At 36.2% G+C, this 144,179-nt stretch overlaps 1 protein-coding gene across 2 annotated transcripts; it reads right to left on the bottom strand.

Annotated features, from left to right (window-relative positions):
- Window positions 1–31,396: 31,396 nt before the first annotated feature.
- On the bottom strand, window positions 31,397–141,095 carry Med (Smad/Smad4 homolog Medea). Of its 2 annotated transcripts, none has more exons than XM_081736145.1 (12): window positions 140,431–141,095; window positions 127,089–127,240; window positions 112,551–112,655; window positions 88,351–88,525; window positions 78,338–78,529; window positions 71,110–71,283; window positions 63,657–63,851; window positions 58,002–58,206; window positions 42,670–42,838; window positions 39,206–39,344; window positions 33,895–34,025; window positions 31,397–31,737 (listed from the first exon to the last, which is right to left on the bottom strand). In XM_081736145.1, exons 2-12 carry the CDS (start codon window positions 127,218–127,220, stop codon window positions 31,657–31,659), a joined length of 1,698 nt encoding a protein of 565 aa, XP_081592271.1. In that variant the 5' UTR covers window positions 127,221–127,240; window positions 140,431–141,095; the 3' UTR covers window positions 31,397–31,656. The 2 variants fall into 2 exon arrangements, with proteins under 2 accessions (XP_081592271.1, XP_081592270.1); XM_081736144.1 differs by having other exon boundaries at window positions 58,002–58,248; window positions 140,431–141,094.
- Window positions 141,096–144,179: the final 3,084 nt, after the last annotated feature.

The following is a 144,179-nucleotide window of genomic DNA, read 5'->3' as shown; positions in this document are numbered from 1 at the left end:
CGCCTTACATTAAAATGAAAAGTGATAACAGGTTTTACATGCAAATTTCAGTACTAGAGGCCATAAGGCGAAACGGGAAAAGGCGAACAGTGCAGGAATCGTCGGTCACTGACATCGTTCATGCTCCATTACTCCATTCTGAGAAATTCACTTACAGGAAAGAAACATTTGTTTCCGAAAAATATATACATTTATTGTAGTTACTCATCCGAAATGTAACGCGAAAAAAGTAACGCAAACTAGGTACGTTACTTAAAAGTTTGTAACGCGTTACCGTTACAGTTACTTTGGAAAAAATGTAACGCGTTACTAGGAAACGTTACTTGCGTTACGTTACTTCCCAAGACTGGTCACAGGCTTGTTGGATGCGTTCCTCCAGGTGTCTCAAATCATGGATTGTCTCAGCATACACTATCTGCTTAAGATGTCCCCATAGATAAAAGTCAAGTAGATTTTGTACCATTCATTGTTATTTCGGGTATTTTTTTACACAATAGGCCCTACATGCATTTGTTGTAGTCCTATTACAATTAAAGAAACTGACTGAGGCTGGGAAAATATTGGAATACGTGCCCCGTATGTTGTTGGTAAACCTGCCCCATCGCCATTTTTGAACTTCAACATAACCTTGACGAGTAATGGTGCATATTATTTGCAAAAGAAACACATCATTACGTAAAGGAAGAATACTATCTTCAGTACATGCAATATCAAAACAATACGTTCAATGCTAGTACATTTATTTTAAGTTTTACTGCAGACCTGATACTTTACTCACCTTCTAAAAATGATTTCACTAGATCTCATGCCTACGTCAACAGAACTACTCAACTGAAACTTGCGTAGATGTCGTGCCAAGTATTGCTGCTTCAGCCAGTCCACCCGTAGGAGCGATCTACCGGATCCTTTCAGAACTAAAGCGTTGGAAAATGTGCCCCTATAGAAAACGTGCCCCGGTCTCCCCTACTAAGAGATTTCTTCGGCGGTGTACACAGTCGGGCTATTGGTATATGCACTATCTTCAGGTGGTTATATTTCGGTTATCTGAGTTGCACAATACTCGGGATATGGTGCACAAAACTCGGTGGAAGGAGTATTCGACATACTATGAATTTCTTTCGCAATGTACGCACTTGTGATATTGGTTGATTGATTGATTGATTTTGAGTTTTACGTCCCGTTCAGCAGCGAGACGTGTACTTACTGATTAACGTGGAATTCGAACCACATGAGGTCCCGCCGGCTTGTGATATTGGTGTACGCACTATTTTCAAGTGGTTAAATTTCGGGTATCCGAGTTGCACAAAACTCTACAGAAAGCAGAGGTTTCTTTGGTGCTGTACGCACTTGGGCTATTTGTATACGCACTATTTTCAAGTGATTATATTTCAGTTATCTGAGTTGCACAAAACTCGGGACATGGTGCACAAAACTCGGGGGAAGGAGTATTATCGTTTGACATACTAAGAGATTTCTTTCGCGCTGTACGCACTTGGACTATTGGTATACGCTCTATTTTTAAGTGGTTATATTTCAGTTATCTGAGTTGTAGAAATCTCGGGACATGGTGTACAAAACTCTACTGAAATAGCACTAACATTTGACATACCGTAAGACGGGGTTACTTTACAAATCAGAGGTTACTTTGCACAATGTATGAAAAGAATTTCACAGTCCCCTGTCGGCAAAACTATGAATAAAGAGGAAATTTCAATTGCCACTATAAGATAGAGCATCTAGCTGTATTTTGGCTATAATGTTGGCGGTTAACATCGGTTCTAATTACCAGGAGATTTCATTGTTGTAGAGGTATCGAAAGCAGTCCCTGTAAAGGCCGCTAAAATTTAAAAGATATCACGTTCAAAATTTTCCGTCAAAATTAAGTCATTTTCGTAGAATACTACTGTGTATATTGGGACTTTGATGCAATAGTTGAAATGTGAAACGTTATAAAGTCATAAAAAAGTAAAACTGGAAGAAGGCGGTTTCAGCCTCTACTCGGGGTTACTTTGCTCCGGTCCAAAATACCGCCTAGATAGGAAATTACTACTACTGGAACATCTTGCATTCTAAAGGGCCTGTGACACATTCATAAGGTGTCTGGACCACAACAACCGATTTTGATGATACTTGGCACCCTAGGACACCTTGCAAAACTAATGTAACTGACAGGAATTTCTCGAAAAAACTGTAGTTTCTGAGATACAGTCGATTCATTAAAGATGACATTTGTCGTGATATCTCGGGAATGGCTCCAGCGAGATCAAGCTAACTTTGCAAGCCATAGTAGATGCATAACAGCTTGAAAACGAAATTAAAACGAATTGTCTGCACCTGCGCACAATGCCCAAATAATAGTGCGCATGCGCATATTTTGAAAAAGTGAAGACTGCGATGTTTTTCTCTTGCTTAGGTTGAACTACATGACGAGTATAACATAGTGCAAGAAAAAAACGACTCAAAGGTGAGCGTTTTCAAAAACTGAGGTGAGGTGTTGTGGTGGTCTGCCTCCGGATACAACTCTCTAGTTACGGCACTCTGTCTGGCTTCTCAGTCATACTTTTCCATTATACCTGTGTAGAAGTCATATAGTTAATGTTAATAGTCTACATATGCAGGTCGTAGTGATATCAAGTACTGTAAGTCATCATAAGAGAGCGTAAGGATAAACTATCAGGCCTATAGTGGCGATCTATTGGAACTAGTGATAGGCACAAGAACCGGTTTTTCGGAAAACCGAAACCGGGTTTTGAAGTTTCAGAAAACTGACCACCGAAATCGTTTCGGTTTTCACCGAAACCAGTTACTTGTTTTCTTCAAACCCGGTTGTTGTTTTTTAAAATGGTTCTATTTCCGTCCAGAATAGTGTTCCGTTGTTCTCCGGAAATCGATTCCGTTTCCACAGAAATAGTTTTGTTTTCCAAAAGTTTTCACAGAAACCAGTTTTGGTGAAAAACCGAACCGGTTTCTAGAGAACCGAAACCGATTAGTGAAAAAACCGGTTTCCGTGAAAAACGGACCGGTTTCGGTAGAAACCGAAATGTCGGTTTTTCGGATATCGGTTTTTCCAGAAACCGGTTTTGCCCATCCCTAATTGGAACCAGCCTATACTTTTTGCGACGACGAGACTGTTTCACGCGACGAGATTAGACAACCCCAAAGGTCTCGTCTCATGGCCACACTAATTATATATAGGTAACCCTACGGCCTATGATTTTGGCAAGTTTTTTTAAAGCATAGATGCCTGCATCACACTGATGTGTTCCAATAGACCGCGACCATAAGCCTGATAGTTTATCCTTACGCTCTCTTAAGACTGTTGTGCAACATTGATGACTTACAGTACTTGATATCACTACGACTTGCATATGGAGACTATTAACGTTAACTATATGACTTCTACACAGGTGTAATGGAAATGTATGACTGAGAAGCCAGAGTGCCGTAACTAGAGGGTTGTATCCGGGGTTAGACCACGCCAACACCTTCTCAACTCAGTTGTTTGAAAACGCTCACCTTTGAGTCGTTTTTTTCTTGCATTATGTTATACTCGTCATGTAGTTCAAACTAAGCAAGAGAAAAATATATCGCAGTCTTCTCGTTTTCGAGATATGCACACTATTATTTGCGCATTGTGCGCAGGTGCAGACAATTCGTTTTAAAGCTATCATGCATCTACTACGGCTTGCAAAGTTTGCTTGATCTCGTTGGAGCCGTTCCCGGGATATCACGACAAATGTCATCTTTAATGAATCGACTGTATCTCAGAAACTACAGCTTTTTCGAAAAATTCCTGCCAGTTAGATTAGTTTTGCAAGGTGTCCTATTAGTCTATCAAAGATTCATCAAAATCGGTTGTTGTGGCCCAGATACCTTATGGATGTGTCAGGCCCTTTAGGTAAATTTCCTATTTAGAAAAATACCGGAATGAATGTCTTTGTATGAAATAATTATGAACAGTGGCGGGTTCAGAAAAGTAGTTTGAGAGGGGCTTCACTGACAAAGGCTTTCTTTCTTTCTTTCTTTTCTTTTTTTTTAAGAAATCACGACTTTTGGAGGGGGTTGCAGTTTATACGTATAGAAATGACTAACATTAGATTCTTTAAAAAGAAATCATGCAACTTGGCTGTGCTTCAGCCTGAAAGTCCCAAACCCCGTAAATCTTCCAGTGATTGAGATTGGGATGATGTCATTGGGCATAAGGAATAACCAAGGCAAATCAGTTCACGGGGACCTTTTTTTCAGTTTTGGGTTGGCATTTTTGTGGGACATACGCTAAACTATTAGAATGCAGTTCTATGCCGGAACCAGAAAATATATAATTTTCTTTATAAATATCGATAATTCAAACTAAGTACTGATACCGGTACCATCATTCTAATATCAATATTTGTAGACTGCATTCAGTTTTGTATAGAAAGTAAAATGTATAAACATTGAAGGGAAAACTGCACAGAAACCTTATGTTCGTATGTTGAACATACCTTTTTGTATATTATGCAAAGTAACCCGAGCTATGGGGTTACTTTGCACCAAAGTTTATATTGCAATACCTATGGCCATACTGAATGTTTACTAATGCACTTGCACTAATGTTCTCCTTATACATCTAGCTATTATGTTTAAAATACAGTGTTCTAAAGCATTACGTTTGTAAGTTACATTAGATTCACTTTAAAATTGCTTAAATCTTGTGCGAACTAACCCCGTCTTACGGTACTAACAGATTTCTTCGGCGCTGTACGCAATTGAGCAACTGGTGTACGCACTACTTTCAAGTGGTTAAATTTCGGTTATCTGAATTGCACAAAACACGGGACATGGTGCACAAAACTCTACAGGAAGAGTACTAACATTTAACATACTAAGATTTTGTTGGTGCTGTACGCACTTGAGCAATTGGTATACGCACTACTTTCAAATGGTTAAATTTCTGGTATACGAATTATACAAAACTCACCACATGGTGCAGGAAACTCCACAGAAAGAGTACTAACATTTGACATACTAAGAGATTTGTTCGGCGCTATAAACACTTGGGATATTGGTATACGCACTATTTTCAAGTGGTTAAATTTCGTGTATCCGAATTGCACAAAACTCTACAGAAACATATCCTTTTCAAAATGAATGAAAAGGATATGTTTTCATTTATGCTAACCCTCTATACCGAGTATATCACAAGGCCGGGGCTACTGGCCAACTCCATTATGAACTATAGGTAGAAATGGGAAGGGAAGAAAGTTGTTGGAAATAGGTGATTTTCAATCAAAAATGGTGGAATTTTTTCAATCGTGCTAGCCATTCAGGCTCCATATTGGTAAGTTGCCCAATGTTAAATTGAAAAGTAACGTTGCCGGTCAGCAGTCAGTTTCCCTTTGGAACCTCACCATGCCACCAATGCAGCATCGTTAGATGAAGGATTTAGTGTTCCAGGTTCCTTCACATATTCCCAGGTGCGCGTCCCTCGCGTTAGTTCTGCGTGCTCGTATGTTCCATTCGAACAGCCTGCTGAATTGGAAACGGTTTTCATCCCTTTATCAGTGAGAAGCCCAAACGCCTGGCGATTGCAAAAATTCCACCATTTTTTATTCAAAGCCATCTACTTGCAGTAACTTTTCTCTTTTCCCACATGACAGAGTTGGCCTACGACCCCGGACTTTTGATACATATTTTTGAATTCTACAAGATCAATTGTTGTCAGCATATGGATCTCTGGTCAACCACCAGAGTAAAAATCAGGAAATGGCTAAAAAGTGCCCATGTTCTGCCAACCTCGTATAGAAATATTAAAATATATACTTTCAAATATTGTGTTGAATCGGCTAAGAAAAAGGATAAAAAAATTATGATATAGTTCAGAGGTTTTTCTTAATTACATGAACATGTATCAGTAGTATATACTTGCGATTCCCTTTCTTTAGCCCTTTTATTATTATTATTCAGTTTCCTACTTGGAAAAATTAATCCTTGTATTAGAAATAGATCAATAAATACTTTCTGGTCAGAACAAATAAGTGTATTAGTTTGGCCAGTTACAGCAAAATTGAGGTTACAAAAAAGGAAATTTTAAGAACAAACATCCAACATAACATCAATATGAATAAATAAGAATAACATGCTGATTTACTTTTTATTTCTTACATAGTTACAATCTGAAAGTTATGATCAATGAATGTATTTACATTAACTTTTATTCTACATACATTTATGTAATTGCTGTATATTCTTAGAAATATCTAGTTTTCATGCAATGCACCTAACTTAGAGACTAGATACACTACTTAATTACTGAGGTGAGAGGGTGTGACTGCGTACTTTTATATCCTGCACGAACGTCTTTAAAATGTTTGCTTATTCGCATAAAAGTAAACGTTTAGCTTACAAAATACTCCAGCTGCATTTTTACACTCATTTTTACATCTGTACATTAAATATATATATCATCATCTTTTAAAAAAATCAATTATTCGTAGTGGTTTAATACCACATTTAAAAATTATTTCTTTAAATTCACATTGCCTCCATTAATTTGCATTCTGTCTCCATAATTACAAAACAACACATCACAAAATGCAATACGGTAAAATGTCATTGTTTATGTATATTTATATGTATATAAAAGTTCACTTTCCTCCACAAAACAATGAGGTATGCATAAAATTTCTTGTTCATGTTATGGTCATTATTATTATAATAATTATTACTTCTCATAAATATTAACACACATTTTCTGAAAGCCCCAAATCCATAGTATACACACTCTTTCGCTCAAAAATCTAACATTTAAAACATCAAAGGTGCCAACAGATGAAACAGCTCTAGTGTAAACGGCAGGCACTACCAATACAATTAGATACTCGTTATTTCATTTTCGTATTTGAAATACAAACACTTGATCCACGTTTTGTGTCTATCTCGGTGATCTTTATTTTATATGCCTTGGATCGTTTATGAGTGTCACATTTAATACAAAAATCGATATTTGTTTTAATACAAAAATCGATATTTGTTTTAATACAAAAATCGATGTACGTCTCCAGCAATAATTTCTATTGCCACAACTTCAAAATGGGGGCAACTATTTCAGCATATGTTGTACCTTGAAAAGCATATGGTTTTCTTTACAAGTTAAAATAAAAATTCTATTCAGTTCCCAATACATTCTAAAAATTTCAAGAACTGAATTTCCATATGCACTGAATCCATTTCTGGTGACGACTATACAGAAAGGGGAAAATGCAGTCTTAGACTACTATAGAAAAATTTGTTTGGTTAATTAAGCACAAAGAATTGTACAGCAAGTTGATTTTAAGAAACCCATCATGAAACATTCGCCATAGCAATCTTTGATATTACGGTAAAAGGGAAATAATTTTCCCATGTCTTCATCAAATACATATTCATTTACACACAGTTTCTACTTACCCAAGAAAAATTAAGATTGTTTCAGCTTCTGATAGTCTCGTTCAGCTAAATAAACAGTCCCGATTTTCGAAGATATTCCTTATACAGAGTGTTTCAAAACAACACCGACAACATTTGGGAGATGATTTCTGACACGAAGACAAAAAAAAAAAAAAATAAAAAAAATAAAGTATAGACCAACCTGGGTGCACAAATGCTTCCTTTCAGAGTTACAGGCTGCTGAAAAAATGAATTTTAAAAGTCCATGGCTTCAATACTATGGGACCTACCGTAGTTGGGTCAAGATTTCATTTAGGAACTAATATGTGTACTATCCAATAATGCATGTTTCAGAATCCTAAAGTACTCACGCAACGATTTTTAGAGAGGCGGTTTGGCTACGGGCATATAATTTGAAGTATTCACAAACTACTTCTATAACAACTACTGCGGAAGTACCGCAGGATTCTGAAACACGGATATTTGAGTAGGGCACATATTAGTTTCCAAGTGAAGTCTTGACCCGACTACGGTAGGTCTCATAGTATTGGAGCTACGAACCTTTGAAGCTCAGTTTTTTCATGTTTTCGGCAGACTATAACTCCGAACGGAAGCATTTGTGCACCCAGGTTGGTCTATACTTTTGTCTTATCTTGGTGACAGGAGTCTCCTCCCAAACGTTGTCGGTATTGTTTTGAAATACCCTGTATATATACATGTTAAAATACGCAATAAATTCTAACAAAAAAGAATAACAATTAATTCAGTACTCTGTTAGTCAAATAAATGTGGGAAATTCTCTTTGCAAGTTGCGATTTTTAAGAACTACAAATTTTCTACATTTGTCTGCCTTGACATAATGATAATAGCAAAAATATGGCCACTCTCTAACAAACTGAATTCAAGATGAGGGATGACGGCCTAAGTTTTCATTAGTTTGTGGATTACTAAAGACAAAATTAAGAGAGTTCCTAACGCTCAGATGCACTGAATTTCATACAATCACTAGAAACTTTAAAGAAAATGCTGGATTAATTGTTGAACATCACTACAAAAATAATGTCACACATACATTTATGCGACTTATTTTGTCAATAATGTATTTAGTTGCTAGTCATTCGGGCTATCACCAAAAACACTTTCGATTAACAACTGAATCAATGAACAGAAATGATCTACTCTTAGAGAATAATTCATGTACGTACGTTATTTTAAACTAGCCTTTGCACCTTATAATGTTTGATGTAACTTATTTGAATTACGAAATAAAATAAATAAATAAATAAATAAACAAGTAATAATAAGATGAAGCTACATTTTCTCTTCAGTCGGTGTATTGGATTTTAGGATTTAAAGTAAATTCAGTAAATCACATAACAGTAATCACCTAACTTGATTAAAAAGGCTAACATTTAAGGAGTGTATATGCAATTAATGACATACAAAAGGAAAAAAAATCCAAAATTATAACATGATATTTAACCCTATTAATATATTCTTTGCTAAAATATTGGACAGGATATAAATCCCTTGCGTCGTCATTCATCACATGTGACCTTTGTACTTTGGTAGTGACCCGTTGTTTTTTTATCGTCCTATGTACACTCATGTCCAAAATGATTGTCGCATATCTTTAACTGCCTTCTTCTAAGAATATAATTGATAATGATATTGCAGGGTACTTTTAATACTGTGTATAATCGGGAAATGTATATTTGTGGTAACTTTCATATGAAAAGAATTATAAATAGGAAAATTAGAATGAGTAAAACAAAATGTTGCTAAATGACAAGAAAGTTTTATATTCGTTTTACTGTTCTTATTTACTGCTCTTTTGACATGAAATTTGCCACATACATGTTTTTGCCGATTATACACATACCAACATTTTAATACCGGGCGAATTCGTTATCAAATTAATATTCCTACAACATATTTACAGACATGCAACAATAATTTTGGACACGAGTGTACATTCGTATTGCGCCTATTGTGGATCGAAGTTCCTTTTCGCCATTTACAGACGGCCTTAGCTTGGAAAGAAAGCCGTTTCCAACATTTAGTCAGATTAACTTTTGTGCTTGGTTTTCAATGTGGAATCATCTTCCATTAGTAGCCAAAGGTGCACATTAACACTTTGTGTGTGTTTATATCTTACCTAAAATGCCCCTTCTTGCACATGAAAAATACATTGATGGAATAATTCATTACGGAAAGTTAAACCACTTTTCCTCCACTCCCTTAAGATATACACTTCAATCTAAGTGAAGTGATAAATACCTAGTCGACACAAGTCCCCATTCCATGTTCGAACATATATTTTAACCGTTTTCTTGCTTAAGCCATTTTATATTCATAAAATGGGGAATTGAGATATTTTAGAAATTGCCGCTTTCCACAGTAGAGGCGGAACTTTTTTCTTTTCTTTTCTTTTTAATCTATGAATTCTCAATTTTAAATGAGTTTATGTGCCAAATTTTATCTTCCTAACATTAGGGGATAGAGATAATATTCTTTTTCTGGCATAATTTTGAAACCTCTTAGAAGTTTTTTGAGTTTTACGTCCCACGGTTATGCCGGTTAGGCTAAAGGAGACGGTGATGAGTAATGAATGAAATGGTGGAATGAATAAAGTGGGAGGAAACGGGAGAACCCCGAGAAAACCCACGCGCACGGTGTTCGTCCTCCCTAAAGTTCACTTGGCGGGGGCTGGGATCGAACCCGGGACCCCAAGCACCAGAGGTGAACGCTCTACCACTGAGCCACCGCGGCCCCTCTGAAACCTCTTAGGAAACAGCAAGAATCCAGTTCTAGATAGTGTTAACTATACTCAAAAGTTCATTTCAAAGCATTCAACCATTTACCCGTGACGATGAGACAGATAAAATCGAGATGCCTGTGGAGAAATTATAGAAACTTTCTTTATTCCTTTAAAAGCGGAATTATCGAAAACACTAAGATGTGTGTCCGCTTGTTTTGAATGAATACAGAAAGTTTCATCACTTGAAGCTGAGAGATTCGTGATGTATTTCTGGAATAAATTTTGAGCCTGATAACCTCCTTTAGGTTACACGTTTTGCTTAAAATGGCCTGATAAAAACTCGGTTCGAGGCAGGTATTATGCTCGAAAATTCATTTCAAATGGTTCAGCCATTTTCTCGTGACACGAGACAATGTCTTTTCCACTTTTATAATATATATAGAGAGAGCAGAAATACCCGTATTAATGAATACTATATTTATATTCTCACGATTATGTCCTACTTCATGCATTAACGGAAAACCGCGGACCGAACAGATGAAGACTGCGGGGAGCCGCAAGCTCGACTCGCCCTACACTGGTTTCTCTCTCGTTCTATGTCAAATATCAAGAAATGGACAAACATGTATTCAACTAAAACAATATATTTTAAAAAAAATTGAAACCAAATTTTAATTCTCTAAACCTAAGGAGTTCTAAGATATGGCCATCTTATAAAAATTTAACTCAAATTTAACTTGCTTCGAGTCGAATTTCCAATAATAAGTGTCCACACATCAGAATCCCTTAAGTTTAGAATCATAACATTCATTATTTGGACTTTTCATTTAAAATAAGTGGACTCGTATCTCAGCGTATTTTGGTATCTGACATGTTAATGAACATTAGCATTCCCATTTTGCATTCTAGGTCAAATATCAAAATCACCGGAACACAAGTTTAATAGTTTAAAATTTGAAGACTAAATACTGAATTTCATCTCTCTAGACTTAAGGGATACTATGAACGTATACCGCGGATGGGTCATGGGATTCCGGATTTCACGATATCACGAAACACCGATTTTTCTGTGAATTTTGTCTAATTTCAGGGATGACTTTGTGCAATATAATTTATCCTTGTATTAATGTTTGGACCTCTCCCGAAATAAATTCCCGCGATCGTTCCTAGGATAGTATTTGTGGATCCATAACTGAAAACACTTGCTCTCCTACATCATTCCTATCCGTCTCATCATCATTGTATTTTTCTCAGCTTGAGAAACTACACTCCTACTTCATACAATTTCAAGTCGGAAATGTGTTTCAGATGAAAAGTCTAAATCCGAAATGTCACGTTTCTGAAGTTACGAGGTTTCGAGATATGGACATACACTGATTACAATCCTCATCCCCCCCCCCTTTTTTTTTCTTTCAACCATTTGTCCTCTTCTGGGTAAAGTATCAAAAAATGCTATATCACATGTTCAGCCTTAATGGATTCTGAGATATGGACATCATCATACATAATAATAAAACGCGTATGTGTGCCTGTCAAGCTTTTCGCACACAAAGGAGCCACCGAATTTGCTATACAGATAAAACTTCACTAGATCTAATTGCATACAAAGCCGTTTTTCCGATTTGTGGTTCTGCGGGAAAATGTGATGAAGGTAGGTTAAACTATGATAAAAGGAGAGGATAAATAGGCGGGACGACGGATATAAAAGTTAAATTAATAGTTTTCAGGTTCTCGCTGAGATGATTTGAGCCCAAATTAAGGCAAATAGCGAGATGTCAGATGGTCCGGGGAATTGACAGGGACAACGCTAAAGGCGTATCTCTTCGTTATTTCACTAAACTGATTTGGGCAACAACGAAGGAGTTGCTTTTCCTTTTTTATTTATTTCACTCACTTCTTTACTTTCAAATATTTTGCATAAACCTTATCCTTCCCATGCGAAGAACAGGCATTTCAGCTAGTAATATAACTGCAACCCCACTTTTCTTATTCTTTTCTTTGATTTGCTGTCAATATCAAAAACGCTTAAATACGTGCCAAATTATATTTAAGAAGTCAAAGTGTGAAGTTCAATGTTTTTAGCGTTAAAAAACTCTGAGATATTCACATCTTATTACAATAACAGTTACCTTTAGTTACCCTCCCCCTTCCGCATCAAATTTATAAAAATCCTTCCATAGTGGTACCTTACATTACAAATCCTGTGTTCTGTCCAAATTTCAAGTTTGTAGCTTAACTAGTTTGGCCTGGGGATTGCTAAATCAGTCACTTAACGACTTTTATCTATCTCTCTTATATAGATATATGTTCAGATATAAGTCATCATAGGGTGTCTCAAAAAATAGCAATACAGTTGCTCCCCGGTGTTTTTCTGATTCATTTTGGTGTGAAATGAAAACACATGGAATTTGAAGTCTCTAGGTTAATGTTTGAGTTTGCCCCTAAGGGTCCAAAGTTTTGAAAAAATAACCAAAAAACGTAATTTTGGATTATTTTTATAAACATATTTCTACAGCTTAAAATTTGCACTGTAATATTTGTTTATACTTTCAGATCAGTATTGTATCTGATATGGATCGACAAGAGTGGACACGTAGCGCTAAAGTTTAGGCCTAAACAATGCGTGTCGGAACTTGTTCATCACTTGTTCGTATTGAATGAAGAAAAGGAAATCAAATAAAGTGAACTAGTCTGTGTTGAGAAGACGAGCAGGGTGGACTGTGTGCTCTTCTTAGGATTTAATATAGTTACTGAATTGCATTTTTCCGTGTTTTACCATGAAATCTAGTGATAAACCAAAACTGCGTTCTGAATCAAGTGTGCGGCTTCTTGGAAGTGTGGTGGGAAAACTACCCTTATCTCGAATTGCAAGACAAGGCGATGTGTTCAGATATTTCTGTTTTCTGAAAGAAAATAATTTCAAAAAAGGTAAACACGTGAGTGGCAATGGGGCAATTGCCGATGTAATTGTTGAACAAATTTCAGAGCAGTGGCTAAAAGTGTTAATATCCACTCAACGAAAACATAACATCCAATGTAAGGTGATTGTTGTATTTGATTACAGTATTAGGTGAAATTCCACCTCGAGAAATTCATTGGCACAAGCCTGGAGTTTTTCATAAAGCAAAATGGATGTCCACAGTAATTTATGTGGCAAAAATGTACGCATTTAGTGAGCGACTGGGTTTTGATCCACAAAAAGTTAAACAACTGAGCAGGATTTGTCTTTTCAATGCCCTTATCTACATAAAATGCTGGTTGAACGGTCCGAAAGCTGCAGAGGATTCTGTGAATGACAGTGAGCTTTGGCATTGATTGAACAGGTACAAAGTCAACATCCTGGGGTTGCTCAGTCTGCTTTGACAACTTTCAATCGACACTTGTGGTACTTGACAGTGGAAACAGTGCAGTTTTAACTCTTTTCAGAGAAAATTTATGAAATGAAAAAGATCGTATCCTCATTGCTTAAGTTTAAAAGTGAAGCAAGAACGTCACCAATGGGCGTTCCTGTATTCCCAATTCTAAATTCGAGAACAAAATTATTTCACGTAGTAGGCCCGAGTTCATAGCTACTTTTCGAAAGATTTTAATAAAATGGATCCTGGCTGAAAAAATGTCCATCGACTTGGGAAGACGGTGTCCACTACAACGAAATGAAATCGTTTATAAGAAATTGCTGTTGTAAATGTTCTTGCAGAACGTGGAGTCAAACTGATACAGGATTTTTTTCCAGAAAATCACAAACAATGAAGAACAGAGACAATATTTGCTACAATCGGTTGTACTGTCTAGAAAATCAGCACTTACATTCACTAAATCATGTTTAAAACATCTGTGAGATTTTGAAGAGCGTTTCATGTTAATATGTAACTAATTTGTACACGTAATAATAGTACATTAAGTTGAACACACATAGATTAGAATTTTTGTACATTTTAAAACGTGTATTAAATTGAACTCTTAATAAATTTTAACGTTTAGCTACATTTGTAAAAGGAAATATTTCTATAGGCCACTTCAATATATATAGAGATATATTACTTTATAAATGACTATATTTTAAAGTTTTGCGCTGTCAACAATAATATTATGTATATAGTCAGTGTAAGAATCAAGTTTAATTGTGTGTATTTTGATTTATTTCATTCCACTTTCATTAATTAGTAAGTACATTTTACTGCTATTCTATTTTATATAAATATTTTTATGTCCTTTTTTTTTTAACACTTACAAACACTAAAACTCGAAAATTACTTACTACTTTAAAAAGAAAAAGTTTAAGCCCCTAGGAGCAAACTTAAACGTTAACTTAGACACTTCAAATTTCATATATTTTCATTTCACACTGAAAGGAATCAGAAAAACCGTAGGGAGCAATAGTTTTAAGACAATGTTATTTTATGAGACACCCTACAGCCATCAGCTCTGGTACAAAATTTAGCAATAACTTGAGAAAAAAGAATACATTTTATATAAAAAAAAGTTACTGATTAAAAAATATAAAAAAAATGCACTACTAGCAACTAGACATGGCAAAATTAAAAGAAAAGCTTTCATCATTAGAAACAGGATAAATATTTGACCAAAAAAAATAGTTTACAGTGGTATTCATTAGTTTACGGGTCGAGCAAGAAAAAAATTCAGATTAAACTGAAGATGATCTACGTATGCCATGTCAAGAAATTCAACAAACCAATCCTAAATGAAATATGTAGAATTCAAATTAGTTAAAAACCATATATATAAAACACAAAAGAAAATAAATGTTTCGCTAACGCCTTCAATCACAGAACTGGTTTTCAAACACACACACACACACACACACACACATATATATATATATATTCACAAAAAGACAATAATTTTATCTATTCGACAATAATTAATCGGTAACGTAGCTAATTAACATGATCACCAAGAACTTGAGCAAATATAAAATTTAATTTTGTATTGTCTATAACTACAAGGTTTTAGACTTACAAGAGAAGATGCGAACAGATATGATTTACAAAATACCATCCACATTGATTTCTACGTCATCACCTGTATTATTTTATACAAACAATACAACGCGATTTACCTGTACGATGAAGATCTCCTCAGGATGTAGTAATAGAGGGTGTAAATCCCTTATAATTTTCCACTAATACATCCCACATTCTCAAGCTAATTTCAAAAGAACATATACTAGAAAATCAATTCAATCCTAGCTTCAGTAGCCTGCTATCTCGAGTCACAATTTTAATAACTTCCCTTATTAAATGTCGGTATTTACACATCTGTTGACACCTCTGGCTATTCAAGGTCCACATAAGAACACAAGCTATTGTTATATAAAAATTACGCACGATTAAAAAAGGGTACCAATGCCATGATTTTTCAGTCACATTTTTATTTTTGTATAATAAAATAAAAATTGGTCCACTGCAAATTACTAACTTTTTCTTTAATTATATACAATTACGCTGATGTCATTCAACTGGTACAAAAGATATATTAAATGTCAAAAAAGCCAGCAACAATTAGTCAACCTCTGTCTACACACTAAGTCTTTTTAAAATTTTTACGCTAAAAATATACACGTGTTCGCCTTTCAACTAACTTCTGAGGGTTTAGTATTCAAAAATCCCGAACAACCATTAATTTTGTACAAATTACTTTTTTTTCTTTCTTTCTGTGACTGCAGGTTCAGTATACGAAATAAGGTAGAAAGAAGCAACAATACATTATGTACATGTAACAACTATTCTCATATTCAGAAATTGTTTTGTTGCAGTCTTCTGTTTCGTCCAATAGTTTTTTTCTTTCTTTTTTTTCGTTTACATCATCACATAATACTATCGTTGTGAATGCTATTTTCAGAATGTAATTATGACAATTCGCAATTTACTTATGCACTATCAAGTATTTACAAATCTGTTTTAAATTTCACCAGATCTAAACTTTTCGATAATCCCATTAAAGTGGCACAAATCTTCGCTTGTCATAAAAATATCAAAGAGCATGCCAAGATCCTTTCCAGCTATTCTTTACAACCTGTAATAATTACTGCTCTCAACATTCTACCACGGATGTCTACTATTTGTTTATTTATTTATAAGTGCTAAAGATTCCCAAATGCTTCAAATTACTAGCATTTTACATGAACTGGTTACAATTACACAGTTTATTGTAGTAGAATAAAATTGTACATACATGTTCATACTGGTCGCGTCTTCAAATCCCTACCACCACAAACGAAGTATATGTAATCATATGTTTTCCGTTTTACTCCCCACAACATTAAGAATTTATGTATATATTTTATTTACACACCAAAACGTGTTCATTGGAACCAAACACAAATCAAAAGCAATTCTAAAGGAAGAATCTTGGCATTCACCTGGTGACACTGAGGAAAAATCTTGTGATTACAGCAGGAACTCCGATTATGACTTCATGGATCTTAATCTGAAGTTCACGAAGAGTTTGACGTTTGATGCGCCTATCCCCTTTAAGAGAAATTACAGGGGTGAGGTATGGGCTTAGTGCTGGTCACTATGGGGCTTCGGCTGCCTATCCAGTGTCCTGAGAAGTGCAGATCACGCCGTTTCCTAACATTCATGGTTTAATGCGGCTAAGTTCTATCTTGAATAAATAGCAGTGCATGTGCCTCGTTCGATTTAGAAATTGTAGCCTATGCAAAAATGTCCAAGACATCTTGATGAGCTTGAGACTAAGATCCGTGAAGTCATACACGGGGTTCCTGCAGAAGTTCTTAAAGAAGGTCGTAGAAAACATACCTATTATTTTAAGAAAGCGTGTAGAGAATGCTGGAGCGCACATTGAGTTGTAGCTTTAAGGGAGGTAATGGCATACAATAAACTATATGTGTAGAGAAAATTAAGGTTCTATTTTCAAGATTTTAGGTGAAACTAAAGTCTGAAGTAGGGAGCTACTTAAGGTCTACTCTGTTCACAAATGCGTTAGTTCTTTCAGATTTTCCAAACATTTCTGACAGTGTCAGAAATAAGCTTTACCGGTCTAGTAGTTCATAGTCCTAATTGAAATTAAATCTTTAACTTAACGAGTAAGTTATACGAGACGTATGATAAATGTTAGACAATTACAATGAAATAATCAGTGAAATAAGAAAGGGATAGAAAGCTGAGAAACTTCTACAACCAACAAATGACACTGGCTAAAACAAGTTCAGATGGTTTAATATTGAACTTGCAACCCTGTGCACTGTACGTGACGGTTAAAACCAGAAAACTAACGTACCTTCCACAACTTTACTTAAATCTCTGTTTCAAGGATTTCAATAATATATTGTGTAACGTTAAAGTGAATGCTGATAAACAAATTAGCGCAACTTTTCATCATTTGTCTATTTATTACAGATTTAAATCCTAGTTATATCCTACAAGGTATTGAGATGATGATGAACCTGGGACTTAATGCATCAAAAGTAAGCGTTCTAACTATTCATGAGACCGAATTGTTCGTCAAGTATTAACATCTTAGAAAGAAAACAATTTCGCTATGTCATTCTACTAATTTCTTGAATTTTTAAAAGCAATTTATGGAAGTTATTGCTAATAAATTTCGTACCCGTGAAGATATAGAGACAAAAGAGCACTTAGTTTTTCGATTAATGTAATATTTAACAGCTCAGGCGGTCTGACTTTTCTTTGTGGTTACAATATAGATATTATAAATTTTTGTATACGGTAAAACAAAAGGCCCTGCTCATTGAGCACTTTTTGATTCATTCTCTGAATTCGAAAGTATTAAGTATCGAATATTTTGATAATCTATTTTACAACGTAGACCATGAATTCGAAAGTATTAAGTATCGAATATTTTGATAATCAATTTTACAACGTAAGACCATTCTTAATCAGTTTTCAGGTTATTATCAAACATACTTTGCATAATTTGAATTGACCCCTAAAATCATGATCACTACTTTTTTTTGGAGTCTTTTGTTAATATTTCACAAACATAATTAAGGGAACTATATTCACACACGTAGTTTTCCTGAGAAAACCGTTAAACAGAGAAAAACCTCAGAGAGGAGCGTGCTAAACTAGCCAAGCCCAACCGTTAAATGTTATATGAACCTTGCAAGCAAAAATTATAGATTATTTCTACCATATAAAGCGTAAGATTGGAGTAATTACATTCTTTAATCTTATATTGTCTTTGCCATTTCATTCACTAACTATTTATAATTTATAAATATATGTATCTTTAAACTACAATAAAATTTTAGAAAGAAAATCAAAACACTAAGAAAAAATGTCCCTCATATAAACTATGTTAAGTGGACTTTTCGCTCCAATATATAAACTGTCCAATGACATCGACTAAAAATAATATTCTTAACATTACATCATATAATATTTCTATTTAACATCTGCTCAATAAAATAAGACACGTTTTCCTATAGCCAAGTATTTGAACGTCAGAAATAATTTGTTTTTATGATTAAATAATTTAACATTGTTTTCAGGTACTTCTGATGGATGGTAGTTTCTTTTCAATTTGTCCTTAGAAAAAAATAATGAAAACATGGTATTGGTTCCCTTTTAAAACAAGTACTGCAGCATGTTTATTCACTTATTCTGAAAAACTATAGTACTACATACAATTTCAAGTACTCACAATATACAGAAGATAGTTTTAACATTTTTTTTTTTTTTTTTTAAATACAATATTCGAACAATCTTACTGAAAAATAGAATGAGCATGCCATGTAGAATACATATCAAAGAGAGAACGTTTAACTACTGTAATGCTCCTGATGTATAATTAAGAAACAACAAAACATGGTCTTCTGTCCTCTTTTGGTCGCAAATATAGTTATACAGATATAAGTCCAGTGGTATATCACATATATCACATCATACATCACAGCACATACATTTCAATGCTTGTTTTCTTTTTAAAGGGAAACTTTATATGCAACTCTGACGTCACAGAAACGTCATCAAGAACAAGCATTTTCGTATTTGTTGTGTAACATTATTAATAGTAAAATAGTGAAAACTGCCTAAGTCTGTTAACAACTGTATATAGGTAGGGATCTTTCCTTAATTACAGTGACACAAGAGAAGGTTCAGAAGCAATATACACTATTTGTGCGTCTGAATGTTACATATGGACGGGTTAAAGTTACATCTGGTGTAAATCACTTTTTCAAACAACGACTTACACAGAGAAACCAAACATAGTCAATTTTTAACAGAAAATGTAAGTCAGAGCTTCATTCAACTGCCAACAGATGGCAGTGGAAGTTCTAGTAATAAAGGAAGAAGCTTTTCTGTTTTCGAAAAAAAATACATCACTGTAACTTTAACCTGTCCACATGAAAGTTATTTTTTAAGATAGGTGACACAAGTTACGAAAACTATTCAACATTTTATTATGTACAAGTGTAACAAATAGTTATTTCGATCAGGTTTAGAATTGAGATAATCTCAAAGCGATATTCAAAAAACAAAACTGTTAATTTAATCAAGCTAACATTTATGGTTCTTCAAGGTTATATTGAATGCATTTTAGAAGTGTTACTTTGATATTGCAAATGTAACTGGAAAATATTTGAAATATGGTACATTTTGTCATACGTAACTGATTGAAGTATTAATCCGCATCTCGAAGCAGCCAGATCAGGAAATTACGTACATATTTCATTCATTTTCGCTAAATGTGCATTACAAACTAATTGCTATTCACTTAATGATTGTTACAACTAATATACAATAAATATTCTTTTTAGTTACTTTGTAAATTTTAGCTGACTCATATTAACAGATTATAAGCTTTCCTTTTAAAACACATTCTGCTATATGTTTGTTCCTGACGATTACTGCATTATTCTTCGTTCATAAAGCAAATGAATACATTACTTCTGTTCGCTGTGTAAGTAGCCCGATCAGGGTGAAATAATTGTAAAATTTTCTTTAACAATGTGATTTTTGTATAGCTTCCTATATATACAGACCAGCAAACACACCATGACCAACTAACATATAAAACGTTCATTATTGGCTCGCAGGATAGCAGCAATGTGGTTTGGCATGGAAGCACTGAAGCTTTGGTAGGTGGCTGGAGATCTGTCGCACCACATCTGCACGCACAAGTTATTTAACTACTTTAAATTCCGCAATGAGCTCGGATCTAACGTTCAATGACATCCCAAACATGTTTAATTGCAGTAAGATCAAGTGACTTCGGGGCCATTGCAACAACTGAAATTCACCACCGTGATCCTTTAATCAATACAGTATAACAATGACCTTGTGAAAGGATCGTGGTAACATGTTATTGCTAGCTGGAAATATGGCCGACGTGAATAGATGAAAATGATCAGCAATGATCGGCAGTGACCCGTCAAGATGAATTCCACACGCACTACTAGGCCCATAGGTAATGATGTGTCTGTTTCCCAAACCAAAATGGACCCCCGCCCTGTCGTCGTCCTACTGTGCATGTGTCGAGCAGCAGTTTCCCAGGAAGATCATACATTTCGACTTGGCCATTGATGTGATGTTCGTGATTCATCGAAACATGGAACATTGTGTCATTGCTTGACGGTTCAATGACGATCGGCACGTGCCCATTGCTTATAATCAACGAAGCCGTGGGGTTAGAATGGTACACATGTAGGACATCGGCTACAGAAGACCATATCTAACAGTGTACGGTAAACTTGTTCTCATGCACAGTCATGCTTTGTCCACTGTTAGTGCCACAGTCTGCGCCCTATCCTGTTGTACTAACCTGACAGGCTACGACATTCGACATCTTTAATGAATCGTGGCCGCCTTATTGAAGCGTTTGGTGCTGGTCTCGTCGTTCTTTCCTCATCCCTGGAAGACACTAACCACGGCAGTTCGCCAACGGCCAATAGGTCGCGCTCTTTCTATGCACATTCCCAGCCGTTGGACATTACAATCTGGCCCCATCAAATGCTGATATATCACCAGTCTTCTTCATTTGATGCCTAAAAACCACACTCACTGATCGAGTGAGATCCCTGTCACCGTCTGGCGAGCGGTTCTGCTGTTCCTATACCTCTTACGCCGTAGCGGATGGTCATAATGTTTTGGCTGGTCAGTGTATGTAAAGTATATACAGTACTATAAGTTAATATAGACACCAAAGTTTAAAAAAAAAATAGTGAACAGTTTTAAGTGAAGTGGTGAATGTGAAGTTTAGTTAAATAATTATACTACAGGCTATTTGTCAAATGACGTCCCTTAAATTTGGTATATTCGAATATCTGATCGTGTTTTTACGGTGCTTGTTAAGTGGCATTTCCATACAGTAACAATACACAAACTACAACGCAGTAAGTAATAGCATTCAATAAATTTGAATTAATATAACCTCAAATAGCTGATACACACTTCTGTCATATTCTATTGAAACATACCATGTAAAAATTTTCGATAACATTGCATTTTTTTTTTTAAATATCGGGATGTGTAAGAAGAAAGAAAGATGATACTTTAAATATTACAACAATTAAATTCATAAATTGTTATCTTTAGATGAAACAATTTTCTCAGCTTTATTACTATTATTACTACATCAGTTGGTAAAATATTCAGAATTTACGAAATGAACCTAAACCTTTAAACCTCCATGAAATCTTCGCATTTATGAACCATTCATAGGTCGATTCAGGAGTAAGCCAAACCCTATCCGGAAAAAAAGATCCGAGTCCCTCTCTGGCATATGCGAAAGATTTTCACACTATGGATCTCGAATTTAGCTTCTTTTCATTCGGCGCTCGGAAAATGTACCCCATAGCTTTTCTACTCAAATATATTTTTGTTAAATCAAAGTTATGTTCAAAATTCTCTAACAGTTCTGAACATTTTTTTTTCCAACTAAATTTTTGAGGTTTTTGATCCTAATATGCGCATTACTTGTTTGGTGCAACATATTCAATCCGTATTGACTTTTCATCAACTTTACAAATATCCCTTTATCTCTTTTAAAAGACAATCTTTTAATGTTAAATGGATTCTGTTCCAGTAATGATAGTAAGACTTTTTCAATCATCTTCCAGCAAGGTGGTGGAAAATCAGCTACGCCTTTTCTGGCTCGAACATTACCCAGTGTGGACATCTTATTCTGAGAGTATGTACAGGACAGAGTTTATCATACCAAAGTGCTCAACTTAGCAGCCCTGAGGCAAATGATTTAGGGACTCTCTTCCACTATTACTAAGGAGCAGTTATACCAAAAAAGATCCTAACTGAATACCGGTAGAAATGATACGCAGAGCAAATTTTGACAATACTGAGGTCTACTGAATTACATTAAAAATGTCCCATTGTCTCGGTAACAAGAAACAAAATAACATCATCATCGATATACAAGTATCTGTTCTTAATTAGTAAAAGGAGTTCTATGAACACCATGTATTATCAATGATGAAATTGACTGAAACTGTTCTGTCTTAAGAGAGTAGTGTTACAACTAATTCAGATTCGTAATCATCGGTAAAGTATCGGTATCCTTTAGCCAACGAGAGTTTTATAATCGAGAATGACGCATTGCTGGGAATGAAACTTGCACTTTTGGCGGAAGATTGGAAGCAATTGTTGTCAATAGTGTGTGTTCTATAAATTCACACACATACACATTTAAATGTCCTATGTAATATCTGACGACATGGTGGTTCAGTGATAGAGTGCTGACTTCTGGTACGAGGAACTGGGACTGACTGGTGGAACTGACTCGACTGATTCAATTGTATTTACGTTCTTTGTTAGCGAGCCTACACAAGATGATCTACGGTTTAAATGGCGTCTGAACTACTGTAGTGATTAGATAGAGTTTAGCGTCCCTTTCAGCAGCGAGGTTATATGAAACGTGGACCCACAGCTTAACGTAGGATCCAAACCATACGAGCTCCCGCCGGGAAACGAACCCTGGTTTCCCACGGCTAAGGCGCGTATGCTATCTACATATTCACGAAGGAGGTCCTGAACTATTGTAGTGACTTCAATCTCTTCCACCAGGAATCGACCCAGGGTACCTCGGGCACCAAAGACACGTTCTAATCATTAAACTAGGAACAAGTTGGTAAAAAGAGCAGAAATGCGTTATCACTTGCACTGATAAAGTTTTCTCTGTATAAGTTGTAATCTACCTCTGCATAAGTTCAAGTTATCCACAGCCGAAATGGAAAATAAAATAAAAACCAAAAACTTGACTAAAATATACTGAAAACATAACGTCGTGAATATTTTATGTATAAATACAAATAAATTTCAACATTCATTAAACTGATATTTGGAGAAGCACATGTCACCATGTTACTGAACTCAAAGGCTGAGTGCACACCGAGGAAGCAAACAGGTATTGCGCGTAATTTTAACTCCATTGACATTTGTCGGAAACCATCTCTATGTACTTCAATAGGTCGGCGCCGCACACTGAGCGAGCGCATACTTCAGGGTCTCTCGCAACATCACGGGGCATTTCGAGCAATGTCGGACGCTTATCCTCAGTTCTTTTGTTGCGCAGCAAAATTGTAGAAGCATTTCGACAGGTGCATATGCAGACCGTACCCTGAACTGTCTGTCGTCTGTTCTTTGTGCTCTGCTGTGCATTGTGTTGAACGGTCGAACATATACGGAAGTGAGTTGGCTGAGCCTGAAGAATTTGACACAGCGAATAGTACGAGTTTGGCAGGTTTCACAGGTAAACTGAAAGATACAGATAAATTCATAGTACTTATTGAAGCTTTGCCTGAGACCATCGCAAACGGGATGTTATTGTCAAAGCTTAGCAAATCACAGGCCAGTCAATGAAAAAATGCACTCGCTCCAAGCACTCATAAAGTGACCTGATAGCTTTCTCTGTTATTTGGGTCAACAGGTGCTGTGAATATGAAGCTATCGCGAACACTGGTGAAGTAAAGGGCGATAACGCTTCGGGCAAAATTGATTCGCAATACTTGCTTCTATGTATCTGTTTGTTCCCTCAGTGTGGGGCCAGCCTAACGAATCACAAAACGCTTAATTTTTTACTGTTTGTAAGGATATGAGAGAAAGAGACAATTAAGTTTTACCTATGATTGTACAATAACACCCTATTTCAGCAATGACGATATGACATGGCTTTATAGTTAAGCGTGGAACTCGAGCTACAGTGGATTTGCAAGGGGAAAATATCCGGGGCTTCTGCACAACACTAATCATAGGGAAACTAAATGTTCGATATAAAATATTGACAGTGTTGAATCTATTCATTTTGCCTATGGAACACTAAAATTCATGAATTAAAATGGTACCGGAAGTTCTTCCATAATCTAAACACTCAATACGAAGAAATGAATAAAGACTCTATTTACAATAAAACTGAAATCCACATTATATACAAACACACTAGCAAGATAAACACGCAAAAAGAAAACAAAAATTACTTTACGCACAAAACGAGTTACAGATTATTCCTTCCTGACACAATGGATACTTCTAACAACATGTTACAAGGCAGCAATATTTTAGTTATTGTTGTCAACTTCTATAGAAATCCTCCATTTGTAACTGCCACTGACATTTATGATTGGCTCCTCCCAAGATGATTTCAATAGCTTCGTGACGCAGATTACATTCTCAACACAAACTTTCAAGAGTTTTTTAAATGTTCATTTGTTTCAAGTTTTGCTACATGTATAATCAAAAATGTTCCATTATCACTTCCCTCCTAAGTCTTCACGGAATTTATACGTAATAACCAAAATCATTATTAGTTTTATATACAACACTGTAATAAAACATGACTTATTTCTTCATACAGATACTAAAAACAATATTGAGTGGGTAATACTTATAAAAAACATTTTGGTAAATAATAATATTTAGCGTAACTGGATTTCTTGCAATACAATGTGATTGAACAACATAGGAAAATCTGAATATGAAATATTGTTTGGTTTCAAATATTCGTGTTCTCATAATGTGACTGATTTTAATGTCATTTAATAAGAGCGTCTGAGAATGTGTCACTAGAGACAGAAAAGTATCGACTAACGATTCTAAAAATTGACAATGCAAATAAAATTTCATAAATCTCTTAATTTATTTTCTCTGTTTAGCTGCGTATGAAAATATTTTGTTACTCCAGCATGAGTCCATTTCACTGCTGAAGTTAATGTTACAAAGTATGAATCAATACACAACAAATGAAGTTATCTATTTGTATCTTTGGAATTTTACAGAAAGTTGTTCGGTTTACATCGAACCAATTTTGAAATGTACTCACTTTACAAGAAACCTCGCCGCCAGCAGTGATGGTATTCTACTGGACTCCCCCTGCACTATGAACTAATACCCAACATCACACAGAGACAAAATCTGTTGGAACACAGTTACAGGAATTCCACCCCATTCCTCTCTGCAGGTTTTTAACAGATAGGGAGGGTGATGTACAGAAATCCTGGCGTTAGAGCTTTTGACAGCAATACCATGAAAGGGAGTAACACAGATTCCCGTTTTCTGCTTCATGTCATGTTAAAACTCAAGGGGATGGGTAGACGCTTAATCCATGTGGATCCATACCTCGTTCTAGTTTGTCTTGTATAAACGAGCGGCGTCTTTTCGATAAATTGGAGTCATGATGGATTGCTCGAAATATGCAGCATTCACCTTCACGTTTTAGTCCACGTACCTTCAACTTCTTTCGTAACCGTATCTGGCGGCGATTACGATTCCCTGCGAGAACCTTTCTCCGCACTGATGATAAAAATCGGTACGTCTCTTGCCAGAGATTTCACAGTACGTAATTGCCAGAACGTCATTAAGTGTTACATAAATAAAAGCATTAATTAATGTAACAACCGTCTTCCATTTTGATTCCATTCTGACAAAGAACTGCGCTATATTTAATCTCTGGGCTATATTATGTTGGGATGGTGGATTCTTCTGGCCTGCAAATCGACAAATTCCACGAAGCATCTCAGGCGACATTCGTTGGTAATTTCTATTGTTGTTCATATTTCTGCAGGGTTCCATTTGTGTTTGTATGGTCACGATATCTTTCCCTGTGGTCACCAATGGTTAAAGGTTTTCCCGACGCAGTTTCGCTATTCGATTGTACAAGAAATGTGCGTGGAAAAGAACCGTTATCCCTTTCCCAATAACGGTTCACTTTGGGCAGACTTTCAGTATATCGAACACGACATTCCCACACCTACAAGCTGAGAGCACGCTGATGATGACAGCAAATTAATGTTTCTGGGGCAACTACACAGGTAACTGCAGCGTTGCCAAATCGATCGGATATAAACTGAATAACCTTCCGTATTTGAGATATTTTGTTAACATCTTACTAACGTCTTTCATAAAGTTGCCGTAGTTCTGCTATTATCAACCATTAGTGATACATTATGTATATACGGTATGCGCCAAAATATACAGTACTGAAACTCGCGCATCCCGAATTGCGTTTGTTGACGGGGCATAGCTCCAGCTGCACGTGTTCGCAGTAGTGAAAAGGAAGTTGTGTTGTGTAGTTGTTGTTGGAAATGGGTCTCTTGACGGAGGAAAAAGTATTCATAGTTGAACATTATTTCCGCTCATTTCACGTGGTACTAACTTCCCATACCCGTCCCATTCCTCCGATCTTACATCACTTGATGCCTACTTGTGGGGAATATTAAAGGAGAGTGTGTTCAACTGTGAAGATCCACCAAGAACTGTGTCCACATTACGTGAGCAAATCATCTCCTTTTGCAGGAGTCTGCAGCAACTTTTGTTTCAGGATATGTTTGAAAATCTGCGTGAACGATATGAACACTGTCTACAGCGAGGCGATGCACACTTTGAACACTTATATTACGCATACCGTGGTAAATCAACACGCTAATAGTGTGCGTGTGTATGTATCTAGGTAGTGTGTATGTTAATTTCTTTTGAGGAGAAATAAACTCACAGATGACAATAATGTAATTTTGTTCATCTTTTCATTTCAGTACTGTATATTTTGGCGCATACTGTATTACCACATTATTATACAATGCCTGTTCACAATTTCAGCAGATTATAAAAATGATTTTTAAAAAAATCTGAAATTACGCTTCACACTGACAATGATATTTTGTTATATATAGCTATGATTCTGTGATTGGCACATCTCTACATATAAAACAAAACAATAATAATAAAAATGCCTATTAAATATTAAATATTCAGAAACACACTAAATTACACATGGTAGAGGATATTATCATTTCGCTCGGGCCTCATGTTCTCTTCACACTATCGAAGAAATTTCGTTTCTATCCATTTTATAAGTCTATGTCCACTGAAGTTTTGGATTTCGTAATAATGTGCCCCCAAAGGGGTTAATATAATTTAAATTTACTGCGAATGCAATATAGTATCTTGTTTTCTAATACAATTGAGCAAAAGGAATCTTAAAATTATGACATGATAGATCACTACGTGTCAATTGGCCAATGGTCATTACTTAGTTGTTTCACATGCTGTGACATTTCGTAATTATTTATTAAGTTCGTATATTCTTTTGATAAACGCTATTCTAAGGGACTCTCTAAACAGCTACTGCACTTGCTCACAATTGGTTATTAATAACTAAAATAGTAGTAAATTTATAAATGAAATTACCCAGACTGAGCAACATAATGACTGGAGTTAGTACATATACACAACGGACGGATATAAATTCCGTAATATAAGACATTCTCTAAAAAAAAGTCCACGTAGTTGATGTAATCTAAATATTCTAAATCTTGAACGAGAAGACGAACATGCATACACATATATATATGTAAATTGAATTAACTTTCAAACATTTGATCCCAAAAATTGGACTATTTGTAGTTTTTGAGCATTTGAGAGTCACCTTGCAATGCGAACGTGATTAAAATCATAGTATCAATGGCCTTATTATTTGTATAAATGAGGCCTGCGGACGAACAGAAAGTTTACAGTAATTGCTGGGAATCTCTTCTTTCAACAAATATTTTGAAATTCCACTGACAATTCAAACTCTGCTCAATTTGTCGCTTGTCCAGCCATTCGTCCGAAGGCTTAAAATGTTGAAGCAAACGAAACGCAAATATTCTTGTTTTTCTCGAATTAAATATTCCCAAACGTGAGATATGATTATTAATGCAAGAAGGATAAAGAATATAGCCATAAATACTAATAGTGACGACTCAAAACAAGGCGCAGTATGTTGCGAACTTTGTCAACACTTTGGTTGCATTTTTGTTTTATCTGTAACCAGAACTGAACAGCAATAGATTACCAAACTCACTTTAAAGCACACTACCAATTTTCAACCTATTGTATGTGTTGCTTGCTCAATTTGAGATTTTTTTCTTGACTGAGGTCACCAATAATTCGAATGTAAGTTTCTTGCAATTAAAAATCTTCTCAGCGAATGTATTCCCAAACAAAGCTGTTTTCTATCATATGTCACCTACTTTATTGCAACATTTCAATTACTGTAGTAGCTTAGTTTGTAAGGAGAGTCCCTACAACAACAAGTAAACACTGTAGCCACGTTTCACAACAAAAGCCATGTATTCAAATTTTAGTATTAAAACATAACCATTATTCGAAGTTTCAGTAAATTTCGAAACATTTGTTTCTTTCTTCATTATTAATTCAAGGTTATTTCTTTGGCATGTATATATTACAAAGTCTTGAAAATTCAACTCTTCTCGGTTTTAAAGAGAGACAGAAAACCAAACAATCATTTGCTTTCCTGCACTTTGTTACTAACCTACTTCTTATAATTATTATAATGTCTACCACATCAAATTTTACGTGAATAGGTTGAAAGTTTGCAGTTTCCATGTCGTAAAAAATTAAGTTTGATTTCTGTACTCTTCACAGATACTGTGAAGACGGTAAATAATCAACTTAGAAATAAATAGTATGATTGATGTGAATTTAATTCCCTGGCACTAAAATATACAATTCTTTAAGTATGTGGAAGGGAAACTAAATCCATATATTGTGGTTTTAGTTTGCTGAAAATTATAACGGAGGTTTAAAAAACGTTCTAAAAGTTTGCCATTTCTTTGACTTTTAGCTACGATTATCTGGTTTCAAGTTAAAATTTCAGTCTCTCTTCTATAGTATTACACTCTCACTGAAATAATCCAGACTACGAAAGTTGGTATTGTTGATAAGCAGTTTTAAAGGAAACAACATGTATTATACGCAAACATTCTTTGAGCAGAGTGACACGAGTTTTGCAGAGAAAAAAAATGAATTTACAATGTACCTTTCTCTTCAAAAAGAAAAAAATACTGTTGAAAATACACAGTTATTCAAGCACACAGAAGAAAGATAATATGCACGACAAGAAGAAACAAACTTCACAAAAGATGATTCTACAAAATTACATATACGATTTAGTACTATCTAACGATTCTACAAGCACTTTCAAACTTAAATACGGAAATTATGTTTGAGAATAATATAATTTCGAACAATTAAGGGTGTGCTCATTAAGAACAATTTCATCAGATTTCTACATGATAAAAATTTTAAGCTTCACATGAAAATTACTAACATTCATATAAATATTATTTGTTTAGTTTTTATTCTCGCATACGTAAAAACGTGGAACATATCCACGTACATAAAGTAGGTAATATGCATGAAAGAAACGCAAATACGCATTCTAGTAATAAAAAATTGCTACTTTTAGTTCTTATTATTTTGCATAAAAGCATGTCAACATATTATGCCTATTACATTATATCTAGTTTATTCATCTTTTGGCACAAACAGGTAGAAAAAAATGAAAAACACACCTTTTGGCAATAGTTATTTATATTCTTACCAAAAGTCTCTACTTTTACGCCACACAATATAACCTCTAAGAGAAAACGCATCACAGTTCACTTCATTTATTATGTGTTCCATCACAGCCTCGTGTTCATTAACTCGCAACCTAACTATACATATGTATTGATGTATTTAATGTGTATACTTATTCATTTACATATTTTAAGAAGATATATTTAATATATATGTATATACACATACATTATGTGTAACCAACTATAGAATGATTATTTACAACACATATACAAAACATGAACGGTATTCACATTAGTTCATACATCCTTAGCACACACGCATATATTTATCGCTTATTTTATACATAACAGGACTGTGGTATGACACATTTTTGCGCAATACACCACATGTACATTTTATTACAAAATCTAGACTAAAACTGCTGGACAAAATTTAGTGAAGAAGAAAAGAAACACATGGCACCATTATATGTTACAACGATTTGCTCAATTTTCAAAGTCTGTGCATTGCATATTAATGTTCAAACAACGTATCTATGGCCATGTCCAACTTTTAGAAGAAAGAAAAAGAAAACAGTCCTTTAATATATCAGAACAAGTCTCATGTTTTTATTATTTTGAAAGAGGTATTCATTATATTAACGTAATCGTAACATCCAGGGAAGGTCTATTGCACAGTTGCATTGTATTTGTTGTGGAATGTACTGGTATTGGAGAAATAACTAAACTGATCATAATAATAAAATTAAAAATAAAAGTAACTATATGAACTGTTACGTTTTAGGAACTTGTTTCGCATCTAAGAGCCTTATCTCTCATTCACGTCACGATATATATATATACTACTTTTGTCAATAAATAAATATAAAATGGTTTGTTTGTTGTGTGTGATGGATTTTACTAACATTTTTGCCTTATCTTATGTATGGCTCAAGTGATAAGCAAAAGCAAGAAAATAAAATAGTTATGGATGTGGACATTCGAAAAATTTCCTTTGAGAATTACACTCTATCTTTAAAAGAATGGTCAAATATAGTTATAATGTAACTTTGGTGCAAAGTTTAAGGCATACGAAACCCTGGTTAATAAATGGGCTCCTTTCTCTTAAATACAAATCAAACACTAGACTAACAGTGTAACATTTTTTTGCGCTAGAAACAGCATGTCTTTCTTTCAGTTTAGGACAACAAGTAGATTAAAATACATTTGTGGCCAGCTATTTCACAAACGTAACACTACGATTCTTTTTTCTTAACTTCAAGGTTAGGCGGGTTTTCTTACATGTAATAAAGAAAAAAGCATACTATTAAAACTCGTTCCTCTTTCTTTTTCATATAGATATGAAACTTATGAACATCTTAGTTTGAGGATAAAAACAAGTCATTCATTTTCACAAGAGGAATATATATATATATATATATATATAAATCTGTACAACATATATTAAGACAACATTTACACTGTAAATGTCAATTATTAACAGTATCTTGTACTCTTCTTAAGATAAAACTATGTAACCTAATATCCACAGGTTACTCTGGTGTTAGAGCAAACACCACTTCGAAGTAAAATTTAACAAGTTTCTTGTGATAACCACTTTGATCAACAACACTCGTCCGCATTTTCATGTTTCTCTGACCAAAAAAATATCATTGTGAAATCTCTCATAGTATTAATCGATTGCCCGTGGTCCATCAATAGGCATTGTATGTAGAACTTCATCAAGCAATTGCAAAGCTCTATGCAAATGAACCTACAATGAAATAATAAAAAAAAAAAGGGAAAAAGTAATCAGTAATGTGATTTTCTTTAACTTGTATGAGAATTTTTACAATAATCTCAATTGTGTTTTGTACGCCCATTTAATCTTACTTAATGTAAAACTGATTTTAAGCTAGCTCTCCCCGCTGAACTAGTGGATAGCGCATGTGTCTTTGGTACACGTGGTCCCGGGTTCGATTCCCGGTGGGAGAACACAAAAATATTTAATCATCCGTCTTCTCGGGCCTAAAGGGCAAAGTCGTAAGTCGAAACTATATTATAATAATAATAATAATAATAATAATAATAATAATAATAATAATAATAATAATAATAATAATAATAATAATAATAATAATAATAATAATATTATTATTATTATTATTATTATTATTATTATTATTATTATTATTATTTCATTTTCTGACTAAGTTCAGTACAAAGATATTTCCGGTGTGTTAATATATAACGTAACCCTTGAAGCTTTCATTGTTTTCTCTACAACAATTAAGAAATTTTCTTATATTTTCTTTCAATAGAAGAATAAATACTTCTATTTTCTTTCAACAATCAAGAAAATTTACGAATATATGTACACTCATGTCCAAAATGATTGTTGCATATCTGCAACTGTCTTCTTGTAAGAATATAACCTGATGATTTTATGGGGTACTTTTAATACTGATACTATGTGTATAATCGGGAAATGTATATTTGTAGTAAATTTCATAGGAACAGAATTATAAATACGAAAATTACAATGAGTAAAACAAAATGTTGCTAAATGGACAAGAAGGTTTTATTTTCGTTTTATTGTTCTTATTTACTGCCCTTTCGACCTGAAATTTTCCACATACATGTCTTTGTCGATTATACACACATTAACATTATAAGAAATACCAGGCGAATTCGTTATCAAATTATATTTTTATAACAATATATTAGACATGCGACAATAATTTTGGACATGAGTGTACATACATTCAGTGTACTAACAGATTTTTTTTATTACAGGTTTTATCAATGACTGGGTTCTTCTATAAAAATATTATATAATCCTCATCAACAATATCTGAACTGATTTCAATGTGGCCATATCACAATGTTACCATGTTGGTTTAATGAAGCATTTCACGAAAGTTTTTCTTAGTTGGTGTATTCGGTTGTTATTGTGTAAAACAGATTTTAATGCTGATAATTGATTCTTATTTTTAATGAAATTAGTAATAATGGTACCCCAATCTTTATCTAAATTTGCTTTTCAGTGTTTACTTTTTTCTCTTTCTTTCTTAATGTAATATACCTCAAACACATTTCTTTTAACCATTACAGATGCACTGTGCAAAACAGTGATATCCTGTACTACATGTTAGGTCGATTCGAGGTTTAGATGACCTTTTTGTCTTGTAACTTCCTTAGATATTCTTTCAACCTAGTGCTAATATTCCTTTCTGTCATTCCTATATACATACCTTTACATATGAAGAAATTTGATAACATGCCGCAGTTACTTTTGTATTGACTGAAGGGCATTTCCAGATGTTTAGGGTTTACTTTAGTCCTTAAGCTACTTTCGTGAAAATCAAACTCCTTGTTATTAATCTCCAAAGTAAACACGCCTCCCACTCGACTACACGGAAGCTCATAATTAACATCAAAATGGTGCATGTTTTATGATAAAATAGCACTTTCACATTCGTTTTGTAGAGTAAATTAACATCCATTATTTTCCTTCCTATGTTTTGATGTCGATTCATCAACCACTGTATATCTTAGTATATTTCTTCTACTTTATATATGCTGAAACTCCCTAGCACAAAAACCGAAAGATAACTACGTTAAACGCCATGTTTAAATTTCATATGTTCTGATCTCCATTCAAAAATAACTAAAGAAACAAACATTCAACTAAAAATATTTTCTTGTAGAAAATAACAGAATTGCAGCTTTGCATGTCTAGGCTTAATATTAATATATCAGTTTTAAAAGAATGGGAAAAATACGACCCTCAACCCGGAGAGTCAATGTTGTAATACCTAAGACAATGAGAAGGGCATGCTATGCTTAAAGCGTTCATTATTATGTAAAATATATAATATAAATTCACCAATTTTGTAACTAATAGTAACTCTTTCTGGTTACTACTCACCTCAATCCAGCAAGGTGTTTCTTTAATTGATTGACGTGGATAATCAGGACCCCAACCCTTTACAAAACTTAATCGTAAGATGCAAAGTCTTCTCAAATCATCGACACCAATACCTGCTGCAGCGCTTAAACCTACAAGAAAGAAAATTGACACTACGTTTATTATTGTAAAAAAAGAAATAGATATTGGAGTATACGTTAAGAGGTCTACTTCCAACAAAATACTGATCATGCTGTTACAAATGTAAAAATCATGAATCTTCGAAAGACCAAAACTGAATAATTTAGGAAATGAATATGTAAGTTTGAAACTTGCTACATTCATTTCATATACTAGCATTGTTGTAAACGGGCGGTCAAACAACCCACATTATTTACACTAGGGCAATCATGAAAACAAACTTTAACCCTTTTATGTATAAATTTGGTTCAGTATTTGCAACTGAAAATATGGACAGTGCAGCATTCAGCAGCACCCATCAGTGGTCCCGGAAGTGAACTACAACAATTAAAAGAAAGCTGATTCCTGTATATGAGAATCATACTTTGGACCACAGTATTATTCAACGATAGTTGCAAAGATTCAAAACTGGAGATTCTACTGGATCAGCCAAAGCCTGTGTATAAACAGAATGAGCAAAGATACCACTGATCAATTCATCACGAATGATATGGATCAACAAATTAGTATTATATATGGAATTGAGATGACATGTATTTATAAAATTCGTAAAAATATAACCATTTACTACGTCTAAATCAGCCGTGTGCAACAGCCGACCCGCGGGCCATATGCGGCCCGCTGGTCAGTTATTGAAAGCAATAATTATTATAAGTTTTCTTTTTTTACAAAACCTGCCCATCGATCACACAGTGCGAAACGTGGTAACGCCCTGAAGACAAGCACTTGGCAAGCGCAGGTACTTGGGGGAAATTTCCCTCGGTATAAGGACTGCTAGATATAACGACAAAGTTCAAAATACATTATTATACTCCTCTTTAGTGAGTAAATATTTTGGTTACCAGTATAACAGTTGTTTTGTGTTATTGTGATGTAAGTTACGACGAACATGTTCCATCATTTAATAATATACTATTCAATTGTCGTAAAAATGATATACCTGCAGTGAGGCCCGCGACGCCATTTAGTGCTTTCCCACTGTTCCAAGTTGCACACCCCTGGTCTAAATGCACTTTATTTGCACTAACTGTTTCAGAAATCTTTGCGTCTTTGTCATCATTCTGGGAAACTACATAAAATTCATTATTATTATATTTTATTCTCAGAACATACCTTTTTTTCGTGTGCCCATTGAAAAAATAAGAAGTAGTTCCCAGCTCTCTACAATCCAAACTTCAGTTATTATTATTATTATTATTATTATTATTATTATTATTATTATTATTATTATTATTATTATTATTTGAAGGTCATTTGAGAGGAAAAACCATCGACAGTGAAACAGACATCTCACTGTGTATGTGAAACAACAGTTTCCACGTAAACCACAAGTTTTATCGAAGATCCTTCTTGGCATCGAGAGAACAGTGTATAGATGTTTGTCAGTAGTCGGGGATACATTAAGTAGCATGGTTACCTATTCCAAGGACAGTGTATTTCACATGAAATCTCATTGAAAGTTACAATGGATTACACAAAACACTGACTGTCCTCTATATTTTTAAAAAATTCTCTAAGTTTTGCTGTACAAATACATATTGTCTCGGGAGGACGTCGCGATACTTCGGGAAATAGTAATATGGGTGATTCTAAGAAAAGAAGTTTGTACAGGGTCTGTATAAAAAGTAATGAGACCAACTTTTTCCTGACGCGACTATACGTCGCAGCGTGCTCGCTCCGGGCGGGTTTGATGAAGCAAAAATTTAGCTTCAAAACACACCTAGCGTCAGTTGTGTACGAGCTTACGTGAGGTTCGTATCGTGGTTTAAGTGGACCCCTGTCTATAAGTTCGGTCAAAGCTTAAAAATGCAACGTTCTATCGAACAGACCTACACCATTGAATTCTGTGCGGGAATAGGAAAATCAGCTATGGAGATGCTGGCCATGATAAAGCAAGTGTTTGAGATTGAAAGTTTATCAAAGAGTGCGGTTTTGAGATGGCACAAGTGCTTCAAAGACATTCGAGAGAGTGTGGAAGATGAACCCCGCGAAGGACGCAAGTAGGTCAGAGGAAAGTACGCAACATATGCGTGATATGTTAAACTCAGACTGGCAGTTAAGTGTTTAAATGATCGCAGATCGCTTAGGAATTAATAAAATGACTGCGTACCATCATTATCGAGGATTTGCAGATGAAAAAAATCTGTGCCAAACTCGTCCCAAAAGTTCTGACAGACGATCAAAGGCAAAACGTGTTCTTGCTTGCTATCTTCTGCAGTGCATTCAAACAGATCCTACGGTTTTGAACAATGTGATAACCAGCGACGAAACGTCATTTCTTGAGTACAACCCAGAGAGAAAACGCCAAAGTTCTAAATGATACACAACAGGCTTTTCTCGCAAAAATACAACTCAAATGACAGGTCGAAGGCCAAGGTCACGCTCATTGTCTTCTTTGAGGCCAAGAGTGTGGTTCGCCACGAATTTGTACCTGAGGGGCAGACCGTCAAGGGTGAAAAGATTGAAGAGAAAGTGAGAGGTGAGTCAACTGAGTGAGGCCAGACATTGCTGCCAACTAGAAGCTGCATCACAACAATGCACTAAGCCACACCTGCTTCGTGATCAACGACTGTCCGGCCCGGAACCGCATCGCAACGCTTCCCCAGATCCCATAGAGTTCCGATTTGGCCCCGGCGCACTTTTTCTGTTCCCCGTGTGAAAACAGCCCTCAAAGGAGACCGCCATGGGACCGTAGCATAGGTCAAAGCTATTTCGACGCGCTGCTTGAAGAACATTCCAATGTGAAAAAAGTTCTATTCGGAAACATTTTAATGATTTGTAGTGATATATTCAATACTTTTTTACAAGTTGTCTCATTACATTTTACACAAATCTTGCTACGAATGGTACTGAGTTAATCTACGAACATCATAGGAAACATCATAGTGTAATACAATATGTCATCCGAGGCGCTCTAAAGTGTATTAATGTTGGTGGCGAGATTTTTGAGAATCTGCTTTGTGGCCTTTTCACCTTCTTACAGTCATTTATGTCACTACTGGCGAGCACATGTTAACATTGTATCTTCCACCATTAATTACTTTTTATCATGTACTAATTACTGTTACACTACAACCTAATGCCATAACAATTAGTATCTATATGTTCCTTCTGATATATACTTGGACAAGTACCCTTACATTTCCATGTTTTACACGTTTACACGTTACTGTTCTTGTTTACGTTATTCTATTTAATTTTTACTTCTGTTTATATCTCACAAGGAGACTTACGGAAATCTCACTCACCGATTTGAATGAAACTTTGCACACTTGTAGAACAGCAAAAAATAATCGACACTTTTTTTTGGGGGGGGGGGGCAATGGTGAAGATTTAAGGGTGGAAACCATCCCTTGAACGTTAAGGGTGGTCTCTAAGCATAGACTGAAAACAATCATTTAATTCGGAAGAAGACATACTGCCAGGAAGGGGGTTGGACAGCTGATTCAGAATCTGACGTCAAAATAGCGGATCCAATGTAGTAATTACAATTACAAAATGTCTTCTGGTTTGAAATTCTCTGCAGTTAACCAAGAACAATTATAGTTGGCAGAGATTACTGCGAGGAAGTTGCAGACCAATTTGAAACCCTTTTCCGGACTCATTTTAATGGAATGCTTAATTAAATTGAGTTTCTGCATCCCTCACTCATCTCTCTGCATCATTTTTAAAGAAATATCATTACTGTGGAGAGTTTTCTCAATAAATTCATAATAATAATAATTAAGGATATTGGAAGTTCTGACACAGTGAGAGGCGAGGGGCCTCACTATACATAAGCACGCCGAATAGGGAGAGGTGGAGAGATCCACTTTAATCAAGCATTCCGTTAATATAAAGGGGTTTCAAATCGGTTCGGAACCTTCTCGTAATAACCCCTGCCATCTATAATTGTTCTTGGTTAACTGCAGAGAATTTCAAACCAGAAGACATTTTGTAATTTTAATCACTATATTAGATCCGCCATTTTGAATTTTGTAATTTTAACGTCAGATTCTGAATCAGCTGTCCTAAAACCCCCCTGGCGTTATGTTTTCTTCTATATTAAATGATTGCTTTCTGTCTATGCTTAGAGACCACCCCTAACGTTCAAAGGGTGGTTCCTACCCTTCAACAAAAAAAAAAAAAAAAAAAAAAAAATACGTTTCCATTATTTTTCGATCTCATTTTAAAGTCGGATATGTCCCTTATTATACCGCTCTACACACACGATTTGCCGCTCACTGACGAACCTCTTCTACCAGAGTGACTACCAAGGACCCGTAAACGTTACTCATTGCCTTAAAGTACGATATAAGCTACCAGATAACTCTGGTGAGTCTCGCGAAGGTGTTAGTTTTAATAACCACTACCTATATATACCTTGGCTATTTTTCGAGATAGTCACCATGGACTTCCAGACATTTCTGGTAGCGTCGTACAAGTTTTCGTACACCTTCTGTGTACAAATATGCCGTCTGAGTGCAGCCACAAAAGAACTGATGTCTTGAGCACTAGTGCTACTCCTATTTACGCTACTCCATTCGGATGACTCTATCTCCGTTGTAAGCAGAATACTAGGGTATGAACCTGCGCAACCACGTAAAAGGTTAGATTTGAAGGATAGTGCACGGGAATTTCTCAATTTGAAGCAAGTGACTTACCAGTAACGGAGTATAATAGTACTCAACTTCCCTACCTGTGATTTTATCATTTATTTTTCTCAAGACGACTTCATACCAACTCGATATTCAGAGAGCAACATCAATAGCGATGTTTCAACGCTCTGAGTTGTTAATATACTCTGCGCTTATTGATATGCATGGATAAATGCAACTGTATATTTCATTACATACGTCTATATTATAGATAAGTAAATTACTACAAATCATGAGTGAAAACACTAATTTCGTTGATCGCATCTGTGAGATATTTACTGGATGGTTTCGACCACTTACGCTCTAGCCTCGATCATCAGGTTAAGCTGTTCATGGCTGGTGAACAAGGCGACAACTTCAGTGGTCGAAACCGTTCAGAAAAAATCTTACATATACATAGTCAACGGGATTAGTGTTTCTACTAGTCTTTTTAACAATCTGACTAAAAATGTATCAATATTAGTCTTTAAGTAAATATAAGTAGTTGTACTTACTGATGGCCGGCGCTATACCACCCACTGAATGGGGACCTGGTATATGTCCTGCAACTGCAGCTGCTTGCGCTGCGGCAGCCGCCTGTGCTGTTGCAGCTTGCTGTTGCATTTGTCGATGACACTGACGCAGATCGAAAACCTGAAATTATGAAATAGACCAGGAAAACATAGTTTCAACAACCTTATGTCACGCCAGTTATCACAATTTAAAAGCAAAGAATCTTAACAAAGTTATGTACTTGAATTAGTACCTCCTCATTCAAGTTTTCATTTTAATCTCTTCAGGTAATGATAAAAGGATTAAATCGAAACATCTAAAGAAGATAATGGAACGAATTCATGGAATTCTGAAAATTCAACATTGATTTCTACCAGAATGTACGGTAATTGTTCCTACTTCTACTAGGAAGATATGTTAATTTCTTCGAATTGGTGTACATTTCAAAAGTTTCCTCTTGCTTTTACAACAATCCTTTCATTTAATCCCTTTGATTTTCTTGGGGAAGAACGAATTTTCAGACGAAAGTTATATGAAAATATTTCGAGCCACCAACCACCTCAAGTACGTTTCACAATCTGTCTGTGCCCTGGAGTTAAACAACGCTAGTTTATATAAATAAATACTTTTAAGAATTTATTGTTTTAAGAAAACAGGACGAATCCTGTAATGATTTCAAATGAAAAGATAATCTCAACATTTGACTAGTTTACTCGTATACTTTGATGAGAGCACTGTAAAGTGAATTCATTACTGCCAAGAATACAGCACCTGCGAGCGAGAGAGAGACTGACTGACTCTTACTGTAGAAAATCTTGACCTTCTGGTTATCTTACAAAGTACTTACAGTGAAGTTCTATCATACAGAAGGTTGGCATATCCGACCTACTTTCGTAGTGTACTAACCCTAATCCACTCCTCTCTGCACATCTCCCATAGGATATGGAGGGCGATGTAGACGTCATTCTAACAATCCACACGCGCAGAATTCCATGAGCTTTTGACAGGAATGTCATGAAAGGGAAGAATAATGATCCCCACTTTGTACTTCATGTCATAGTAAAACCCAAGCGGATGGGCTGACGCTTTGTCCATTAGGATGACTGGTTCTGGTTGGTTCAGTAGAAACGGGAGGTATCTTTCACATAGGGTCACGATAGATTCCTGGAAGTAGGCAGCATACTCTATCACGCTTTTGTACTTAGGTATCTTTAACTTCCCCTCATAACCATATCTTACTGAGCTCGGACCTAATCGACCTTCTTATCGACCTCACGTTGATTTTCCTGTCCTCTTCGTCAAACTCTTTTGTCATGTATCCAAAAGTTAGTAAGCGTAGGTACTCTTCCAAAGCTGTTGCGCCATTGCTGAACAATTGAAATAAAATCGTGACCAACTACATTTAAAACATTTTACTGACTTCCCTCCAAAAATTCTCCTACCAGTTCGTTTCAATATGCAGGGTGTTTCAAAACAACACCGACAAAATTTGGGAGGTGATTCCTGACATCAAGATAAGACAAAAAAGTATAGACCAACCTGGGTGCACAAATGCTTCCTTTCGCAGTTATAGACTGCCGAAAACATGAAAAAGTGAATTTTAAAGGTCCATAACTCCAAAACTATGGGACCTACCGTACTCGGGTCAAGACTTCACTTCGGAACTAATATGTGCCCTACTCAAATATCAATGTTTCAGAATCCTGCGATACTTCCGCAACCAGTTTTATAGAGATAGTTAGTGAGTACTTCAAATGATATGCCCGTAGCTAAACTCCCTGTATAAAAATTGTTGCGTACCTTAGGATTCTGAAACATGGATTTTTGGATAGGGCACGACCCGACTACAGTAGGTTCCATAGTTTTGGAGCTTTGGACCTTTAAAATTCACTTTTTCATGTTCCATAACTCCCCATAATTTGTTTTGAAACACCCTGAATAAGTAATATTTCATATAAACATATATTAAAATCGTAGCGTCTCAAGTATCTACAAATTGTATGAAAAATAATCACAAAACATAGGCAAGGCAAACTATATAAAGCATCAAAAGATCACAATGCTAAATTTCATTTTCTTCAGAAAATATAACAGAATATATCCTCGTAACTAAAACCCTATGTCCGATAATTTAATATATCTTCCCAACATTCTTCCCGGTCTACCAAAAAAAGAATCATCTTTTTCTTACAACGAGACGACTCCTTCGTCAATTTCCTGGATCCTCTCAGTTTCAAGATCAACGTCATTATCGACTTTGGACACCATTCGACTTCTTCGGCTACTAGCGACGTCCTATCGATCCTCTATGGGCCTCCTAGCCGCTCTTCTTGGCCACCATCAGTTTCCCTGTCGATATCCTCAGCTATCAAAGACTTTCTTCCCTAATCAGGTTGCTTCCCTCCTAATCAGGAAGATCGACAGGTTTCTTCCCTCCTAAGTCGTTGAAACTGTCCTCTATGCCGAACAGCGTCATATGTGATCTTACTAATCTCGAAACTCGGACCTGATCGATATTCTTATCGACCTCGAATCTACCACCTGTCGATCTTCCTGTCCTCTTTGCCGAATTTTTTGTCATCTCTCCAACAGTTAGCAAGCGTAGGCAGTCTTCCAAAGCTGTTGTGCCATGTTGAACAATTGAAATAAAATCGTAACCAATTATATTTACTCTATTTTATTAACTTTCCTCCAAAAAAATTTCCTAACTCTTCTTTTGAATATATAAAGTATTTTTCATATAAACCAAAATCGTAGCGTCTCAAGCATCTACAAAATCTACGAAAAATAATCACTAAACATACGCAAGGCAAACTATACAAAACATCAAAAAGAAACCAGAATACTAAGCCTCATTTTCTTAAAAATAAAAAGAAACCAGAATACTAAGCCTCATTTTCTTAAAAATAAATAAATAAAATAACAGTGTGTCTAAAACAGTATGTCTGGTAATTCAATCTATCTTCGTGGCAAGTATTTCACTATTCGGTGTTACATTGTCCCTCCCAATGTACCGGTCCACTTTCGGATGCATTTTACTAGCACTAAATGACAGTCATCACAACGATAACGATATTGACTGATATCATGAAGGGAAACCTTATTTTACAAGTCACCTGATCATCTCAGCAAGCCGGAGGAAGAAAAAAAGGTGAAAATAAAAAAAAATAAATTACAGCCCAAGAAAACTGTCACTTTTTAAATACTTAGTTCACTAAATATACAAATTTAGAGGAAACAGTGTGACTGATCGAACCAAGCTGAGTTCTCCAGCTTACCGTGCCAGTGCATTAACCGCTACGTTACCCAGCCTGCCCTCTGACCAGCTACACATTTACACTCTTAAAGGAGTGAGTAATGACAAATCTGTTGATTCCTCTATTTCTCAAATAATCACAAAATATCAATTTGTTTAAGCCTCAAAAGCCCACATACCATTTAAAGAACTGAACAAATTATGTTTTACCTTGATATAGGCACTGGGATATATTTTATGCACAGCATCTCCTGGAGCTCGACCAGCTTCTCTATCCAGATAATAGCTCTGTACAAAGACGCTATGATCACTCAGACATCGGAGCCAGACATCACCTTCTCCTCGGAGGTCTAGTTGTACACCTTTGCCGATGTGCAATCTATTTTTTAAAAAAAGGACAACGAAAAATTAGATCTAAATGATATATTTTAGTACTTTCTCGATCAACTCATCATAAGCTGCATGTTGTTTCTAAACAACTGAGACTTATTAAATATTCCTCCAGGCTACCCATATGCTTTCGTCAAATCTATTGGCTACAATAGTGAATCAAATATAAAGCTTAACTAGATCTCCTTTACGCAGGAGTCTTATAATATTAAAATGACTGTAGCTACCAATTCTATAACCATCCATGACTAAAATTATTTGCAGTATTGTCTTCTCATATACATTACAGTACACTTAATTTCCATATTTAAATGTCGATCATGGCCTCCCTTACATTCTTCACCTTAGTTACCAAACTGATCGTTTAACTTTCATAATGATACATTACCATAATTATTTGCACAGAGAAGCGATGATAATGCATTTCTTCCTCAGAATATGTCGGATCGTACTGCACTGTCTGGCCATTTCATTTTCTTTTTAAAATATTTACCCTCTTTTTATTTATATACCTTTTCTCTTTCAAAACACAACATTGCTTAATCTATTATTCAGATGTGAAATTATACGTTATCATCCATATTACAACTATTTCCTTTATCATCATTACTATCGAAACAATGTCAGAATGTTTCTACAAATATCCACTCGAAGGCAATTCTCTTTCTGAAGCGGTATTTATCGACAACTAACCTTTACCTTACATTTCTGTTGCGCTCTTTGTTCAAAACATACCTGCAAAACCTACTCTTATTTCAATGACACTCTCGACATAAAACCTCCAGCTTCGCTTACTGCTTGATGTAGCTCATTTTCTCACTCAAATTATATTCCCGATTATCAATTTAAAACTCGATATTCCCGAACATCTCTTCGTTTCTCATTTATAATCAACAATATATAATGCTGGTTAGTCGGTTTTAATAATGATACCTTTTCAACTTTGCTTTAATATTCGCTACAGAATGACCCAACATCGCGGAAGCAATATCAATCTCGAAGTTGATGTCGCAATTATTACGCACAACCTCCATATCACAGTGATTATCTAATCATACTGTGAATCCTGAATATTGAATTCCGTCTGAAACTGATGTGATCATTATTTGCTTGGGACTCGACAATTTAGACATCATAGACCTTTTCTTATTTTGCGCTGACCATGATTCTAATTAAATCACATAAATATATTGGACGAAGAGATTACTGCCTTAATGCTGTGAACACTAAATGAACTGTTCTGATTATGTGTACGAAAATAATACGATTGTTATTAGTTTAAGATAAAAGGATCATAAAACGAATTTCCTTATCTAAAACTGAGACGTTCACTTACAAATATTATTCTACTCCAATCTGGCCCGCGTAATATTACACTGTTTGGACGATTCCTTTCAATAATGAATTATTTCAAATTAATTTTGCTTCTAATCTAAACCTTTCGTTAGGCAGTTCCTTTAATATCTTATAGATTAACACAGTTTTCTTACTTCAGAACACACTGAGGGATCTATATAATTTAGACTGCTTTCCCCGATGACAGAACTTTCTTTGTCTTTCTGCGATGAGCTTTTGCAAGTCAAAAATTTTCTGAAGGAATTTCAAAATAAAATATCAAGATGATCGGTTCCAGCAGAAGAAACACTTGTGATTGTTAAAAATATGCTTTATACGACGTGAAAAATAGTTCAAATGCGAGTCGTCCGTGCATTTAAGACATCTATACATAGCAGACACGTTTTTATACTTTTCTGTTGGCTATTTTATTTCCTCTGGCAGTTTTTTCTGCACAGGCGCGGCAATTCTTCTGCGATCACATCGCAGATCGCGGCATGTTCTGCTATGGGGCTGCTTTCCAGCGACAATAGAAATGAAAAGGGGTCGCCGAAAACTTGCGTCTTGTATGTCTGTTTCTTAATTGACATGTGCAGAAGGAAACATCGTGCGACGAATTAAGAGTAAAATTTTAAAATGTAAGGCTTCTATTCAGCACAACCTGATCCAATTTAGTCAACTCGTTCTTGCATACTTCCGCGAGTCCCTCAAATGTTCAGGATTCGAGGTTTTGTAATGTTCCGTTTTCATAGGTAAAGACATAAATGTCCATTAATGATGCTCGATTAATGCTCGTATTAACGGTGCTCGTATGGCAATTTAGCAGGGATGGGTTTAATGAGATAGCCTTGATACCTATCTCCTATTCCATACGAGACATGTAGGCCCCCCGTTATTTTGGCCGTATGACTCCTAACCTTGCTTTAGTGGATTTGAGCTTCCGAGGTCTCATTAGTATAGAAAACAGGAATATTTTGGCAGTATATGGAATCTATGATGTGCTGTATATAGTAAACAGCATTTCGTCGGCGGCAATTCAAAACCTGCTATGTGCATTTTGCAGGAGAAGCGAAAAACAGTATCCTGGTTAGCTTTTTGGCTTTATAAAAGTGATGTTATAAGTAATATTTGATGCTGCGCGTAACTTGATACCTTTTCAAGTAACTTGAGAAGGTACCAGTTACGTGCAGCATCAAATATTACTTATAACATCACTTTTATAAAGCCAAAAAGCTAACCAGGATACTGTTTTTCGCTTCTCCTGCAAAATGCACATAGCAGGTTTTGAATTGCCGCCGACGATTTACCTTCACTTTGGATATATAAGAAGCTTCTCTTTGGCAGAGACAACAACATGCCACTACCGTAAACCTTTCGCGGAAACTTTCCTTCCATGTCCAAATTTATTGCTCCTTTCCATCGATACGATGGTAGTAAACTTGCATGTACCTGCTCTGACTTTATCAAATAGACTGATGTCTCATCTAGGATGATGACATAATGCTATTATCACCTGTTAGCTAGCGCTGACAGAAATTTCCCTACATGGACTTTTGTGCTTTTGGCCTATTTAAACGGAATATCACAAAACGTCGAGCCATATAACTTGAGGAACTCTGGGAAGTTTAACGGATATGTGGGATGAACTGGATCATTATGTGCTGAAGAGAAGCCTCCTTCAATGGAGGCTCTGATATTTGCAACTGTTCATCGCAAGGGCCATCATATCGAGAATGATTGGTGGTGGAAAGGTGATTTACAGCCTAGGGCACGCGAGTGCAATTCACTACCACAAGGACGAAACAACCTTCTGTACATTGTTGAAGCTCAAGTTGAAGTTTAAATTTATGTGGTATGGTTGGAAGTATTATGTCTCAAAAATAATCATTTTCAATAACAGACTCAAATCAATCTTGGAACATACACCTATATACAGGATGTAACAAAAAGGTAGGCAAAATTTCCGGGATGGATTCCTCATGGATAAAGTTCATATGACCATATGTCAGAAAATGCTTCGTTACAGAGTTACGGCCATTAAGCCTCCTGACGGTGTGTTTGGTCGCCCCTCAATGTGACTCAATTTAAACCTCAATAACTCAGTACCTAATTAAGCTAGAAAGATACTTTGGTATCAATGTCTTTCTGAAGGACAAAGCTTTCCGCCAATATACTTTTACACATATAGGGGGCTACCACGGCGGAAAGGGAAGGGTAAGGTGCGTTATTTTTTTACCAGGATTTTTGGGTGGCATTTCTTCCCCTTTGGGGATACACTCATAAAAATTGGTATGAGAAAAATAAAGAATGCATAGGAACTTAATAATACGACCATCATTATGAAAGCTCAACACATAAGATCACTGATTACAATTCTACCTTGCAGCGTGACTTTCTCACTATTTACTTAAACTTTTTAATTTTACCTTTTGCTTTCTAAAAATGTAGATTGTGAACTCACAAAAATTCTAAACTTTGTTATTCACACTGAAAAACGAGATGTGACACTTTCAGTCGAAAATCTTGAATCACATTCGCTCTCTGTGCAACAATATCAAAATAATTTACATTTTTTTTTTTTTTTACCAGTAGTTGGTTTTGTCTATTCAATGCATTTTTTTCTCTCATTCACTTCACCTTTCGATCTTATATTTAATTATAATAATTCATTTAGATTTCTTATTTTCACGTATTAAATAACTAACCAATAAAGAAAGGAAAACGAAATTTTAAACCAAACACGAAAGTTTAGCATTAATTTGAAACGGACATATTGAAATTGCCTAATCTGCATCTTCTCTCTCTCTCTTATACACACACAAACACCCACACCCACACATATTTTATATATATATATATATATATATATATATATATATATATATATATATATATATATATATATATATATATATATATATATATATATATATATATATATATATATATATATATGAACATATTATATGCCGCATATACGAATTATCGAGCCAACGACCGTAACGACACAATATGGGAACAAGCAACGAAATAATACACAACCACCATCTGAAGTTAACACACACGATTACTTGAATTTGAGCTATAATTAGCTACTATCCATTTCATAAAGATAGGCCCCTGACTTGGCGGTGCTGCCGTGACGTCCAGTCAAAACTTATATTACATTGTCGTACCTCGTTGGAATTGTTGGAATGTTGTCTTTTCAATACTTAAGACATACAAATTTTCTTTGTACTGTGTAGTGAGAAAAAAATAGAAATTAATGAAAAAGTGCGTATTTTTTCGTACTTTTTTGGTAAATCAATGTTTATAGGACTATATCTCGGAAAGGAAATAACATGAAGTAATTTCCTGTGCACGATATGTAGATGGATATATTACCTGTAAGTTCTGAAAATTTCATTACTCAACACATAGTAATTTTCTTGTTATTCAGTAAAAAGTGAGACATCATTATCTCTGAATTGCTGCGGTGTATTTACAATCTGAAAAAACTTTTAGAAAGATCTTAAAGTAGCTTTTTCAACCAAACTGTTTTGACTTGTTTTAAAAGATAAACAATCACAAATATGATATTATGATTTTCTCTGCTTTGCGCCCTTCGCTATCGTAGTTTATACGGAGTGCTACGTTGCCACATTTTCCTGGCGCTATACACTCTCAGCCGGACGGGTATTTAAACTTGTCACGCACACTGTCCGGCTTTTTTTTAGAGATATTTTTAAAATGTAATGTCTCCACAGATTTTAAACCAATTTCTTAGAAATTAACAGGATATACAGTAAATGTGCCAAATGTTCAAAATTAGAAAAGTGAACTCTTATTTTGTTTGGATTTGCATGTGATGGTCCTCGAAAATTTGTTGCTTTCTGTCAGTTTTTCACTTACTGCACGCAGTACAAAATACACTTGCACAGAAACAAATACAAGCACAAACTTTATTATACGACACAACCTTAGTTGATATGTAATATTGAGTATACACTTCACAGAAAATCTGTTTTCAGATCTAGGAGTCCCAGTACGTCTCTTTAGTGTTGTACATTTCGAAGCACTTTCCCACGCAAAGTCTAACTTTATATATCAGGCAGTAAACCAGGGATGCAAATAAGCAACAAAAGTTTACTCACCCAAGAAAGAAAGTTACTAGCCCACATCACATAATAAAAATAATTTACTTAACTTCCATATGATATTAAATACTCGCCCCGGGCGAGTGGTTATTTGCATTCCTGCAATAAACGTAATATTTATTAAAAACTTCCTTTCACCTTGCGGATGCTACGTATTTGTAGTTTGGATTCCACGTTTATCAGTAGGTCCACGTCTCATATAGCCTCACTGCTGAACAGGACGTTCAATTCAAAATCAACTCAACTTCTTTTTTACTATAAAACTTTATCGGTAAAAACAGCTGAAACACTTTATATGCGGAATACTCTGTAGATAGTCCAGCATTTTGATCAATTCCCGGGACACCACTAAACAGGGGTTTTGCGTTTACTTGAATTTTATCGCTCTAAGCTACATCAGAATCTGTCTTTGAATAGGAACGACACGTTTTTTTCTCTCTTTCCCGGCGCAGCCTCAGGTTCACTTGAAACCGAGTTACTACCTTGTTCACTCCCGAATACGCCACTGAGCACAGAATAATCAATGTCATTACTATTCATTACTAACTCATAACCGTCTGAGTCGGAGTCATTCATCAGTTCTGCAATTCTATTATCGCTAAAAATTTTGCCTCTTCTTTTTGTAATACCGCCGCTCGTAAAGTAATATCCATATATATATATATATATATATATATATATATATATATGCGTGTGTAAGTTTTTGACGCCTACGAACCGAAGGGAAGTGTTGAAGACGTAATCAGTGCGACGTGATTCGACGCAAATACAGCCCTCGTCAGCTACTCATTGTATTGTTTTCTTTCGTTGAAAGAAAACAAAGGACCCATTCTGTGTTACTGTACATTCGGCAGGGGAATTGATCGCAGAACTTGGATGAACATGTGATTGCCAAGGCTATATTTCTTTTTAACCTTTTACATGTTCCTAAGCTGGAAAGTGTATACTGATAAATCTTGAGGTAGAAATGGAGCCGTGTTAATAAGTGTTCAGGAAGATAGGCTAGCAGGAGCAACGATGAGTCAACAAACCCATTATGAAAGTGAATGAAGTAAATAGATTAAGAGATGAGTTTTTGGATGTTTTACTTCAACGTTTTATTTTATTACATTGAGATGTGTAATGCATTATTATTATTTTTATGATGTGAAAGATTATAATAAATATTTTTTCCTATTACATTCTTTATGAAGTAGGCTTCGCGCTACAGGCTTCCTGAACGCGACAACACTGTACGACAGCGGTGCCGCACTTCCACTTACTGTATGCTGTATCTTCATACAAGCGCGGGGAATTTAAAGGTTGGGCTGCAACATGGCTCACCGCTTAACGCAGAGAATATGTTGAAGTAAAAAAAAAAATTTAAAAAAATAAATACTCTACCAACTAAACCTTTTTTGTTAATAGATTCAAATATTTGGAACACTAGACTTCCGAATTTTCGAACAGTGTTTTGTACGTTTCTCTACCTACCATGGTAAAGGAGATCAGAGCGTCGTACATTTGTTTTAATTACACAAAAAGTATCAAGTGATGAAACTTGAATTTTTCACAACTTACAGTTAATGGGTGCATCTACATATTGTACACAGGAAATTATTTCACGTGATCTCTTTTCTGAGATATAGTCCTATAAACATTGATCTACCAAAAAAGTACGAAAAAATACGCACTTTTTCATTAATTTTTATTTTTTTCTCACTACATAGTACAAAGAAAATTTTTATGTCTTAAGTATTGAAAAGACAACATTCCAGCAATTCCAACGAGGTATGACAATGCAATATAAGTTTTGACTGAACGTCATGGCAGCACCACGAAGTCAGGGGCCTATCTTTATGAAATGGATAGTAGTACGTACAATCATGTCCGAGATGATTGTCGCATATCTGTATCTTCTTGTAAGAATATAATTTGATAATGATTTTACAGGGTACTTTTAATACTGATACTATGTGTATAATCGGGAAACTTATATTTGTAATAAATTTCATAGGAAAAGAATTATAAATACGAAAACTAGAATGCGTAAAACAAAGTGTTGCTAAATGGACAAGAAAGTTTTATTTTCGTTTTATTGTTTTTATTTACTGCTCTTTTGACGTTAAATTTGCCACATACAAGTCTTTGCCGATTATACACATACTAACATTATAAGAAATACTGGGCCAATTCGTTATCAATTATATTCCTATAACAACATTTTTATACACATGCGACAATAGTATATCTGGTTCGTAAAGTTAGTATGTATTCTTGTTCAATATTAGAATTATCAAATTACTTTGTAGTCGAAGCACAAAAAAACAGGGCTGGATTTAAAGGGCTGCACCGGTGTACGTGCACCTCCCTTTGGTTGTAAATATGCACTATCTAGAATAAGAAGGTAGCAGTAAAAAAAGCAACACTTTCCGAAACTTAACTTTCTGCCATCATGTTTCCGTTAGGAGCTTAAAAGAAATCGGAGTTTTGCACAAGTAATAGTTTAAGTCGATTTCCTGAAGGTTGAGAGAAAAAGATTCATCAAGCAAAACAACATTCCTCATTAAACCACAGATGCTTAAAGGCATTTAAAAAAACATTCAAATTTAATTCAAATGTTGTGGTAGTTTATTGGTGCACCCCCGTCAGAAAATCCTGGATCCGACTATATATATATATATATATATATATATATATATACTAGCAGCGTTCACCCCGCTTCGCTGCGGTCACCCCGGAACGCAATAAACTTTGTTACTTAGATAATTTTTACTTTTTCGCTTTCAAGTGATATGATAAAAACCATAGAAGATTGCAGTAAATCTTAACATTATATCGCCTGTCATTTATGTTAACCCGCCCCGCTTCGCTGCGGTCATCCCGGTGCTGGCATATTGTAAAAGTGTCTGTAAAAATAAGCAAATCAATTAAAAAATTTTAAACAGAAGATTCAAGCTATTTTCCGCTGTATATCGCCTGTCATTTATGTTAACCCGCCGAGTGACACGGTCATGTGGGTTGCATATAAATACGTTTATTTTTACCTATGATGAACTAACAAAGGATTTGTGGACACCTGAATGGTCAATTATCTCAAGACACTGGTAATTAAAAATTAAAGTGATATGATAAAAACCATCTAGGGTCCAAATCCTAATAACCCCCCAAAAATGAAAGAAATTGGTTCAGCCGTATTAGCGTGATGAGCGGACAAAGGATTTTGTACGTTCTCTTTTATATATATATATATATATATATATCATATTTCTTCGAATATAAGGCGCACCTTTTTGTCAGCTTTTAGACGTCCAAAATTCAGGCGCGCCTTAGATTCAATGTATATACTGCAATATACATATTTATTCATTGCACATAGGTTACAACATAGAATCTACTGCAATCTTTTAATACTGGTACCGTAGTTCAACTAATTTGCTTAAAATTGGTTGTATTACAACAATGACAGACTGGACAAAGATGGTAATCACTCACGAACAATGAACATTTCGTTTTACTGATAAGAAAATGCTTGTCGAAATAGGAATGTATTTGTATGCGCTTTAGATTCAATTCTTTTTTAAATGAGTTTAAATGAGGTGAAATTTCAGGTGCGCCTTATATTCGAAGAAATACAGTATATATATAAAAGTGTTCTGTTTGTTCACGTTGCATGTTTGATGTTTTGCAGCAGGGTAGTTTATGTATTTTGGTCGTTGCTGGCTGTCATGTAATCATCTCTCGTCAGGCTTTACGTTACTCAAAGTCACTATCTAGTCTCTCGTCATGCTTTCAAGACTACCAAATAAGGGCAAAGAATGAGTGCAAAAGGGTATGATTAGCTGGAATATCTGTATACATTGTGAGAACCAGGGGGGTGCCCAGAATGGGGTACTATGACGCGCAGAGCGTCATGAGTATTTTTTCGGGAGAGCAGAGATATCTCAACTAATTTGATTTTTTGGCAAATTATTTTTCCATTTCACCTGAAACTAAGAATAATGCATTGGAACTACCTTGCATTTTCTGTAACTCGCGTTATTATAACTATTCAATGGAGTGGTGTTTGATTTCGGTGGAGAGGGGATGGAGAGTTGTAAATTCATCACTTCGAACATTTTCTAGGTTCTAAACCACTGTCAAGTTCTGGCAAACTTTATAAACAATAATAAAACCATTCACTGTGAAACTCCCGCAAATCACATGGGGGGGGGGGGAGAGAGAGAGAGAGAGAGAGAGAGAGAGTGTGTGTGTGTGTGTTTGCATGAAAGAGAAACATTCACTGAAAATTTGAAAAAATACGATTATTCTAAGGGGGATTTTCGTGGAATGGTTCTTATCCCCCTCCATGAAGGGTACAAACTATCCACAAGCAGTGCGTATTACTGAGGGTTAAGGGGACTGGACAACCCCTGTGGTATTGGACGATTCTACGTTTTTCATTATCCTTGCAAAAATTTCATCTAAAATTGATTTATTTTTCCATCTAATACTAAGAATAAATCACCGAAATAGTTCATACTCTTCCCTCCTGGGAATGATTAAAGTATTCCAGGGAGGTAGTGACTGATTTATAGGAGGTATAGTAGACAATTTACATCCCTTATATTTTTTTCTAGTTTTTTCTTTACGAAGTACCACAAAGATCTGGTGATTCCTGCTACAAGTTTCACAAACCGTTCTTCCATACTTTATTTACAGGGGGAGGAGGCATGCATGGCAGCAATATTTACTAGATAATTATCTGAATATAAGAATGTTTTTATTCACTGTAGGCTGCAGTGAAAGGGAAGATATAACACTAACTAAAGAAGGGAAAATAATTGATTAAATTTCAAGACATCCACTCCTGCATTTGAGGGAAGGAAGAGCATAACTGAAAAATAGGGGACGTCATGAGATATGGATGGATAGGCATCGCTGGTGAGAACTGAGTGAACTGAAAATCCACACAACTCACGAGTCGCTAGCAGAACAAAGAAACGACATGAGAAAAGCAAAAAGTTAGCAAACTTTTCTCAATCGCAGCTTCCTTCACAATTTTAATCTATAATAAATTATGGCAAAATAAGGTTTTTTATCATATCACTTTACATTTGACAAAACCGAAAATATTGGAAGAAGGAATATTGTAAAATTGCTAAAATGTACTATATCGCAGTGAATAAATATGCTTCTATTTGTAAATAAAAATTGAGGTACGTGGTTTTATTTACAATGAGTTATGAACAGTACTTTCCAAGTGTTGGTTAGTACTTACTACCTAGAACTTGGACTGATTGCGGCCAATAAGTGAAAGTTCCTTGCACCGGAATGAAGTTACTCAATTTTTTTCTATTTCTAAGTAAACGACAAAGAAAAGTCAGCAAACAAGGAGCTTTACAACGACTTTTTCGGAGTTACCACCGAAGATAAAGAAATCAAACTAAGTTCCTTTCCCTAGCAACTTCTTGTTAGGTGAGATGGGTGAAAGTATTTCTAACTGCGTTCATAAAAGCAAATAAAGATTCGAACAAGGTAGTCCTCAAAATAGATTACAAAAATGCTTTTAACTCAGTCGAAAGAGACTCCATGTTAAAGGAAGTGAAACTAATTCTACCTCAACTATATCCATATTTCTGGCAGAGCTATTCTAGCCCATCATTGTTATTTTATGGAAATAGAACTATTTCATCACAAGTAGGATGCCAACAAGGTGACCCTGCTGGACCGATGATTTTTAGCTTAGCAATCCACCCAATAGTGCGCTTGCTTTCTTCTGAAATAAATCTATTTTATTTAGATGATGGCACATTAGGGGGCTCGCCAGATACGATTATACAAGATCTAAAGTTCTTATTGACAGAATCTAAGAAGATAGGTCTGCAAGTTAATCCTTCTAAATGCGAACTGTTCTTCGCGTCGGGTAAATCAGATCCAGTTATAGAAGCCCAGTTTCAGAATTTGTTGCCTGGAATTCGGACAACACAAGCTCACGAGCTATCGTTATTAGAACACCACTACTTGAAGATAGCTATGAAAGTTATTTTGAAGACCATTTGAAGAGTTTAAAAATGATAACACATAGATTAAAAGGGCTGCTATCACATATAGCCTTCTTTCTCCTAAAAAAAATGTCTAGGTGTCCCAAAATTAACTTACTTTTTGCGAACCACTCCCACATGGCGTCTCCCATCAAAAATTCTTCAGTTGGGTAACTCCCTGAAAACATCTTTACAAACAATAATAAATCAAGTTTTAAATTAAAGTCAATGGGCTCAGGCAAGTTTACCAATACGATTCGGTGGTTTAAATATTCGAAGAGCATCCGATTTGAGCCTTCCTGCGTTTCTGTCTTCTTGCTGTGGGATGTTGTCACTAGTCTCCAACATTTTGAAAATTTCAGTTGACAAAGCGAAAATTCCTCATCTGTCGGAAGATTGGAATTATGGAAAGGCATCTATAATAGTACCATTCCGGAGGCCAAGGAATCACAAAGAAAATGGGGTGAAATCCAGTAAACAAGATAGCTGGGAAGGAGGTAATTTTATAAAATAGTTTTGACGTTGCTCGCCTAAAAGCACTTCAGAAAAAAAGAGTCTGGCGCCTGGTTACAAGCTACACCTTAAAAAAAATCGGAACTTTTTTTTAGACGATAATATTTTCAAAATATGTGTAGCATTACGATTGGGACTAAATGTTTGCCACCCATTCACATGTGCGTGTCAAGATCGAGTGGATGAGAAAGGTTTACATGCTTTGAGCTGCATTAGAAGCGGTGGTAGAATCACACGTCACACGGAATTAAACCAAATAATCAAACGAGCACTCGCCAGCATCGATGTTCCTAGCATCATTGAGCCACAAGGATTGTATCGAAATGATGGTAAAAGACCGGACGGAGTAACTTTAATCCCTTGGAAAATGGGCCAGAGTCTTGTATGGGATGTAACATGTGTTGATACTTTCGCTCCTTCATACATAACACTAACTTGTAAGGAAGCAGGAAATGCAGCAGAAGCAGCCGTTAAACGTAAACATACAAAGTAGTCCGGAATTAAAGATCATCTTTTTGTTGCCTTTGCTACAGAAACGATGGAGGTTTTTAGCAAAGAAGCCAGTGAATTTTTGAATGAGTTAGGATCAACTTTAATTAAGGTCAGGCGACCCAAGAAGCAAACACTATTTAATACAACGAATAAGCCTAGCAATAGAGAGAGGAAATGCAGTCAGCATTTTAAAATCCTTCCCATCAGCACAAGAGCTGGATGAATTTTTTTACTTAAAATAAGTAGTATAAACATGATGATGGACATCGATTTGTTTTTCTAAATTTATTTAATAAATCAGTTCTATTTCCCTTTATATTTCTTCGCTGGCATTATATTCTTATTCCAATTTTTTATCACTAATTCTGAAAAGATTTGCTAACTCTGAAAAAATATATTTCAGAGAAAAGATTCTGAAAAGATCTATTCAAGATATTGAACTTAGACGGACTTCTTTCTTTTTTAAAATTTATAGTGCCAAACTGTGGTCTCCAGTTCCTGTTCTGTGTTCTGGTAACATTGAATGTGTTTGTCGTTGTCGAAAATGGAGTGCTAGGTGTAGAAGTGTGTGATGATTTTTTTTTTTTTTTTAATTATTTGTTTATTATCAAAGATGTTTTATAAACAGAAAGGCCATATATCCCTAGCGTTTTAGAGATGATTTCGATTATCTTAATATATAAAATTTCTAACTGCGTTGAAATTTCACTCATACGATAAAATCTGCCGTTCACTTTCCTCAATCTTAAACACTTTTTATTATTATTATTATTCATAAATGAAAAATGATCGAAATATTAACGGTAATACCCTCATTGTTTATCTCTGTAGGATAAACTCCTATTGCCATTCATACACTCTTTATAGTGGAAACTACTATAGCTATTCGACAACGACGAATTTTAGCTTACGTTAACAGAAAGACCGAATATTACTATCTAAAAACAGTTCATACAGTCTTCCGTTAGTATTTTGTTTACGTTTACCTTAAGCATTAACGTTTAACTTAAGCAGTATTTTGATAACGGTAAACAACTGTGAACAGGAACTCTAAGGATGCGTCTACTTCATAGCTATTTCGAGTAAACAATGAATTGACAGCACAGGATATTCTATTACTATCTTAACTGGCTTTCAAGACCGGAAGGAGGGGGAAAGTAACTCAAATTACTTTTCGACATACGTTTCCTGACTTCTATTCCTTTAAATATTTACACTAAAACCAAGCAAGTGATTTCAGTAAAGCAAATACAAACAACATATAGGGTCCAACAATAAAGTAATGAGAAGGTTTTTTCAGCTGATGCAGGCAACCCTGCAGACTGAAACCGTCGCCAGCGTGTGACTTTGGGCCTGCTCCACTAGCACAGTACGTGGCACTCACGAAATATTATTCATTGTGGAGTTGGAGGTTGAAGAGTGTGGTCGTGTGTTGGACCCCCGTCACAACAATGGAAGCACGTAATATTGATCAGCGCTACGCAATCTCCTTCTGTGTGAAACTTGGTGAGACTGCAGTGGTAACGTATCGGAAGCTTTAGCAGGCCTCTGAAAATGAAGTGCTATCAATGGCACAGGTGTATCGTTGGCACAAAATGTTTGCGGAAAGCAGAACAAAAATCGAAGATGAACACCTGAACGGAAGAAAACAGAGGCAGGGTGAGGGAACTTGTGCGAGCGGATAGACGATTAAGCGTGAAACTGATTGCGAATGAAATGAACATGAATCGAGAAACAATGCGCCTGATATTAACTGAAAATTTGGGAATGCCTAACGTGTGTGCCAAATTGGTTCCGAAAAATCTCATACAGCAACAAAAAGATAACCGGAGGACTTTGGCGGCTGATTTGTTAGACCAAGTGAAATCTAACCCGGAACTGAACAAAATTATCACTGGTGATGAAAGTTGGTGTTTTCAATATGACCCCGAAACGTCAAAATTTGCAACTGTGTTCGAAAGATTAGCCACAACCAAAGAATGCCCACATGTCAAAGTCCAAGGTGAAATGCATGCTTGTGTGCTTTTCTGACTCCAGGGAAATTGTCCATAAGAGTGAGTTACTCCAGGGCAGGCACTAAATCAACATTTCTACATAGAAATTCTTGAAAGACTTCGAAAACGCGTCCGTCGTGTTCGTCCAGAGATTGCTGACACCTGGATCCTCCATCACGATAATGCACCAGCCCATAATGCATTGTCTGTTCGGCAGTATTTAGCATCAAAATCTATTACAGTGCTACAACACCCTCCTTATTCACCGGACATCGCCCCGTGTGATTTTTTTCTGTTCTCTAGGGTGAAAGCAGTTCTTAAAGAACACCATTTTGAAGCAGAAACAGACATTCAAACAGCTGTAACACGCGCTTTGACAGGCATCCCAAAAGATGACTTCCAGAGATGCTACCAACAATGGAAACGCCGATGGAGTAAGTGTGTGCAGGCACAAGGGGAGTAATCTGAAGGTAATCACACTGTGGCTGGTTAAAAATGTAAGCAAACTTGTTTCTGACAACAATTCTCATTATTTTATTGTCAGCCCTCGTATCTTCATATTATAATACAAAACTGTTACCGTCACAAATTCTTCCACATACCTTGCAGTTCCTTTCCAATGGTACCTCATGCTTCACCAACAGTTAAAAACTGGTTCAATTATCTGTAGAAGGACCTACCTTGCTCGCTCACTCTGTTCTGTCCTATGTACATTGCTGAGAGCTCCAAGACAAAATCGATGTCCACCTGATGGATCGACATAACCGTCTACTGTAACACTCGGACAAGACGACGGCACCTTGAAGGTCTCACCAACTTGCGCGTCAAGTTCGAAGTAGGCAATGGAACACCAGTACTCAGGTGCAGGCTGTGACGACAGCATCCCTGTCAACGACATGTCATGCTGCAACTGTTGTTGGTGAGACCCTAGAATAGTTACACAATCTGCCCTGTAGCCCTACACTAAACTTCCAACAGCAAATTCAAACAGAAAAACAAAAAACAAAACAAATAATAATAAAATACCTAAAAGAAAACAATAACTCAAGACTATATAAACACATTCTAGTATATACTGAGAAATAAAATGCTGTAATGTTTCTCCAGCAAAAATTACAACGAACATTTCTGTAGGAAAGTATGTTTTACGAATTCAGATTTACAAAACAGTTGCAATGATTATTAAACAACTGCACATTCACATTCAACACATTTTAAGAGTTGTTACCGAAATAAAATGACATATAGGTCTGAAAATACATTACACCGTATTGTGTACTGAATAAGATTTATGTCACTATTTGTACGTTATGACTACTTTCAGACATCTTAACTAAAGTTTCCTATCTGTCACTAAAAAGAAAGAAAAAAGAATGATATTCTGGGTGGTCCCTTTCCATATATAACAGACAATCAAAGCCCATGTATCAATATCGAAAAAATGGAATGAAATTTTTAAAGAACCGCACAAAAATATTTAGACTTTAAAATATTTACATTTAAGGCACCAGTCACTCAATTAAAAAAAAATTTAATTTACCGTTAAGATCTTCAATATTCACAAAACTAAATATAAGGAGCTTCTTAACCAAATTCAACTTTCTCGCACTGGAGCCCTCTAAAGTGTGGCAGCTCACACGTTCAACTTGTTTGCAGTGAACAGTACCCTGTTGTTATCTCAGAATTTCTGGCATTTTAGACTGAATTTCGGTATCTTTTATATTCGTTATCTTTTATAGCTTTACAATACGAGATCAAGAGCAAAATTTTTGATTTCACTGAGAATGTTGAAATACAGTTGTTAAAGCTCACAAGGTATCTATCATTAATAAGGTCAAATTATTAATGATGTAGAAACGAAGAAAACGGCAGCCACATAATAAATACGCTATCATAAAACACAGTAGTTTGTAAGACCATACAGTATTTAAAATTCTCAGCTTTCAAAATTGTGGCATTAAATTGCTGCCTTTATAATACTCATATTTATGTTTTTAGCGAAGTTAATGTTTCGAAGATGAAAAATCATTTTTTTTACTTACTTCTGAGTAAAAAAATGATAGGATATTTTGTAAATATACAATATACCACACTCTACATATACTACTTTATAATTGAATACATTCTTGGATTACACTACTTGTGGGCGGGTACATTATTAGCCCCATTCTTACTCGTACAATCTACGGACTTTTTTAAAAAAAAATCTTTGTTTGTCTATTGAAGTTTAGCGTCTCATTTCAGCACTGAAGCTGTATGAGGTGTGGACCTACACTTTAAGGTGGAATCCAAACCACATCAATGCACTCAAATTCTAATGCTCTCCCGCCAGGAATCGAATCCCAGGTCACGTGCAATAAAAGCGCGCGCTAGCCAGCTGACAAGTGGAGAGGGCGTGGGCGACAACCGTTTTATTAACGTTACGAACATATGCAGCTTCCTTGACAGAGAAACTCTTCCGCAATCTTCATGAAAATATGAATGAATACAATAAAAAAAAAATTAAAAAAAATAAAAGATCGACAAACTGTATTATTATATATCCTAAAACTTTCGACTACACATTGCACATCCTTCAGTGATATGAAACCGTATTTCAAACAGAGCGATGTTACTTTCGTTTTTGATCTTGTTACACAACGCTTCGTGAGAAAATATGAATAACTCACATTTTAAAAAATGAAAGAAAAAATAACATTGTAAGTTCCTACTTCTAATATAATAGATGTTTGCAAAAAATCTTTAAAAAATTAGAAAAAAATTCTTCGCATACAGTACATAACTGAAGTACCAACACAAAATTAAAACAAGCAAACGCAAGAATACAATAACATAACAAAGGAAAATAGTTGGAAGTATCATTAAAAGCGAAATTCTTACTACCTCGTTTTCAAATTCACATTAAAAAGCGTACATACAAGTGACGACTATAAGCCGTTGTATTACTACTTGACTTTATAACTGTCTATTTTGCAATCATGAATAACTCTTATTTGGTATGCTTATCAACTTCCAATAGGCTATATCAAGTTTGTATTTTCTCGGGGAAGCGACCAGCATTATCAAATTTAGAACTTAACATAGTAATTTCTATTCGAAGTTGACTAACATACCATATGCGAATTAGTTACGATAGTACAATTACCCTTCTTGTACGATGTCAATATCGTTTCTTTGCAGACTCTTCTTATTCTTACGAGTGAACTTATAAACATCTTAACATTATTCTACTATGTTCTACTGTACATATATTTTCCAATTTCAATGTGGATAAACGTTAACTTCTTTTTCGTTATTTTTTTCATTTTCAAAATCATTTATCAGTTTTTAACTTTCATTATTATTATTAATATTTAATAACTATAATGAATTACTTATCATAAAATAGTGAAGACATTATGCACACTACATGTTATTTCGCTAACAGTTTTATCGGATAGAGGGGAAAAGAAGTAGTGAGAAAAGACAAGAGAAATTAAACAGAAAACTAACTCTGAGCATCCAGATGGTCATGTTATATCAGGAATGTGTACTGTTTTTATAAGAAAAGTCAAGTTAAAAATGTAAGTCGTACAATTGCGAATAAAGATATCGTAACGTACAAGTTGGGAGCAGAGTATTCTTAAATGTCTTAGGAGATAGGTTATCCAGGTATGGAATTAACAATAATACCAAGACGAAAGAACTAAAAAATGAAGATTATAAAACTAAAGAAATTAACAACAACAAAAATTTGAGTAATAATGCGTAAAAAAAACAGTAATATGAGAGAACACACATTGAGGAAGTGTGTAGGAAATACATAGGCTAATAAATAGTAGTAGCAACAGTGCTATCACATTAAAGGTGCAAATCAGATAGCCACAGATATTCGACAGGCGATAACGGAAAATTATACGAGAAAGTGTGGTATGGCTGTGTCTTATTCAGTCAAAGGGGAGGAGATTTTAGTACTCTTAATGAAATGTTTACAAAAGTGGCTCACACTTCGACAGTTGTCCAAATGAAAGACAGGATTGTTGGACTATTGACAGAGGCTGCGTAAACATATAGTGATGGAACACTGCCGCATCGAATAGTGGCGTAATGTGTGAAAGTGTTTCAGGAAAAGAAAAATAAAAAAGAGAGAGGGAGGAAGGGAAGGGGGAGGTAGGGTCCTCAGGACAACCGCCGTTCAAGACTATCCCAGACAGACAACCACACAATTCAACTCCTTTTCTCACTGCTGGAGATGTACCACCGAAGTCAATAAGCCATGGATTTCAGCAAATGCCACAAAACTGTGCTACACAGTATTCTTGAATTCTGCAAAATTTAAGCACAGTGGATACCTCATCAAATCACCGAGGTGGAAAAATGGCAACGTTATGCAACTGCACAGAACTTGCTGAACCGCTACGAGAGGAAAGACAACTTACTTCGACGGATCGTCACCGCCGATGGAACTAGGGCTTGTTCGTATAAACCATGCCTAAAAAGGCATCCAATGAATGGACGTACCCAAGATTCCCTCGTCTACGGGCAATGCGTCCTTTGGAAGAGAATGTTCATTGTAGCAGGCAATGTTCATAGGGAATCCTGTACTATCCTATACGTCACAGGCAGACGGTTGATGCAATATCTTCGTCCTACACTTAAGAGAAAACAACGGCATTTGCCCATCAGTTTTTGAATGGCATTTCAGCTGCTGCTTGAGTTCCGTACTTCCTTTTGTACAAAGTTCCTTGAAGACATTTCTCTTCAAGTCTCGGCGATCCTTGTTACTAAAGCTTCCCTTCCGTCCACTATTACTGTTCCGTGAGTTCTGTAAGCCGTCATCACGTGAAACATTTCCCCATGACATATCTAATACACTAGTTACCATAGATACACTTGTACCAACTGCAGTGAATTTACAATTTGGCCTCCTTAAAATGCCTCCCAATCGGGACAGGCTAAAGTGTCTCACGGATGATGTAAAGATACAGCTTCCCATTTTATTGACTTTGGCACGTAAATAAGATGAAGTCTGGTTAGTATGTAGATCCATTATTCTAGTACAGAATCAGAAACGGACAGCCAGAAATCATTAGCAGATTTGAATTTTCGAAGTGTATTTGTAGTTAACCCATTAACTGCCACGATTCTCATTTGGAGAGTGCTGTTATTTTTGCTCGTCAGGCTATGTTCTGTCGAAGTTTACAAGACAACAATTTTCTTGTGCTTTAGGTTTCATTTAGTGTCTTTGATGCAAAATCTCTTTTCTTTGTAATGTTTCCTAATTCGAGAAGGTTGAATTTTCCACTAAATGCAATTTCGAAAACTTCATTATTTTTTATTTTACTTTGGTCTCAGGTTTTATAAAGATACTTTGCACCTATTGAATACCTGTATTTTACAGATTGAAGTTAAAAGTTATGATTTTACGCCATTACAAACAATTTGAAGTTGCATCCTTTACTCCGTTGTAGTTCCGAGAAGAAATACATCACTACAAGATAGTGCATGCTTCTAATCACACAACATCCCAGTGGTCTGCAATTTCTTTTTTCCCCACACAATAATTATTCTTCAATTTCCAATTACTGAGCATATTATAACTAATCTATATTATAACTATCTATATTATCTAATCTAATCTATAATCTACAATCTAATGTTATAACTAATCTATATTATAACTATCTTTGTTACGTTTACACGCTTTTACACTACGCGTCATTATTTTATACGCTGAACATATTTTGATATTCGAATGGTTTTCAGATCCAACTTTACGTGTAGCCAGCTATAGTCTCTTATGATTGTAGTACACATTTTTTTCTTCGATTTGGTTTTAAAACATATTTCTATGCAAGAACTGAACATCATTATCATAAATTATTGATTCTAACATCCTTCTCAGTTCGTGTTTTCCTCATTTTAAACCCTTTATTTTCACATTCTTTTGAATTTAATCACGCCATCTTTTCCTTAGACTTCTTCATGGCTGATTTTCTCTCTACTCATATGTAGAAACTTCTTGGGAAGCATTCTTCTTCATTATATATATATTCTTTCTTGACATGCTCTTGGTTGATAGTATTTCTAATACTGTCATTTGTATTTGGTTATTTCGTAGTCTTTCCGAGAAGGCTCCTTAGGAATATTCTCTCCGTTGACTGGATTCTGCTCAACCCTCCCGGATCGCTTAAATATGATATCACCTTGAAGGAACCCTAACTATTGTCCTTTTACAACACAAAAATAATACGTTGACCATAAACCTATGAAAAAAATCTTAGATTATTGAAATTTCTAATGTATAATCTATTACAATCAAATTACAATATAAACCCAAAATGGCACGAACTTACAATAACCAGGATGATGAGACCTTGGATCAGGAGGCTGCATACTTTGTGTATATGTTAACGTATTGCTTCCAGTCCATGTACCTTGCGCCCCTGTAAAATTTTGGCTCAAAGTGGTTTGGTTCATATTATTGAATCCATTCTGTTGGAGATGTGGTGATACAGGAGCTGATGTAATTGGACTTTGGCTGTTTCCTCCTTTAAAGACAAGAAAGAAAAATAAAGTATTATTAAATTTGAAGAAAGAAAAAAAAAACTTCCATTGAAGTGCATAAGCCTAAGAAGCCATTCTAATTATGACAAAATGCTTACCTTTCATTTTTGGAGTTGATATTTCGACAGCACTATAAACATTATATACTAGAAAAACTGAAAATTAAATTATTATTCACAGGTTTCACTTGTAACTAACACAACTTCGATTATGCTTGTCAGCTGCCAAATCATATGCTCCTGTGATAATTTAGCAGTACTTCTGTATGCAATTTGGAATGTCCTTAATTCAGATCTTTATACTAAGGCTCATTTCACGTCAAGGCTACGGCGGGTACCAGCTCGACCATTTCTAAAGTTAATGAAATTTGCTGGGAAGGTCTTATATTGTCTTTGATGATTAGGTGTAAAATACCAGTTGAACATCTTTGGTTGCACTGATATGGTCTTTCACTTTCAAAGAGATGCCACTCACCTTTGCTCCACGTGCGGAAGTGTAAAAGTGCCAAGTTTACTCAGCGTTTTTTTAAAAATGGTACTAAACATAAAGACCTGGTCTTTTGTACACTTGGACAACTTTTGACGTTGATTCAGAATATGTTACTAATTAGCTGTTTAAGCATACCTCAGTATACAACCTCTGACAATAAAGTTCGGTGAATGAAGTCGCTGTGCTCGGCCTGGCAACACTGGCACAACGAAACACTGCACACAAGTAGCGAAAGATGCCGTCATTGTGGACCTACCGTTATTCTGTTGTTAGTCAACTGTGGTCTGTGTGAGACGCGTTATACCAAGTGAGTGTTAGTGTGTCCGGTTCCAAACTGATAACAGTAAAATGAACGAACAAAGGATCAATTTGAAGTTTTGTTTTAAGCTTGGCAAGACACCGATAGGAACCCATGGTATGCTGGTACAGGTTTATGGAGATCAAGCGATGTCCTTGAAGTGTGTTTACGAGTGGTTCGTCCGTTTTCGAGAAGGGCGGCATAGTGTTTCTGATAACCCCCGTAACGAAAGACCGTCAAGCTCTCGCACAGACGAAAACATTGAAAAGGTGAGGACATCAATCACGAACAATCGTCGATTAATTGTGCGAATGATTGCTGAGGAATTGAACATTAGCCGTGAATCTGCGAGACTTATCCTCACCAACGACTTAGGAAAAAGGAAAACGTGTTGTCGACTCGTGCCACATTACTAGACTGATGACCAGAAGCACGAACGTATTCTTGCCTCACAGGATTTTATCGTTACGGCGGATGAATCCTGGTGTGTGAGGTACGATCCGGAAACAAAACGCCAAAGAATGGAATGGGGGATGCTCTTGCATCACCTTATCGGAAAAAGGTCAAAGCAGAAAAATCATGCATCAAAATGATGCTTTTTATATATATATATATATATATATATATATATATATATATATGGCATAATTTACAAGGAATTTCTACTTGAGCGAACAACATTGCTGCTACGTACGTTGAAATTTTGAGACGTTTCATGAAACGTGTACAAAGGACACGACTCCAGTACTCAGAACAAGGTTCATGGTTTCTGGTTCCAGGGTGTCTACTAAAATTCCACAATGAAATTTCGTGACTTTTTCGTGGCCTTTTCTTTATCAGACTAAAAAAAAAAAAAAAAAATTAACATTCTCAAGAACAAATATGGGTGCGAATTAGACTGAATTTTCATGCACGCGATAGAAGCAAGCTTTCCTTACGATTTGGTAGCGTCTAAAGCCGATCACAGACATTTTTTGGTGAATTTTGACGTTTTATAAAACAAAATTTTACAGCCATTCTTATATTTGTACAGTCCGCAGCAAAAAACCTAGCCTAACAGCGCAGGTAATCAACATAACGCTAAGTGGCACGAATCACGCCAGGATAAACGTCGGCGTCCTCAACTGCACACTTATTTTGGAGCAAAAGACTTCGTCGTTTCACAATCAACTTACATGCTCATGTTGCAGGTTTTTGCTGCGGACTGTACAGGTAAAAAAAAAATCATGACCCAAAAGCCAACTTTCGTGACTTTTCCTTGACTTTCATGACCGTTTTCTGATTTCGTGACTTTTTCATGACATTCGTGACTTCCGTATGCACCCTGGGTTCACGACAATGCTTGCCCTCACACAGCCAATATCGTCAGATAATTCCTGGCCCGAAAGGAGGTGGTACAAATTGAACATCCAACCATACTCGCCAGATCCGAATCCTCTCGACTTCTTCTGTTCCCACGCCTCAAACTCGCGTTGAAAGGAAACAGATTTGACGATATTCCAGACATCCAACGAAACGTGACGAGGCTCCTGAGCACCATCCCAAAAGAAGACTTCTCAAGAAGTTTCCAGGACATGTACAGCCGTGCTCAGCGTTGCTTAGCCGCAAGACGGGACTACTTCGAAGGACAGTAAAGTATGTTTCATTCATATTGTATTCACTTTCCATTTACGGAATCATTCACCGAAGTTGATTGTTAGAGGTTGTAGATACACCTCTTAAAAGTTGGCAAAAAATCTCTGTGCAATTCACGGAGCCTATATCGATCACAGCACAATTACTTTATGGTTGTACCAATTCAATCAAAGCTTGGAAGCATGACTTCCACCTACGATGTCGATATGTGGATTAAATTCAGTTACTACTGTCCAACTAGATTGCATTTGCAAAATAGGTCAAAATCTCAAATGTGCAAATTTTTGTGTACCTTTGAAGGCAATATCTCAACTCTACCCTCTTCAATCTTATTTCTCTTGCCACTGTTGGGAACAGCACGTTTGAAGCTTTAGAAGCTATGTAGTTTAATTTTAAAACTCCGTATCTATCTTAATAATAAATAAAGAAGTTCCCAAAGGTAGTACTTGTGATTTTTGGTTGAAGATTGATTGAGGTTTAATGAGGACGTCAGCACCGAGGCTATTTGTACCCGTCACGATCAACACGACTGCCGTAAACAAAAGCTAAAAACCAACATATGGAAATATAACAAAAATACTGCTGTAAAAGATAAGTAAAAATCTAAAAGAAGAAAGAAAATAATAAATATATGAGACTAACAAATATATAACAATAAAATAATAATAGCACCAATAAAGAAAATATACAACTATAACAATACTAAAAAGCGATAAAACACCAGAAATAACATTTGAGGCGAACCTTTCCACGTGAGCCAAGAACTGTCCACTCAGTATCCATCACATTGTCTTCCACCAGGTCAGATTAAAAAAACCTGAAGGAGGCTTATAAACAAGTAAAGAATTTGTTCTTTTCGGGAAAAGGACCTATCATCGAATTTGCTTATATACTGTATAAATTTCTAACCGGCCATATAAGATTAGCAGCGAAGAGCTGGAGCTCATCCAGACTAACACTAACAGAAACACGTGAGGTTTTGGGGGATTCGGCAGTCGATGCGATTGGACTCTTAAACTTCTCGACTTATCGGGAACAAGATCTGTTTGAGTGAAAACATCGGATGTCTTGAGTTGCCACAGATTTACAAAAGGTAGCTCCAACAGTGGCAAAGGACACAGAAAGTAACGAAGGGACGCTTTCTTTTAAACGACGCTTAACATCGGTAGCAGAAATCTTCTCAACAATCATTACCTCTTGGGTAAGTTTCTCACGTTGAAAGGCTAGACAATCTCTAGACTAAGCAGAATGCTTGTCCTTGCAGTTGACACAAAATGAATTGGTTGCTGTACAGGGTTCCGCATCATGACTAATCTGACCACAATTCGCACACAAAACAGCAGCACTCGCATTACACGACGAGCTGGAATGTTGACATCTGAAACAGCGCAGGAGACTGGGAATATAGAGATAGACCTTACATCCGTAATAACCGCCTTCATGTAGTTTGGAAGTGTAGGCAAAGCATCAGTGATTGAGTAGCAGCATGTTCACCTGATTTCTTACTTTTGAGGCGAGCTATTTTTACATATTGCTCAGACATCTCCAATTTAATCTCCACCTCGGTGCATTTTGGAAGTCCCAACATGATGTCACACCGCGAGAGATGTTCAGCAGATACGATGGGGTTCTACCGACATATTTACAGGTCCAATGGAGGTTAATTTAACTGGGTTCACTGTTCGCTTCCCGTCGCCCGTTTTCACCAATAAAGTGGCATTCCGTAATGTCTTCATATCTTTAACTTGTCCGGCGTTATAAGTAATAACTTCACTAATGAGGAAAGGGCACAAGCCCTTAGTAGCATTTGGACGGTTAGCTTCAGCATTGACACTATCAGCATTTTTATCTGTTAATTACAAGATATCGGTCTACGGTCGCGATACTTGTCTTTTCCATACTATTTACAACTGAGAGTTTGTCTCGTTCTCGCTTGCTTTGGGCTTTTTACGAGAGGGTGAACCCGGACCCGATTCTAAGATTTTTTTTAGTACCCATAAAAAGTTATTAAATACACATTTATAAATAGACAGTGTGTGTGAACACCGCAACTTCATACCGGGACGCTTATAAGGAAAACTTACGCAACTTCCCTGGCTATCCCATAAGTACGACCTTACCGTAGGATGAGCATAGGGCCAAAGCGATCAAGGGGAATGGAGATGAAAGAAAACCATTCCCGTCACCAGAAACGGGTGGCCCCGAAAAAAGAAAGAAAAAAAACCTCAAACGAGAAAGATAGACCCCACCAGCCCACAAAAGATGCGGATTTTTTATCGTTTTGAGTTTTTAATATATCCTTTTTTTATGTTTTGATATTTTTAAAAAATATTTTCAGACTCGGACATCGGACAATATAAACACTACACGTACACAACAGCAGGTCAGGATGGGTGCACGTCCACCCCAAATGAAGAACAACGTCCAAGGACTAGCCACTTTCCAAGACTACCACCAACCGTGAGTTCTGCAGCGGTATTCGCGGCTGAGAGAGCATATGAAAACATGGCGATAAAGGGTGATACATGCAAGAAAAAAATGAAGCTGTCCTCTCAGCTCAGCACCCTCCCCGACGATGACAGGGTGTGATCCTTGGTAAACACTTTTTGTGAGGTTTGCGGTCCTTATTAACACCAACGTCATCATTGATTACAGTCTTGAGTTATGAAACCACACTGTCCAATTGATAGCAGCCACAGATGAGACGAAGGCCGTCTTTCAGTGAGACGCGGGAAGGTCATCGCGATATCGACAACTGTGAACGGTGTGTAACCAAGTGCATTCCTCTGCGTTAGATTCAATGGGATCAAGATCTCAGCAAAGAAGAACTTGCCCACCCTATTCTTAATTTTCATGTGATCCAGTAGGCGTTGGACCATAGCTGGATTGTCCTGATTCGCGTTGTTCGTCAGAACAAACATATTGAGCAGTAAGCAAGCAATTTCCAGTGCCTGAAAGTAGTGTCAGTGATACGATGACAACTGGGATAACAAAACAACAAAACCTTACTTTCAGCCGACCAAAGAACTGCTCGATAAGGAATTGCACATCGGTGATTCGTCTTGACTCGTTGGCTTACTCAGTCGACTACTGGGCAGCTCAAGAGGCCCTGTTCTGCGGAATACAAAAATGGAGTCAACTGCCTTTACACTTATCCTGGCATCCCAAAAGCCATAGTTCACCACCATATCGCTCGCTTACATAAACGGTTGGTTTTCCAGGAAAATATTGAGAATGGAGGAATCATTCTGGGTTGCAGGATAAGGACTAAAGCAAAACCACCAGTCGCCCGTTAAAGGACGAAAGCCATAAACTTATATAGAATATGAACTATCTCATTCACTTCCATGAATGTTGGGAATTCCACTCTACAAGAGATGTGAGAAAAGAAAATTTCATAATTATTACTGCTAGATATCAAGTACAAAAGAATGGAGAATATTCCATTAAAATCCTACGGCAGGGAAACAGTTTTAGACGTGGAGTTGGTGGACGCAGGTGGTGGCGTTGGAAATGTCCCGGTCCCCTGAGAACAACCGTGATGTCAGAAATCGGGCTAGGGCCTCGAAGCCCCAGAAACAGGAAAAAAAAGAAATGAAATCTTTGAGTTTTACGTCCCACGGTTATGCCGGTTAGGTAAAGGAGACGGTGATGATGAGTAATGAATGAAATGGTGGAATGAAGGAAGTGAGAGGAAACGGGAGAACCCCGAGAAAACCCACGCACACGGTGTTTGTCCACCACAAAGGTCACTTGCCCCAGAAACAGGGTCCCGAAATTATCCCTTTTATTCGCCTATTAAACATGGAGTTGTCGAACACGGGAGTTGGCGTTGGAAAGGTCCGGATCTTATGAGTACAGCGGTGATGTCAAAAATCGGGTAAGGGCCCTGAAGCCCCAGCAATGAGATCCCGAAGTCATGGGCTTGGGTCTCTTCTATATACCTCTTAAACATGAAACTGTTGGACGTGGAAGGTGCTGTTGGAAAAGTCTAGATCCCCTGAATGCAGCAGTGATGTCACAAATTGGGCCTGGTCCCCGAGGACCTGGGCTCGGGACCCTTCTATTTGCTTATTAAATAGAGAGTTGTTGTCGCGGATGGTGGCGTCGGAAAGCTACGGGTCCTTGTGCATAGTGGTAATGTGAGAAATCGAGGTCCTGAAACCTAAGTTGCAGAAACAGGGTCCCGGAGTTTTGGGCTCGGTGCAATGGCAGCTAACATCAACTGTGGACTCGGGAACATAACTAGTGCAGTGCTGCCTTTGACTAACGAATTCGACGTAGCGAAGATGGCTTGGTAGTGTCAAATTGAGCGAGTGAAGCTCGTTATCAGTCTTGTTACTTCGTAACATGAGCAAATGTTCCAGCACTAAAAAATCCAATATCTTTATTTTAGCAGAAATGGGCTTCAAGTTTCTTTACTCTGTTCCCTGCAGTAAGATCTACAGTCACCTAGTTTGACTTTCGACGAGGTACTCAACTACGCTAAGCGATCACGAAGACAAAACAATTAATGGCCTAGCTTGAGATCCTCAAAGGAAGCAAGGTGGAGGAGTTTATACGTACAACAATTTCTATGTTTCGTACTGAGAAAATACAAGACTCTAAGGTCATATGTAGTGAAATTGGAAACTGAGAAAAATTCAGGGTTTTGGTTAAATTTCAAGTTTTCTAGCTTTAAAAGTAACTCAGATCAGTAGAAACTCTGTACTACATTCTATTTCACCTTTAAGGAGACCAATGTCTCACAAGACAACGTAATTAAAAACAAGGTAAAATACCTTCATAAGCATTTTTCGATGCTATATATGAATACGTACCAATGCTTCCAGTCATAGGCTGACTATCTCCAGTAGACGGTAAGCTGTCTTGGTTGAAGAATGCTGGATTATTTTGTGATGGTGACACCAATGTACTAGGAGGCGTCGGAGCCGCCTGAGTCTGGCTTTGGGACGGAGTGGATGTGTGAGTAAGTGCAAGAGTAGCAGATCCAGCTAGAAACGAAGAAAAATATGAAAGAATTACACACAAGCAAAATTGTATAAATATTTTGGTACCTTATAATTTAAATTTGACGAGTATTATGTAAATTACTGTTAGGTGAATATGTGTCATTGTTAGGACTCAGAGTCAGTAATTGGTGTATGTACGTCACCGTTAGAAGACAACGGATACAATATGCTACTTAACAGTACATCTTCACACATACATAGCTATGTATCTATATATATAAAAGAGAACGCACAAATCCTTTGTTCCCTCATCACGCTAATACGGCTGAACCAATTTCTTTTATTTTTGGGGGGTTATTAGGATTTGGACCCTAGATGGTTTTTATCATATTACTTTAATTTTTAATTACCAGTGTCTTGAGATAATTGACCATTCAAGTGTCCATAACGTACAAATCCTTTGTTAGTTCATCATAGGTAAAAATAAACGTATTTATATGCAACCCGCATGACCGTGTCACTCGGCGGGTTAACATAAATGACAGGCGATATAATGTTAACATTTACTGCAATCTACTATGGTTTTTATCATATCACTTGAAAGCGAAAACTTCCGGGATGACCGCAGCGAAGCGGGGCGGGTTAACATAAATGACAGGCGATATAATGTTAAGATTTACTGCAATCTTCTATGGTTTTTATCATATCACTTGAAAGCGAAAAAGTAAAAATTATCTAAGTAACAAAGTTTATTGCGTTCCGGGGTGACCGCAGCGAAGCGGGGTGAACGCTGCTAGTATATATATATATATATATATAAAACGATCTGTTCCACCAAATACGAACTATCAATTACTACCCTTGGCAACGTGCAACATACATTTTAGGTATATATATAATTTCATTGTTCTTGATTTTCTCGAACATTACGCAAGGGAACTCATCTTCAAGCATTTCATTTTGCCCAGCTCGACATGATCTATCGATTCATATGGCATTATCTCTGGACAGTATTGTAGTTATAGATAAAAATTAGTCTAAAGCTGCCACAATTTTGGATTATCTCTCATCAACCATACTATGGAGTATCATCTTGTTCCGTGCTGTTGAAATTCAATATTCGAACACTTCTCCGTTATTCGAATTGTATGAATAATTATTCATTATTCGAAGAATCCAATATTCGATTAATGAATTATCGAATGTTAACAGCACTTGTTTTGCCAATCTCATAATGAAAGCCAGATGAGAGTATACTCTGTTCTCAGTTTCATCTTAATAGATGTGGTAATCGGGTATTATCAATTTTTAGGTTTTATAAAAAATAAAAAATTCTGGTTGTTGCAAAAAAAAAGGGCATTTAACAATTTTGTTTTTTTCCTGTCACCCGATAGCCGCCCTTTGTTTTCTGATATTTCCATGGTGTTCAAAGGGAAAGAACAGAGTGGTCCGAACATTTCCTGGCATTCAGGATTTCTTGTGATTTATTATTATTAATATAGATGTAGTCGGAAAGTGTCTTTCTTAATTTTTACAATGTCTTGCAGTAAGATAAAGGAAAAAGTGCTGGATATCGAGGAGACACACGATAGTGCATCATGGTGTATCATCCACGAAGATTTGATTACGTTTCTGACCCCATTAACCACATTTTGAGATGGGTTCATTTTTGGTCCCTCAAATTTTGAAAGAGGCACGTTAATTTCTTTGTCTGTCCAAATTTTGTTTCCTTTCGTGGTTTATATGTCTAAATTGTATTTGTCATACGCAGAAAGTTGACAAAGGTCCCCTTATTTTTAGCAAAGGTTACCTAATTTTGGTAATGACCTAGCTTCAATTTTTTTTAACCATGCCTAACCAAATTTTGGCTTACAAGTTTTGTTACTGGCCCAGGTTACCTCTTAATTTCGGATGACCCCCGTTGTGCGTGACCTTACAAATTTCGGTATTGGATAAAAGTTTTAAGTGTGTATATGTTTAAAGAGATACAGTTCATACGTTTACATCTATCTATTAAGTCATGATGTTACGATTCTTTCTTCTGGATGTATATATCAATGTTGTATATTTGATCATGTACAAGATTGAATATTTGTTACCATCATTGCCGTTTTTGTACATGTAGAGGATGGAAGATTATGGCTTCTACTCATTTACTAAGGTTTTGAATTCGGAGTAATGTACATACAGAGATGGAAAATTCTGGGTTTTACAAGATGATCTAACAAAGGAAGGTCCCACAAGTTGCCACTCAAATCTGATTGCCACATAGTACATCTGATAGACCATCATGAGAAGTGAAAATGAGCAAAAATTAAGGTGCTGTGGACCAGAAGGATACGAACTACGGAGCTTCAAAATTTGAATATCCAAACAATTATATTATGGAAATATATAAGTAAACATCTTGAAATTCATTTCAACAATCAAAACAAAAGTTGCACAATATAATGAGAACAAAATGCCGTATCGAAAAAAGCAAACAGTGTTGCCATAGATGAAGCAACGTTGCCAACCTTGCATAAATGTATTTTGTTTGAAATAGCACCATATAAAATGTGCACAGATTTAAAATGCACTATTATCACTAGACATAACAGTGAAATGGAGTGGAGTGGAACAGTGTTACTCAGTGTGCTGAAAATGTACAATGGAGAAGTCTGATATGTGGAAACAAAGATTAATAAAGGAATCTGGGTCTCATATTATGAATAGCAGAATAACACCATAGGAAAATATCAGCAGTGTAACAAAAGATTTATGCAACTGAAAAACAAAATTGAGTGATTCCATATGTACGTCCTGTGTCAGCACCGAAGCTAATAGGACGAGACCTACAGCGTAAAGTGGGATCTGAACCACTATGAAAGACGAAAGATGACAATGGAATGCTAGATGAAAAATACAACAAAAACTTCAATGTCCGAGGCGGGACTGGAACCCGCGATCATTAATAATTCGATGGCCTAGCCTTCTAGACCACATGTCAATCCAGACAGACTAAAAACGAAATGAGGTAGTACTAAAATAATTATATTTCCTCTGTGAATATGATAATATTACAGTATACAGTAGCATAATCATATGATGTGTAGGAGAGAATGTAAAAGAATATGTCACTTAACATGAAAGACATAAACCAAGAAAGTACTCTACCAAATCTGGATACGATAATATGGAAAACAATTTACAGAATTAGAAAACAAGTTTTTTTTTTTTTTTCCCTTGCGTGTAACATAGCCTCTGTTGCTACATATCAGACTTTTCCATTGTACATTTTCAGCACACGTAGCTTCAGCAGTGTGCAACACTGTACCACTACACTTCACTGTCCTTTTTAGTGATTTTAATTCTGTGCACATTTGTATATGGTGTTATTTTAAACAAAATTCTCTTAAGCGGAGTTACCAACACTGCTTCATCTATGGAAACACTGGTTGTGGTTTTCGATATGGCATTTTGTTCTCATTATATTGTGAACTTTTCTTTTGATTGCTTTAACGGTTTTTAAGATATTTACTTAAAAAGTATACATTTCCACGATATAATTGTTTGGATATTCAAATTTTGAAGCCCCGTAGTTCGTATCCTTCTGGTCCACAGCACCTTAAATTTCGATCATTTTCCTTTCTCATGATGCTCTATCAGATGTGTTACGTGGCAATCAGATTTGAGCGACAAATTGTGGGACCTTTCCTGTAAGATTCTGAGTTCAAAGTAATGTACGTAAAATCTGCTTCCTATGCTCGGGTTTCTGTTTTCCTGGCTAGAGCTCACTCACTATAACCAGTCACTGTATGCATCAGGTGAATTTTTGAATTTAAAAGGATGCTATTTTGAACGTTAATGTCCAAAACTGAATGATTATAATGTATTTCCACAAAAGTCATTTTCCATTTCTGACAAAACTCAAATTTACAATGTGAATTGTCACCCAAATTCGGAAAATTTGTGATTTCCATGTTTAAATTTTGGTTATCTCACCCAAATTTTAATTGGTCCGTCTAAATTCTTGTAAAAGTGCACCATGGTCCACTTAAATTTCAATGACTTTGTTGTCTTTAATGTCCAATGCGCGGTCAAGAATTTCCAATTTCAGTAGCAGGAGCCCATCTACGAAAGAATAAAGAATGCTCAAAAGAATAAAATAAGCATGTTTAAATTTTAGTTGCACCATTCAAATTTTGGTAGGATGCATCGTACAGCCGACCTAAATTGTGGCAGTTTCAGGGTATGTATATATATATCGGATGTTACAAAATAAGTGTTAGAACTCTTGGGAGGTGACTCCTGTCCGAAAGCGTGAAAAAATGACTTGCGGACGCCAATAGTTCCGAAACTATCCAACATAAAGAGGGCGGATAAAAAATTCACTGAAGAAGTCATACCTGCTGTATTGAATTTTGCATGTTTCACAATCCTACCATGCACGCGCAAGGGATTCCCCAAAGGAATGTAGGGAGTCCCGGATTATCTGCCAAATGAAAATTGGTCTAAATTGATATGAATTGATAGGGTTTCTACCAGGTAACAATAATTCATTTGTATTAAGTCGATATCTGGAACAAATACAAAATGGCGGACACCTTCATGCCCGTTGTGTGTGGTTGCATAACCCCAGATACGGATGCAGGCCAATAGTGACATTCTGAGTATTAAGTGTAGTGAATTTGCACTCAATTGCTCTAGAAAGACATCTGGAGTGTCGGTAGAGCACAGCAAATGAAGCAGGGTGATTCACATGTGTGAAAACACGTAACGAAAAATGCCCAGAAATGCACTCATACTTAGTAAACCTGAGTTCGAAGAATGGAACAACTTACGCAAAGTTAAAATTGTCCAAGGGAACTCACTAAGAAACTGGGGAAACTAACGGAATGTCACTAGTAGGATCCCAGGATCGATATTGAAATGTGGCCAGTGTGTGTGTTGATATCGACATGTAACTAATGGACAAATGTCAACATGTCCTACTACTGCTGAGACACCGTCCTACGTGCGAAAAATAGGAAAATAACTACTCGGGTCTTGAATCTGAGGCCGTGGGCTCCCAGCAGAATTAGAAACTGCGACCACGCGTGCAAAAGCGAGCGCTCTAGCCCTGAGGCTACAAGGGAGCCTCACTTTCTTTGTATTCATTTCTTTGAGGAGTACCCACTTTTTTTGGCAAGCGCTCTTGTACAGCCTCCCGACATGCTTGTGTGTTTCATTTTGTTATTTCTACTGCACGGTTGTAGACAATCAGAGCTTTAAGACGTTTTTCCTATTTCTCATGTTGTTTTATTTTTTATATGTATGGTGTTCTAGCAGTAGTGTTACAGGTGCCAAATTGGTTCACTTTAATCTTTGTCTTGGCATGTGCACTGTGTGTAAGATACGAATTTCTGGACATATTTTACTATATTTCGAGTACGTCATATGTCCCAGAAGACATGGAACATGATACAAGTGTTTTTTTTTTTTTTTTTTTTTTTTTTTTTTTTTTTTTTTTTTTAATCAGAATTTGAACCATGGATCAAAAGATTTCTTTTCATATATGTCGACTGTGGGACAATGTCCCAAACAAAGAGGGACATTGATACTATCATGTTCTAGTTACGTTCTACCAAAAAGTGCACCAGATGCAATAGCAATAGCAGAATGTACAACGTTATTTTCCTATTTTTCGCACGTGGGACGGTGTCCCAGCAGTAGTGGGACATGTTGACATTTGTCCATTAGCTACATGTTGATATCAACACACACATTGGCCACATTTCAATATCGATCATGCGATCCCACTAATGACAGTCCTTTAGTTTCCCCAATTATTTTGTGAGTAACCTTGCACAATTTCAACTCGTCCTCAGTTGTTGCATCCTTATTGGTATGCAACTGTGCACATAATATTGCACCAGTTTGAGGGAATATTATTGGTGAATTGGCAATAGCTTTCATTTCTTGATGCTATTCCTTACATTCCCGACGCTTCGAACTCAGGTTTACTGAGTATGAGTGCATTTCTGGGCATTTTTCGTTACGTGTTTTCACACATGTGAATCACCCTGCTTCATTTGCTGTGCTCTACCGACACTCCAGATGTCTTTCTAGAGCAATTGAGTGCAAATTCACTACACTTAATACTCAGAATGTCACTATTGGCCTGCATCCGTATCTGGGGTTATGCAACCACACACAACGGGCATGAAGGTGTCCGCCATTTTGTATTTGTTCCAGATATCGACTTAATACAAACGAATTATTGTTACCTGGTAGAAACCCTATCAATTCATATCGATTTAGACCAATTTTCATTTGGCAGATAATCCGGGACTCCCTACATTCCTTTGGAGAATCCCTTGCGCGTGCATGGTAGACTTGTGAAACATGCACAATTCAATATAGCAGCTATGACTTCTTCAGTGAATTTTTTACCCGCTCTCTTTACGTTGGATAGTTACCGAACTATTGGCTTCCGAAAGTCATTTTCCCACGCTTTCGGCACCTTGTAGATCCGAAACTATGTCCGATAGCCGAAAGTTCAAGAGAACTTTTTTTTCTTGTTTTAGTGACAGGAGTCACCTCCCAAGAGTTCTAACACTTATTCTGCACCATCAGATATATATATATATATATATATATATATTGGAGTTGCTTCGTCACCGACGCTAAAGCAATACTCCAGGCAATACCTTCATGCGTATTATGAACGATATTAGAAGCATAATATTCCTCGAGGAGATTATTTTCAAGCACAGTAACTGATACCCATATAGGGCAATGAAGGTAATTATGACAGAATAATTTGTGGGACGCCCCTTTGTGACAAACTATTTGAATTAGTAGAGCTTTGCGAATCTAATAACAGATTCAGGGTATGAAGAGGTAATATAAATTAATGACAGAAAAAACTTGATTAGCTGTAATGTAAAAGAGGTGAAATGTTCGGATATCAGAGGATAGAAAGCGGTTTAAAAAAAAAAAAAAACTTGCTGAAAAAAAAAAAACGAGTCGTCAGGCAAGCCTGGTTGACCTAAGTTAAGACTTTCAAACCACCTATTGTCATTTACGAGTATTTGATTTTATTTTTTTTAATCTTCCTATTCTCTTTCCTTACCTGCTGCAGGTGGTGGTGGTGGTGGTTGTGTTTGCTGCTGTGAAATCATGGGAAACTGTGGAGGATGATGCTGTATGGTTTGTGGTGCATGTTGAACTGAGCTTTCACTATCCACTTCCATACCACTTCCAGCTGAGTACTCGTCCTTTACTAATCGCCCTGGAGGAGTCTGCAGAGTCAAGCCTGACAGATCTGTTGAGAAATAACACAAAGATATGTTGAAATACATTAATTCATTACCCATTCTATTCTTTCTTAAACTTATATAAAGTATTATTAATAAACTCATCCTTACAGAATTTGTTTTCCTTTCACTCACTCACTCTCTTACACACACACACATACATATTACATTACATAGTATGTTATTGAACTATACTAACGAACTGTAAGAGGTGATTCCTTACATCAAAATATCAAAATAAGAGAAACGGTTTATATGGGTCTGTGGGGAAAAAGTCCACACTCGCAGAGCTAAGGTTGTCCAAAATCGTGGAAAAGCTAAATTTCAACACGCACTATTTGGAATTCAAGAAACCGTGGAGTGGTGGTCCATATCAGTGGAAAGAAAATCTCACATGCGGAATCCAAAAAATGCACATTTCATTAACGTGCAACGGGTTTGCAACGGATTCCCTACAGGGTGAAAGTCTCAGAATGTTCTCAACTGAATTCTCAGATATTTCTGGTACCAAGGTGGGTCCAAAATAGGCAAACGGTAAGCCATGACAACTTTGGATATGAAATACTTACGTGGCAAGTCAGAAGGAATCGGGACCGCCAGCTCCACGGTTTCTCGTATTTAGAATAAAGCATGCTGTGATGTATTTTCTCACGATATATTTCATTTTTTTCACGTACAAGACGTATAAGCATGGAACAGAGCAACGCAGTAAGCGTTATTCCGAACAGGAGGACACGATTCACTTTGAAATCAAAGCATACCTGAGAATTCTCAGGACAGCGTGTCTGAGAACTTACACCCTGTAAGGAATCCCTTGAAAACTCATTGCACATTGATGAAATATGCATTTTTGGATTGTATATGAATGGCTTCCTTTATGCTGATATAGATTGCCACTCGGCAGTTTCTCAAATTTGAAATAGAGCGTGTTGAAATTTAGCTTTTCCACGATTTTGGACAGTCCTAGCTCCGAACTTAGGGACTTTTCCCCTTATTTTGATGTGAGGAATCATCTGTTACTGTTTGTCGGTATAGTTCATTAACATATATATATATATATATATATATATATCGGGTGTATCGAAAGTCCGGGACCACAGGCTCTGTTATGAACAAAGATAAGAAAAACAGAAAGCGAGGAAAGTTGTTGGAAATGGGTGGTTTTCAACCCAACATCGTGAAAGTTTCCCCAACCACATCAGTCGTTTGGGCTCCACACTGGAAATGTGGCCTATGTTAAACGAAAAACCAATGTTTCCAGTACAACAGGTTGTTCGAACATGTAAGGACGCGCAAAAATGACACAGGTACGTACACACTGTTATATAATGGAAACTAAACACTTCGAATCAGTTTTCAACAACGCCGTATTGTTGATATGATGAGAATCGAAGGGTACAGCCTGCTGAACTGGCTACGTTGTTTTTTCATTTAGTATTGGACACCATACCTTTGTGGAGCCCAACGGATGGTACGATTGGAAAAATTCCACCGTTTTTAACAGAAAATCACCTATTTCCAACAACTTTCCTCTCTTTCCAATTTTACTTTATTTTCTTTTATCTTTACTCATAACAGAGTTGGACTACGATCCCGGACTTGATACAGTCAGTATATATATATATATATAGAGAGAGGGAGAGCTCTCGGACGGGAAGCTTTAATACCTACTGTACATTGTGTGAAATGTAAGCAGAGCTTATAGCAGTGTACACCACTTCCCAACTAAACATAACTAAAGATTCATGCAACCTCCTTGATTATGAATAAGCTGTTTCAATAAATTTGATTATAAGTAAGTTTCACGCATTAGTTAACGATTAACATTTTCATAGACCGACATTTTCATAGTTTCGTTATAGAAAGTTCAATTATTTAGAAATTAGGTAAATGAACAGTTATTTCTCCTTGACTAGTAGCAGTGCTATTTATACATCGCACATTTAAGATATTCTAATTTTTAATTTTATACTTTTTTAATTCTTATTTAGAGCCGCGGTGCCGTAGACGGTAAGGCGTCTACCTACCAACTGGACCAAGTTTGATCCACAATGAGGGCTAGATTTACTATTTTGTCCTAGCCTCATTCGAACGCAGCAAAGGAATTCGATTCGCAGTCTATGTCAGAGATTCCTGGAGAAACGTGAGGTGTAAAGGTGGCGGCAGTTGGCTGACTATATCAACTTCGAAGTCTTTGAAGTCTTCGAAGCTCCATCCGAATGGGAAGCGTATCCCTTGTTTTTATTTATTTAAATAGCGAACTTTCCCTCGCTTTTATTTTAAATAATGATACGATGACAGGTATGGAATAATGGAGTGACACTGAAATATTTGGCTGCTGGATCAACAAGAACCAGAATCCCATCTCCGCTTGCCAAGTGATTACCAGAAAACGTCCAGTTCTATAGTGCCATAATACAGGTAACTAACTAATCGTGTCTCTACGCACTTTGCTGATAGAGTAACTACGCAGGACATCGAGAGCAAGTTCTTCCACAGAGTCCAGTGGCGAGATGTTTGTTATTTCATCGTTCTCCTTTTCCTACCTACTTCAGACAAATTTAACCCTTATTAATAAACAAATGCATGGAACAGCTTGTTTCCAACGAACAAATGAGCACTTCAATTTGTTTTTCGTGTATATTCCTCAATTTAATTTAAATTTGTTCATTCATAATAATAATAATAATAATAAAAAGCAAGTGGAATCAAGCACAAATTTACATACATATTTACATGTATACATATATACAGCTGATAATCACCATGAAAATCAGTGAATAACACGAATTATCAAACGCATACATATACTGAAGAAGAATCTTTGAAATTGTATATCTACTTTCCATTTCATCTAAGGCGATGAGCAACCAAAACAAACGTTCGTACTCTACCCCTCTAAGTGACTGACTCGGTTCAATGGTGGAATTTTTGTAACATACTATATAATTTTAAGATCTACTTTTGTTCCATCATTCTATGCTACAAAATATCACAGTATTTTAAAAGTATCGTAGAGATATCATATGCTGTTTCACTCAGCCATTAGTAACCCCAACCACCAATGCCTTGATGGTCATAATTTTATTTCAGTCTTGGTATATGATTTACTATATGAACTTACCGCTATGCTTAACGAAAATCGATTGTGATTCTAACACGGAATATACTTGAACCTGAACCCACAAAGCGGGGGTGATGTATATATTTCCTGAAAGCTTAGGTCAAGGTAAGATCAAAACCAGTTATCAAAATTGGGGAGGTCTCAAGCATTCCGCTTGAGAGCAGCACGTTACTCATTTTTATTAACACTTTTAAGCGTGTCTTAAAGTCCGTTGCAACCCCGAAAAATCTGAAACGGTAGGACAAATATGAAAACAGAAAAACATGTCTTTCATCATTTCAAAAGTATAACGTATCAAAGTAAAATAAATTGTCCCAGGGTACCCCGCAAGGTCCCAGACGGGGCCCAACTCAAAATTTTTAAATGGAAAGGGGGATCAACGTGCACATAGTATGAAAGTTGGTGTTAAATAAAATAAAAGAAGATAAATCAAGTCGCGACTCTCTACGATAAGCCTGTGCAAAATAGCGGTGGGTCAAAATATCAACAATCTTTATTGCAAAGTTTATGGCCACTTGTATGAATTTGAAACGGTGGAATAGGTGTAGAAACAAAAACACGGATATGTCATTATTTCAAAAGTATAATGATTCAAAGTAAAAAAAAAAAAAAAATGTTCCAGGGTCCCTCGCAGGGTCCCAGACGGGGTCAAACTCAAAATGTTGAAATGGAAAGGGGTTCAAGTTGAGTATCGTATGAAAGCTTATGTTAAGTGAAAGAAGAGAAAACAAGTCTCGACTCTTGATGAAAAAGTCTATTGCCACTATCCTATTAATCTGAAGCGGTGAGACAGGTGCAAAAACAAAACAAAATAATAATAATAATAATAATAATAATAAAAAAGACTAGAATGTATCAAAGGAAATGACTCGTGCCATTTTGCAATACTTATCGACAGTCGAGACTTATCCAATGTCCAATTCTGTATCATTTAACACGAGCTTTCACATGATGTGCTTATTTACCCCCCTTGGCACTTGAAACTTTTGAGTTGGACCTGTAGTTGAAACTGGGATATTTCGTTTTTCTTTTGATACATTGTAGTTTTTCTTTTGTTTTGTTTTTATATCTGTCTCACCGTTTCAGATTAATAGGAGTGGCAATAGACTTTTTCATCACGAGCCGAGACTTGTTTCCTCTTCTTTCACTTAACATAAGTTTTCATACGATACTCAATTTCAACCCCTTCCTATTTCAACATTTTGAGTTTGACCCCGTCTGGGACCCTGCGAGGGACCCTGGAATTTTTTTTTTTTTACTTTGAATCATTATACTTTTGAAATAATGACATATCCGTGTTTCTGTTTCTACACCTATTCCACCGTTTCACATACATACGAGTGGCCATAGACTTTGCAATGAAAATTGTGTTGATATTTTGACCCACCGCTATTTTGCACAGGCTTATCGTAGAGAGTCGCGACTTGATTTATCTTCTTTTATTTTATTTAACACCAACTTTCATACTATGTGCACGTTGATCCCCCTTTCCATTTAAAAATTTTGAGTTGGGCCCCGTCTGGGACCTTGCGGGGTATCCTGGGACAATTTATTTTACTTTGATACGTTATACTTTTGAAATGATGAAAGGCATGTTCTTCTGTTTTCATATCTGTCTCACCGTTTCAGATTTTTCGGGGTTGCAACGGACTTTAAGACACGCTTAAAGGTGTTAATAAAAATGAGTAACGTGCTTCTCTCAAGCGAAATGCTTGAGACCTCCCCAATTTTGATAACCGGTTTTGATCTTACCTAGAGCCAAGCTTTCAGGAAATATATACATCACCCCCACTTTGTGGGTTCAGGTTCAAGTACATCCCGTGTAAGATAAAATAAAGTACATTTCACTTTCCTACATTGAAAAAGAGGCACAATTGAAGGCCACTAATGGTGTTATATATAAAGTTTGATATGAAAATTGGAGGGACACAGAAACATGTACTTCTTTACCTAATCAATTGAAGTTTCTCAGTTTCATGTTAACACTCAACTATTGTATCCATAAGATGGCATTGATACTGCAATATGAAACTGTCGCATAAATGCATTTTAAGTCCCTAAAAATTTCCATCCCGTCATCGGTTGCAACGTTTGGCCGTTCCAACATTTGCCTCACAAGGCCCTCATAACCACATAGCGAGCGATTTTAAATTCAATTTATAAATAAATTACAGAAATTGGTCTTCAATTTAAAAATATGTATGTGGTATTATGGCATATATAACTGATTCTTTATACGAGTTTAAATATCCTATGAACTTAGATGTGTGAAGAGAGCAGGGCTCATAGTAGTCTGGTCTCCTGTAAATAGTTGAACAGTAACCAAAAGCATACGAAAAAGTGATAAGAAGTGACATAAATCTCATCATGCTCCTGTTTTCCTTTGTCAATTTCTCCATCACCTTTCTCTTTGTTAGTTGTTTCATCTTTTTTTTTCTTTACTTGTTCTTTTTGAGCTTCCTCCTTTCTTAAGTTTCCTAAGTATGCTTTGTAGTTACGGTAAGCAGACTTAGCAGATGTAAGAAGCTTCTGAGTAAATGGAACCAGTTCTGGCCTATTTCCTAATTTCTTCATCCCAGACATTATATTGAACTTAACATTGAGAGTTCTCAAAGCCATGAAATATTCAAATTTATCACCTACTCTTAAGAACATACAAGTAGCATAACACAAGACGAACATGATGAACCACACAAACACACACACACAACGTTGAGCGGAGCGTTAACTATTACGAGAGAAAAGTAAAAAACTATTATGATAGAAGAAAAAATAGACACAGAAGGGTTGTCAACCCCACCGTGAGAGTTTAAGCATCCACCAACCATCCACTGTACTTTAGAAAGAATAAAAGCTGAAGTGAGAAAAATCTGGCTGTTTCACATGTGGCAGCAAGTTCTGAAGCTTTCAGAAGAGTAATGAGTAACAATTTTCTGCTTTTTTTCAATTAGTTTTATATTTTTCTTCCAATGCAAAACATAAATCACACGAAAAAGTCACTTTACATCCCAAAAAAGTAACTTTTATTGACCAACTTTAAAAAAAGTAACTTTTTTTTTCTTTTAACTGACTGGCTATGAGCTTTAAGAGAGTGAGTTATAAAAGAAGCATCAGTATAACCATTAGAAGGCGAGAGCGCGCGGTGGAAATTATTTTAATCTTCTATCAAGGTAGGTAGAAGTTACAAGATGGCTTTTTTTATTATTATTAGCATAGAAAGAGGACACTACAGGAGACAGTCATAAGAAGGTACACACTGGGTTAATGTGACAGAAACATCAGATTGTACACCTGGTCGGAAGCCACCCTCTGTACTGCAATTAATGGATGGACCAGGTCCCGCGTGTGATATCATAAATCCGTACATGTTACAAACAGGTTGGGACGGCCAGTCAGTCAAGCGGCAGTAAGTTGTTCAACAGAGTAGGTAAAAGTGCACCACGGAGAATACACAATTACAAGAGATTTCAAATTGGGATCTTACCAGTTCAAACTGGGCATTCTGCACAGCTGCAGCGAAAAACATGAATAGTGTATCTGGGCCACGAGTGGTGGCTCAAAACACTACAGGCTATTCATTCGTGAAAATTCATGCCAGTGACAAAGTTCAAAAATGAACTCCGTGTCCACCGACTAACAGCAAGTTTCAATAAGCTTCTTAGGAACACTATGGAAGTGGATCATCAGAAAACTGCTCGTGGAACTGCAGACGAGTTAAAGTTCATTCAACGAACCTTCTGATCCTGATGTAAACATTGTAGAATGGTATTACTCCGCCAGTCATCGCATGATTGGCTATCGGTCACCGCTTCTTTCGAGAAGCACGTGCTTGTACCCTGTCGGCCTTTTCCGTATTCCCCGCACGCAGCCATATTGTAAACTGCGATTCGCGCATAAGGTGGGCCAAACCCAGTTTCTATGCATGCGTATTCTCTTTTATTGCATTAATTCAATTTAGTTCTTAGATAGAGTGTTGTTTCTGTTATTTTACTGTAAGTAAATTGTATTTCTGGTAATGAGCCTTATAAGCAACAAAAACATTGAAAAACAGCTTACTTGACAATAGACTATTTTCTTCTGCCGCATGGATGCGCCAAGGCTCTTTAACCAATAAAATGAAACAATCACCACGTGTATTTGTTTACATGAGGTACTGAACGTTCCTTGAATGAACTGTAGGCACACATCATATCACGGTCGTTCAGCAGCTCCGTGCAATCGGTAACGTGAAAAAGATAGGCTTGTGGGTACCATATGTACTAACACAGGCCAACAAGGATTGCCGCCTGGATATGTGCAATTCTCTCTGTATGCAATAAGTGAAAAGATTTCCCATAACGTAATGTCACTTCTAATGAAAAACGAATCTGTTATGACAGTTGTAAACAGTGAAGACAGACTGGATTGTAATCAACGTCCAGAGTGCACTCTTCCACTTGCTGGTGATATGTGGGGGGAAGGGGGTGCTTTATCACGTTTCTCTCCGTCGAGCTGAAACCTTATTGTGGATCGTTCAAGTGTTGGATTAAATCAAATGCACCCTAAAGCTGTTTGCAAACCTTAAGCAATAGTAAATAAACACAGACTCCTTACGTTGCTCGACAATGCACGCTACTTGTCGCTCAAATGACATTGTAAGACTCTCCGTGAGTCCCAGTATGAAATCCTTCCTCACCAACCATATTGTCTTGACGTTTCTCTCGTTGAATACCACCTCTTCCTGCAAATCGGTCACTTCTTGGGAGGGAAGAATTTTCCTGATGACCGGGCGGTTGAGGATTTCTTCGCAGCGCAAACTCCAGACTCTTTTCGTCATGGAATCTAATCGCTGGTGGAGCAATGGCAAAAGTATGTATGTCCTGTGGCCGAAGGTTACTTTTATTAACCACATAGTGTATCTTCCCCCTTTTTTCCCTTCCTCTCTTTGAACATGACATACATCAGTCGAAACTTCTAATCGCACAATCCAATATCTTACAAATATATGATTCTTCTAACATTGAATAAGTACCAAAACTCCTCAATACTCAATTTTAAAAGAGCTCTGTCTGTTCTTTATTTGTCTTGTAATGTTCTTTGATGTATTCTGGCCAAATGAAATCCTACGCTTGACTATTTTTAAATTTTAATCCTTTTTCTTTGTTCACGAAATTATTTTGAGTGTTACAAAAATGCGATACCTCTTCAGCGTTTAGTGGAATCAATGCAAGATCAATGTCAGCTTTACAATAGTCTGGCTTTAACAAATTACCCCGAAAATAAGTAATCAGTGACTTCAAGTAGCTTACCATTAACAAAAGTGTATTTTCCATAAATTTCACCAAAAATTGGAATTCAGTCAACTGTCAATAGTTAATATGACACTTCGAAAATACTTATCAATTTCTTTTACAGCATTTTGTGACTGCCAATCTTCCGTAGCATATTAAAGCAACAACTGATATTTACTGATGGATTCATATTTAACATTTAAAAAGATAAAAACATCTTACCTTACATTCCTGTAATAAATTATAACAAATCTTTCAGCTGTGATGCTAACCTTATGACATGCTAATGGAATTTTTCATTAAAAAAAAATCTAACTAGAACACGTTCAGGTACCATCCACCAGGCCAGAACCAATGAGAAAAATACAGTACGCGTCAATTAAAAATAACATCAAATTACTTTAAATCTTCTTCTCTCTTCTCAAACACCCGATTCCAATAGGCAAATATCGGAATCATATTCCTGGGCTCAAGAATCTACAAAGTGTTTCATAAAATCGGATTTCCAGAATTGTTGGGACGTTAGTGCTTCATTTGTTTTCCAACTTGAGAAATATTTTTTGCAAGAAGTGGATTAATGTTAATGCTATGATTTTTGTACCGATTTCTTAAAATAATAAACATAATGAACATCTGCTACTTTGCTTTTTACAATTAAGACATTTTATAATTACTCGTAGAATTTGAACGTATTTCCAGTACATCAAATGAGATACACTTTTCTACATTGTAGCAGCTTTTCAAGAGAAAATTTTAGCAATTTACCCAGCACAACCCAGAAGTATGGAATGAACTTGTAACAAGTACCATTTTAACACGTATATTATTCGAGTTACAGGATTTTTTCAAAATTAGAAATCAAATCAACTTCTCATGAATAGCAGCACAGCCGAAAGAGTTACACTGAGGACGAGGAAAGAGAAGTCTTGAAATTATATGTATTGTAATTTACTACAAGGATGTAAGGTAACGTGTTTTATCTTTTTAATCAAGAACAGTGACATTAGTTTCCATTGTTTACTACCTTAACGGAAAACATGGTAGGAATAAGATCTTAGTCTACCGCTTGTATAAAACATGGTATCTCTTCCTGACAGGAGTATTATGATTAGTATTGTCAATCCACTTTAAAATCATATTCTCAACTTACCGAACAAGAATGTACAATATTTGTTTCACAGTGCTTAATGAATACAACAACTATAAACCTTAACATGAATCCAGACTAGCTGAATGCACGTTAGCCATTTAACCACTTTTTAGGCTGTGACAATTAGAACTGCTTTACATGTAGACATGCAACAAGAACATACATATGAACATAAAATCATCCTGCAGATGTGAGTAAAGATGTGGATGGGAAAGAAGAAAAGTGGTTACTTTTATCCCAATCTTATATTCTGTACTGAAATTATATAATCCACCTAATACCTACCGATTCCAGGTGAAACAACCCTTTCATAGTGATATGGATTCACACAAACAGAATCACACTTTAAGTCAAAGGCATACTGACAGTACTTTATATGTTTCAGTTCATTTTTGTGCAAGTCAGGCCACCTCCATATCCTTGCATATATTACATGAGGAAACCCCTTTCGCCCGGCAACCTGAAGAAGAAAAAAAGTGAACCTAACAATAGAGAAGCATAGGATAAAGATGTCGCTAACAAATATAAGATTCCTTTGTAGAAAACTATGTACAGATTTCTTTGCTATATACAACAAACCATTTTCCACCTAAGAATGACACTTTTAAAAGTTCTACCCGATCCGGTCCAGTTTTCCTTCAAGTAAATCAATTAAGCTGAACAAAACCGAACCGCATCGAGCCAAGGCAAACCAAACCATTAAATTTATTATTAGCTTTACAAAACAAGAAAAAGAAAACACCAGATACCTATAAAAGTACAACTACTATTCGATATACAACTTACCTTTACACAAAGAAAACTACTAATTTTTTTAAAATTATGTATCACATATGAAAAAATATCTGCTGCCTAAATTTATCACGCGTACCATGCAATACACAGTAGCAGTGAAATGGTGGAATTATAGTATGGTGTTGCTTCTTCTGATATAGCATCGAATCATTAGATGTTGTTCAAGCACAATTCAGGTGAAGGATTATTGTGATATTCTGGATAATGAACTCCTCTCAACATTGTAGATTTTACGAAATGTACCTGTTGCTTAAAATACATCAATTTACACCCTTTCAACCCTTTCATAGTGATATGGATTTACACCTTTTCTAGACAATATTATGTGACAAATATGTTAGCCAACTAGATTGGCAGCTCAGAGTCCTGATCAGAATTTTTCAATCAAATATTTGTGGATTAGGTTGAATCTTCGCATCAGAGCTAAGCTGAGATCTGCAAACCTACTTACTGAGCGCGCAAGAGAGAACAAAAAGTCTGCAATCCTTCCCTCAACTTACGGAAAGTTTACCTCACATCTTGCATACTGTAATCACACAGCGTGAGAAACTTTTCAATGATATATCAGGATTGGCACCGAATTACTCTTTAGGAAGTAGTATATGGGTGATACGAACGCAATACTCCGCGTTCACTATTTCCTATTGAATGAAACACATTTTAAAAATGCCACTTGAATCGATATACTTTGATAAATATTTTAAGGCTAGATGCATGGTCGGTGATGCATTACTTCCCAATGCTACCTACCGTCCCTGGCTTTCTAGACGAAAGTTTGCTATCTTGATTGGAATAGCTTCCTATTGCACGACGCTGAGTCCTCATCAAAAATTCAGTGCTCCGCCAGAAGCCAAGCAAGGATTAATATTCTACATTAAATTAAATACAACGGCGCAAAAACAAAAGGGGTTTTAAGCCGATAGTCGCCAATTTTGTTGTTGCTTTTCTTGGTTGGAGTCTACCACTTCTTTCATTGAAGTAGATCTCCAAATGTCTTCACGGCGACGCGGCAATATCAATATCCAACGTCCCCCCTCCCCCATATAAATCCCGTATTTAAACGATATAGTGCATAATCGGAACATGCTTATTTCCAGAGCTGATGTCATATAGTGTAAGTCGACACGTGCACGTTCTCAACTCCACAGCTGCATAGCGCAGAGTATACGCAGATACAGACCACGTAACTATTTTTGTTTTAAGTAAACTGTTGGGCAAAGTAGGCACGACTTTACTCTTAGTATGATTTATCATTACAAGTTTTAAGGTGACGTTATAATAATTTTCTTGGTAAATATGACAATTATCAATTCGCTAAAAGTGAACAACGAATGCTATAAATATAACAGCGTGTTATTGAAACTAGCAACCTTCTCTGGGAATATAATGAAATTTATAGTACGATATTTGTACTCTATTATTAATATCGTAATCCTATCGTACTACATGTAAGGTATACAGTTTGACTATACAAATTGGACAGTTGGTACTGCACATAAAAATTAAACTATCAATGGCATAAAAATTACTTAAAATCTTAAAATTCAAAGCTGCAAATGTTGCTTAGGTACGTGAATTTTAATGCTCGGGTTTTTATTATTTCCGTGATTTAAAATCATTGTCTTCCACAAAAAGTGCTCCCCTTAGACTAGCTCTTATCTGCAACACGAGACAACTGACGAAGTATTTAAATATATATATTCCACTGCACACCTTGCAACTTTGGACATATGTCGAAAAATAAGACAAATGAAATACTAGTATAATTTCCAAGTTAGTATATTATAAATGCCATAATAAATACCTATCATATTACTTCATGAAATCTACAATTACTAGTGTTTATCGCAAATTATAGTTACAAGACACACACACACAAAAAAAAAAAAAAAAAAAAAAAGAAAAAAGAAAAAAAAGAAAGAAAAACTACATCTACCCGCGGACGCACCTGCATCAATGAGAGAGAAACATTTCTCCCAATCTCTTTCTTGACTTTGTCAAGTGTAATGTGAGTAGATTTTTTTTTTTTTGGGGGGGGGGGTAAAAGCTCAGCGATTCTTTTAGCTAGGATAGCACCTAAATGTTGCATTTTTCAATATATTTTATGTTAAAAATTTTTTAAAGACTGTAAATGTATCTACAGTTGCAGAAATAAATTTAACATTGTAAATAACGATGAAAGACAGATGTCTGTTCTGTAGCAGATTTCACAACATGAAATTATACAATGTACATAATACAAAGTGTTTTTATTATTATTACAAACTCAAACTCAAGCTCACTACTCATCCTCGTTCTCGAGTTATACAGTAGTAATTTTTATGCTTTGCAAAACTGTCGAAGGGGCTAGTACATACTAATTTTATTTATTATCTTTTAATATTTTTATACGCAACTGGTTAGCTTATCCTTAATTAAAAAATTAAATCTGACCAAATCAAATCATTTTAAATAAATAATAGTGTTACAATTTTGGCAATTCTTGTGTCTGATGAAGGCAATCATACATTGCTGAAACTGTAACATTATTAATTTGGTTTGGTTAGATTTTATTTTTTAATTAATGTAAAGCAGTTCCAAAGCTAGAATGAACATGATTCATATAGTTAGTTTATCTCGAAATATGAGAACATAACGGACTTCGTAGGTGAGTTGAGTTGATTTTGAGTTTAACGTCCCGTTCAGCAGCGAGGATATAAGAGACGTGGACCTACTGATTAACGTGGAATCCGAACCACATGAGCTCCCGCCGGGAATCGAACCCGTGTCAACTTCGTAGGTGAATAACACTACACGCGTAGATAATCGCAGGGTATTGACTCCCCAATTCCCGCCAAGTTTCATTCCATTAAATATTTCTTTATCATTATATTTCAGTTACAACTGCCTAACCTAGCTTTAACCTTAGAATATGCAGACAGTTTCTGTACCTATTAACATACAAATGCATCCCAATAATAATTAACTTCATATTTTTATGATTAAATTTAGTAGAAATGTTTTAATTTCAGTTCTAACATGATGTTTGGAGATGACTAGGACTTAATTAAGCACAATTACTAACACTAGTTAAGTAGGTATATACAGGGTGATTTAATAAGAACGTACCAGGCCTATATCGCAGCTAATACTGCATGTAGAGCTTTCAAACAAAACAAAAAAATGCATTACCAAATTGTATGTGTAGAATGCAATAAAAATAGTAGCGAGACCAGTGGCGTCTCGTGAATACCTCCAACGGGGGGCAACTTCAAAATTTGAAATGGAAAGTGGAATAACTGTTGGGATCGTTCGAAAGGACATTAAATGGCATGCAACTTTTTAGAGGACAAACTTTGTCATATCCTTTCCCATTTAGCCGCTAGAGGCGTTGTTGCAGACTTGTATCTGACTACCCGTAGCAGGACTTTATCTCAGCTAATAATGCACATAGAGCCGTCAAACAAACAATTGAACTACCAAATCATAAGTGTAGACGTCAATAAAAATAGTAGCGAAACCTGTACGTAGAGCCTTAAACAAAAAATTGCATTACCAAATCGTATGTGTAGAATGCAATAAAAATAGTAACGAGACCAGTGGCATCTCGTGAATATCTCCAACGGGGGGTCATCTGCAAAATTTGACATGGAAACAGGGGTTGGTTGTGCCTCCATTGAAACAAGCGGACAATGGGAGAAACGTCGAGAGGAAACACGTTGGCATATTTCTTCCTCGTTGGCAGCAGCACGATCGCATTACGAGGTCAAAGGCAGATGATGCGAGGGTTTCTGCATGCGGAACCAAAGGGAAGAGTAAATACTGGTCTGAAACGAACGGGACGTACAATTGTGCATACACGAAATCACACCGTGTAAGTGGCGACAACAATGGCGTCAGCAAGAGACCACGACGGGGGGAGGGTACATACTGTAACAGTAAGCAGAGGTACATTTGCTGCTGTTGAATGAAGCTCTAAATAGGGAACCAATAACATACGCAATATTTGAAGAGTGGTTTCCGTATGGATGCGACAGAAGCGCAGTGGATGGGGAGAACTATGATGAGGGACAATGTACGATGCTATAATAAAACGGAAGAAGAAACTATTGGTTGCAACGAAGAGAGACGAACCGAATGGGCTGTTGCCAAAGCATGGAACAAAACATGGGAACAGAAAGCTGAGGCGATGCAATCAAGCCATTGGAGAAAGATGAGTAAAGAGCTAAAGAATCAGCTTATCTTCTGCGGAGTGTAGTCGACGCTCCCTGGCTTTCACAAATGTTCAAAGTGATGTCCCAGAACATCAATACAGCGATTTATTCGCTGTACGTAATTGTGAGCAACAGCTTCCAACTCGGCCACGCTGATGGTCCGGAATGCGGTTGTAATGCGATCTTACATGTTGCAAATTGTAGTTGGACGGTTGACACACACAAGATCCTTAATTTGACCCCAGAAAAAATAGTCCATACAAGTAAGGTCGGGCGACCGCGGAGGAAACTGTGACTTGGAACCTCTTCCGATCCAGCGTTGCGGAAATAGAACATTTAGCTCTTCCCTACACATGGCAGCATTATGGGCTGGACAGCCACCTAATTGAAACCACATCGTCTGACGTATATGAAGCGGTACGTTTTCCAATAGCGGCTGTAGATGGTGTCGCAAGAAATCACGAAACATTGCACCTGTTAAATGAAAAGCAAAAACCCATGGCCCAATGACCTGAGTCCCTACAATGCGACCCCACACATTAATGCACCATCGGTGTTGCCGATTGACTTCTCTCATCCAGTGAGGGTTCTCCGCTACCCAGTAATGTGCATTGAGGAGATTTACGTTGCCATCACTGCAGAATGTCGCTTCATCAGTCCATAAAATGAAGTGAATGAAATTCGGATGTTCTCTCACGCGATTAACCACCCAGTTGCAGAACAGAAGCCGTAAATTACAGTCCGCATCACTTAGTTCTTGATGCAGAGAGAGGTGGTAAGGGTGAAAATGTGATTTCCACAAAATACGCAGGACACTCACTACCTTGACTGATACCACGATCTCGTGCGATCTGCCGCGAAGATACATGAGGATTTACTGCAATAACGGCAAGTACATCAATGGCAACGTCTTCATTTTGTACGACTCTTCTCCGGACACTATAGCGTTCACGCATGTTGCCTGTCTGCCGAAATCGTGCTGATAATCTCCGCAGCAGATTGTGAGAAATAGCTTGTCGCTGTGGATCCGGCATTCCCCTAAAATCATGAGCATTTGGGATGAAAAGCCATCGGCTCGGTTCAATTGAGCCGGCTTGGTTGGAACGAGCCATCGACTCGGCACAACTGAACCGATGGCTCGAGCCGGTTCCATTGGGATCAGCCAACAACTAGACTCATGTGAGCCATCGGCTCGAGCCAGCTCCGATAAAAACCAGTCTATCGACTCAGTTCGACTCAGCTCAATTGAGCAGATGGCTGAACCGGCTCGCTTGGTTGAGCTGTTGGCTCACTTTTCGGCTTGGATTGATAGTGAATGAGCTGTGAGCCGAGCCGATGAAAACCCTAAACCCGGACTGCGCAGTTTTGAACATGTTTGACCGGCGCCCTATAACTTTTATCAATTTTTGGCTTGCTCCTCCGGAACTCTAACCCAGAACCTCATGACCGATGTCCTTGCCTCCTAAAGACTTTTCGACTACCCAGATAGACAGTCAACTAGTTTTTAGTATTCAGATACAAGCCGCCTATCTTTCGTGTTATAATAATAAGAAGAAGGAGGAGGAAGAGGAGAAGAAGAAGGCGAAGAAGTTGTTGTAGTGGTAGTACTAGTAATATCATTGATAATTATATTATCTACGTAGGATATTTGAAGAGAGTATTTGGAACTACACACAGGATTTAGCTCGAATTGACTCGACTCGACTCGAAACTCGACCCGAATTCGAGTCGAGTTGGAGGAAGTTTTTCGAGTCGAGCTTAAAGGTGTCTGTTTCGAGTCGAGTCGAATTTCAAAGAAAACTTGCTCGAACTCGCTCGTGCCTAATTGCAAGTGTTACACCTACAGGAAGAGTCGAACCACGGATTGCGACGCATGATACCAGTTCTTGCTTCGTAGACGGTAGTTTGAATAATGCAAAATATATCGCAAAAAATAGTCACAATTTCGAACATTTTTTTTATCGTTTGTCAGCAGTGTTTACTCATTTTGATTGTTGTCTATTAGAGCGCCAACTATTACGCAAGAAAGACAATGTTACATAACGTACTCACAAAGTACGTTCACATGTCATTCAGGGTTATGTCGTTTGTATTGGTGTGAATAACTTGTAGTTTCAAGGATTAGTTTCTTGATGTAATTCTATTGTGTGGAGTTCGATTGTGGATTTCACTTTTGATGGGATGTTAACTGAAAGAAAAGAATATGGGCAACAAAGCAAAAGTCCGTATCGTATGATGAAGTTGGACGTTGCTATGTAGTTAGAATCTCTTATCAGTAACGATGAAAATAGTTGTTCATTAGTTACAAAAAAATTCTTATTATGGATCAAGTGAAGATATCAGTAACATTAGGTGACGAAGTTAAGGAGTGCCGATAATTGTAACTACAGCGAAAAGAATGGGTAATATTTTAGAACAAGACTTGATGACATAATATACTCCAAACAGCGAAAAGAATTAAAAAGATATTTTCATAATATAATCGCTGGATGCATTGGTGTCAGCAGTACATAAACTTTGGGGGGACAGACTACCGGAGGGACTAGGGTGTATGGAATATCCCAGGAAAGCGGAGAGTGCGGGGCTCTCAACCGGAAATTTCTTTTTAAAAAGTCTTCGTACATTGCATTTTAAAGCATTTTGACTTAAAAAAGACAAACGAAAACTTTTGATAGTTATTTTTTTTTTCTTTGGAAAATGTGGTATTAAATACACACACACACACACACACACACTTTATACCTTGTTTTACCACCTTGTTTTACAATTTCAGTTAAATTTAGATTATACCAAGTGTATATCAAGAACAAATTAACGATAAAAGATGGTGTGAAGTGAATATTCAGAAACAACGAAGTTCTGAATACAGATTTTGGGCCTACTATCCAACAACTAATGTAAATGAATCTCAATAATATATATAGTTTTAAAAATTAGTTGAAAATTATGTTATTTGGGCTAAACTAAACTCACTTTGCTGCTCGCTATCTAAACGAAAATAGGTTACTCCACTTTTGCTTTCATAAGGCCAAAAACTGCCTGTCATTTTTACAACTGGAAACAAACTTTTGTGCCACTTTTTTCATATCACTTGATCTAATAGTGTTTTGTGAACGTAGCAAACTGCTATATGGTTGAATCCCTTCTGGGTCGTAGTTTACCTAAGATATTTGAAATATTGGCGGGACAAAAACAGTTTTACAAATATTAGGGGGGACATGTCCCCGGTGGGATTGACGCCCGTGGCTGGTTGTAAAAGGTTTTCAACGTTAATAGATCAATAATTTCAGACGTAAAGACAAAACCACAAAGGAAAAAGAAAATAACTAGGATAATGAAAATAGTTAGACCAGAAATATGTGGAACTGGTAACTGGGAAAGAAATTTGGGAAATAGGGTTGAATAGCAAACCAAGGAGAGAGGAGAAGGAAGAAAGAGATGAAAGAGAACGAGAAAGAAGCTTGAAAAGCCTGGATGGATAGCGAAACAAGAAGAGAGAAGAGAAGTAAGAAAGAGGCGGACGCGGATGATATGTAAAAGAAGAGAGGGGAAAATATTGATAATATGTTAAGTGAAAGAAAAGAATATGGGTAAATTGGCAATAGTCGGTATCATATGATAATGAAGTTGGGCGTTGCTATGTAGTTGGAGTCTGTGGTCAGTAATGATGAAAATAGTTGTTTATTAGTAACAGAATACGTTACCTCTCTTGAGTAAGCTACTCTTACTGTTTATCCTTAAGAATAAAGGTAACTCTATTGTGATCGTGTCTGTGAATATCGTAGGTCTATTGAGTGACAATTATTATTTATAATTAGTCATAACAACTAGTCAAACATTCGTCGTCTGTTCTTAATTGGTCTACGATGTTAACGATTGCAGAGAGTAGATATCATTACCTCGTACTTTGAGTCAACGAGGAAAAGGAAGGTAACAGAGATTCGAATAATGATGAAGGGGTTGTATATAGAATTAAATGCAAAGAATGTGATATGAGTTATATAGGAGAAACAGGGAAGAGGTTACAAGAAAGGATTAAACACCACAGGGAGAACGTTAGATTGAAGAAGGGCTGGAAAGGAGAAATGAAGCATTATAAGAAAATGGAAAGAGGCAGAATGGATACGAAAGGAAGGAAGCAAGAAACTTATGAATTGGAATAGCGGACTAAATATACATGATGTATGGAGGAAAATATTGGATAAAACAGAGAAGAAAGACGAGGTAGAAACAGGTGTATTGAACAGCGGATAGACAATTAAAAGTTTGTTTTTCAAAAGTGAAAGTTATTCATTAAGAATACAGAGGTGTGCCAATTAAAAGTTTAGCTCTTAAGTGAAAATTGATCATTAAAGTTGCATATGTATCAATTAAAAATTGTTAAAAAGGAAAGGACGAATATGATTGGTTCATGGAATGACCTCCTCTCATTTTAAGAAGCATATAAGCTGTTTATTACAGGTTAGACGTTCTAAACGAGCTATTAAGGCTATTTCAAACCGCACAATTAACAATAATAGAGGGTACAAAATCATCCAGCCCTCATGTGTTTGAAGTTATTACTTCAGCACTTACCTAAAGTGTTTAGATTTAAAAACAGGATAACTGCTAATGCAGGGCGCAAAATTTCAAAGTCAGATGCACTCGCCAATCCAAAGACGATGGTCGCCAATATCTCTCACATAAATTATGAGGCAAACCATTTCGATTGAGGGTGGGAAAGGACGGGCGAATTACAAGTTGTGAAGATTCACTTTCCATGTCCGTTAAGAAGACTTCAAATTCCGTGTTTTCTCTCACTCAGTGACATTTTTTTCGAGCGAAACAGACACTGCGCAGCCCTGTGAGTCAAGGCAGAAACTATTCCTACTAAACATTGGTAGCCAACTCTAAATTTCTAGTCGCCAATGGCGACCTGGCGACTGGAAATTTTGCGCCCTGTGCTAATGTATTTCGAATCTGGAAATTCTAGATTACAAAGGGGGGATGTTAACAGTTTACACACGCTCGTCCGATTCGTAAAGTATGCATTAACAGAATTACGAAAAAATGAAATGAAATTCTTCAATTTTACGTCCCACCGTTATGCTGTGTAGGGTAAAGTAGATGGCACTTATGAAAATGAATTAAAAAGTGAAATGAAGGAAGTGCGAAACGGGAGAACACCGAGAAAATCTAAGCACACAGTGTTTGTCCAGCACAAAGCCCACTTTGCGCACAAACACACTATCTGCGCTATCCCCGGAGAATTATTTCAAAACAGAAAGATTTTTCAGCACACGAAAGAACACAGTGAAACTAAATAGTGGAAAGCTTTTAACCTAGATATTTCACTGTAGCTGGCAATTTCTATTCATAATTAGTATTAATATTTAACAAAAGAAACTGACCAAAGCTTAAAACACACTTTATTTTAAATTATAGTAACGGTTTCAGATATCTAACATATCCTTCTTCAGACAATATCGAAAATAATATTGTCAGACAATATATTTATTTTCGATATTGTCTGAACAAGGATATGTTAGATATCCGAAATCGTTATTATAATTTAAAATAAAGTGTGTTTTAAGCTTTGGTCAGTGTTTCTTTTGTTAAAATAATCAATCCAAAGCCATGGATAGTCTTACTATTAATATTTAGCACGATTTTCGCCACATACCTCATTTCATTATAATGGTACTTAAAGCGGATGCTCTGAAAAAATGGGATAAAAATTAAATGAAAGGAAACCGTGACAAGTTATTAAGTGTTACATCGTGACGAAGAAATGAATTTGAGGAATTAATTTACGGAAAGTAACCTAACAGTAACAACAGAATTCTCTGATGAAAAGTGAGAAGCTACTTCATATTGAGCAGTGGTCGAAGTGAGACGGTATGAGGTGGTATGCTATACCGCCACTGGTTTTTCAGTGATGAAAGCATACCACATCTGGTTTTTCAGTGGTCAAGACATACCGTCACTGGAGAGTAGATGCTAACTATCTTTAATAAATCCATTTTTATACACAGTAATTGACGAATAGTTTTGCACATGAAAAAGATTTTATTTCTTACTTAGAAATAATTTCTACGTTGACAACACCGACATTTTTATCTTTTTCCTTCCTTTTGTTTTTAAAATAAGGTATCTTCAAAGAAGTTCATCTAGTTTGTATTTTGATGTGCCTTATTAAATTGTTTCTTTTTTATGTAGGCATATTTGTGTCTTCTTGCCTTAATTATATAAATGTCGCGTTTTGAGCGGATTTAGGGGTTGTCTGCTGTAGGGGCTTTTCTTCCATGGGTTTGGAATATCCTCGGTCGAGTGGTGGTTCCGGGAGCTTTCCCGCAGGAAACTGTTAGTATTAAAAAAAAAATCGTTTTCTGAGCATTTTCGTGTATAATTCTCTATAATACGAGTACAACATAAGGAGATATTTTAATTTTTTTCCAGAAATTTGTTGGTGAGCATCAACGGATGAGGGACCATACCCACTCCCGTAACTAAAGAGACGGTATGCAGTGGTTTTCACTCATTATGTAAATAGAAGTGCAATCTTTTAGGCAACATACCCTCATTGTATTTCAACATTTAGATATCTGGTATGTCGGGTCAAAATCGTAATAAAACACACCGCCTCTTTCCCCCCCCCCCCCACTTCGAACACTGATATTGAGATTATAGGTTAAGACATTTAGTTCATTGATACACAGTCTTTACAAAAATGAAACTTTTCTTCGCAGAATATAAATTAAATATTTCTCCATTTAGAAGACAATCGTCCAAAATAAAACATTGACTCAATACGTTTGATTTTTATATTTTGAAGAATAGAAATTATTGTCTAAATGCTAACTTTAAAAATGCGTAATCCATCAAGGTCATTATTATTGTAAAGACAATTCTAATATATAATTTTTACTAACCTTAAAAAAATCACAAATCTAAAACTATACTAATTTATTGCTTAGCTTTCACTTTACCACATATTTTGATATTTGCAATTTTCGCAAACAACATATGTGATTATGCTATGTTACTTCTTGGCAGTTATTGGGTTGCAGGTTCAATATGCATTAATTTCTCAGACTTTGATTTTCGGTTTTACTAGGAAAATACTACAAACACTTAGAACGGGCTTTTTTATTATTATTATTATTCGATAGCAGTTCGCTAGATATGCTAATATGCTTCGAAAAAAAAGTCAGAAAAATAACAGCTATCAACCAAAGTAAACATTACTGTATTTTTCCCACGAAAGAAAAAAAAGTGCCTACTATAAAATATTAGCATTATCATGTTTTCACATGACTTTTGACCCTTATAAATTAACTGACACATTTCTTTTTAATCATCATGCACTCTATTTCACAAATTGCAAAAAACAGCTGATTCAAGCTGGCCGAAGTTCAATAACAGAGTTGCTAAACCGTAATATTATTTGACTTGTAAACTTTAATCTCTTTAAACATTTGGATCACGATCAATATGTGTTATCGGCTTGCCAAAGCAAGCATAAAATATTAATATAGGTTTTTGCTTTGCATTTCGAGGTCCCATTAGGATTAGGAATTAGATTTCTGGATTTCTGGCCATGTTAGCCCGTCACGTATGAGAGTTGATGTTTCTCGGCGATCACACTACCCAGGAAATTGGGGAGGAAGGAAATCACCCTGGTATCATTATGTTTATGTTAGGTGTCATCCCGGCATTTACCTGGTGTGAATGAACAAAATTCACTCAGGATGGCTGGCCTGAAAAAGCTTTTACACTTTTTCGACTGAGTATTCTCATCGGGAATCGAACCTGAGGCCGCTCGGCTCCAAAAGCTAAAGCGTTAGAGACTACGCTACTCGAGGCTACTTAGACGGTTCTGTGTTCGAACCCGGAGGTCCGCCATCCTGTCAATGATTTTTTTTTTTTTTTAATTTGCATTATTTTCATTATACAAATGGCAAGACAGTCCGTTTAAATATAGACACTGGCCCACTTCCTTGCATTTTCCTTCTTACTGTGATATTGTTTTCAGCTAAAGTGGCTTTCCAAGCTGCATCTGGAATCTAAACTCATATTATATAGCCCTGATGGCTGAGGTAGGTATGTATGTTCGGCCAATAAAGATTCAAAAGCTAAATAAGCACTCTAATGAAACCATCACTGATATTTTAATCGAAATCACGGTTGAATGGTTACATACCACAAATGACGCTTTTATTCAATGTAATTGCACTGTGGGAAAATTATTACACGCAAATATTCATTCTTGTTATTATTACTAGATGAAGATTTTTAACGGATGAAGCGCTAACTGAAGAGGCCGAAGGGCTCACGACACGAAAGCTGGTGTATGTAAAGCTTTTCTTATATACAAAATTAGAACGTATGAATTCAATATGACAAACTCTGGGGATTTTACTTGTTATTACAAAGATGTCATAAGTATTGCCATACTCTGGTACAGAACATTACAGTATAATTGAAGCAGGTTCACTTTCAAAGTATAGTCTCTCGTGTTGGACTGTCTGCAGCCACCTTCTTGCCAGTTCCTCGATTTCACGCCGATACCACGTCTTGCCCTTAGAAGCAAAGAAGTCAGTTACTGCTGTTCCCACCTCCTGCTCGATGGTGAAGCATTCTGATTTCAGGAAGTGCACCGTGGACCGAAACAGGTAGTAATCTGAAGGGGCAAGGTCGGGACTATATGCCAGGCGTGGCATCAGTTTGATGCCATCAAGTTCCTGCATTTTTTGTTGCGCTTTTCGAGCTGAGTGTGGTTTAGCGTTATTCTGTTGCAGCAGGGCACACTTTTGGGTCACCAATGCAAGATATTTTTGTAGTAGTGCACCATACATACGGTCCAACTTTTCGGAATAAAGGTCGGAATGGATGGTACAGTCGTTAGGAACAAACTCGACGTGAATTACCTCCTTATTGCTCTACTACACACAGCGCATGACGTTCACTCGAAACAGTCCTGTTTGTCGAGCAGTTTTGGAAGCTGGCCCTAGCTCAATCACTGTTTCTGCACATTCAAATTTTGGAAAAACGCTCATTTTTCGTTGCATGTAATAATACGTTTCAGGAAACACACGTCACGCAGATTTTGCAGCAGTTGTCGGTACACATGCATTCCCCTCTTGGTCAGAGCTGAGGTCAACTCATGCGGCAGTTTCTGAAGTTTTTCTAATTTCGTGAAGGTGACGCACTACAGAGGACTGGAACATCCCGAGTTAGTTTAACAATCGTCGTGTGCTGGTGGATGGATTTTCCTCAATGGTGTGTCGTATGATCTCAGAATCTGTTACCTAGGTGTTAAAGGCAAGCTTAACAGATACAGTAAAACCTGTCTCCAACGGACCCTTTATTAAACGGAAAACTGTCTTAAACGGAAATATTTCACGGTCCCATGAATTTAGGAGAACAGAACGTGTAAAACTCCTTTCATTAAGCGGAAACTGTGTTACGCGGACAACGGAAAGAAAAATAAACATTTAACGGAAAATTCTGAGTTCCGGCCTACAGCGTTTAGAAGATGTTTAGACATTCTGTGAGACATATACATTACACTGTCTGCGATAAAATGTTCGTTCTTTTGTTAAATATTTCTGGACAGTGTTGACCTTTCCCAACCACTACTCATATTCACCCCCACAAATTGTCCTTAATCCCCGCAACTTAATCAAGAATCATACGGAATGTCGGAAAGAAGAAAACGAGATAGAGGAAGAAGAGGAATACGATACCGAGTTCCAAGAAGAGTGTAGAATAAATACATATCAAGATTCTCTCAGAAGTTTAAAGGAACTGCAAAAATTTGCCTTACGAAAAAATTATTCTGATTCATTTAGTATAATTTCTCAGGCTAAAGTGTATGCGGAAAGTCAAGCAGCCAAACAGCAATGTACACAGAAAACCCTGCTTGGCTATTAGAAAAATAAAGAAAACGTGTGCATAGCATATTTTGTATTCATTTTTGTGTGTGTGTGTGTGTGTGTATTTATTCGTAGAATAAAGAAGTACTGTAATCGAACAATGTACGTACAGCAATATATTTCCTCAGTATGCCCCTTTATAAGCATGTATTTAAAAAAAAAGAAAGGAAAGGTCTACCTCCACTAAGCGGAAACCTGACTTTAACGGAAATTTTTGCAAGTCCCGCTCGATTCCGCTAAAGACAGGTTTCACTGTATTTTTATGTATTTTATTTTTATTATACATTATATTTCAAGCTAATCATTCTGATATCATTTTATTTTATTCAAAATTTCATTAAGTTTAGTGGCATAGCAGGAACTGCTTTTTTTGTATATTTGTTGGAAAGTTCCATATGATTTTAGAAACTTCAGGGAGATAGAGGTTAGTGACCTCTACAGTACCAAATATTGCCAACCTATAGTATCTAGGAAATAATATAAACAAGATTCTTTTAGTGTGTTATAACTATTATAGAAATATATTGTAAGAAAAGGAACGAAATTCTAAGGATGGACAAAACAAAATTGGCGACAGAAAGTCGCAGAACAATCTTTTGTTGAACTCTACACACCTAGATACGAATTTTCAAATACAATACGAGAGAAATTGTTTCACTGACCGCGATATTCACACTTTTAATGGAACCGCTACCTCTCTGGTAGGGGTGGTTCAACGGTTCTGGCTGCCCAGTCAGCGAATCTTCATCAATTCAATTTTCATATTGTTCCAGGGTTACCAGAAGGTGCTGGTATAGGAAATATATTTTTGAATATAAATTCCAACCTATAACAATTCTTGGACAGATCCGATATAGTTATATTAGTATATAGAATCGCGATCCTTACCGTATATTCTTTATAGAATAGCTATTTTGGCAGTTTCCTATTCTTTGTTTAATTTTAAACTCAGTATGTTGATTCTGGCACTCCCAGCATGCCTTGGAGTGTGATGAAGGGTAGCAGAAGACAATTGTCTACAACCAACAAGTTATTTGGTGTTTTTTCTGTTTTTTAACAATGACAACTCCACCCAAGTGTATAAATGTAAAATAGGATACTTAAATATTGGTTTTCAACTTTTATTACATGTCAATTGTAATTCGTTAATCGGTAATATAATTAAATATAAATGTAAACAGAAAAGGATATCGGTCACTGAGAGAGGTTGTTTACATTCGAAAAAGAAACAGTAACCGTTAGAGGGATACACCCGTCAAGCCTCTCGCAAGCAATCCTTATTGTGGAAAGAAAGTCCCGCTATCCTCTGACAATAATAAATAAATAAATAAATAAATAAAACTTTTGAAGCCCCGCGAAGGAGGCGAGTTTTGGTAAAAGCTAGTGTGTTAGTGTGTGTAACAAAAGCAAATGGGAGGAAAACATTTAGTTAGTTGAAGCTTCACTGTTATCGGAACCACATACTACAGAGAGTCTACAAATGATTAAGTTACACTATTATTAAGACTATTATTCTTGATCACTATTAATCTTCACGAACATGTATTCTATACAAGCTATAAAATATATTTGACTGAAAAGTTTCAAACTACATTTTTATAGTTCTTAACATGTTTACAATTAGTGAAATTAAGTGACACCAGAAAACAACTATAAAGATGGAATAGTATGAATTAGTGTTATTCAAAGTAAAGAAACGATATTATTTTAATTAGTGTTATTCCAATAAAGTGAATCATCGTGTTATGACATGGAAGATGTAGCAGGACTATTATAATTATGCTAAGCTATTTATACCAGAAAATTCATCGTGAACATTTATGAGAATATTAACCAGCGTGTGAGAGACTAAAAGAAGAAGTATAATCGGACCTCTCCAGGAGAATCATCTGTAGTGAAGTGTATTCACAGTGACTAAGAAATTAAATATCTTGTTTAACGGTTTAGTGACAGTGAACATTCGAATTTGAGAGAGATCTCTATTCTATTTATTATTATTTTAAAGCTTATTTAAGGCAGTTATCAAAGTGATTAAAAAATATCTATTGATTATCTAGTATATATATATATATTGTGTGTGGTGTTGTTGTGTGTTCATTAGTGAAATTAAAAATAAATATGTGTGCATTTTCTAGAAAGTGTGTGGAGTTTTTAATTGAATACTTAGCCGCAGGGTAAGTACAAAATAACTTGTATTTTTTTTTAATTTTTCAGGCATTCCAGGATTTGTTGTCTGCCAGATTTAACTAATTCAATTTGATGATAGATTCACATTTTCTTAATATTAAGATAATATCTGACCTAAAGTCAGAACTTCAAGCAGCATTACTGTCCCTAACGGGGCAATGGGACGTTAAAATAAAACTCATGTTTACAGGAATGTAAATTCTACCTTTATTGTAATTTGGCTCTACCGACACTAAATTATATTTTTATTTTTTTTTAATTTTTATTTTGGCTAATCTAAATTGTATTAATTATTTACAACATTTACATATCATTTGCATATGTCGTACATTCCGGTGGTGAGAGGATGAGATGGGTATTGTAAGCACCTCCCACCTATCTCATGTTCTTCACACAGGGGCGGCTGGACTTGGGCTGATCTTAGACATTTTTACAATTTGAAAGAAATTCCTATAACCAACGGGTTGATGTGATGTGGCTTACTCTACCTTCCACTTTGGCATGATAAATGTTCTAGACTGCTGACGCAGCGTTATGCCCGATTTCGAACTCATCCTCCCACGGTGCCTTCGTGTTAACTACTTCTCACGCTTACTACAATACTTCTTACGTCAGTTTGACCTTATACTTGCAAGTCGATCACGACGTATAGACACGCCTGTTATTTGGATTGTGGAAACATTGTAAGACTTATAACACTCTTGTATTATTATTATTACCTTTTTATTTGCTGGAAACTTTACATGTAAATGCTTTTCCATAAACATCACACGAACGCCACATACAATTCTCAAAAAATTCAGTACTTTATGTTGTGAAAATACTGCTACATCTACAATTTAGACAATGCTGGAAGCTGACAACTAAATATCCAAATAATTTAATACATTTCGTTTATAAGTTCATTATATTTCTGGTTCGATGAGAGTACCAGACAGATAGTCCCCATTGTTGAGTTCAGATTTCAGCACTTTCATTTCCGATAAAGCAAATTTACACACGTATTTTCAAACATAAATGTTAATTTTAACGCCAAATTTAGTACAGCTCTCGCGCAGGCGCGCTAAACTCCGTAACGAGTGAGTTAGAGAAATATAGAATGGATTTAGTACGAGTTCAGAACGATTGGAAAGAAAGGAAACAGTACAGTCCAAAAATTTTACGATCTTTTGCGGGAAAGGAAATAAAACTCACCAACTCGAAACAGAGTTTCTCGTTCACAAACGAACAATATCAGGTTAAACAGGTTATAAATTAAACAGGTTGAATTTGTTAATGACAGACCTCTTTTATTATTCCCAAGATGAGAGGATATTTTCAAACCAATTATAGGCAATCAAAGTCTGCATAAGGAAAGTAATGAGAACGACGTTAGACTCGTGAAGTTTTCACAAAAGACCTCATCGTGATGAATACAAAATTCTTATATTGCCATGTTCATAATTACACTTGGACCTCACAGACGGCAAAACACATAATAAAATTGATCACATTTTAATAGTGAGAAGGTAGTCTATCATAACTGACATTCGGTCGTTCAGAGGAGCTGACTGTGACACTGATCCCTGCCTGGTAGCAGCGATAATAGGAGAGAGATTATTGATATAATAAGAGAGAAAGAGAGAGAGAGAAAGAGAGAGAGAGAAAGAGAGAGAGAGAGGAAATATTTCATATCTAAAAACGGGAAGTTTAATTTAAAGAAATTAGAGAAGAATCTGGGGAATGTCAGATTGAAGTCTCGAATAGAGTCTCGGTTTTAGAAGGTTTGGTGTGACCTAGTGTTGAGGACACTTGGGTTATACTAGGGACAGTATTAAAATTTCAGCGGGAAAAAAGTGGGGCACGCGGAAAATACATAGAAACAAACAATGGTTCCACTAGAAATATACTAAACTAGCGGAGAAGAGCAAACAGGCAAAACTGCGATGGTTACAAAATCCGAACGATATAACTACACAAAATTTCGTTGACATCAGGCGGGAAACTTCTAAAACTTTTAGAACAAAGAAACGCAATTTGTTGAAAGCTAAAATTAATGAACTTGAAAATATAACAGTAAAAACAAAAGAACATTCTGGACATGAATCATACATATTAATGAAATATGACGGAACAATTGCCACCAATGCAGATAGCGTCTTGAATAGACGGAAAGATTTATTTAACACGTGGCCAAAAATTAATGTTCGCAGAGAAAGTAAAATTCACACAATAGAACCGTATGTTCCAGAACCTAACCGAACAGAAGTAGAGATCACTTTTTTTTTTTTTTTTTTTTTTATTTAAGTCTCAGAGTGCAGATAAAATTCCGGCTGAGTTAATTTTAGCTGGACGGGAAAAATTGTGGAACTAGATGCACAAACTCAGAAAAGAAATGGAAATACAATTCCAGAGGAAATCAATTATTTATTGATTTTAAAAAGGCCTACGACTCGGTTAAGAGAGAAATATTGTACAACATTCTTACAGAATATAATACAGAGGTCGTTCAGCCTACGTTTGGCCGATTTCGTTCCTTCCTCCTCCCGGGCAGAATGGACTCACCCGACCTGGCTCGTGGCGTCCTGAAAACGGAGTTGTTTTTCCGTGCGGGCGACAATAACGCACAAAATAGGACTATTGTTGTGAGTGTTGTGTTAAATTTGTTTCCAAGTGTGTGGGTTTCCGCTCTGTGACCAAAGTGCCACCCAAACTAAGCCGGTTTTGGGAAGGCTATATTGCGGCTCTTTATGACGCCCACTTTAGTGTTTCCGTCATTAGAAAACAGTGCAAGAAGAATGGTTGCAAGATCAGTTTAAGTGGAATAAAAAATGTTATTAAAAAGTACAAGGGCAACGAAGCTCCACCATTTGGATCACCAACGAAGTTGCCTAGGAAGCGGGAATGCACCAAGGCCACCTACACCATGCAGAGGAAACTTCGCAAAATGGCAATGCAAGAAACTTCGCCAATACAAAGGTGTATAGCTAATCGTCTTGACGTGTCTTTGTAGACTGTGGGCCGGACGTTACATCATGAACTCAAGCTGGAAAAAGTCATGAAAGCTCGCGGCCATCTTCTCACGGATGCCCACCAAAAGGAACGAAAGTGTAACGCCCGGAAGCTGTAGGAACGGCATCTGTTAAAATAAAGGTAGATGTACGTCGTAACGCTCGATGAAGCATCGATTTACCTTTCCGACTGCGGCAAACCGAGAGCCATCATGTGCCGAGAGAAAGGCGCCAAGAACTTCAGAAGGTGGGCCCGTGTCTGTAAAGAATCCTTCCCAAAAAGGTTCATGGTCGTTACTGGCTACTGTTACCGAGGTAAACTGAAGATTCGTAGGGTGGCGAAGAACTGCAAAATAAATTCGCAGTATTTTCAGGAGCAGATCATGCGGCCGATCTACGAGCATGAGATTCCAACAATGTACAGAAATGACGCCAATCTGGTGCGCATTCACATGAACAAGACCTTATCACATACCTCACGATCGTCCCTCGCATTCTACAGGGAGATGGAGGAGGCAAGTGGTATACAGGTGATACCTTTCAATGAGGTACCTGTTAAATCTCCAGATTCAAGTCCTATGGACTATTGTGGATTTGGATTGCTGAAGCGGGCTTTGGGAAAACGGCGTGTGACAACTGTGGAAGGAGTTGAGTTGATTTCGAGTTTAACGTCCCGTTCAGCAGCGAGGCTATATGAGACGTGGACCTACTGATTAACGTGGAATCCGAACCACATGAGCTCCCGCCGGGAATCGAACCCGGGCCTCCCACGCCAAAGGCGCGTACGCTAACCGCTTAGCCACGGAGGAGCTCAAACTGTGGAAGGACTTTGGAAAGCTGTGCAAAGGGAATGGAACAAGATTCCTCTCCCAGTTCTTCAGAGAAGCCTATTACAGTGGAAATTACGCTGTCGGGCTATTGTCAGGAACCAAGAGAAACACATCGAGCACTTACGGACCTGGCGGCATGGATTCTTCTAAATTTTTAGGCAAGTCGAAATTGGCCAAATGTAGACTGAACAACATCCGTATTCGGAAAAACTAGTTGGATTAGTTAAGATGAATCCCGAAGTAAAGTCCGAGTAGGAACATTCTTGCCTACGAGTTTTCACGACGAGAATGATATGAAACAAGGAGATGCATTGTCGCCATTATTATTCAAGTTTGTTCTAGACTACCTATTAGGAATATTAAAGACAACAATTTGAATCTTGAACTGAATTGTAGTCACCAGGTTACGGCGTGTGCTGATGGTGTAAATATAAATAGGAAACGATAGGAGAACGATAGAAAGTAATACAGAGATCTTAATAAATGCTTACAGAGACATGGGTTTGGAAGTAAGTGCAGAGAAACTTAAATACCTGAAAAATTGCCGGGATCATACTTTCGACAAAGTAGATACTTTCGAATACCTGGGATCAGTGTTAACAGACCAAAACTATACTCATGAACGAATTAAATGTCGACTGAAAGGAGGAAATTCCTATTATTATTAAGTTCGTAATTTTTTTGTCATTGCGAATTCTGTACAGGAATTTAGAGCTTAAAATACATAAAACGATAATCATGCCTGTTTTACTGTATGGTTGCGAAACATGGGCGCTCACTCAGAGGGAAGAATGCAAACTAGAAGTATTTGAGAATATTTGGACTCAAGAAGAACGGGAATGGGGAATAGTGGAAACTTCATAACGAGGAACTGCATAGTTTGTACCTTTACCAAATATTGTTAGGGCCTTCAAGTCTAGGAGGCTCAGATGGGCAGGTCATGTGGCTAGAATGAAAGGAAGTAGGAATGCTTTCAAAGTTTTAACTGAAAATCCAATAGGAAAACGATCTTTAGAAAGACCTAGGTACAGATGGGAAGATATTATTAAGATGGATCTCACAGAAATAAGAATACAAAGCAGAAACTGGATCCAGTTGCCTAAGGAAGGTCAATGGAGAACTTTAATGAACATGGCACTGAATCTCCGGATTCCATGGGCCATACAGTGAGTTAGTTGGTGGTGGTGGTGGTGGTAGTGGTAGTGGTAGTACTAGTACTACTACTACTACTACTACTATTTGAATCAATAGAGCAATCAAGCGAACATTCCTCGTGACGTGATGACTACCAAGTGAAATAAAGGTAAATGTCTTTAGCGAAGTCCCATTAATCATGTGCCATTCACTACAGACAAATTTATTATTATCAAGTTTTGACTGGTAGCGGAAGCAAATATTTCATCCTTAGAATTGGCACATTCAGTACACAGCGGAATCAAGTGACACATAGTTTCGGTACTTGACATATTTCACCTTTAAAGATCTCTATTATTTTTTTTTCTTGAAATATCATTTTGGAAAGTTTTTTTTTTTCTACACATTTCCAAAAACACATTTAAACTTTCTTTCATAAGAAGAGTTATTTCTACTTATCTGATTTCTAAAGACATGTGACACAAATTTTGGACATGAGTGTACCGCACTATTCATTCACTTTTAAGTAGAATATTTACTGTCATCCACGTACTGAAATGACTAAAAGTTTATAGCAATATTTGTATGTATTTAAAGCAACGTAACGCATTACTTATCTATACGAGCAAGGGTAGAAGAAAGCCTGGAGAAGTGCCGCCATTGAAAAATGAAATCTTTGAGTTTTACGTCCCACGATTATGCCGGTTAATTGCCACCATTGACTCACAATGTTCTACATTAATGTAGAATTAACTGATTGGAGTTTATCTACCTTTTAAACATCCAAGGCTATATGAGACGTAACCTATTGCTTAAAGTTGGATCTAAATCAATCCTAGGGATTCTATCCAAGGCAAGTATCCCAGCTGGGAACGAACCTGCAACAATACGGTTAGAGACCACGCGCGTTTGCTATTTGGTTACGGTAGTAATATGCATTATATTAATACCAGCAATTTTACTACCAATACAACTGTTAACTAAGACGTCCCGCCACAACATTTCTATTATTCTTTGCTACTTGTTCACAAATGTCACGACAAATTCAAATATCACCTTTTATCGGAATAGCTCATATTAATACATGTTCATGCTCAACTGCGTGAGGTTTCAAGGAGACATATTATGCATTATAAAAACAAGATATATTTAAAACTGATGTCTTTTAAATACTCTATACCACAATAAAAGTGTAAAATTAACACAGAAATTTCAATCGTTGGAATATCTGAACTTTTCTTCTTTTTCTTAACTACTCTGATACTACAAGAATTCACTAACAACCCCTAATTCTTATTCCTCTTAATTTCATTTTCTAGGTGACCTGCTGCAGCACAATATGACTACTGAAACAGATACGTCCGCGTGCCTTAACCTGGCAATATTATTACAAGGTAAAATGGCTGCAATAATAGTATATTCGCCAAATGTAATTGGTCCCGCTAAGAGACTTTAGGTGAAATATACTGTAAGTTCAGTGAAAGAAAGAATGACTTGAATCATCGTGGGCCTGCCAACAAAAAACGTAGTTCCCAATTGAACACAAACGTTCCCGATTCGTGCACAAACCCCAAAAATAATGTTGGGAAAGACTGAGACGCAGTTCAACATTTTACACGGGACGGAATGTGATACTGTCCATAAGGGCCTTAATATCCGCAGAAAGAAGTTCAAAGCTAATAAGAAGTGAAACCTGCGGTTTATGATCTACACAAAGTATTGCCTTTTATTGCAAGAGCTTAAAAGTCTCATATGAAGAGAGACACTCATGTCCAAAATGATTGTCGCATATCTATAACTGTTTTCTTGTAAAAATGCAATATGATAATGATTTTCCAGGGTACTTTTAATACTGATACTATGTGTATAATCGTGAAATGTATATTTGTGGTAAATTTCATAGGAAAAGAATTATAAATACGAAAATTAGAATGAGTAAAACAAAATATTGCTAAATATAGAGGAAAGTTTTATTTTTGTTTTATTGTTCTTATTTACTACTTTTTTGACATGAAATTTGCCACATACATGTCTTTGCCGATTATACACGTACTAACATTATAAGAAATACCGGGCGAATTCGTTATCAAATTATATTCCTACAACAACATATTTATAGACATGTGACAATAATTTTGGACATGAGTGTACATCAATAAACTTGGCAACTCACTTTATTCTATATCCTACCCTAACAAGCTTGTATAATGATCTCGTTTCTACTTGTGTAATATATTTTAATGACATAGAGAGAAACTACACTGCTCCAAAGTTGAAAAGCGGTACGTATTCGAAAAACTTATTCAAATTATCTTTCCTACAGAAAATAACACTTTTCAAAATCTATTACAGAAGGACGAATAAGAAAGTATTCTTTAATATGAAGAAAATACTACTAATAATAAAACATCCTCTATAAGGTATTCATCAAGTACTTACCTGCAATCTCCCGTCTAAAGTTCGTTGTATCGTTACACATTTGCTAGGATGAGCACCATTTGTAGTAATGGCAGTTATAAGACTATCCAATTCATCTCGTTTCTCCTGCAATGTTTTAAAAAATAAGTTCTAAATTACTAATAAATTATTCTCGAGTGACAAATACTTACATTTCTCTCCGAGACATCTAGGAACACAAAGATAAATACTAGTTATAGGAATACATACAACGACAGATACTAGTAATATTTAAGTCAAAACACAATCATAAACGCCTAGAAATACTCACGCACTTGTCTACCTCCCATATGATAACGCATGATACCATTCTGATACGGTTTTAAGGCGAAAGATTGACTGGTTTTCGACGATTTAAAAATGGACTGAAATCGGTGAAAAAATAACTGCCACATTAACCAATGTGATCTTCCTAATAAGTGAGTTTCGTCTCTCAGTGTGAAACAGTGGTAATTTTCAAACTATATGAGTTCAATATTCGATTTATAACTACTGGCTGCAACAAAGGAAAAAGAACAAAGATAGGACTTGTTCCTCCAACGCTGAATCCATATCAGAGATTCCCTCCCTAATTTCGCAAATTTTGCTAAAAATTCTCTATCATCATACACATATAATTTTGACACTTTTCACGCCCCAGAAGCAAAAATCGACAGATATGCCGGGGCTACAGCTTCTCTAATTATCCTATTGAAACTTTTTATGGTGCGTTCTGTAGGCCAAAGAGGAAGCTTTCAGGTAGTGGTACATTTGTTTCAATGTAGCCAGCAAGAGGGAAATAATAGAGGGGAAAAGGGAAATTTTCCGAATTTTCACCTAAAATCGGGAATTAATTGTTTTGGCTAGAAACACTGCTATCAGACAGACGAAAACTATCTGAAAATAAACCTTGGTATCCCAAGAATATATTCTACAAGTATCATGGCGATATCTAACAAAGTAAGCATGAAATTTTTAAAAAAAATCTCATTCTACCCCAGAAATTCACTATTTTCTTATCATTTACAGAACGTGGTTTATTATAAACCTCAACTGTACTCAACCTAATTACTCTAGTGAAACTTTTTATGGTGCGCTGTGTAGGATAAGGACGAGGCTTTCAGACACTGGTACGTTTGTTCGAATGTAGCTAACAAGAGGGAAATAATAGAAACAAAAAGGGATTTTTTCCAAAATTTTCCCCTAAAATCTGGAATTAAAATTTTCTGTAGCTAGCAACACTACTATCAGACACACACAAACTATCTTAAAATAAGCTTTGGTATCCCTCTAATATATCCTACAAGTATTGTGGCGATATCTAATATAGTAAACATGTCAATAAAAAATATATCATTCTACCTTTAAAAAAATCACAGTTATCTTTCCAATTAGAGTACAAGGTCTACTGTAAACCTCAACTGTACTTCCCCTAATTATCCTGCTGAAACTTTCTATAATGCGTTGTGTAGAACAAAGATGAGCCTTCCAGATACTGGTAAGTTTGTTCCGATATAGCCAACAAGAGGGAAATAATAGAGCCAAAACATAATTTTACCAAAATTTTCCCCTAAAATCTGGAATTAAAATTTTCTGTAGCTGGCAACACTGCTACCAGACAAACGCAAACTATCTTAAATTAAACATTGGTACACCACTAATATATCCTACAAGTATTATGGCGGTATTTAAGGAACAAAGCTTCTAATTACCGAAAATATATTATGGTAAACAGAAAAGTAAGGAAAAACTAGAAAAATCAAGGGTTAGAACATAAATACGAATTTTACGTGCGCCCCTTAATTACCCCATTGTAACGATCTGTACTTGCGTTTGTTAAGTAAGGACAAATGTTCGATTTAGGGATGCGCACGAAACGAGTCGAGACAGGATTTTCCTGCCAAAATTCGAGTCGAGACATCACTTTTACAGCACATTTTCGAGACGAGACGGACACAAATCTTGTCTCGTGCGCATCCCTAGTTCGATTGGCGTAAGTTGACTTGCACTCGGACGTATAGGTACGGAATTATAAACAAAAATTTCTAATTTTTTGCCCAAATATAGGAGAATTTTAATTTCCCTAATTGGCAACGCTGCGCGCAGGCCCGTAGGTATCTACCTGGCAAGTCTTCAGGATGTCTTTCTACAACGAAGAAAGCTACAGGGAAAAAAGAAATAAAGGAAATTCGAAATTAGAAAATTCTCGAATTCTTGACTGGGGTGAAATTTGAGAAGAAAATTCGACATGAGAAGAAAAAGAAATGAATATGATAAACTATAGTCCAACCATATTTTGCAAGAATAATATCCCGATATCTTAATTAGTGTCCACACAGGAGCGGATTAAACAAGTACCACACCCGCGTGTGCCACTTTGGCCACCTGGGCCACCGAATATACATTTGATTACATTTTTTGACTACTAACTCGTGTTGTTGTTGTTGTAGTTATAGTCTCGACTAATAATAATATCGTTGTAAACAATAACTTTATAAGGAAAATTTTCTCTCCTTTTTACATCTTAGTTCCAACACTGTTGGTGAGAAATTCAGACTGTTTCAAAATAAATTTTGGGGTTTTAAGTCTTCGTAGTATTTATTACATTTTACGTACAATTATAAGCAATGCATCAAGTAAAAGAGCACCTCAAACAGTCTTTGCTATAAGTGTTCAATGTGAGATTCATTCGTCACACGGCACACATCTAGTCGATAGGCGAGAAAGGCCCATAAACTTTCCGCCATATGGCACAAAACACATTCAATTTAGGGGAGTCTCGTTTCAACTATACCATCTCCTGAGGATTTGCTGACGGCCAGATGCAAACATTATGAGTGTTCACATTAGCTCTTAGGTGAAAGGTCGATTTATCACTGAAGACGACACGATCCAGAAAATCTTCATTGTTATGCAGGAATATTTCACTTGCGAAATTGGCACGTAAACAGTAGTCTGTAGGCTTTAGACCTGTAGCAACTGCAAACGATAAAGACGAAGTTGCAAGCGTCTCCTTAATATTCTTCACACAGACGGTTGCACTGTACAGATTCAGTCTTTATTAAACCACAAAAAGCTTTCTGTTCTCTAGTCTCCATCTTTGCTACTTGCTCTTTCTAACGGCAGACAAGAAACAATGCATGTACATGCGTGCGTACAAAACTGTTTGAGTTGCTCTTTCATTTTATATAATATTTATAATTGTAAGTTAATTGTAATAGATACTACAAAGTTTCAAAACCCTAATTTTTTTTGAAACACCCTGCATTACTTCAAATTGTGTCATCCTATATTCATGTCTTGTATATACAATCATCAGAGCCGGCCCTAGGCAATTTGTCGCTCCGTGCAATGGCATAATTTGCCGCCTCCCCCTTTGTCCAGAAAGAACAAATCTTAAAAGTCATGATTTTAAGTATGCTACTCCAGCATGAACAACAAAGGTGAGGGTAAGTGCAGTCGCACTCAGAAAAGCTTAAATACTTACTAAAAATGCAATCCCGTTGTGTCTGTTTTTTCTTTAAATATTAATCTATTATGTTAGTGCAAGATAAAGCAAACACAACTGCAGAGGAAAGATGGTAATCCTTTTTGTAGAATTCACTATCGAGCTTCAATCTCAATGTATCAGTTTGCAATTCCAGTGCAACTAGCTCTTTTATCTTTATTTCTTGATTTTTCTTCTACATCTTCTAACATTTAAAAAAAAAAAAACTTGTTTCTATCTTCAACGATAAGGAACTTGTTTCTGACAAAAACAAGACTAGTTTCATATCAAAACTGTGACAACTTACTAAATGGAACACATATTCACTACTATTCGAGAACTGAATTCTTGCATTTGACAACAATCAAGCAATTTGTGCTCGTATTTATTCGACCATTTGCTTTAGCATTGTCCATGTGGCCTTAAACTAATGCAACCTAAACATAATTTATGAATGTAGTATTCAAATATAAGGTCAGCTTAGTAAATGTAACTGCTATCATCATGAAGTCTGTTTCCAACAAGAATTATTTAATTTAAATAATATACTTATGACAGATTTTGCCGGACCATCCAAGCTTGCCGCTCCACGCAAATGCACGTGTTGCAAATATGGTAGAGCCGGCTCTGCATATCACATGTATCTAGTCGACAAATTATTTATATATGACATTTACTAAAATACTATTAGGCAAATTAGTATTAGTTTTTATCTTTAGACAAGTTATTACAATTTTATACTGTTCGTGACATTATTTTCGTTCTTATTAAAGGTCTGCTTTCACGAAAAAACAAAATTTCATTTCCACTTTTATTTCTTAGTTGATATTGATGAAAACTGCTGAAACCCGAATTGTTAATAGGTATGGTATTCATGTAAATTGTAAAATATTTGTAGCGAATCAGTATCTAGCGTTTAATTTATGTTGCATTTTACGGTGATTACATCTACATAAAAATATTTCATACTTAAATAGACGTAAGATGCATTACAAATGATTATTTGAAAAAAAAAAACGAAAATTTCTAAAAAAAAAATACGAACGGATTTTTTCTATTTACAACACTATATATATATATATATATATATATATATATATCCCGGGTGAGACATCTAAAAAATGTCTTTGGAAATATCTGGAAAACTACGAATCAGTTTTTAAAAAAGTTGTAAAAAAAAGCTGTTCGTCTCGAAGAGGAACATCCAATGGCACCACACTCGACCTCCTGCCTCAACCTCTAGGGGAAGGGGGTCAACTTTGAAATCTTAAATAGGAACCCTCATTTTTTATCACAGATTCGAATTCTCCGCGAAAAAATACGTAACTTTTGTATTGAATATTTTTTTTCGTTATATGATAGATGGCGCTGAAAGACAAAAATCAAAATGGGTTAACACTGTTGATAAATAATAAGAAAATGTTCGAAATGGTGATAATTTTCTGCAATACATTTTTTAAATTATAATTCAAACTAGCAGCGTTCACCCCGCTTCGCTGCGGTCACCCCGGAACGCAATAAACTTTGTTACTTAGATAATCTTTACTTTTTCGCTTTCAAGTGATATGATAAAAACCATAGAAGATTGCAGTAAATCTTAACATTATATCGCCTGTCATTTATGTTAACCCGCCCCGCTTCGCTGCGGTCATCCCGGTGCTGGCATATTGTAAAAGTGTCTGTAAAAATAAGCAAATCAATTAAAAAATTTTAAACAGAAGATTCAAGCTATTTTCCGCTGTATATCGCCTGTCATTTATGTTAACCCGCCGAGTGACACGGTCATGCGGGTTGCATATAAATACGTTTATTTTTACCTATGATGAACTAACAAAGGATTTGTGGACACCTGAATGGTCAATTATCTCAAGACACTGGTAATTAAAAATTAAAGTGATATGATAAAAACCATCTAGGGTCCAAATCCTAATAACCCCCCAAAAATGAAAGAAATTGGTTCAGCCGTATTAGCGTGATGAGCGGACAAAGGATTTTGTACGTTCTCTTTTATATATATAGATTACCGTCTATGAAGCACGGACTGCGACCATGCGACAGTCCGTGGTTAGACTTCAGCTGTGGGTATAACACTTGCAATGTGAATTACAGAAAACGTAGCATGTCAAACATTTGTTTTATTAAACAATGGAGATATGTAAGAAGACTCCCGTAAAACAAGCACCTCAATGATGAGAGGTAAGAGGACTTATCTGAAACACGCACCTCGCTGGTTAGAGGAAAGGGGACTCACATTAAAATAGCATCCCAAAGGGAACAAACTACTATTTCGTCCACATCGTTGTTCCTGGAGAACGCTTAAACTAGATTATCATTCATTGATAAAAACAAATCATGAATGTTTTCAGCTGCTGTCAATTTCAGCCACATCTGTGACAGAAATTACACCAACAATGTGGACAAAGTAATGCGTTATGCTCTGGAGAATCAAGTGTTTTTGCTATAAAACACCGAAACCACAGATCTATTGCAATGGAAAATTTCTGGTACGTAACAAAATTGATAAAAGAAAACTATTTGAAACCTTTTTTTTAATAAGTGCCCTGAGAGTTTAAAGTTCTCCAACCAGTCAGGTAAAATGCACACCCGCCCGATACTGCTGCTCAGATGGAAATATACATACAAAGGTAACTATTGAATTCTTGATTTTCTGTTTATACATGGAAATGGAATATGATAATAAGAGAAAATTTAAATTTATAAAAATGGCAACGTCGAAGTGTCACCGTTCGGCCTTCATGGCCAGAATATAAAATGACACTTTTAAAATTCAAATAAATGTAATATTCAATTCCTCTTTTTTTTCTTTTTTTAAGTGTTTTCCAAAATACTTTTAAAAATGTGTTAATATGCAATTATTTCCTTCCAAAATCTGACCATACATACACTCTCCAAGTAACTACGCATTTTTTTTTTTTTTTTTTTCAAGGAAATGTGTTTTTAATGGCAAGGGATACTCTGCGTTACCCAGTCAGCAGTTGATTCAAATGAGATAGCATACAAATTTCACTTTTGTGTTCCTAACATTGTATAGAAAATGTATTTTCTTTCGGGAGGAGACTATAATCTTTAAGTTACATGAAGACTAATCAATTATGGGAAAAGAAAATATACACATTAATCCATGCTCCACTACCACCACTGAACCACTTTACAAATAAGATTCCGTGACATGTTTGAATACACACACTTCGCGATAAACGAACAGAAGATTCGCAGATGTTCTTATGATACTCCTCTCTTCGTAAGTCAATGTAATTTCAGTGTTTATTTCATCATTTACTTGTATTTATTGAAATGAAATGAAATTTGGCATTTTACGTCCAACCTTATGAACCCTTTGGCTAAAGATGGCAGATGATTAATGAAAGTGGAATTATGAAAAAGGAAATGGGAAGCCCGCGAGAAAATAAACAAGATCTTGTTGCTTACCATAAACTCACACTATATGGTCTGAGATCGGAACAGAGACCTATTCAACCAGAGGTGAGCGCTGTACCACTGAGCCACCATGCTCTTTCTTGTATTTATTAATGTCCCCTTCAGCCTACAGGAAATAAGCTGTAAATATTGCACTCATAAATTCATTAGGTTACATGAGTCGACCATTTTTTCTACAATATACTTTGTAATGCTCCACTTTGTTCTTCCGGTACAGCGGCCATCCATTCCGTCAACCGAAGGCGACGTTATGACAACTGAACAGTTTGGCCCTTGCATGTAGACTGAGTCGTCACCACGAATGAAAACCGTGGAAAGATTTTTTATTTTAGATCCAAGTTCGGTGATGAGGATGTAAATGCAATCATGAAGATTTCTCAATCACACCACACGGGACTAGATAACTACCGTGACTGACGATATGAATGAATACAGTCATTGAAGGAACATTCAAATTCTCAGAAATTAAATATAAGACAAAATTTTGTTTTAGCTTGTTTATAAAGATGAGTAATTAAAACATCATACATAGAATTAACTGTAGAAATGAGAATATAATTGAGTAATGAATACCAATATTACATATACATGAATTTCTTCGTACATATTTTATAGTATGATCAATTGGTAAGTATTTATTTATTTCATGTTTTCATATGAAATCGCAGACCAGATAAATTAACCTACTTGTAGTTAAAACTGCGTAATACGTATTTTAAATATTATGTCTATGAATAGTGTTTATATGATGATGCAGTACATATATTGGTCCTGTTCCGATATTTCATGATATCTACATATAGATAGATTACCAAGCGGTAGAAACCAGCACCATGTTATTTATAATGATATTAAAATTCTTTCAGCTTCCGTACATGTTCTGCTTCAGTTAGCATCGTCAGGTTACAACAGTTCAGTAAAAGACAATATTTTCCACACGGGACATATTTATTTACTATATAATAATAGCATCATTTTATTCACTCTTTAATACATATACATTTAAATTATTATCATAATCTCGTATATTAAATCAAGCCTTCTGCCTATGTTGTAAATATCCTTACGTCGTTGCCAAATAGACAAGACATGACTTCAAGACTGCACAGAGAAGCAATGTTTGGGTAGTCTGAATTTACAACTTAAATAGAAATAAGTAATGTTGTGTTGCTATGCGCTATGGATATCATCTTACTAACCAAAATATTATGCTGATAAATTGTCATAGATCTTTCTGGCAATAATTATTACACCAATGAAATATATTGCAGGTGGAATATCATCCGCACTAGCTTCCATGTTGACCAAAATATTATTATAAAATACTAGAATTTAGCTAATGATTATTTCTTAAATCATTCTTAGTTAAATATTCATTTATTTGGCGGCATAGCAAGGAGCAGAAGAGCTTAAGTCCCCAGAAGAAACTCTTTAGTTAGCCATGCCCATTATTTTCTCGCTCTCCATGATCAAAATATATCTTGTGTATTTTAATTAATATTTATCTAAAATAGCTGCTATTAGAACTAATTAATTATTTATGGATATATATCTATATATCTATCTATATATATATATCTATATATCTATCTATCTATATATATATATATATATTACCACATTAATATGTTGGAGATCCTTATTTTCGTTCGTCTGCAATTCCAAATAACGTATTTTAATCAAAAATTTGATGAGAATATTAACCTTTTTAATAATCTCTTACGTTTCTGTTTGAAGTATATTACCTCTTTTCTTTTGTATCAAATTATCTTCTTCTTCTTCTTCCGGGAAAGAAAGCTATTTCGCCAACTGACACTTAATAATTATAAATTAAGCCATATATTTAACGGTACAGATATATAATATACGATATCGCATTTAAAATATCCAATTTTGTAGAAAATTGAACTTGTACGAAATGTCATCACAAACAATAAATAACAAACAAGTGAACAAAATATCAACCGAGCTGTTATGGCCAATTGCGGGTCATAACAACTTCACCTAAAACGTGATTTGTAATCAAATGAAAAAAGAAACTCATTAATTTAAGATTCCACAGCTATTTTAAGTACACCAGTAATATATGCCAATAGGAAGCGTTAAGTGTATATACACATTTAATATATATATAATATATTTAAGCTTCTTATAACACTAGTGCACACGGAAAGGCTACATGACCTAAGTTCGTTATAAATTCATCATTAAATCTGAGAGAAGAAAATAAATATCTAACTTATTTTGGTAAAAAATGTATCTTCACGATAGTATGAACCATGTATTATCTGGCCAAGCTTGTGACAATATCAAGTAAATACGTATCGAGTTCGGAGTCAACAATATGGACAAAGATTATGCGGAAACTAAGCTATTAGGAAACCCTGACACTAAAAATACTTTCGTTAAGACCGTACGTCAAAATCAATTATTAGTAAATTGTAGGCGAGTAAAAATCGAGTGCTTTTAATATTTGAAAATAAAAATGCGCTTGCCGTTTTCAGCGATATATTGACTGAACTTAGATACATCCCCTCATGCGGCTCCAGAATGCACTGAACAATATTATCCAGTTACTCGTCGCTCAACATTTTTTTTCTTTACCTGCAAGCTTCAACCTCCAGCAAATATTTTACAGTACGGCCGGAAATAAAGCATACCAAGAAATAGCACACTTGCACACCGTCAGTAATAAGAGAAGAAAGCGTAAAGTGTAGCTTCAGTTCACCATTGATTCTTGCAGAGAACACTATGATACAAGGCGAGTTGTAGTGCTGTTGAGCATCATTTCCACTCATACGGAAGTAGTGACGAGCCTAATGAAAAATATGCGCGGAACTTGTTCAAAAAAGTATTCTATAAAACCATGTCGATAACGTGCACTATACAATGATAATGGTAGAGTTCCGAGAAATGGGACAGCGCTATCTCAACAACAATAACAAATGAACAATATGAGCAATACTGGCAAATATATTTCTGAGCAGTAAGTGAAACTCGTCTAAGACACGATCAAAAATATGCTTTATCATTCCAGCCCAAATATGACCTAAAAAAAAAAAAAAAAAAAAAAGTATTTAAATATATTTATACGACCAGCAAGTGAGTTTCGTTTCAGTGCAAACTACAATAGACTTCCTTACTATAGGAATTCAATACTTGCAGTAGTATATCTATAACTACTGGCTGTAAAAGGTTAATGAAATCAAAGATAGAAGCTACTTCTCATAAGGTAAATCCATATCAAAAAGTCGTTACTAGCTATGCTTTACTGTTTTTGTTCTATAGCGATAAGGGCCGAAACTGGATATCGTTAATCTGAACCACTTCCAGATTGAATACATAGTTAATGGAGAAGATAGAACTAGTAACGGAAACAGAATCAATTGCAAAAAAAACAGTACCTCGATATCTGTTACTGTTTTTGCTCTACGGAACAGTACTTCAATATCATCTGCAAATCTTATGCATCTAATCATTCTACCTCCTACCGAAATGCCGTCATCATAATGTAAACTCTTTTTCACTATCTCTTCTAAATAAACATTAAATAGTGTTGGCGAGAGGCAGCATCCTTGTCGAACTCCCCTTCCAACTGCACTCTCTTCCGTCAGTTCTTCTTCTATTCTAACACTTACTTGTTGGTTCATGTATAAGTCTTATGAGTCTTCGATCTTTCCATTCCAACCCTATCTTATTTAGAACTCCCAAAAATTCCCAATTCGCGGGGTCAAAAGCCTTTTCTACATCAATAAATACAACATACACCTGTTTCCCTGTTTCTATGAATCTTTCACCGATCGCTCTTAATAATCCAATAGCATTTCTTGTGCCCTTAACTCTTCTGAAACCGAACTGCTCCTCCTTAACTTCTTCATTTGTTCTTCTATATAATCTTATGTTCAATATTCGGAGCACAATTTTAGCTGCATGAGATATGAGACTAATAGTTCTATAACCCTTACATCTCTTTGGGTTCGATTTCTTACCCATCGATATCATGATCGACTTCAGGAAGTCTTTTGGCCACTCTCCTATTTCATGTATTTCATTGCATAGTCGGAACAATTCTTTCTTTCCCTTGTCTTCAATATTTGTAATGAATTCGATTAGTATATTATCTATCTCGGTTGCCTTTCCATTCCTAATCTCGGATATAGCCTATTCAAACTCATTCCGAAGAATACTAAATCCTTTATCATCCTCGCCTACTTCATTTTCTACTTCAACATTTAAGCTACACGGTCTATCCCTCCTCTCATATAAGTCTTTAACGTATTGAAACCAGAAGCAGTAGCAAATTTTAATCACTTCTGATTTTGATAGAGTATTGTGAGCTGTGGTGATATGATCTCTTGAGATACTGAATCGATTGCAGAAAACCGTTTGCCGCTATCTATTGCCAATTTTGTTCTATGGCGATAAGTGTTGAAACTGAAATGGCTAATGTAAACCACTTCCAGTATGAATAAAAGGTTTATGAAAGCACATGGAACCTATCCTTGGGACAATGAATCGATTACATAAAACTGCATGTCGATATCTCTTACTGTTTTGCTGTGGACATCAGCATTGAAACCGGAAGTAACATTAAACCACTTCCGATTTTGATAGTGTTTGGCATAGTTATGGTAAGTTACCTTGAGACGCTGAATTGTTTGCGAAAGAACCGCTTCTAACTATTTGTTACCGGTTTTCGTTTTATGGAAATAAACGTTGAATCGGAAATTATTATAACTTCTAGTTTACATAGAGAGTTAACGAGGGAAATGGAACCTATTGCTAGGACGTTGAGTCGATTGCAAGAAACCGCACTTCGGTATCTCACAATTTTTCCTCTGATTCCTGTCCACAGGTGGACAAAGCCGTTCCATATGACTTCCAGCACTTACACATACCATAGTTTGCAAATCTAATAAAAGCCATAATTTTGTATTCATAGGAACCAGAAAGATATTTATATTTAATTAGGTATGTAAAAAGATGTCAGAGTAAAAATATGATAAATCATAAAAATCCGACCCTAAATTATAATCAACTGGCTGTTATTCAGGCAAGACCATATCACTATAAAGTACAGAGAATGGAGAAAACATCTAGCAAATATAGGTAGCCATTCTCACTCTCAGCAACATGATGTAGCTGTCGCCAACGCTTACTAAAAACGCAAGGGTAAACGCTGCCTTGCACATCGGAAGGAAAAGTGCACCACGATGGGTAAACAATATTAGAAACGAGCGAGTGGAAATCATTTCGCCCAAGTGTGCAACGGAAAATTGGAATAAACTCAGAACATCTAGAACAACCATCAATTTGTGAGAGATTTGATGAATAGGTCGGAAAAGATGGAACAGCTGATCACTACTGGAATAGCTGACTATCTATTTCGGTGCAAAGCTAATTAGAAAAACTAGCACGCTGGCGCGCCGAAAATTTTAGATTCACATAAACACTGTCAGAGGATATATTCGTTTCACAGTATTGAAGCAGATTCATTAGTATCACCAGATATTCCTAGTGAACTGGAAGTTAGGAGGAATCAAGAGTCTTATAAATTCCGAACCTGGACAGGAAGACGAGTATTCTAATTTTGTGAGACAGTTTTAAGATTGTGAAGATTAAACAAACGAACTAAGACAGAAGTCAAAAAATTATGGATACAATGGGGTATAATAATAATAATAATAATAATAATAATAATACGAAGAAGAAGAAGGTTTGGTCAAAAATGAGCGTAAATACAAACATACAGAAAGAAATTGTAAATGAAAACAAATTCCGAAGTTGGGTTTATTCATAAAAATTCAATAAAAATTGGGTTTATTCAGAAGTTAAAAAGAATGACTGATGAAAGAAAGGAGCTCTTTAAAAAATATAAATCGAAATATTTCTTTTAAAGGGACTGCGAGAGTTGCTGAGCTACCATTTCTTAATCTGTGTTTTCCGTTATGTTCTTCAGTTATTTTGATTGAAATAATCATGTTTATTTAGCTAAGGACAGATCTGAGTAAATAGTTATATCGTAATCAAAATAAGTTCCCACAGTACGGTGGTTCTAGAGTAGTTAAGACAAAGGTATCTAGTGTGTAAGCAGTAGATTCTCGTTTAACAAAGATACCGAATGAAAAGGAAAATGGATATGGAATGGAATGAAATAGAACATATAGATCTACTTAAAGTAATCCTAACTAGTTGCTATAAGCCAATTCGTCTGTATTTTGAATACATTAGGTTATGCATCAACAGGGCGAGTTTATAATAAGGCTCGATGACTTTGTTACTAATGCATTATCAGATAGACAAAGTTTCTTCTTACAAAACAAAATAGAAAAAAAATAATAAGAAAATATATGAAATCACACTGCTGTATTTGTTAAAAATTCAAGTTGACATAGATACATTTTATCTGTCTTTTTAGTAGAAAGAACTTCAGCACTGGAACTGAGTAACTTACGTTGTACAAAAATAAGGTACATAGAAAACGAATAGCGTAGAAACACACATAAAGGTAAAAACAAAATCATTAACATAAAATTCTTCTTTTTAAGCTTATATGACAGATCCGATCTGTAGGGATTACCTGGGTTTTTAAGTTTAAACAATGAACAGTACGGTTAATTTCGGTAGGACCAAACTAGACTCCTATTGAATAAAGTAATTCGAGCGTCTGGCTTCACTGACTATGTAATGCCTTATACTTTCTCTTCATCTTAATGATGCTCTTATACTGTTTTCCACTTATTAGAATAAGTATGTTAATTCGTGATCGATTTTCCATATTTTTGTCCAAATTACCACTGTAACGCACTGTTTTGCATGTTAGGCAGAGAATATATGGTTACATGCATAATTCGCAGGACGCCTCCTTTGGTCCAATCAAGAACCAAAATATCTTAGATTTTAAAGAGTTTTAGAGACCTTAACATCCGCATCTATCAACCGAAACATATCTATCTAAACTTCTCAACAAACAACTAGACTGTCAATAAAAATGAATCTTCTGAAAATTCGTCCACTCTGAATCATATATATAAGGGTTACAGAAATTGGACTAACGACGTACTAAATGTGTTGACCTTCGGGGAAAATGCATTTAACAACCTAAAACTTTCGTGCCTGTCGCGGGTCGGGATATAATTTATCGCTCTTTTTCTGGCCACCAAGACATGATACTCAATGGAACGCGTAATTTAATTATTGGACAAACAAATGATATTATGATCTGGCAACCCTGATATGTACTAAGAATTTAGAATATTTAGATTTCATTACTTCTATTATTAATGAGGAAGTTGTGACCTTCCGAGCAACTAACCGTTCAGAAAGTAAATTTCGCTAAACATGGGCAACAACATTCTACTATAGTGTAGATATGCTTCCCTATCTTATTTAATTTCGCTTCACTTACAAATCATCTTTCATCTAATTCCTTCCTACACAGTATAGAATGATGGTTCACGCTTGACCCGAAAGTTCGGTTAAGAAATATCATTACATAACTTAGTTAACAAACAGGTAAGAAGCACGAACTTCACTCTAAAACACTTTTTAATAGGAAAAAATTTACACACGTATTAAGATAATCAAGCTCTTACCTTTAACTTCTTAACAAGACTTTCAATTGCTCTTTTTGCAAACCCTTCAGACTCTCCTCCCTGTCTGTGGCACATAAGACTATGTACTATACTAAGACAAGCATCTGCTGATGTCGGTGCATTCGATGTCATGGTAGTTGGGTCTGATTTTACTGAAACAATAACAAAATAACAGATTATTTACAAATACCAACATCATCTTCAATCATATTAACTACAGTTTACTCTAAAATTACACCGTTAGTATTTTGGAAAATTTATTTAAAGTATTCCGTATTATATTAAGTGATATTCAAGTGCTATTTATTAGAATTTTCTTTCGGAAAATAGTAACTTTCATCTTTTCATATCTACAAAAAATTATGCAACAATGACGCGGTTAATTTGTGACACTAGCTCCGAAGTACCACCCACTTGGGTTCAAAGACCTGTTTTAGAGCACTGCTCTCTGATATACCTTATAGTTTTGTATGTTTTATAAGCAACTCATTCTTTCTTGTATCACGGACATCACGTTTAGTTAGGACCTTTCATTTGCAGATTCTGCTTTGCGTATCATATCAACTTTAAAAATTTATCCCAATTAATTGAGAGATAAAGGGAAGTAGAAATGGATATGTACTATAAAAGAAAGAACAGGTCTTTAGTCTACTAAACGGTTATTGGAGAGTTCGTCATAGAGAAAAACAAATGAGATGATGCGAAAAACTACTTATATCGCAAAGTATTGGTTAGATTGGTATTTAGAATCCTTTAAAACACTGACGCTATATGAAAATATGACCTACAGCTTAAAGTGGGATGCGAACCAAATGGGGTTCTACTGAGATTCGAACCGAGGTCTCCCACGCCAAAGATGCATACGCTAAACATAAACCACAACGGAGCTCTACCGAAAAGTATAGTTCACTTTGGTCCATCGCTCTGGCAATTTGAAAATATCACAACATAGAACTGGTATGGCTTGGAGTCACGAGTAATCTTTCGTTTAAAGAGTTCTGCAATGTCTAGAAACAATATGAGTCGAATGACACAATGCCCAGCAAATATGGAAGGTAGTTAAAACGCCCCTTGCATAGCTCGTTCAATTATTGAGCCATCAATTACACATGCGATCTCACGTTGTTATGCAATACGTTTTTCTCCTCACTAGCTGACTGTTTTAATGAGCTTTGAATGAACGTTTGGCGACCACATTTGATTTCGCCAGCTTGACTTCATGATCGTTTTCCCACATGGTCATGTAAGATTCACTTTTCATCACCAATCACTATTTACTTCAGAAAATTATCCATTTTATCTCGCTTCAGAAGCATATTGCAGGTGGAATAATGTTCAAGATAGTTTTTTTTTTTCTTTTGACAGTGTGAGTAGGATCCAAATATCGTAGCGAGAGCCATATCAAAGTTTTACCAATTGCTATTAAACAGAGCTTTTAGATAGGTTCAACTCCTCTCCTGCATATTTCTCTTGTTAATAATCTTGAATTAAACTGACTATGTGCCTAATTTTGTCGTTATCAAGCACGAATCTCGTTGCCATCCACGATGAAATTCCCTGCTTTGAATTTAGTAAACTTGCTTAAAACCTACATCGTTACCTTCATACAGGTTACAATTATCAGCTTGCATGCTTGTGCAAAGCTTTCATCCTTCCTGTAGAGGAACGTACCACAGTGTGTCCAAAATGTAACTTCTGGCCATTAATATCTAACACGCGAAAGAGAAACACAGCATCGTTTTCATGAAATCGAAAGTCACTAACCGCTGCAGCCAATGTCTTTTCATACTGCTGCCAACCCTTCATGTTTTTCTTCATCATGTACTTTCATACTCGGCAGTTGAACGTACTCATATGGAAAATGCACACGTTTAAGAAACAGGAGTGAAACTAGGATTGGCAAGTTTTGACTCTGACAGCTACAATAAAAGAAAAACAATCGGAATAAGAAATTCTCAATTCCACGAAACGAAATATATATAACGTATTACATGTTCTTAACCGTAGTCAGCGACGTAGTTGAGTCAGTGTATAACTAAAGGAAAATTCCTACCGAACGTAAATACTCTTCCGTAAACGAGCAATTAGTAGTGCAAAACTCAGTGTACTTCTCAGCTAGGCAGTTATATGTCACAATTATATAGCGGTGTCTAGTTATGTAGATCGGGTATCTTTCTTAATTTACCCATCCAAAAATAGGGTATGTTTCGAAATCGGAATATTCATGAAATTGTCTGAATTGTTAATTTCTACCTACTGTGTACCCTAACAAGTTCAACAACTCAGCATATATGAATCTTACTTTTGTGTGTGTGTGTGTGTATAGAGCAAAAAAAAAAAAAAGAGCTAGTTGGTCACTTTAAAGTGATGCTTCGACTTATCAAAATCGTCAGGTATGTCTCTATTCAAACAAGCAGGCCTATCTTGATCAAGATTTAAAAAAAAATTTTAAAAAAACGTATTTACACCTCAACTTTTATAAAAATTTGTTAGCATCACTCTAATCAACTCGTAATCCCCACAGTAAAACATGCCGCGATCTGCGATGTAATCGCAGAAAATTTGCCGCGCCTGTGCAGAAAAATTGCCAGCTGATGCCGCTAAAAATATAAAAATACATATGTATATATTTGTAGAAAAAATGAAATGAAATCTTTGAGTTTTACGTCCCACGGTTATGCCGGTTAGGCTAAAGAAGACAGTCATGATGAGAGATGAGTGAAATGAATAAAGTAGGAGGAAACGGGGGAACCCCGAGAAAACCCACGAGCACGGTGTTTGTCCACCACAAAGTTCACTTGGCGGGGGCTGGGATCGAACCCGTGACCCCAAACACCAGAGGTGAACGCTCTACCACTGAGCCACCGCGCCCCCCTATATATTTGTAGAGTAAAATACCCGAAAGTTGGTAGGATTCCATGTTGGAATCATCGCGAGTAGCTAGTTGGAGCCGGTCAGAAGTACAGTTAGTCAACAATCATGGGGGATACAATGGCCAGTTCTTTCCGCTAGGAGCAGAACTTGTGAAAAAATGGATGATGGTAAATGCCGATAGCTAGACAATCAATATTACTCACTTAATATATACTAAATTCGATCTTTTATATATTATCTGTTCGTTGAAAATCAGTACATCTGTTGGAGACAGCTGGAAAAAAACCTGAGCTTATCTAAAAAAAATCCCAACCCACCTTGGCCCATGTTGGTGTTTTCGGATTTTCTCAATCTTATTTGGAGCAAAAACGTTAAAATGTGATTTACATATTAGATAATATAATTGTTATCATTTACCAGGGTGGAAAAAAATCATGATTTTTTTCAAAAAAATCATTTTTGTTGATTTTTTTGATTTAAATCGATTTTTTTGATTTAAATCAAAACTTTTTCTTCGTATAATACAAGTCGCGAACTGAAGAAAAAACATTAGGAATTAGTATTAAATGTTAATTATGTCATTTAAGTGAAAGTATTGGGTTTTAATTTTGAATTAAATCCCAATCGTTAACCTGTTTCAATCCCAAACAATGTTTCTTAAGCATTAAGGAAAAAGTACAGCAATGTATATCAACATGACACTTTTCTTTTCACGAAAGTTACTGATATTTGGCAGGGGCATATTTTTAAACAATTGGAACTAGCTAGCGGCATGAAATACATATAAAGTACCTAAATTTCGCCTAAAATTAACTAACTAACTCTATGACCTATGGAACCCGGAGGTTCAATGCCATGTTCACAAAAGCTCTCCTGACTTCTATCCTTATTCAATTGAATCCAGTTTCTATTTTGTATTCTTATTTTTGCGAGATCCATCTTAATATTGCCCTCCCATGTGCGACTAGGTCTTCCTAATGGTCGTTTTCCGATTGGACTTCCAGTTAAAACTTTGAAAGCGTTTCTACTTTCTTCCATTCTCGCTACAGTCCTGCCCACCTGAACCTCCAAGATTTGATGACCCTAACAATGTTTGGTGAATGGTATAAATTATGCAGTTTCTCATCATGAAGTTTTCGCCATTTCTCATTTCCGTTCCTTTTGGTTCCGAATATTCGTTTCAGGATTTTATTCTCAAATACTTTGTCTGCGTTCTTCCCTCAGTGTAAGCGACCATGTTTCACAACCATACAGCACAACAGGCATAATTATCGTTTTATATATTTTAAAGCTTCAAATTCCTCGAACAATTCGCGATGATAAGAGATTTTTAACTGAATAATAACACGAATTCCCTGCAAGAAATCCAAAATAAAAAAATCAAGATGATCAGTTCCAGAAGAAGAAACACTTGTGATTGTTAAAAATATGCTTTATGTGACGTGAAAAACAGTTCAAATGCGAGTTGTCCGTGCATTTAAGACATCTATACATAGCAGGCACGTTTTTATACTTTTCTGTTGGCTATTTTATTTCCTCTTACAATTTTTCCTGCACAGGCGCGGCAAATTTTCTGCGATCATATCGCAGATCGCGGCATGTTCTGCAATGTAGTCAAGTATCCACTTTACCAAAAGTATCATTCGATATTTTAACGCATCCAAAATTTGTCGTATTACGATCCCGAGGAACTTCTATGTATTTAGTACATAAATTTCGCCCAAAATTTTAAAATCTTTTTTTTGTTTGTTTGTTTGTTTCGGAGAGGGGATCAAACCCTCTAAATACGCCCCTATTATCTGGAAACAAACAAATAGACATGAACACAAAACAGCTTTCATCTTAAATGTCCATGGTGATTTCCTCGTTGGAACAGGAATTTTAAAACTCTGTGTTACAAAGAGAAGAAAGCAGGGTTCACCCGTAACCCTTTCAAACGGGATTTTCCCTGATAGTTCCCACATGATACTCGTTTCATGCTGTGCTTACATACATTTGAGTCTCCCTGTATTATGATTATTATCTTCCATAATCGGAATAACAGAAGAGAAACGGGATTTTACTTACTTTCACTTTAAATTAATTCATTTCGGAATTTTATTTAAATCAACGATTTTTATTAAAAAAATCAAGTGATTTAAATCTTGATTAAAATCGTGATTTAAATCAGACTGATTTAAATCAATCCACCCTGTCATTTACAACTATTTTCTATTCACTGGTAGATAAAAGGCTTCTTCACTTCAAGATTTTTACATTCTACTATCCACGTGGTTGACGTTCATACTTCTCTGGCATTCAGTGTCTGTCTATTACTGAAGTTTACTATAACTTTCTAACACCGAAGTTATATGAGATCTGCAAAATACCGTTTAAGGTGAAATTCGAATCAATGTAATGAATTCAATTTCAGTCTACGTGCCCCAAAGGCGCGCTAGAAGGGCTGTTCAGCGTTTGAGCATATAGAGAAATCAATATATTGGCTCGTAAAGAATAGGTTTATTCTGCAGCTTGTCGCCTGTGCTGAACTAAGTAAATTCACATTTCCATTGATGAAGACAAAATTGTGACAAAAAACTAACCAGTTGAGGATGCTCCAAGAGCATTGCCAGAACGAACTTAAAAGAATTAGTTTTTTTCATTAACTTCTACAGGTTTTATACCAATTATTCTATATACTTTATTATTATACTCATTAAACAATTCTTGTATTATATCTATCTATTTATAATTTTCTTGAGTACTATTTTATTTTTGCATGTTTTGTTTAAAAGTGCTGCTAAAACGCTCTACAATATGTTGTTTTACGAATACACATGCACAAATTTGAAAAATTCGCAAAACAGCATCTCTTTAAGACTTACAGTTCCCGAGATAAGGTTCCTTAAATCGCATTCCCGAAAGCTCTCCACTGACTTCTGTTCTTAGCCTACCGGATCCAGTTTAAACTTTTGTATTCCTATTTCTGTGAGATTCATCTTAATATCGTTCTCCCATCTGAGTCTAAGCCTTTCTATTGATCTTTTCCCCCAATAGGTTTCCGTTAAAGTTTTGACAGCGTTTCCAATTTCTTCAATTCTGATCACACTGCGTGCCCACCTGAGCCTTCTAGACTCAATGATCCTAACAATGCTAGGTAAACCGTATAAATTATGCAGTTTCTCGTTATGAAGTTTCCGACATTCTCCATTCCTGTCCGTCTTTCAATTTCATTTTCAAATATTTTCAGTCTGCGTCCTTCCCTTGAAGTAAATAACAATCCGCAACCGTACAATACGATAGGCATAACTATGGTTTCATGTATTTTAAGCTTCAAATTTTTCGTCAGGATTCGCAAAGACAAAAGATTCCGGACTGAATCATAACACGATTTCCCTGTCTTTTGTCAATATTTCATTTCTTTGTGGGTATGGTTTTAGTCAGTTAATGTTGATCCTAGATATTTGAAAGTATCCACTTTGTCGAAGGTATTATTAGATATTTTAACGTGTCTGTAATTTGCAGTATTACGGTCACGACTAATTTCTTCACTGCATTTACTTCTACACTCATATCCATGCGAGCGTCTAATAAAACCACTTCATTTCTTTCTATTTTCCTCACATCAATCCTTAACAGATTTAGTAACATACTTCCTTGTGATGTTAAAGAGCGCGCGCCCATTCAACTGAAGCATCCTAAGCTTTCTGCATCCCTTTGCTATCTCAGATTCATACGGATCCCAGTGGGGTTTAAGAAACAAATCTCCCTCGTACGAAACACGTCTTGTAAAAGTGTTTTTAAGTACTGAAGTGTCAGGAATTATTAGGTGGCAAAATGCAGTATACATTATTAACATACTAGTAAGTCACGTTATTCTTTACTAAGACACTTATCTTCAATTATTTAGTTGTACTAACGTGTATAGAAATAGGGTTTGTGTAAAATGTGCAAATATAAGCACAAGCAAAGTAAGTAAGTAGGACCGCTTTAAACGTGTATAGTACGGTAGGGATAAGTAGAGTAGGGTTAGTTTAGTTAAGGAAGTTTGGACCCATTTCATTAAAAGTAATTAAGTATAATCTCTCGTGTCTGCGTAAGGATACCAACTGGAGCAAGCACTTGTAAAATTAACCAATAAGCTTGAAATACGCTACATCCACCAGTACGAAGTGCGCTATTTTCCACCCTATTATAACTTTCCAAAAAGTGTATAAATTAAACCCACAATCTACAGTCCACAGCAAGAAACCTGCAACATGAGCATGTATGTTTATAGTGAAACTACCTCTAACAACGCAGGGAATCAAAACAACGTCCAAGTGGCACGAATCACGCCAGTAGAAACAACGGCGTCCTTCCCTGCACACTTATTTTGGAGCAAAAAATTCGTCTTTTCACAATAACCTTACATGCTCATGTTGCAGGTTTTTTGCTGCGGAGTGTACAAAACAGGGGACTGTCCGAATTGATTCGATTTTTAAATGAAAATGAAATGAAACATTTGAGTTTTACGTCCCACGATTATGCCGGTTAGGCTAAAGGATACAGTGATGATGAAAAATGAATGAAATAGTGGAATGAAGAAAGTTGGAGGAAAAGGAGAGCCCCGAGAAAACCCACGCACACGGTGTTAGTCCCCACAAAGTTCACTTGGTGCGAGCTCGGATCGAACCAGGGATCCCATACACCAGAGGTGAACACCTTACCAGTGAGTCACAACGGCCCTCTGATTTGATCTTGTTTCACGTCCCGTTCAGCAGCGAGGCTAAATGAGACGTGCATATACTGATTAACGTGGAATCCGAACCACATAAGCTTCCGCCGGGAATAGAACCCGGGTCTCCCACGCCAACCTCTTAGCCGCGAAGGAGCTCTACTGTCCGATTTTAAGGGTGCATAAATTTGTGAAAGAGTGGAATGATATTTCACAAGAAATCCCCTTATATCCCTTTAATTCTGAAACTTAATGTACCCTAACTCGGCAAGATTCATTTCTTGCTTTTAGTGGCAACCTAACATAGGTCGGTCAGTTTTCCTACACTATATACGTTTACGAGCATACCCACTTTCATTAATGTGCCTGTTATCCACGGACGCATCCGTACGCGGGACCACCAGCTTCGCCGTGCCGACTCGCCTGGATACATTTTTTTGCTTTATTGGCCACCTAACATAGGTTAGTTGGTATATCCTGCACTGGTTTTCATGGCATATGTTCGCACGACATATTCCCACTTCTAAGGCAGTTGGAGCTGATTTCGTGGTAAATGAATTGAAAAGTAAGGAATTTAGCCCTACGTATTCACCCTTAAAATGGGATACTGTGTATAACAGCACGTATAGTCTATTTCTTGAACCGAAGTGCAGTTCGTATATAAACGCCTTCAACGTATAATGGCTCGTATCTAAATAAATGATCATCCGCGGGAACTTGTGAAAAACCCTCCTCCTCCGGCCAACCAGAATCCTCATTTCAAAGAACTGACAGCTGTTTGTCAACTCCACATGGAGTGTTAGTTGCTTCAGTTCAAACATTGTTCTTTCAATTAGTGATTAGAAGAAGTGAGTGTTAAGACACTGCAACCCAGCAAATGCGGTGAAAAGAGGGATACTGTTATAAAATTCAGCATGGAAACTTCACAAACATTTGCCGAACTGCACTCCTATTGAATGAACACACTATACATAATTCGCACCTGTACAGGAAGAACTGAAATTACCTTACTCACACAGCATTCAGAATATAAAACATTGCCTGGCTGAACTGCCGCAGATTGTGGATAGCATTTAGAACCTTCTCAACTTATTTCATGGCTCCAGAACAGAGTAACTTCTTTTTGTCTAAATTGAGGTAAAACAATGGCCCCTGTAGGGCTTCTAATCCCCTTCGCTCTCTCAGCTATATTTTGTGAAGTAACACTGGAGATCTTATATGTGCAAGATGGGGGAAAAGCTACCCCAGATTGTGAACTCGAAATACAAAATTTACAGAAAAATGACCAGAATCAGACGAAATGTCCGCATAAGACTAACAAAAAAGGTAATAAATGTAATCACTGTAGGATAAGTAATTAGGGAGACTAACAAATTTAAATTATGGACTATATGAATTCATGCATTGAAGCGGTATTATGTAAACTGGCAATAGAGCATAATATATCAGTGTTTCAAATTCACTATCTTATTAACTAACTTAATGTGTACGTTGAAATAATGAAGGAAAATACATAAATGTATGGCGGAAGCAAATGAAACCCAAGTTTCACCTTCTGATCCTTTACTTGCGCTGTCGTGCTACCTCTAACCAGTGGGGTTCAGTATGCAACCATTGTATGGCAAGCAAGTACACGTAAGAAGTAACTTCGTAGACGTTTTGTAAATTCTGATGCCCCATGAACACGAAACTATTCGCTATAGCTGGATGTATCAATAAGCGAGATTCACTCGAGCTCTCTTCCCTCCTCTTGGGTGGATATTTGTCAGAATATCTTACAAGTCGCAACAAAACAGAACAAAAAGTGATATCGTTAGGGAAATCTTAATAGCAGTTTCGAAATCATATCGGGACAATTTTGTATTTGGGGCGCCAAACAAAAAAAAAAAAAAAAAAAAAAAAGTTTACAAAAGAAACGAATTGTTAAGAAAGGGTAATTATTGTGTGAGCAATATGTAAAGTGAATAGAACAGAAATGCAGTGTATGTAATGGAAGAACATGAAATGTTGCTGGGGGAGCCAAAAGTAGGTATAAAGAAATTTTTAAAAAAACAAGCTGTTGCTGATCTATACAAACCGTGAAGATAAGTAGGGGAGGCCGAGGTAATAAAGAGACAAAAAAATATAACAATTGTTTTGATTTCTTGAGGAACTAGAAAAAAATCTATGTGAGTATACTAAAAAATGAAACCTACTGATGTATTGAAACATTTTTCATGCCAAAAAAATATATGAAAAATTTTGTTGAAGTACCTTATTATCCCTAAGTGCTGCTCAGCTCATACACACAGAACAGAAAATGAGCACTAAGAAACTTCTTCATGTTCCCGAAATATCAAGATTTAAAAAATGAAATTCAATAGTTCGCTCTGGAAACTTATCTGCCTAAGAATTAAACATCAAAAACCATTGAAACAAAGGATGATTGAGTTTTATGGAATCTAGATACACAATGGATAAAATTGACACTACCAAATAAAAAAGAATGCTGACAAGTTTTCTGGAGAATGCCGACAATGAATCTACGAAATGCCTAAACCACCAATCAAGAAAAAACACCGCATTTGAAAAATAGATTTAACTAACTTAAATGACAGATATTAATAAATGGACTGAAACAGATATTAATACAAGAAGAGAACGTTGGAAAATATTGTTAACCAAATCTTATTTAAAACTACATAAAAACAAGTAAAATGAATAATAAACCTTTTGCGATGTACAGTCGAACGAACATATTGAACATGTACAAAAGAGTTTCGAAATATTATGTTAGCCGATGTAAACTTAAAAAAAATAAATAAATAAAAACTCATGGGTCACTTAAACAAACAAGCTTAAGCCAAACAGCACTGTTGATATATAGGCATGAGTTTAACAAAAATTAAGAATAATCATACAAATACCTAGGCGTACCAAAAGAACAAGAATCTTATTTAATCATCCTGTTTTAATTTCGAAAGTTCGTTTTTCACATTGCTACAAAAACAACGAATCTTCTAGAGCTCTCCTCTAGAAATCTGGATGGCACTGTTTGAATGTCATCATGGGCAAGGCAATTCAAACCAACCAGTTCTTTTCTTTAAAAAAAAAAAAAAAAAAAAAATTAACCTTGTACAATCCTTCATTTGGGAAAGCAATAACCCTCCAACATACCAGCCAAGATCGTAATACATAGCATAACACATTTCTAAGCAAGATTCTGCTATGGTTAGATCAATTTCTTCTGGGAACTTCCTGTGAAACATCTAATGTAACTTAACCGAAAGTAACATAAACTAACCAAAATTAGGCTAAATTAGAAAGAAAAAAAAAAAAATAATAATAATTTTTAGAGAAAAAGTTTGGCACCCTAAAAAAAAGATGTTCTCCACTATATTCATTGTTTATGTCATTTCTGAATAATGCGTAGTTTAAAGACGCTTATTTTATAAGTAACATAAAATAAGTGCGTACGTAGTTAGTAAACACAAAGGGTGCAGGTGTAGTTTTGGCGCACTAAATTTGGGAAGATCTCCAGGTAAAATTCAATGCTTTGCATGAAAAGATATGTTTATAAGGAACAAATTTCTGCACGCGACAGAATTAAATACAAAGTAACACAGCTGTATTTTAGGTTTACAACTGTAGGGTTATTAAAATTTTTACAAGTGCTTTACGACGGATAAAATAAGTGAGTGCATATGAAAGATGGATCTATTAGATGTTATCTTCCATCGGCGGCATACTGCTGCAAAGTGTACAGAATCTTTATTTTATGTATTAAAGTGAAGCGTTAATAGTATGCAACCATGACAAGTGCTAATGAAACTCGTATCATTGCCAAAACTCACTTTTTCCACTACCTTCGCATGCGCACATACCCACCATCGCTGACGCGCTTCCTTCCTTCGGCCGCACCCCCGCAATACAGTGCCGATCAACCAGCTTTGACCTCCCTTAACTCGGTTCGACTTATTCTTGCTTATAGTGGCCACCTAGCACAGGTTAGTTTGTATGTGGGTACGCATATTCACTTTTGGCGAACCACTAGAAAGAACTGTTGAAAAATTATAATTCTTCCAATAATTTCCTTTTTATTGTCCCCTAAGACGTCTCTACTCGGCGACATGAAAATATCTCACTTGGCACTGATAAAATTCAAGGCAGCCACAAGAAGTAATCGTTGAAAACTTACAATTCTCTTACGATTTGCATAATAATACGACTTCCAGATGCGTAGCATAAAACTAGTGGAAAACACAGATCACCTGTGCTAGATAGCCACTAAAAAGCACGAAAGCTACCTGAGTGCAAGCAGGGCAAAGCTAGTAACCCGGGCGGCAGGGCGAACGGAGAGCAGGAGCGTCAGTGATGGTGGGCACACATGCAAGCGAGAATATTGGAAAGAAGTGGGTTTTGGTAAGGATACGAATTTCATTAGCACTTGTTATGGTTGCATACTATTAAAGCTGCACTTGTATACATAAAATAAAGGTTCCCTACACTGTGTATTGCAAAAAAAAAGTTTGTTCAAAATCTGGCCCGGTAATAGTTAACAACAGCTACTTCTCATCTCCCGTGCACGAGGATACATCTTACTGTTGCACTACCTAAACACCCTAAGTACAAGGGCAAGAACTCAGTCTATTACCTACTTTTTAACATCCTAGATAGTCAATGAATAATTCCTGAAAGTATGGCGTTTCTCGTCCTTCCCTAAATGGGAAGTACGGCTCCTTAACTATAACCTCTGGCCCTCCAAAGCTAAACAATAGCCCAATATGCTGCCGGTGGAAGATAGCACCTAATACAGCCATCTTCCATACGCACTTACTTCTTTTATCCATCGCAAAACATTTGTAATGATTTTACACTAGTAATTCTAAAATACAGTTAGATTACCGTACTTCGTCTTTAATTCTGTCGCCTGCAAATTGATCTCCCTCATAAACATGTCTTTTGAATGCTAAGTATTCAAGTTCACCTGTAAATCTTTCAAAACGTGGTGCGCCGAAACTACACCTGTACCAAGGAAAGTATGAAAATAGGAAAACAGAATAAAATTTGTGGGTTATAGTTAAGGAGCCGTACTTCCCATTTAGGGAAGGACGAGAAACGCCATACTTTCAGGAATTATTCATTGACTATATAGGATGTTAAAAAGTAGGTAACAGACTGAGTTCTTGCCCTTGTACTTAGGGTCTTTTTCTAGGACTATCTGTTTTTTATATAGTATGGGAATAATAATGTGCCCTTGTACTTAGTGTATGACTATGTGGGGGGTTTGAAAACACATATCGCATGTCCCGTGCACGTGGATACTTCTTACAGTTGCAGTACGTAGAAAAATGATTCTATTTGGTGTACAAGTAGTAATAGAACACAGAAGAAACGGAGGTCACGCTGTATTCTCACTCCATGTTGGAGTGTGAATACATGATATGGGTTTGTTATGTGTTATATTACCACTTATACATGATATAGAATCATTTCTGTAGGTAGTGCAACAGTAAGATGTATCCTCGTGCACGGGAGATGAGAAGTAGCTGTTCTTAACTATTACCAATTTGTGATTAACAGAAGTCAAATGAAATATGAGTATTTGTTGGGTAAACATTAGCCCATTACCCTTGTACAGTATTCTTCACTTTAAAGCTACCATACCAGTTTCTTGACTTTCTCTCCTATATCGTTAAATATACTACTAAATTACATCAATTTACTCCTAAATTACACCAATTTACTAAAGTTATAAACGGACTGTGAATGCTTACAAAAATGAAAACATACCTTGTAAGTAGCAAATATGTCTTATTTATTTACTCCGAATCACAGAACAGTAATAATAATGGTAATAATTCACATGCACACGATGTCCAATTCGTCACGAACTTCAATTTCCTTGCTTCATTATTTCTACTGTATCTTCTCGTTTCTGAAAAGTTTTTTAAGAAATGTATACAATATCTTCAATGAACAAATTACGATCTATACTGTCAAGCACGTGTGTAAACTTCCTGTAACATTGCACAGCAGCTCGCTACAAACCAGTCAAGAAACGCATTTACTAATAGGGACAATGTTACTTATTGTCTGTGTTTATCTATCCTAAATACTTATTTATACAAGAAGTATGATGCATAAAACATTGAACACAGAACGTAATGCACTCGTCTTAATTTAATTTTGCTAGGGTGGAAACAATTTTGTTAAATGGAACCGCAAGTCACAGAAATCTCCACTTTACTTTGCCACCATAAACGAATACGATTTACTAGTATTTTGTAGGCTTTTATGGTTTGTTCTTCGATTACGTACAAACAAGCACTATATTTTTCTCAAAGTCATTCAACGCCGAAAAACACTTTTGATGCAACAATACAATCTTCTATCCTTCATCACTGTTTCACAAAACAATGTTCTAGTTCCTCAAGCATCCATAGGCGGCAGTAGTATATTCAACATACAACACTTCTTTAAGAAATGTTTATACACCCACCTAACCCTGTTCAACAATGTAGTGGGTTCATTCCGTGCCATTCTTTGCATAATATTTGTCGCAACAACGCAATGCAAAAGCTGTTAAAGCAATTGCAAGTAACATACTTCATTATAGCAAGCTAAAATGCATATTTAGTGCTCTGTTGACGCAAGACCCGCACGGGATGAGGCCCCTGTAAGCCTTTGAAAACATCAGGTGTTATTTCGAGCCAGTCTTCTCAACAATTAAGAAGCGTAACAGAACGCAAAAATGCAAATATTAATTATAACTTAATGCCAATTATCCGAAACCAATAGGGAGATTTCCGTAGCATTTTACAAACTGGTAAAAAGCCATAGTTTATACAGTAGTTGTAGTACTAGTAGTAGAGTGATCCTTGGATTTGTATCCGCGAAAAATATTCCAACTAGGAAACAATCATGGCCATACACACGCAGAAAGTTCACGCGTTAGGCTATAGCAGTGGCGTATTTACGATTTTGTTTCGGTGGCTTTACTAACTTTCGGGGGGGCTTTGCCTGAAAATGTGAAAATTCAGCAAGATATTTCATATACTTTACTGTAGTAAGTAAGATTTCGGGGGGGCTTAAGCCCGTAAGCCCCCTAAATACGCCACTGGGCTATGGTCACAGTGCATTTTTTTATATATATATACTCGCGACCCTGGCGACCGTTCTGTCGTCAGACAGACAAACTTCTTGTGAAATAAAGTATGGGCGAGGAATTGCTGCTATTAGAAAATCCTTTATTAAAAATATTAGTTTTAGAAGACGATAGCAGCGAGTATGTAAAATACAACTTTTCAAGAAAGAAAAGAACATGTCGAGTTTCAATTGCTAATTCCAAAACTGCTGCAACAGCTACAGAAGGTCTTTCAGAACGGAAAAGGTAACACTCTGGTGCGTCTTACAGAAGATCCAATCACGCGTAGGGAAGCAAAACAATTCTCAACGCAGAACAGCTTTCAGAATTAATATTAATGTGTCCTATTCAGTGGCGTATTTATGGGTGGCTATCGGGCTCAAGCCCCCCGAAATAAATTTATTATATGCAAAACTTCATTAAAATTTTTCGACACCCAAAAGGAAAAATGTAAGTACTTATTCACGTGTTGTGCATATCCCCTCCCGAAATAAAATCCTAAATACGCCTCTGCTCCTATTATTTGGACATTCCCTGTTACACACACACACACAAGCATATATATATATACAGGGTGCGGCACGTAAAACCGGCCCGTAAAGTGAACACATAAACTGAACTTCAGTCCCCTTAAAACACATCTGCAACTTCTCTCACTCGCATGAACCTGTTGACTCAATCTCCTGGTTGACTTTCGAGGACTTCTTGTCATTATCTCCTTCACCTGCATCTTTAATTCAGGTGTGCAGACAGATGGTCGTCTGTTCCTGGGAGCATCTTGAACCGATCCTGTACACCGTCATTTTTCAATCAATTCCTGAATGGTTCTTTTTGCTGGCACAGAACGTCCTGGAAATTTCTCCCGAAAAACTAATTCTTTGTTTTCACAAAAGATCCAGTGAGAATGAACCCTTCAACAATGGCAACACGCTCGGGTATCGAATACGGCATTATCACACACTGACACTCACCCGGCTTAACACAACGAGGCCTTTTTCTCAACTGGTTTCGACAAGTTTCACTGGCTGCGGCTGCACATGACTGCTGCAGGTCACGTAAGTCGACCCGACCTCGACACGCCATCTCTTGGTAGGAAGGTAGATTATTTAAGTGTTGCCAAAAACACAATATACCAGAATATTACGACGGGCCGGTTTTACGTGCCGCACCCTGTATATATATATATATATATATATATATATATATATATATATATATATATATATATATATATATATATATATATATATATATATATATAGGGTGTTTCATTATTATTACAGAACTTGGAGGTTGAAAGTAGACGGGGAAACATGCGAACATTGAAGTCGAAAGTGGCGTCCTTTCCGAATTACGAACGAAGAAAATTGAACTTTGAGCATTAATAGCACAAAGACTAATATTGTTAGAAGTAGCAGTGTGATGAATTTCAGAGGAAACCCTACTTGTATTTTTGAAAAATGCCACATTCAAAATGTTCAGGAAATTTCGCAAGATTTCATTAAACCTCGCCCCATTCAATCACCAATTATCTATGAGACCTTGACTTAATTTGTGAAATTCTGTATCTAGTGAAGCCGTTCACACATCTGACATCTTCGTCGTCAAGACGGAGATGACATAACAACTTTTACAATTGTAGCAAGGTTTCAGTTGGGTATTCTTTGAGGTAGGTATGTCATTAACATACACTATACAAAGTAGTGCAGCTACAGTTGATACTTGTAGTACACCTCTTTGGATGGGGATTACGTGTAATCTGTCAGGTTTCTCTCTGTAGTAGGGAGAAATAAATACACCTGATGATTGAGGTTGGCCAGCTTATGAAGGAATCCATCATGATACACGGTGTCAAATACACTGCTTAAGTCAAACAAAATGACTCATAGTTTTCGTTTTGATGGCAATTTGTGCGTCATAGTATATTCTGATGATGTGTGATGTGTTGTATGTTGTTGTACGTAGGTCTGAAACTGCCTGATTTTTGTTCAGTTGTCCACTTCCTTCATATATTAATGTATCGTGTTTACCATAATTTTTTCCAGCTTGGAGAATGTAGCTGTCAAAGTGAGGGGTCTGTAACTTTTCGATTGGTTAAAAAGTTTCCGAAGTTTGAGAATCAAAATGTTATGTGCCTGTTTCCAGTGAGTTTTTGGTAAAATTTTCAGTTGATATCTTTACGTGTATGGCAGTGATTTTGTCTGGCCCTGAAGCAGTGCATTTTTTCCTTTTGAGTACCTCAGTACTGATTGGCAGCTTCTATGGATTCTGAAGATCTTGTATTTTGTTCTCTGTGAGTTATCTCATTGAGCAGTATGTCATTGTCCCCTAGGTGTATATCTGCTTTATCAGCTTCGATCACGTTGAGGTGGTGGTATATTATGTTTTTTTGATT

This window comes from Thermobia domestica, chromosome 13 (genome assembly GCF_964235325.1).
Source record: "Thermobia domestica chromosome 13, izTheDome1.hap1.1, whole genome shotgun sequence".
NCBI classification, from domain to species: Eukaryota; Metazoa; Arthropoda; class Insecta; order Zygentoma; family Lepismatidae; genus Thermobia; species Thermobia domestica.
This window is presented reverse-complemented; position numbering and strand designations above follow the sequence as displayed.

Excerpts from the sequence above, each read along its gene's own strand:
- Med (XM_081736144.1), bottom strand. The coding sequence starts at position 127,220 with ATGACATCGAATGCACCGACATCAGCAGATGCTTGTCTTAGTATAGTA. Across the intron at positions 112,656-127,088 it reads GTCTTGTTAAGAAGTTAAAG|GAGAAACGAGATGAATTGGA; the intron begins GTAAGAGCTTGA and ends AAAACATTGCAG. Across the intron at positions 31,738-33,894 it reads AAACACCTTGCTGGATTGAG|GTTCATTTGCATAGAGCTTT; the intron begins GTGAGTAGTAAC and ends ATTTCATTGTAG.